Source organism: Eptesicus fuscus, chromosome 19 (genome assembly GCF_027574615.1).
Source record: "Eptesicus fuscus isolate TK198812 chromosome 19, DD_ASM_mEF_20220401, whole genome shotgun sequence".
Classification (NCBI taxonomy): Eukaryota; Metazoa; Chordata; class Mammalia; order Chiroptera; family Vespertilionidae; genus Eptesicus; species Eptesicus fuscus.
Window position 1 is genome coordinate 53,358,514 of NC_072491.1, and position 144,179 is coordinate 53,502,692.

Consider the following 144,179-nt stretch of genomic DNA (forward strand, 5'->3'; position numbering starts at 1 on the left):
TTTGCTGTCACTGTCCCATCATTCATTTCCCTACAATCTTCCACATGCATCTAAATTCTCCATGGTGGATTTCCATCCCATGCAAACAGGTCTAATTTCTCTGACTCCTAAGACCCTCGATTGGTATCCTTGCTTTTACATTTTATGGAAATAGAAGGGCACAATATATACTTTGTGTCCAGCTCCTATCACTAATCACTATATTTGTGGAATTTATCCATGTTGCGTATGACGTTAATTTTGTTCCTTTTTGGTACATGTATATCATTGCACGAATATTATATTTTCATTGATTATAATTATCTGATCATTAGGGTTGCTTTCAGTCTGAACTGCTTGAAAAAGTGATGTTGTGTGTATTCTATTGCATGTATTTTTCACTATGGACACATTTCTATTTGGTGAATCCTTAAGAGTTAGACTGTTTGGCCTTAGTTCCCATATTTTACCTTAATCCCTTCAGAACTCAATCTTTCATACTTTTAATTTCTAATGCAATCACGTGTTACCACACACCTACTGTTACCCATCGTTCTCTGAACCCTATGCCATTTGTTCAAAGCACAGGTATCATTTCGTTTATATGCCTTCATTTTCACATCCCCTTTCATTATTCCCTCACATTTTGCAAATACACCAACTGCTCTTAGTCTCAAAGAGTATATTCTCAGTAACAACATTCCTTACCTAAACAACATAATATATAAAGCACATAAATATATCATTATTGATAATGCAATCTATATACATAAATGTGTGCGGAACTAACAGACAGAAAGCACACACAACTTTAACCTTTTCAGTCACACAAAGTTCATCCCATTTCACATTAGCAAATGCCAAATCAACCTTACATTAAACCTTAACCCGGTTTTAACCAACACGTTATGCATTTAAACAGCAAGCACATTGCATTCAAATAACACTTTGATACCTAATCTCACTGATATTCACAAAACACACCATTTAGCAAGTTTACTTATAGTTGGGAGTCAATGGAATTTGAAATGGAAAGCTCGTATTAATTTCTATGAGATGTGGTGTCATGTGTAGTAATGATGCCTCACATGTCATGTCCACTCAACATGTAATTCTTGAATTGACACAGACCTCGGCAAATGCCTCATCTCAATATTCTATTTTATTCCATTGCCCAGGACGCTGCGTCAGCCAAGACAACGTGCCCCAGCCTGAGTCGCCCGTGGAGGCCGCAGCCTGTAGTCAGGCAGCAGGAGAAAAGCCTGCCTTCTCAGGACATCCTACCGCTGTCTCCACCCCATCCAAGCGTGCCCGTCCTGATGAGGAAGGTAAGGAATACACAGGTGGGATCTGAACTTAATCAAGAGATGTAGCTCAATGGCTCAGCCTACTCTCTACTTAGTTCATTTTCCCCTCAAAAACAGAAAAGGGGCTTCAGGGAAGAAGGACTAGGACTAAGGCTCCTGCAGAGGGACAAGTAGGCAAGGTGCCTTCAAGGACAGGGCAAGGTCGCTCAGCGCAAATTTCCAAAATGGCAGGCCGGGGACAGCTGGAACTGAGGCCATAGGCAGTGCTGACGTGTGTGTGTGTGTGTGTGTGTGTGTGTGTGTGTGTGTGTGTGTGTGTGTGTGTGATATTTTACTCAGACCTTCCCCTCTGAGAAGCACAAACTGAGATCCTCACACACTCACTCACACATCTGTCTTCCTTCATACCAGGTAGGGCTCTGCATGTCCTGCTTTTCCCTTGTCCTCTCAGATACACAGGCTTTCTCTCTTTATCTGCCTTTCCCAGTCTCCAGCAGCATTACCGAGTATATGCTTACCTTCATTTCATCACTTAGTCATTATCAGATTACCTAATCCCACTGATATTCACAAAACACACCATTTAGCTAGTTTACTTATAGTTGGGAGTTAATGGAATTTTAAACGGAATTTGAAACGGAAAGCTCGTGTTAATTTCTATGAGAAATGGTTTTCTCCTGGGCTCTGCTGTCTAACATCGGCTGATTATAATGATTATAATGATCTGATCATTAGGGTTGCTTTCAGTCTGAACTGCTTGAAAAAGTGATGTTGTGGGCATTCTATTGCATGTAGTTTTCACTATGGACACATTTCTATTTGGTGAATGCTTAAGAGTTAGACTGCTAGGCCTTAGTTCCCATATTTTATCTTAATCCCTTCAGAACTCAATCTGTTTAGGTCAAACTCACATAGATAACCTCTTTAGGTCAAACTCACATACCCTAAAGGATAGGAACTCTCATCTCTTGTGCCCCTAACTGACCATATCACTTCATCCACCAGGCCTGAGACCTTCATGGAGCTGACCACTCTGAGAGCACATATACACCTCCCCTAACACTCTCTATCTCACTGTCTCACAGTAAAACATGTACCACTCCTGCACTGTTCACATGCGCTGTCACACCACATAACAAGCATGCACTCACCCATTTGCCATCCTCTTTTAGCAACATGGAACACTTCTCAGATATGTCCAAGCAGAAACATACAACTCTACATGAACAAACATGCTAATCATCCCCATTCTTACAGTTATGCCATGTAAATACCTCAAATATAGCACAGCACACATAGAATTCTGAAGTATCACATATCTATCTATTTTCACTTCACATGGTCACATATTGCACTTGTACCTTCACTCCTACAGTCCTTACATATATTTTCTAATCTTTTTATGTTTCAAATTTTCTTTCCTAGAAATGAAGGAGCTGCCTGTATCCCAGCACTCGGAGCCAACGGAGGACTCCTCTGACTATTTACAGACCTACATTCCGTCCCATTCACTTAATAAGAACGAGCCCTTTCAGTCCCCAGTACATGGGACAGATGTGAGGCCCATGAAAATGTACTATATGCGTGTACAATTGGAAAGGGGTGTGGCCGTCTTATTCCATACAAAGGAAGGGATGGTGCCGCCCTCAAAAAAGATCAAAATGGAAGAAATGACCTATCTTGGAAAGGTCCATAAAGATGTCCCTTTCTCTCACATGTCTGAGAAGGAACACCTAATTGCCCGTGAGCCGATGTTAGACAGCAGAGCCCAGGAGAAAAGGGGGGAGGCTGACCGTCCAGCACAGCCTCCAGCTCTAAGCGGGTATCCCAGGGCTAAGACGCCCGAGTGGCTGGTGGCCCTGGACAGTGGGTTCAGGTGCATGGCCTGCTGCCGGGTGTTCCCCAGCCTAGAAGTCCTCCAGGAGCATGTGGAGTGCGGGGTCAGGGAGGGCTTCAGCTGCCATGTTTTCCATAGGGCCATGGCTCATCTCAAGTACAAAGAGCGTATGAGGAAGAAGAAGGAGAGAAAAAGGAAGGCAACATTTAGATTCTAGAAGGAAAAACATTTGGCATGAAGACAAACTTGTACAACTAAACAGACTGTTTTTCAGCCCCTAAAAGAGAGGAAGTGAAGGTTAGACTCCACTGAGGAGGCTTCATTCCGTTCGAGCAGACATAGTATCCAACCTTTTTACTCACATCTACCACCACCATCTCTACACCCCTACCACCTGTCTCAGCAGACAGCCCCTTGTAATACCGTCCACCACTTTCCTGAGGGTCAAGAAGGCAGACCACACCATCCCAGACACTGCCTTTCCTCTATCCAAGTTTATTATATACCATCCTTGATGCATGTTTGATGCAAAAGACTGTAAACACCCTAAAATTTTGATAGTACAGATTGTAATTCCCATCCCCTGTACTCACCTCCACTTTTCCATGAAATTGGTCTTTGTTAAAAAAATTTACATATTTTTTCTATATCCCTTTCTTTAAATGAAGATATATCTTTTTCCAGTATGTTCCTCTGATGTATTCACCCTCACAATTACTTGGCTGGAAGACAGACATTATGGAGGTATAAAAAGGCCCTGCATGGATGAAAGCAAAAGCAACTATTATCCGCCTCTAACCGTCTATGCACTTGTGGAAACACAGGTGCATATACACTTCTTATACATACATATCCATGGGGAAGGATGGAGCACACAATGAACAATTACCAGATACTCTAATATTTAATTAACATATGTGTATATATACAGGTTTCTAAAATGTCATTGTGCATATTTAAGGTTAATAACTTTAGAAGGGTGAGAGCTACCAACTTGAAAAACACTATTTCCATTTTTATTTACATGCATGCCATTTATATGTACTTGACTTGGTACCTTTTGAACTGTCAATGTTAATTTTACTCTCTCTGCCATCTTCAGAGGGTAAGAAAAAATGAAAATTCAAAAAGTATTATTTCTAATTACAAAAACTATAAGGGAGAATGGAAATTAAAATAGATCCACCTTTAAATGATCTTTATAATTTGTAGCTTTTACCCTTTTGAAATTATTAAAGCTTAAACCTGTACTATGATATTTTGGATATCTTTATGTATTCATATTACATTGTCTTGTAACTTTTCATTTTGTGCTGCATCCTTCCCCATAAAAACACATGTATAAAAACTATATATGCTCCCGTGTGTCCGCAAGTGCATAGAAGCTCAGAGATAGATTACAGTTGCTGTTGTTTGCATCTGAGTATTTTTTACTTCTTCCTTTGAAAAGAGGCTCTGTTTTCTGCCAAATATGTGGGCAAGTCAGACTGGTCAAGTGAGGTCATTACTTCTCTGCCTTCCTGTCATCATCCGACCCAGTTACCCCGAGTAAACATCTATCCCTGACCAATCTGTACTGATAACTTGGAAGCTAAAACAGGAGAGAGAGAGAGATTGGGGTATTGGTGGTGGTGGTGGTAGCGGTGGTGGTGAGTTATCCTTTGCAACAAAGAGTTTTTCCACTCTTCAATTCCTCTCTTTTGAAAGATCGGGCTGTTTAAACTGTGACTTTAAGTCATTAAGCCTCAGCACTAACTCTTCAATAAGATCTTGGTTTTTTTCCTCAATTAGCCTAAGCCATTGCCTGTTGTTTGTAACATGTTCTTTAATTAATTAGCTTCAACATAATAATTTCTTCCATTTGAATAGCTGAAATGACATAACCTAGAAAGGAGGAACACATTATATTCCTCTGACTTCATATTGAAACACTAAGGGATATACTGGTAGCCAGTACATGTAGACTGTCCTTGATTAATTCGGAAAGTGCATTTAGCATAGTAGCCAACATTTTATGCACATCTACCACCACCATCTCTACAACCATCGGAGCAATATGAGCAGACGGCCCCTTTTAATACCACCTTAGCACTTTCCTGAGGAAAAAGGCAGACCACACATCCCAGATACTGTCCTACCCTCTATCCAACTTTATTATACCCCCTACATATCCACCCATGAGTACACGCTTGATGCAAAAGACCGTAAGCACCTTAGAAATTTAATAATACAGATTGTAATATCCCTCCCCTCTACTCAGCCCTCATATTTCTATGAAAGTATTTTGTTAGGATAGCATGTACTGGAGCCTAGCATGTATTTGAAAAGTGACATCTATTGATCTGTTCCATATGCAATTTTGTTTAATGAGTCAACAAATAAAGTACCTTATATGCTACCAATTCCATTTTTGGCATTCACTATTTGTCCTTATTTTCTATATGATTGCTAATGAGTCTATATCTGTATATGTTACACTAAGTTATTTTCCCCATTTTCTAAAAAAAAGCATGTATATATCCTGTTGAGATTCAAAATCCTCTCTATGCTTGTCATCATTTTCTGCCTCATTCCAGTATACCTAATACTAAGTACACTATAAAATATGTCTTTAGAAGTCTAGTACTTTCTACAGTGTCTACCCAAGAATGATTCCAGTATCTAAAATTAGGTTTTGTATAATAAGGATAGCTTTTCATTTTCTACAAGTTAAAAATTGAGGACACTGAAAAAAACATTTTCCTTTATTATTGAGTTGTGCCTTTGTTTTAAATTCATAATAATTTTATATTGTAAAATTTTTATTTATTCATAGCATAGTAATGTTTTGAAAGTTTTCTCTTGAAGATAGAGTGGCTTAGAAAGAGTTTACTATATTTATTAATTTTTAAAAATTATATTTTTATTGATGTCAGAGAAGAAGGGAGAGGGAGAGATAGATGAAGAAAGAGTGACTTGGAAAGAGTTTGCTATTTTTTATTATTTTTAAAAAATATATTTTTATTGATTTCAGCGAGGAAGGGAGAGGAAGAGATAGAAACGTCAAAGATCAGAGAGAATTCTAGATCAGCTGCCTGCTGCACCTCCTTCCCTCCCTGGGGATGGAGCCTGCAACCGGGTCATGTGCCCTGACCAGGAATGGAACAGTGACCTCCTGTTCATAGGTCAACACTCAAAGACTAAGCCACTTATGCCAGGCAGAAATGAGTTATTTTTTGTAATTTTTAATATTTTTATTGAATTTTTTGGGTTGACATTGGTTAATAAAACAATACAGGTTTCAAGTGTTCTATAACTCAATAAAACATCATCTGCATATTGATCACCCAAACTAAAGTCACTTTTTGTCACTATTTCTTCCTTCCTTCCTACCTTTAATCTCCCCCTTATTCCATCCACCTCCTTATTTTATCCGGCCCCCAACCACCCAGCTGTCAATCTGATCTATGTAGCTGTGCTTCTGTTTCTATTTTGTTTGTTTCAATGTTCTGTTCATTAGATTTCACATCTTAGTGACATTGTATGGCATTTGTTTTTCTCTGATGGGCTTATTTCACTTAATGTAAGAATCTCCATTTCCATCCATGTTGTTGCAAAAGGTAAGATTTTCTTCTTTTATATGCCTGAGTGGTATCTCATTGTGTAAATGTACTAAAGGGTTTTTATCTACTCATCTACTGAAGGGCACTTGGGCTGCTTCCAAATCTTGGCTGCTGTTAGTAATACTGCAATGAAGATGGGGGTGCACACATTCTTTGGAATCAGTGTTTCAGGTTTCCTCGGATATCTTACCAGAAGTGGAATTGCTGGGTCATAAGGCAGAATGCTCAAGACAGTGGGAATAGCGGGAACATACATCAATATAATAATGAGCATATATGACAGCTCACATCCTACTCAATGTGCAAAAACTAAGTGTTTCCCTTAATATCAGGAATAAGAGAGTGATGTCTGCTTTCACCACTCTTAATGAGCACAGCCTTGGAAGTTCTAGCCACAGCAATCAGACTAGTAAAAGAAATCAAAGGCATCCAAATTGGAAAGAAGAAGTAAAGCTATCATTTGTAGATGACATGATACTATATTCTGAAAACCATAGACACCACCAAAAAACTACTAGAAGTGATAAATGAATCCATTAAAGTAGCAGGCTACAAATTAATATTCAATGAAATTTTGGCATTTTTATACACCAGTAATGAACTATCAGAAAGAGAAATTAAGAACAATCCCATTTACAATTGCAAATAATAATAATGTACCTAGGAATAAATTTAACTAAGGAAGTAAAAGACCTGTATTTGGAAAATTATAATATATTAAAGAAATTGAGGGAGATACAAATAATACATCTATTTTAAATTTAAAACCTAGAAGTCTGGGCAACCTTGGCCTTTGGTAAGCAAAGGGGATTTCTCTGCCAGCCACATAGATTAAGATATGCACCCAACAGCCTTGGCTGGTGTGTTCAGTGATTAGAGCAATGGTGGGCAAACTCATTAGTCAACAGAGCCAAATATCAACAGTACAACAAAAACTGACTTCTGCGCATGGGCCACGAAGTTTCAATCGTACTGTATGTGCGCGCCTGCATGTGGTATTTTGTGGAAGAACCACACTCAAGGAGCCAAAGATCCACATGTGGCTCGGGAGCCGCAGTTTGCTGACCACAGGATTAGAGTATTGGCACACCCACCCAAGGGTAATCGGTTGGATTACCAGTCAAGAGCATGTGTCTGGGTTGTGGGTTCCCTCCTTTCCTTCCACTTCCTGTAAAAAGCTATGGAAAAAATATAATCAGGTGAGCATTAAAAATAAAAAAGATATGCACCTATACATAACAAAATGAGATAGCTGTTAGGTAAGATTTTATTATTTTGAAATGTATCGGGGTGGCATTGGTTCAAAAGATCATAGAGGTTTCAAGTGTACATTTCTATAATACATGATCATTGTATGCCCACCACCCAAACTGAAATAATCTTCTCTCACCATATACTTGACCCCCTTTACCCTTTTCTACCCCTCCCCCACTTCCTTTCCCTCTGGTAAGCACCATACTGGTGTCTGTATCTGTGGTTTTTGTTTTTCTTATTTGCTTATTTGTTGCTTTAAGTTTCATATCCCACATATGTGTAAAATCATGTGGCTCTTAACTCTTTCTGTCTGACTTACTTTGCTTAAGCATGATATTCTCAAGGCCCAGCCATGATGTCACTAGTGGCAGTTTTAATGAAAGTGTAGTTTATGAATGACCTTAAAATCAAACCAAAAGGAGACTATGTTTCTGTGAAACAGGCAGGAGCACCTTCCTGAAATGACATGAGCTGGTAGAGGAAACGACAAAGAGAACCAATTGTGAAGTACCGCAGGAGACCAGAATGATTGGTTTTAAGCAGCCTTCAACTAAGTTCCCATGTAACGGGTAAATTGTAATTATGAAAACTAACGAAATACCAAAAGTGTAAGTAATGTGTTCTAAACTGAGCTTTGTGAGAATTGAATTAAAAATACTATATGTTAAAGAAAAAATGAATGATAATGTCCAATATGTCACAGATATAAATCTATAAACTTAAATAAGATCGAAAAGAACACATAAATATAACTGATCAGGATAATAGTATTCTTAATATTATTATTTTTTAGTGCTGTCTTTGAATAAGGAACACTTGAAGGCTAATATATGTAATTCAATTTGACAAAAACGTCTGTGTCTCGATCAATGTAAAGAATTTATATAAAAGAACTGTGAAAGTAAAATGAAATAAAAAACTCTAAATTAATATGATAATGCTGAATAAAATGTTCAACATTTGACATTAATTTTACCACTTGATGGGCAAAAGAGAATACTATGAAATATGTATTCAGATTAGGTGAATTAATGATAATATATAATAAAAATTCTGGCTCAAAGATAAAGGTGGTTTGTGCAATCAAATTAGAACTCCTCTTTTTATTAAAAAAACACACGACTTGATAGCCTTTATGTTTTAGAGTAGTTTCAGGTTTACAGCAAAATTAAAGGGAAGGCACAGAGATTTCTCATATATCCCGTCTCCACACGTGCATAGTCTCCACCATGACCAACGTCCTCCATCAGAGGAGTACATGTCTTACAACTGATGACTGCGCACTGATGCATCTTCGTCATCCAGAGTCCACAGTTTAACCTTGGGTTCACTCTTGATATTGTGTATGTCATGCGTTTGGACAAATATTTGACATGTATCCAACATGACAGTGTCGTATGCAGTAGTTTTACTGTTCTAAAAACCCTCTGTGCTCTGCTTATTCATCCCTCCCCTCCTCTATCCCCTGAAAATCATTGATATTTTTACTGTTGCCATACTTTGCCTTTTCCAGAATGTCATATCTTTGAAATGAAACAGCGTGTAGCCTTTTCAGATGGACTTATTTCACTTAGATATAGGCATTTGTTTTCTCCATGTCTTTTCATAACTTAATAGCTCATTTCTTTTTAGTGCTGAGTAATATTTCAATGTCTCAATGTACTAGGGTTTATTTGGCCATTCACCGACTGAAGGACATCTTGTTTGCTTCCAAGTTTTGGCAATTATAAATAAAGCTGCTATAAACATCCATGTGCAGGGTTTTTGTGTAAACATATTTTTTCAACTCCTTAGGTAAATACCATGGAATATGATTATTGGTAAGAGTATGTTTAGTTTTGTGAGAAACCATCAAGTTGTCTCCAAAGTGAGAATTATTTTTTTAACAACATGAGTGAGAAGATTTCTAACATCTCCATGGTTCATTAAGAACAATGCTGGCAATTAATAAAAAACAATTATTAAAATGTCTCACTTGCATTTTGCTATGCAATTCTTTTTATAAAAAAGACTTATGGAGATCAAAAAATTACACTGCAACATTTTCCCAAAGAATAAACCATTTCAGAACATGGTGGAATTATTTTCTATTACTCATGCAAAGAAGTCTACAACTTAGAACTTATTTTCTTGTTTAAAACATATGATCTATAACTCAAAGCTTTTTCAATGAATATTATAAAGAGCTTACATCTATATTAACAATGTAAAGTGAACAACTGAATTTCACAAACTGAGAACAAATATTACATTGACATACTGAGAAGTTACGATTTGACTCATAACTGGGTTTATGAACTACATTCTGTAACATATTAGAAGGGTTTAACACAAATTATGAGCTGACACCTTTCATTTGTCTCATTATTGCTCTATATGATATATTTCCTAGCGGCAGAGCAGACTAAGTCAAGTGTGATTAAAACAGATACTACTCCCCTCCACCCCCCCTCCGCCCTGCCATGGCCTGCCAGACAAACTTACTTTCATTCTAAAAGACAACTCAAATGTTCCCTCCTCAGTGAAGATTTCTGGGATGATTTTTCCTTGCAGCCTCCATCTGTGCTTCCAGAACAATACGTACAGAGATCTGCACTTGCTGCATTATTCTGGTTGTTTGCCGGCGTGTGGTTCTGTGCTCCTTGAGAGCACCTCTGCACCCAGCAATCTCTATGAAATGCTTGTGCAATGAGCAGGGAGAAAAGTGAATAATACATTTTGCTGTGTTATGACCTGACAAACAAATAGTGAAGAAACTAAATTTTCAAAACCACATCATTGGTTTTCGGATTGCAAAGACTCAACTTTCTGAATGAATAGTAACTGAAAGTGACTTCTTAAGAACTATCCATCACACAGATTTTCCTATATATCATTCATATTTTCACTATTGATTTAATGTACCATCTATTATAAAACATTCTTTATTTGTTCCACTGCTTTATGGCATACCATGTATTTTTTCACAGTGTTATCTTCTTCATGAAATGCTTTTAAAAAAGTATCTTTCTCATTTCTTTACTAACTAAATTTTGATATCCTAGAATGACTTGGCTTCTCTTTCTCTTTATTTTATTGACTTCAGAGAGAGGAAGAGAGAAGTAGAGAGAGACAGAAACATCAATGATGAGAGAGAACCTTCCATCCGCTGCCTCCTGCACATCCCACACTAGGGATGAAGCCCTCACCCAAGCATGTGCCCTGATCAGGAATCAAACCGTGACATTCTAGTTCATGTGTAGATGCTCTACCACTGAGCAACACCAGCCTGATGAACTTGGCTTCTCTCTAAGAAAGAGTCCCACTTGCCCACAGGCTGTGCCCAATGCTTTACCCAGAACTCAACAATCGTTCCTTGTTATTCATTATATAAATGGACTATATATTTAGCATCCAGAAAAATCAAACAAAACAGTTTGAAAAGAAAGCATATTTACAGAAACCTAACTCTCTTAAAAATAAACACACACACACACACACACACACACACACACACAGGTGCTTCCTGACTTACAATAGGATTACAAACCAAGTTGAAAAAAGTTAAATTAAAAATACATTGAATACTAAAGCTATAGTATCAGTCATTTACCCTTCTGATCGCAGCATCACCACAGAGTATCACACCCCAGACTCCCAGCCCAGGAAAAGGTCAAAATTCAAAATCTGGAGTATGGTTTCCATGAAATTGCTTTCCCACCATAGTAAATTTTAAAAATTATCTCTTAAAATTGTAAGTCATGCCCTAGTTGGTTTGGCTCAGTGAATAGAGTGTCTGCCTGTGGACTTAAGGGTCTCAGGTTCTATTCCGGTCAAGGGTACATGCCCGGGTTGTGGGTTCGATCCCCAGTATCCCCAGTGGGGGGCGTGCAGACGGCAGCTGATAAATGATTCTTTCTCATCATTGATGTTTCTATCTCTCTTTCCCTCTCCCTTCCTCTCTGAAATCAATATATACATATATGTGTGTGTGTGTGTGTTGTGTGTGTGTGTGTTTAAAAAGTGTAAGTCATTTGTAAGTCATGAACTGTCTATATATATATATATATATATATATATATATATATACACACACACACACACACACACACACACACATACGTATACATGAAAATAAAGGGTTAAAATGGTTTTCTCCTTATTTGCTTTGGTTTCTTAAGAAATGTAGGAATGTTTTCTTCTAATGAAGGTGTATATGAGATAAGGGTTTTTTTTTAAATATATTTTATTGATTTTTTACAAAGAGGAAGAGAAAGAGGGATAGAGAGTTAGAAACATCAATGAGAGAGAAACATCGACCAGCTGCCTCCTGCACAGCCCCTACTGGGGATGTGCCTGCAACCAAGGTACATGCCCTTGACCGGAATCAAACCTGAGACCCTTGAGTCTGCAGGCCGATGCTCTATCCACTGAGCCAAACCGGTTTCGGCAGTATATGAGATAAGGTTTACAGAGGAGTTGTTTGTTTCTGGTGGGAGTTATGTCCTAATAGCTCCTTGACTAAATTGCTGGTAAGAAACAGCTTGCGTATTAAATCTTCACTGAAATATTGAGGTCAAAATCTCCCCAGACTTCCTCTGGATAAACTTCACTAAGTCCTGTGACTAATTTAGACTTAGCAGCTATTGGGAATTTACAGTGGAGCATGAAAAGCATTATACTCTTTAAGATGCCTGTTGTGTATATCACATTTTGCAGTTAAAAAATGACATTTTGCCAGATCCAAACATAGAGGTGACCCTTAAATTTCAAAACCGAATTGTGGAGGATGAAGTTTAGTAATTGCTTTGATATTTTTTTACAAAGATTTTACCATTGCCAAGTGACTTATTCTAAATGGCACAAAACTAAGGTGAGGGGTGGTATGATATCAGGAAAAATATAGCATAGAGTACAATTCTCCAAAACCAAAATATAAAGATTATAATCTCTGAAGGCTTTTTAAAAAGTTGACAAAGTAAAACATAGGGTAAGTCATGGAAAAATAAAAGATCCTTTTATTTCATCAGTAGGCATAGAAGCCGAAGATCAGACTGTAAGGATTCTTAGGAAGAATGCAATTAGCAAATAGACAATGAACAATTTACAGGTATGAACACTGCGGACCAGGAAAAGTAAGAATATCCCCAAGGGCATAGGAGCAGAAATAAAAGAACAACATTTTAAGGCCTTGAAATTAGTGTCAAATGTAAAAACAGCTGCAATACCTGGCTTAGGTCTTGGCACAGTGTAGGCCTCCAAAACACTTTCATTCTCTTATTCCTTCCCTTCACCTGTTCACTGCTGTGAAGGGCACTGTAACACAGTGACTAAGAAGGGTGGGATTCCACAGGCCGGACTTCCTGGGAATGTCATTAGTGTTCTGTGACCCAGGAGAAGGGAACCCTGTCGGTGCCTCGGATTCCTAATGTGTAAATAAGTATGGAAAGATGACTTCCATCATCGTGTTACTGGGAAAATTAAGTCAATAAACACAAACATGCTTAGGCGAATACCTGACACATAGAACATGCTAATGAAGTTTACCTATTAATATTATAATAATTATGATAATGATGCTGATGATGATATACCACCTTGGTATTTATCTATGTGTACTGTGTCCAGTACCCTTTTTTGACGCCTTGTTTCTCACACTGAAGTAAATGTTAAGGATATTTATCAGCTCCCTCTTAGCAAAACATACCAAAGATATGATCTAAGTTGTCAAGTTGCAATAAAAACCTGAAGATGTTGTGATAAATTAATTAATCTAATATTTACAGTGTCTAATGGTTTGATATATTTCATCTGCAAGATACAGTTTTCATTTAAGATTTATTTTAGTTATTTATAGTTAGAGCAATATATACAGAAATACAGGACACTGTGTAGGATCAATAAATCTACATTTTGATATACATTAGGATCTTGCTTTTTCCATTACTTAACAATTTAAACTGAAGATTCTGATACAGGACTTCTACCCAAATATAGCAATATTTGACCAGTCTCTAGATTATAGAAATGACATTCACTATGATTAAACTAACAGGTTTATAAAATAAAAAATATTCTTAATTGGGGGTACAAAATTGCCCCAAAAGTCCTTTTGTATACTTTGTTTATTTTCATAATTGTACGTGTGTTTGTGTGTGTGTGTGTGTGTGTGTGTGTGTGTGTAGTCAAACACACTATTTTCATGTATAGTCAAACACATGCACAAGGAAAAGTAACAGAGCTAGTTCATTCTGGGGAGTTAACTTTAAAACATTTATTTTTCTAGGTATAACAATATGGAAGTTCATAATGTTTCTATTTTAATCGCTCATTCATTGAAATTCTTTTTCAGAATATTCTCATCGTCTCTGAAGGCAGTAGGGAAACAACTGTGTTATAAATCCATGGACACAGACAATGGTGTAGTGAAGGCCTGGACAGGGTGGGAACGGGGTGAAGGGGAGCAATGGGGGGAAAAAGGAGGAGGTCTGTAATACTCTCAACACTAAAGGTAAAATAAAATAATGAAAATCTAGGCTGCACTTCTAATCATTTCAGAGAGTCCACTTTTTCCTTATATTCTGTTAAAAATAGTTTCTTCATCTACAAAGAGAAAAAGCAAACTACATGGAGGTCCTTACTGGTTTTTACCCTTTATGTACTTACCACCTATAACCAATGTTGTTTCTGCCTGCGAACTACCAAGTGACAGCAAGAATAAGACTCCCTCTGAAATGTTATTGAGCTTTAAAAAGCACACCAAATAACTTCAGTGACAAATCCCAAGCCATATTAAAGGGACAGGCCTGAAAGTTTCTATTAAACCTTTCTGTATGCATTAACATGTCTAGAAAAGTCTGCATTCTTTTGGATGGAAAGTAGGGAGAGAGATGACTGGCTAAGGAATTTAGGAAGCAACTAGTAGCAGTGTCTACTTAATCTCAATCTAGAATAAAAGAGACTTTAGATAATGGATGTTGACTGTTCCCATCTCACTGGCGAAATGATTGCTTTCTTAAGCCAGGAGCTGCAAATTTGGAATCATAAAATCTCCATATTTCCAAATAGTTTTCACCACGCTTGGAACTTAATTATATCCTCACTTCCCATGATCTGACTCTCGATTCCAATAATTACAGGCTGTTGTTGTTCCTTGTGATTAAGCCCCTGCTAGTCAGGAAACACTGATATTTTAGGCTTTATGAGAGCTACATTTCCCACTGTATATCTAAAGGGACATACGCTGTTCTTCAGAACTCTTGAGTCCTTGGTTAAGGTGGTTGGACCTCTGGGAAAATGCTCTATTCTCAGTTTATGGATAAACATGTTTTGAGTCAGACAAATACGATGGTACACTCACCAAGGAGACACTATAGTTATGGGACAGTCACTGCTCTTCCTCAGGAGACCCAAGATATCCCCATTCACTGAATGATTGCTTGTCAATTATTTGTTTTTAAAGTGCTACACCGTGAAACAATGATGTCTGAAGTGTGGAAAGCTAGCTGCAAAAATGTCAGTAATAACAATAACAGTAATAATAACCAGGAGTTGAATATTTACTAAGGGTTTTACTGGAATTATTTCATTTCAATCTCCTGACAGTCTTATGAGGAGAGTCTTATTATTGTTGTTTTATTCTCATTTTTCCTTCTGATGAGGACATTGAAACCAAAAAGACATCAACTAATTTGCCAAAGTCAAACAGCTAAATGAGAGAGGTCAGAGGTGAAAACCAGGCAGTCTGACTGACGAAGGGCTTTACTGAGCCACCAAGCTCTATGGATTTATTTTGTTTGCTAAGAAGCAAAACGCACTGAAGATCATGACTTGCTCATGTTATTCAGCACCCGTCACAGAACTCTGAGTCTGGAAACTTGATAAAGATTAGTTGCATTGAGTCAAAAAGCATTCAAGATCGTTCGGTCTATGAACTCTAAACTGAGAAAGCTGACTAAACCAACAACACTTTAAATAAAAAATAAGTTCCACTAAGATTTTTATGCCCTTCAAAGGAACCAAATAGTTATGGTACTAAATCCTGATGTCCAATAAGCACTTTTCAGCAAGGTACAGTGTTCATCTGTTCCTTTTATAGAAAGTAGGAACTATATTTGCATTAAATGAGCTTGTAAAAAGGATTGTGAGTGGCTTTCCATGCTTCTAAATCTCATTAATGTGTCTGCATATATTTAATCTTGTCTCTCCATAATTTAATAGACCATTTTAGATAATCTGGGTATAAATTGTCCACCTCATTATCAAAAGAAGAGAATATAAACATTTATCTATTAGGAGATAATAGTGTGTTATTTTCTTAAACAAGATTGACAGTTCTACCAGATAATTATTTCATGAAGAAAGAACACCAAAAACGATTCCAAAATTAAATTATTTCTAATAGATTCCTCCTAATATTAAGTATTAATATTAATTTAATTTTGATGGTGCTCTTATCATGGTGTGGACTTTGCATACAATTTATCTGTTAGGACTGGAAGTTCCATAGGCCTCTCTGGGAGCTTAACTGAGGGAGATGTATGGCTATAACAACCTCAATGTTTTTTGTCCCGATTGAAAGTACTCCTGTCCATGTGTTATATGACATAGAATGTTATAACTTTTATCATAAATTCACGTGTGCATTTAAGCAGATGCTAGCATATTACTTAAGGGGAAAACTAACCCTATTCTTTTTACCTCTGCCTAGGCATGGTCTTCTATTCAGCTCAAGCCTTGCTCGCCTCCAGCTTTCATGAACAACTCCAGTCAGTCATCACATCTTATTCAAGACTCAGTCAAGAGAAACTGCCTTTAAAGTGAACGTCTTAAAAACATTTTACCTTTTACTTTTCAGATCAGCACAAGGGTAAGACGGGCATTCTCTCCAGCATTACTTACATTAATTTCACTTTGATGTTATAGCACTAGCTCAGTCTGGAGTCAGAATCAGAGCCTTTCCCAGTGTGGCTCAGATGGAATGACATTATCCCAAGTACTGAAAGGTTGCCTGTCCGATTCCAGGTCAGGACACATGCCCAGGTTGTGGGCTTGGTCCCCAGGAGGGGCATGCAGGAGGTAGCCAATCGATGTTATGCTTTCACATCCATATTTCTCTCTCCCTCTCCTTTCCTCTCTCTAAAAATCGTAAAAATGATAATAAAAATAAATGGTCTCATTATATTAGTACTTAAATATGTCACATGGATTTCTGGGGGGAGATAGGAATCTATCTCCTTTTTAAAGGTTCCCTCCTTAGTGCCCTCCGCTCCAAGCTTACGGAAAAACCCAAAGCCTGGGATTGTCTGGGAGTGGAGCCAGCATGTGGGGAAACCTCTACGCTTGCCCTTTGGCCTCGGCAATGCCAACAGGGAGGGTGCATGGGGAGGCAGTCAGTAACTCTACCTGCACAAGACATGGCACTAGATGGGATACAAGGGGAGGAGGTGCCGGGTGCCAGCTCTTCTCTGGGACTTGCTGGGGGCAGGAGGTGACACCAGGGGGTGCTGCCTGGCTTGAGGCCTGGGACAGTGCATGCCCTTCCCTTGCTGGTGACCATCACTCCTCTCCTGCTGCTCACTACAGGGCCATCCCCCACATCTCATATTGATTTCCTTACTTGCAACACATTTTGTTTATGTAGACCACTAGGAGAAATTCCCTCCAGTTGCAACAACAAATAAGAATATTTTTGAACCTGGCCGCAGTGGCTCAGTGGCTGAGCATCAGCCTATGAACCAGGAGGTCACAGTTTGATTCCCAATGAACCAGGTCACCCTTCCATTCCTGGTCCTGGGTTGTGGGCTCGATCCCCAGTAGGGGGCGTGTAGGAGGCAGCCGATCAATGATTCTCTCTCATCACTGATGTTTCTATCGCTCCCTCTCCCTCTCTCTGAAATCAGTAAAAAACAAACCATAACTAAAGCGCTAACCTCCGGTGACCCCCAGAAGGTTCCCAGCGTCCTCACTGGGTGTGGCTTCCTTGTGTGCCCCCCGGGAACCTCTGTTCTCTGCAGAGGTGCAGCGGGCTCCTCGGTGAGAGGAGTGAGGAGGATGGAGGACGAGCCCTGGGCCCGCGGGGACAGACTCTCTCGGCAGAACCTCAGCAGTGACGGGCCTGGCGGACGCTGGCGGGGACACAGGAGCGGTCCGCTCCACCCACGCTGCAGTTGGGGGTCCCCTCGCTCAGCTGTTTTACTGAGCACAGCCGGCGAGTGATGCTGTCCTGGGAAAAACACGAACCCACCTGCAAAACATGTTTTCAATCAGGACATGTTTTTAATTAGTAGGAACATGTCTCCCCACCCAGGTTTTACCATGTCCCTGCCCCTGCAGGCCTCCGTCTGCGCCGCGTTGGGACTCACAGGGCGGGCGCGGCTGGGGATGGGAACCAGAGGTCAGACCGGCCCTGAGGAGGCGCGTTTATTGAGATTTGGTGGGAGCAGCGGTCAGCGCTCCGAGCTTCCGTGTGGGACCGCGGCTGTCCTCCCGGGAGGCCCTCCCGGCTGCTCCCCTGTCCTACTGCGGCCGCCTGGCTCCCGCCCCGTCCCCGCCCCTTCCTGCCCTCTGTCCTTCCTCTCCCACCAGCGCGGTTCCCAGCATATTCACGCTGAGCGCCTTGGCCTGCTAGCGCGGCATATCGGGGTGCAGCAGCAGGCGGCCTATCGGGGTGTCAACAGCAGGCGGCCTATGGGGGTGCAGCAGCAGGCGGCCTATCGGGGTGTCAACAGCAGGCAGCCTATGGGGGTGTCAACAGCAGGCGGCCTATCGGGTGTCAACAGCAGGCGGCCTATGGGGGTGCAGCAGCAGCGCGGCCTATCGGGGTGTCAACAGCAGGCGGCCTATCGGGGTGCAGCAGCAGGCGGCATATCGGGGTGTCAACAGCAGGCGGCCTATCGGGGTGTCAACAACAGGCGGCCTATCGGGTGTCAACAGCAGGCGGCCTATGGGGGTGTCAACAGCAGGCGGCCTATCGGGTGTCAACAGCAGGCAGCCTATGGGGGTGTCAACAGCAGGCGGCCTATCGGGTGTCAACAGCAGGCGGCCTATGGGGGTGCAGCAGCAGCGCGGCCTATCGGGGTGTCAACAGCAGGCAGCCTATGGGGGTGTCAACAGCAGGCGGCCTATCGGGTGTCAACAGCAGGCGGCCTATGGGGGTGCAGCAGCAGGTGGCATATCGGGGTGTCAACAGCAGGCGGCCTATCGGGGTGTCAACAGCAGGCGGCCTATCGGGGTGCAGCAGCAGCGCGGCCTATCGGGGTGTCAACAGCAGGCGGCCTATCGGGGTGTCAACAGCAGGCGGCCTATCGGGGTGTCAACAACAGGCGGCCTATCGGGGTGTCAGCAGCAGGCGGCATATCGGGGTGTCAACAGCAGGCGGCCTATCGGGGTGTCAACAACAGGCGGCCTATCGGGGTGTCAACAACAGGTGGCCTATCGGGTTGTCAACAGCAGGCGGCCTATCGGGTGTCAACAGCAGGCAGCCTATGGGGGTGTCAACAGCAGGCGGCCTATCGGGTGTCAACAGCAGGCGGCCTATGGGGGTGCAGCAGCAGCGCGGCCTATCGGGGTGTCAACAGCAGGCGGCCTATCGGGGTGTCAACAGCAGGCGGCCTATCGGGGTGCAGCAGCAGGCGGCCTATCGGGGTGCAGCAGCAGGCGGCATATCGGGGTGCAGCAGCAGGCGGCCTATCGGGGTGCAGCAGCAGGCGGCATATCGGGGTGTCAACAGCAGGCGGCCTATCGGGGTGTCAACAGCAGGCGGCCTATGGGGGTGTCAACAGCAGGCGGCATATCGGGGTGTCAACAGCAGACGGCCTATCGGGGTGCAGCAGCAGGCGGCCTATCGGGGTGTCAACAGCAGGCGGCCTATCGGGGTGTCAACAGCAGGCGGCCTATCGGGGTGTCAACAACAGGCGGCCTATCGGGGTGTCAACAGCAGACGGCCTATCGGGGTGCAGCAGCAGGCGGCCTATCGGGGTGTCAACAACAGGCGGCCTATCGGGGTGTCAACAGCAGGTGGCCTATCGGGGTGCAGCAGCAGGCGGCCTATCGGGGTGCAGCAGCAGCGTGGCCTATTGGGGTGCAGCAGCAGCGCGGCCTATGGGGGTGTCAACAGCAGGCGGCATATCGGGGTGTCAACAGCAGGCGGCCTATCGGGGTGTCAACAACAGGCGGCATATCGGAGTGTCAACAGCAGGCGGCCTATCGGGGTGCAACAGCAGGCGGCCTATCGGGGTGCAGCAGCAGCGCGGCCTATCGGGGTGCAGCAGCAGGCGGCCTATCGGGGTGTCAACAGCAGGCGGCCTATCGGGGTGCAGCAGCAGGCGGCCTATCGGGGTGTCAGCAGCAGGCGGCCTATCGGGGTGCAGCAGCAGCGCGGCCTATCGGGGTGCAGCAGCAGCGGTTGCTTTTCTTAGGCCTGGAGGCTGGCGGGCAGATCAGGGCGCTGAAGGGCTGGCCTCCGAGCCCCTCCTGGGCTGCAGGCGGTCCTCTCCGTCCTCGCAGGCCCCTCTCTGTGTGCACGGCCTGTGTCCCTCCGGGTGCAGAGGCAGAGGGCCAGCCTCCCCGCTTGCCCCTTCTCCCGCGGTGGGGACTTCTCTGGGGCTGTGTCTGAGGCAGCACTGAATCCTAAGGTGTCGGGCCAGGATGGGCCCAGCACGCACCTGCTGCTGTGATCTGTGTTCAGACATCCTCCCATTCTGTTCTTCTCGTGTCCTGAGATGTGTTTGTTGAGCAAGGAAGTCAGCTTCTCTTCTATGTGGATTACCTGTTGATTTGCATCCACGAATTCCTATCAATATTCTCGCTCCCTTCACAAACATCCGGGCTCTCTGTTTCTATGCAAATGAGGTGTAAGAGCTGCCTTTGCCCTGCTATACTTTACTATTAAGCGAAATCAGAGGACAGTGGAGCTGCGCAGGGTGGCACCTCCTGAACTGCAAAGACAGCCCCTGAGATGGGACCCATGGTGCGTGGCTGTTTGTGGAAAACAGGGAAGAGGCAAGTGATGGAGGGGAGACGATGCCCCAACTGCGCCAGGCCACGGGCCGAGTGCCGGGGAAGAAAGGTAGGTGGCAGCTCTGGAAAGAGTAAGAAGACCCGCTTCCATGGGGGGGTCTGGTTGGGGGCGTGGTAATTAATTTGAATAAATAAGATTTAATCAGTAGGAGGGATGCTCAAGGCCCTGAGCAGAGAAGTCCCATGGTCCAGGGATGGCTGTGGTTAGAATGCTGGTGCCTCCTAGCCCCTGGAGAGGACAGTCTTGGGCAGTGCTCGGCCCTGCTGGGGGGGTCAGCGCCTTCAGGGAAGCCGCTTCCAGCGCATGAGGCTCAGCGAGAAGGAGCTGCCTGGAACCAGGGAGAGGGCCCTCCCGGACCCTCCCTCCCTGTGGGGCCAGCACCCAGACAGCAACCCCAGAGCTGCGAGAAGTCAGCCTCGGTGGTTCTAAGCCACTCACTGGTGGTACTGATCCAGGTGCAAGATCAGATTTTCCCATGGCAACGCGGTTGAGACGCTAAAACACTGATTAGCACAGACTGTAGGTGAAAGCAAATGTATACTTGAACAGAAAACACATAGTGAGGTGTTAGCATTAGAACTGAGAAGTAATGGATAAATAGAAAGATGTAAGAAGGAAAAAGGATTTGGGGACACTGTGTAAACAAAGGAAGAGGTGCTGATTACTCTTAGGTCTGAATCTGAGATTGGGAATGGAGATGATATCATCTGAAATAGGGTATTTAGAGGAGAAATAAGCAACAGAAAGAGCATAAAATTGCAACAGTATTCTATTTTAATTTCGTCACAGGGTGAAGGATTCTTTCCTTTGTTTTTTCCTATTATCAGACTCTTTTCAGGACCTTTTTCACATTTTCTTTTTAAAAAAAATCTTTATTGCTGAGAGTATTACAGAAGTCCCACTCCCCATCCATTGCCCCTTCCACCTGGTTCCTGACCTGCCCCAGGCCTTCACCTCCCTATTGTCTGAGACCATAGGTAATGCATATATGCATATAAATTCTTTGGTTAATCTCTTCCCACCACCCCTCCCCCCTTCCTTCTGAGATTCGTCAGTCTGTTCCATGTTTCCATACTTCTGGTTCTATTTTATTCATCAGTTTATTTTGTTCATTTGATTTCTTGTTCGTTTATTTTGATTTTTAGATTCAATTGTTGATAGGTATTTATTGCCATTTTATTGTTCATATTTTTTCTTCTTTCTCCTCTTCCTCCTCCTCTCCTCCTCCTTCTCTTCTCCATCCTCCTCCTCCTCCTTCTTTAAGAATACCCTTCAACATTTTATGTAATACTGGTTTGGTGGTGATGAACCCCTTTATCTTTTTCTTGTCTATAAAGCTCTTTATCTGACCTTCAATTCTACATGATAGTTTTGCTGGGTAGAATAATCTTGGTTGTAGGTCCTTGCTATTCATCTTTTTGAATATTTCTTGCAATTTCCTTCTGGCCTGCAAAGTTTCTGTTGAGAAATCAACTGACAGTCATATGGGTGCTCCCTTGTAGGTAACTAACTGCTTTTTTCCTGTTGCTTTTAAGATTCTCTCTTTAACATTTGGCATTTTAATTATGATGTGTCTTGGTGTGGGCCTCTTTGAGTTCCTATTGTTTGAGACTCTTTGTGCTTCCTGGACTTGTAAGTCTATTTCTTTGACCTGGTAGGGGAAGTTTTCTGTCAATAGGTTTTCAGTATCTTGCTCTCTCTCTTCTCCTTCTGGCACTCCCATAATGTGGATGTTAGTACGCTTGAAGTTGTCCCAGAGGCTCCTTACACTAGCTTCATATTTTTGCATTTTTTCTTTTTGCTCTTATGATTGGCTGTTTTTTGCTTCCTCATATTCCAAATTCTTGATTTGATTCTCAGAATCCTCTACTCTGCTGTTGGATCCCTGTAAATTATTCTTTATTTCAGTTAGTGTATGCTTAATTTTGGACTGGTCCGTTTCATGTCTTTGACATTCTCATTAAGATCCTTGAAAGTCTAAGTTCCCTGAAGCTCTCATTAAGATCCTTGAGCAACCTTGTAACCATTGTTTTGAACTCTGTATCCAGCAGTTTGCTTGCCTCCATTTATTTCATTTGTGACATTTTGACTACTTCCCTGTGTTTGTTTCTATGTATTAGGTAGAGCTGCTATGTCTCTTGGAATTGGTATAGTGGCCTTGTGTAGTAGGTGTCCTGTAGAGCCCAGTAGTTCAGCCCTTCCAGCCCCAGTCACCTGAGCTCTCTAGGAGCACCCCTGTGTGTGCTGTGTACACTGTCTTTTGTAGTTGAGCCTTGATTGCTGTTGGCATCATTGGGAGGAATTGACCTCCAGGCCAATTGGCTGTGAGGACTAGCCACAAACTACAGTGGGAGAGCTGCTGTGCAGGAGACATCTCTATGGAGCAGGACTTGCTTTAGTGGGGCTTTGATGCTGAATCTGTCCCTTGAGCGAGTTGCTTGTGGATGTGTAGAGTTGTAATCTGTTATGGTCTAAAACTGTCCACTGGGTGCACGGGTTCTGGGGCCTCCCGGGGTTACCCAGCAGGAGGTACAGAGAGATCTGCAGATGGCTGCTACTTGTATTGGTCTTGGAATTGGCCAGGCGAGGCCCAACAGTGAAGTAAGGCAGGCTGGTGCTTGTGCCAGGTCTTGGGCCTCTTATTGATAAGTTTGGGGCATGCTGATGCCAGCTGCTGTTTGAGAGAATTTAGGAAAGTCAGGACAGACCATTCATATGGAAAAGCAGCTGCAAACAGCTTGGGTTTGGCTGCAAATTGGATAGGACGGGGCCTCAGGGAATCACTAGGGTGGAGCAAATAGTGTGGACCAGGTTGATAGAAACTCAGATATGGCTGCCAGTCAGCTCTGTGACAGGGGGAGGTCCCAGCACAGGAACAATAACCCCTTGGAGCACCCCTGTCTGGGAGAAAGCTGCTCCATGTTCTATGTATGTCCCTGGATCCCCCAAAGCTGCCACATGGTGCTGGAGTTCAGAGGAAGGGAGACTGTGTAAGTTTGTTCACCGGCCCTTTAAGAGGAACTGCCTAGGTCTCTGGCTAACTCCGTGTCACTCAGCCACAATCTCTGCTGGTTTTTACAGCCTGAAGTTACAGGGACTTCTCTTCTCAGCCCTGGAACCCTGGGCTTGGGGTCTGGTGTGGGGCTCAGACTCTTTGCTTCTCATGGGAGGCCTCAGCAGCCAAGATATCCCTCTGAATTAAAATAATGCCACACATGGGTGTCAGATCAGCCTATTCTGCACCTCTGCCCCTCCTGCCAGTCTTGATGTGCTTTCTTCTTTACTCCTCTAGTTGTAGGACTTCCATTCAGCTAGAGTTCAGGTGGTTCTGAATGACAGTTGTTCTGTATTTTAGTTGTTATTTTTGTGTGTGTGGTTATGGGAGGCTGCAAGTACCGATGTTTACTTACACCGCCATCTTGGTTCTCCTATTTTCATCTTTTCTACATGCAAATTCCCTTTTATCAGGTAAGTATTACTTCACAATTTCTCTGCATTCCCTTAAAACCTGAAAACACCAACCAACCTTTTGTAATAGTTATCACGGTTTTAGGATACTCTAACATTGGATTAAAAAACAGTGACTACCAAATTCTACACTGTATCCCAGTGATTGATTTATCCGTGGTTGGCTGGGTGCATCTGGGTGTTGGGCGTTTTGGCTGATAGCATTATCAAGCCTCTCAGCACAGTGCTGCTGCAATGACCATCTTCTGGGCTTATTATGCAGAACCTAACCTTAGACACGCATGACATTCATTAGAATGGAAGTCTGTATGTGTTTCTAACTCCGACATCAGCCCGGCGCTCTAGCCTCCTTCACAGCATGAGGCTGGTCGTGATGCTAATGTGAGCCGATTCATGGGACAGCTTCCTAAATTGCACTGGATTAGCTGGGAGACTTTGGAAACAGCTGTGCATGTAGGTTCTACAAACTGTAGGCTGTGTCCATCTGACATGTGTGCTGTCTGCCTTCCGGCCCTCGTCACTTCTTGCTAACACTGCAAAGACAAGCTCAGATCCGGCACCTCCTGAAGCAGATGCTTGAGGCACGTCCTGAGAGGTGTAATTCCGCCTCTGTGAAGTTGGGGTGATCTGATTGCTCCTCTTGGGAGTGTGTGGAGCCAGATCAGTCCATCAGAAGGTTTGAGGGAAAGCACTGCCATCTGCTTCTTCAGCAAAGGGCACGAGCACTAGCCCAGCGGTCGGCAAACTCCTTAGTCAACGGAGCCAAATACCAACAGTACAACGATTGACATTTCTTTTGAGAGCCACATTTTTTAAACTTAAACTTCTTCTAACGCCACTTCTTCAAAACAGACTCGCCCAGGCTGTGGTATTTTGTGGAAGAGCCACACTCAAGGGGCCAAAGAGCCGCATGTGGCTCACGAGCCGCAGTTTGCCGACCACGGACCTAGCATGTTGCTTCAGTGATGTTCTCGGAGCTGAGTCCTGCTGATCCCCTGCTCTTGGGGTAGATCACATCCATGTTCTCCCACTGCTTCCCCCCAGGCCCAGCTGCCAGTGGAGCTGACATCTGGTGACCCTTCACCTCCTTTGAGTGAAAGCACCACAGCCCCCTATACACAGGACTCCCTGCAATGGGCTGCTGCACGATGTGTAAGGAAGGTGAGCAGCGCCACACAAGGCCTTAACACATGTTTTGAAGGGAAAAGGTTGGTGAGTCAGAGCCAAGACCAAGCCAATCAAATGCAGGGAAGAAACAGCAAGAAAAGTGGAAGGAGAAAAACCTGCCACATTCAATTAGCTGCACGCAGCTCCTGACAGCAGAGAACAGCACTTGTTTCTTATTAATCTTGTTGCCACTGCGTAAAGTCACACCCTCAGGGAGTCCTAGAAACAAAGCCCCCCAAATCCTGTATAATAAAGAGTTAATGTGCAAATGGTTGTCACACCCTCACACCCTCGTGCCCTCACGCTGGAACCAGGGGACCTGAGGCCATGCCCCCCACCTGGCGGGGCTCGACGGGGGACCTGAGGCCGAGTCCCCTGCCCAGGCGGGGCTTGATGGGGGACCTGAGGCCATGCCCCTTTCCCTGGCACCTGGGCCGGGGGACCTGAGGCTGTGCCCCCCACTCCGGGGCCGGGGGACCTAAGACCATGCCCTCCATCTGGCGCTGGGGCCAAGGGACCTGAGGCTGTGCCTCCTGCCTTGCGGGGCTTGATGGGGGTGGGGCTGGCTGGGTCTGGGTCTTGCACAATTTCGAGGCATGTGTGGGTGGGCGGGGACTTGACTCTGGGTCCCGTGGTGCACCCCAGACTCTGACAAGAGGGAGATTTTCATATACATTTTACTAATTTTCTTTCATTTCTGACACTTCTATTATAGAGAAAGGGCAAATAGCAATATTAAAATATTTCCTCTAATTAATTCCATTTTAATGTGTACGAATTTTGTGCACCGGGCCACTAGTTTAATAATAATAATAGTAATAAAAAATAATAGAGAAATGAAGCTCTGATTGGCCTGTGGCTTCTCAGGGCCTGGCGAGGTCTTCCCCCTCGAGAGTGGAAGCCACAATCCTGGGGACGGTGTCTTTGGGAACCAGCGAGGGTGCATCTAAAGTTCTCCGACGCTCATTCAGAGCCCTTTCCCCGACTGCCATGGTCAGCACCTCCTCTTCACCTCGCCGGAGCCGCGGGGATGGTGCAGGAGAGGCTGGCAGCTCAGCTGGGTGACGCTGCCCTTCTGACTGATGGGAACCTGTCCTCTGTGGGACAGTGTCTGCTCGCATCCAGACCTGCCCGGTGGTCCCTCTGCAGCTCTTCCTCATCTTCACACCCTCATCCTCTGCCCTCTCCTCCCGCGAGGACTCGCTGCTTTCCTGGAAGAAGCAGATGTAAAGAGCTGGTATTGAAATCATAACCACGGACACTGCAGTGGCAGCTAAGGGTGGCCACTGGGCAGGGCTGATCTGGATGTGGCTGATGGGGCACTGCGCTGGCCCCGAGTGCGTGGCTGAGCTGCGGGCACAGGGAGTGGGCAGTGCAGGTTTGGCTAGATTTCTGTCCCCCAGCATTCTCTTCCCCACTCTCTAAGTTAGGTGCCAAAGGCCTCCTTGCTTCACTTTTAAAATATTTACTTAGTTACTTTATGACAATAGCATTTTAAATATCTTATATAATAAAAGCCTAATATGCTAAGTGTCCGATAATCTGGTCATCCATTCAACCAATCAAAGCATAATATACTAATGATATGCTAAGGCTGCTCAACCACTCACTATGATGTGCACTGACCACCAGGAGGCTCTGACTGGTAGGTTAGCTTGCTGCTGGGGTACGGCTGATCAGGACTGAGCAAGTTGGGCTGGACATGCCCTGGAGCCCTCCTGCAGTCCCTTCCCAGCTGGCCAACCTCCCACGTTGCTCCCCAGCCCGGTGGGGTCCCTCAGCCTGGCCTGTGCCCTCGTGCAATCTGGGACCCTTCGGGAATGTCGAAGAGCCAGTTTCAGCCCAATCCCGCTCAACACAGGAGCTGCCCCCTGGTGGTCAGTGCGCTCCCACAGGGGGAGCGCTGCTCAGCCAGATGCTGGGCTCACAGCTGGCGAGTGCAGTGGTGGTGGTGAGAGCCTCTCCCACCTTTGCAGCAGCGCTAAGGATGGCAAAGGCCTGCTTCTCACTGGGAACAGGCCTAAGCCAGCAGTCGGACATCCCCTGAGGGCTCCTGGACTGCAAGAGGGTGCAGGCCGGCTGAGGGACGCCCCGCTCCCCCCTGTGTGCACAAATTTTGTGCACCGGGTCTCTAGTTTTTAAATAAAAAGTATTAACTGAACGTCATAAAAATATTATGGAAAGTGTGGTTTTCCCTTGAAAGCTCGTGGGGGAGCCTCAGGGAGAAACTGGAGTCTCTCTTCTCTAACCAACTCCTCTGAACCAGTAAGTGGGAGCTGGATAGGTGGGAGCTGGGTAGGTGGGGGTGCACTGGGCCAGGCCTCCCTGGGCTGCATCCCCTGCTCACCTGCGCGGTTCGCTCTCTGCAGTCTGAGCAGCCGTGCGGGGCCAGCTCTGCTGCTCCACGTAGAGTCCGCAAGACTCGGTGTCTGGTCTTGGTGGGAAGAGGGAGGCAAGTCCTTGCGTCAGAGAGGTCGCTGCTGAGGCTGGAGCCGTCTCCCGGAGCAGCGCCCTGTGGGGAGGCGTGTGAGGGCGGGTAGGGTTGGGGGCACCCAAATGGCCTTGCTCTGCCCGTGGTGCTATGCACAGCCCGCAGCACTGCTCCGTGTGCCCCTCGGACAAGGCTGCCCACCCTCCCCCTCGGGAATGGAGAGAGATGCCTCTAGGAGGGCAGGGGGCGCACCTGGCTTTCTCCAAGAGGAGCTTTTCCGAATCCGGGTAATGCGCCAGGGTTTCTCGGAGGGCCTTCCTGTCCAGGGCGAGAAGGTGGGCGAAGCCTTGGGCCATCACGCTGGCAGTCCGGCGGCTTCCTATAGCTGCCAGGAGGCTGAGAGAGAGAGAGAGAGAGAGAGAGAGAGAGAGAGAGACAGAGAGACAGAGAGACAGAGAGACAGAGAAACACAGAGAGAGATGGTGGGGCAGTCTTCCTATTTTCCCACCAAAATCTTAAAAATAAATCCAACCCTAACCATCCTCTGCTGCAGAGACAGCTCCCTGTTGGCGAGAGCTCAGCTCACTGAGCCCCGAGCCTCTGAAGGTTGCCCCGCTCGGCCTCCCATCAGGGACTGGGCCCCTCAGCGCCTGTGGGACCCCGCCAGGTCCCAGGAGCGCACTCTGGACTGTGTCCCCACTTTGTTTTTCTGGACCCACTTCCCACCCTCCGCTCCTCCTTTGCACCCGGAGGCTGACCCCTGCGGGCATGCCTCCAACTCTGTGGGCCCTGCCAGGGAGGACCACCAGAATAAGTGGGGGGCAGGCGGGTGGGGCTGCAGCATTCCTCCCCACCTTCCCCTCAGGACCAGGTTAGAAGGCTGTTCCCCACCAGATCCTAGCTCCTGAGCCTCCTGGCCTAGCAGGCCCTGAGGGTTCTGGTGACTGCCCGCCCCTGTCCCACCCCAGCATGGAAATCTCTTAAATTCTCCCTCCCTCCTATCCCTCTTCCCTTTACTGAAGGCTTCCTAGTTACCTGGCTGGAGTGCACCTTCTGTTTTCCTCCAGGCTCTGACTGTGCAGTCATCAAATCTCAGTGATGCCTGGATACATCAGGTGAATCCCATGTCTCCCCATCCTTACTTCCCAGATCACCTCATTTCTCAGTATCCCAACTGCTGTAGCCAAGTCACTCACATACAACGTCCCACTCGAATGTCACTGAATTCTGGGATTTATGTTCCTCAGAGACATAGCTGAGAGTTTTGCATTCAGGAAGTAACCAACAGAGTGAATAAATGAATAAAACAGGTGAACAGCCAACCCACCCACCCACCCCCCCAAAACACACACACACACACACACACACACACACACACACACACACAACAAAACAACAACAACAACAAAAAAAAACAAAAACAACACAACAAAAACACACAAAAACACACACCAGGTGAACAAAAATACTATCATTCACCAGTAACTTGGAAAATAAGACTTGGTCTTTGAAACCAAGGCAAGAAAAAACATATCTCAAATGTTTAAAAACAAACACACACCACTGCTGGCGATGCAGTGAGACAATAACACAGACTGAATGTCTCGGAGTCAACCAGTCAGACCCGGAGTCAACCAGTCAGACCCGGAGAAAGAAGGCCACACAAATAAACACAGTCTGGGGGTGGGGAGGGCGGAGGGGAGCTGCATGACGCTTAGGCTGAGGGCTGACTGTAGACAACGTGCCTCCTCCAGCTGCTGCTGCCAAAGGGAGCATCCCGAGTGGCTGCTAATTGTGAACAAACTAGCGAGGCACTGTGGGACCTCCAGAATGTTCCTGTGGTCTGTGTGTAAGAAAACACCATTCTCTAAGACTGAAGAAATACATGAGGTAATGATGGCAAAGAAGTTTCCGAAATTAATGACAGACACCAGACCCCAGATCCAGAAAACTCAGGGATTACCTAGCATAAAAACTACCCAAGAAACTCTATCCCTAGACATATCATATTAAAATGGTAATAAACCAAAAACAGAAAACCTTGAAAAGAGCTGGAGGAACAAAGATAATAATGACAGCAGCAGACTTTTTATCCCAAACTGTGCAAGTGAGAAGAGAGTGGGATGATCACCCCCCAGAATTCTTTGTGCAGTGAAACTGTCCTTTGAAAGTGAAGGAGACACAAAGATTGTCAGGAAAAACAAAACCGAGGAATGTCAACATTAGCAAAACCGCTCTGCAAGAAATGTTGAAGGAAGTTCTTCACAAGGAAGGAAAATGATACAGGTTAGAAACGCAGGTCTTCGTAAAGAATGGGAGAACGTGGGGAAGGAGCAAATGGAGGTAAAATAACACTAAAATATTTTATTTCTTTTAATCTTAATTGATCTAAAAGGTAACTCCAGCACGTGGCTAAGGGCAAGGACTACCCCGTGTCCTGAGGCAGGAGGGAAGAACTGGAGAACCATTACGAGGCTGCACACACGTGTAAGCGGTCCCGTGTTATGTGAAGGGAGACTTAACTCCATTTAAAATGTGTACTGCAAACTCTAGGGCCACCACCAAACACTTTTGAAAGGAGTACAATTGCTGTGCTAAGGGAGGAGAGAAGACAGGATCATACAGAATGCTCCGTTAGAGCCCGAGGAGGCAGAAAAGGGAAGAGCCTAGTGCTAGGCCACCATGAGGCCCAGACAGGGCCTCTACCTGCACTGCACTCTGAACTTGGGGCAGGCCCCGCCAGGCCGCTCCAGAACGAAGTTACTCCTCCAGCACAGAAAGGTACACTGGGAACTATACATGTTGGCCATGTCAACACCTACCTCTTTTGCTCAGTTCCACATTTTAAACATATTGCTCCATGGCAAAAGCATGGACATTTTATCCTTTCCTGAGGTTCTCCCCAAGACAGTCTCTGCCTTCACCTTTTCTTTTAGGAAGCAAAACACATTTTTATCTATCTATCTATCTATCTATCTATATCTATCATCTATCTATCTATCTATCTATCTATCTATCTATCTATCTATCTATCTATCTATCTATCTATCTATTATCTATTTATCCATATATCATCCATTAATCAACATATTAGCTATTTATCTATTTTTCTACTTACTTACCTATTTATCCATTAATCAATCTCTACATATCATCCACCAATCTATTAGTTATTTACCTATATTTCTATCTATTTACTTACCTACATATCATCCATTAATCAATCTTTCTATTATTTATCATTATCTTTATCTACTTCCCTATCTAACATCTATCACCACAATCATGTCTTCAGTCATGCATCTACCCAACTTCCTATCTATCTCCCTGCCTTTCTCTCCATGGAATGGATGTTAATATTTGAAGACTCGATGCTTGGATGAGCCTATTTAATTCCCACCTGTCACCTTGGACATGGGGTGCAGAGGTCAGGCAGAGCTAGGTGCCATGGGGAGCTTAATTTGGACCTGAGAGTGTCTCTGTGCTGTCAGACTATGACAGCAGAACGGAAATTACATGTTTAAATGCCAGGTTATTTTTAGATTTCTCCAGCTTTAATTAACCTTGCCTACAGTTACACATTTGCAGTGCTTGATGAGTTTTTGAACAAAGTAATTGCCAAATGCATTTTGCCCAAACTCTCTCAGCACCGTTTAAAACAGCACCTCCCTCCACAAACACGTCTCCAGCAATCCACGACAGAAAGCGTCCCTCATTAAGCAGCTCAGTAAGAGGATCGCACACAGGTTCGGAAGGAGTGCTGCTGGGGACGCCCGGGACTAGTGATTAGTGTCCAGGAAACAGGGACTGGCTCCAATTCTAGCTCCTCCCCTGTGTGCCGGGGCCTCAGACACAAGCCTAAGGACCTTTCTGGTTTTCACGCCCATCATGCAGCCACCGAGCGCCTGCGTGTTTGTTGTCCGCACAGTGAGGCTGGGCAAGAGGAGAATTCCTAGAGCACGGCGCGGTTTTCTGGAAAGGACATGGGCTTTGGGAGGAGGTACCACCGTTTATTGAGGCGCCTCTGAGCAGTTCCTTCATCTCTCTTTTAGGAGGCAGGGCCGCCTGTGAGCACCTGCTGTAAGTATCTGACCATCTTAGGCAGACATAGTGTGTATGGACTCCTGATATTCAATTAGGAAAATGGTGCTACTAGGTGAATTTCTGGCTGAGAACCGTTGAACCTGAATTTGTGTTATGTAACTAACATACAACAAATGTACTTACTTTGTACAGGAGGAAGGTACATGTGCGTATGTAATGTAACCGGCTCCCAGAAGCCGGGAGCGTGTACTCTGCCGTAAGCAGGCTGGGGACCCAGGAAAGCTGATGCACAACAGCCTGAGCCAGAGGCCTGACTGAGGAGGGGAGAATGGAGCTGGTGGGCTAAGTCAGGTCTGGGTTCAAGAGCCCAGGAACCAGGAGTGCTTATGGCTGATGTCCAAGGGCAGAGAAGGGGGACGTCTCAGCTCGGGCAGCGAGCATGCACTCCACCCTCCTCGCTCTGCCTTCCTGGTCTTTCAGACCTCAGCAGACACAGGTCCCACCTCGCTGTGAGGACCACCTGCACTCAGTCTACTGATCTAAATGCTCATCTGCCCCCAAACCCTCACAGCCACCCCAGACATCATGTTTCATCAGCCAGGGAGGCACCCTGCGCCTGGCCGAGCTGACCTGATCTGAACCATCCCAGCATGGTGTGCACAGGTGGGTGGCTGAATGGGAGCAGGGTGCGATGGCAGGGAGAGGTATATTCAGTGTGAGAGGACCTGCGTGTGCAAAGCCCTGTACACATCGGGAATAGGAGCAACATGAAAATTGTGTGTGTGTAGGCACATGAAACTATTGCAAGGCCAACACATGTTCGCCTGGACACCCTCCTCTGTTTGTTTGAGGAGAGTCTCCATGCCTGGGTTTCTGTCGCCTTAGAGAGCTTAGACTTCACAGGTACAAAACACGTAGCCCTTTTCCCACAGCAGGTCCTGATTTCAGACTTGAATTGGCCTAAGAGCAAGGGATGAACAAAGAAGAATCTAGGTGAAAAGTATGAGGAAGGACAAGAAGAATAGCATGTCATTGTATCATTTTCATCCCTCCGGTGCCCCAGACCTGTGGAACACTCTGGCTAGGAAACACTATCAAACAAACAAATAACCAGCGTAACTGTTTGTCTGGAGTCAAAACAGCTAGCAATGTCCTACATTAGTGACCAGGACAACCTGGACAAAGTAGGTTCTTTCTTACCTGTCCTCTCCGCCATGGACACTGAGGCCCAGCATCAGTAAAGGGGCTTATTCAAGAGCAAATGCCTATGAGTCCTGTTGAAATTAAAATCCAAGACCATACCTGACTTTAAGTCAAAGCATCTTTCCTTTATACCCTAACTCTATGGCCACTGATGACATCATCGCTATGGCTTGAACAATACAGATTGCCCCTGGATGTCGGGAAAGTGGGGAGGAGAGGAGGCCAGGCCGGCTGGTGCGGTGAGCGATGAGCGATGAGCGATGAGGGTCCTGAGGCCCCACTGCCAGCACCTTCGCACCCTCTCTGCTCTTCGATGGAGGGAGAGAGCTCAGCTTTTCATAGAAGGAGAGGCTCTGGATGAGGTTACTTCAGGGGGAGTCCCGAGAGCACCTGAACACTGATAATAGAGTTGCGCACAGAAATATGGTGAGACTTCGATGCAGTTTGCTGTTTGCTCTAAGCAAAAAGGTACCGCACAACCTCTGACTATATGCAGAGCCTGCAGTGAAGATACAGACATGTAAACACAGACAGTGTTCACAGGTTTGAAATAGGAGAAAATGGAAATAAGCAGTTTCCTGCCTCAATATTAACCAATCTCCAGTCTTCCTTCCTCCGTGTCTATTGTTTCTCCTTCTAGGAAAGGCAGGGCTGGGGTGGGAAGGAATAGCAGCATTATTCTGATGAAAAGTGAGATTTTGGAATTAAAATAGTCCAAAAAAAAAAAAAAACCAAACAAACAGAAATCTCCCTTGGTACACCCGTTTTAAAAACCTAGTGTTTAGGAGAGACAGGCAAACATGGTTTGAAAGGAGAAAAGAGGTTTAAAATTACTTTTCAAAATATTTGGCCTTGCCCTAACTGGTTTGGCTCAGTGGATAGAGCATTGGCCTGTGAACTCAAGGGTCCCAGGTTTGATTCCGGTCAAGGGCATGTACCTTGGTTGCGAGCACATCCCCAGTAGGGGGCGTGCAGGAGGCAGCTGGTAGATGTTTCTCTCTCATCGATGTTTCTAACTCTCTATCCCTCTCCCTTCTTCTCTGTAGGGAATCAATAATTAAAAAATATATATATATATATATATATATATATATATATACCAAAATATTTGGCCTTTTCACAATGATACAAAGTAAATATAAAAAAGTCCCCTGAATGGGACTATTTGACCAATATGACCAGTGAAAAGTCAGAAGTTAAACATCTTAAGTGAAAACCAGACAATCTAAAAACACACATCAATGCCTAAACTGTACTCAACAGCTTGTTATATAGACGAAGAAGGATGCCAACAAAGAAATGCAGAAGGTACATGATCACATTTGTGCAAATAAATAGGCCCCTAGAAAACGGTTTCATTTAGCAAACATTTAAGGAGGACCTATTATTTCCTGGGCACTATTTAGAGCCACGCAAATGAAACAGTCTATTGAATGCAAACCCAACGGAATCAGGAGGTCACACCAGGGCGCCCGGGAACACCGCTCTGCGCAGCAGCCTGCATTATACATCCGTCCCATTTTTCTGAAAATAATCTGCCCACAGATCACGAGAGCTATCAAAATGTTTCTACCTTTTCACCTAGTTATTTCGCTTTTGGCACTAAGCCTCAAAGAAATAAAAGCAAAGCAAAGTAACTTTACAAAGATAAACACAGCGGCGCTGCTCTCGATGATGAAACGGAGGGAGGGCAGGCGGCTCAGTGGCAACAGGACCGAGTGAGCGTGGTCAGGGGTCTGCAGAGGTGGGACCATAGCTGCGTCCACTCCCTCCCTGTGCACCAGGCACTCCCTTAGTGGGCGCACTGCCCAGGGCGGGGAACCGCCTTCCGGACAAACTGACCGTGGGTGCCAGGGCCCCCGGGAGCTGGGTCTGCGCAAAACAGAAGAACACAGCCTCTGGGCACATGCAGTCCCGTGGGTGCGAAGCTGGCAAGAAAAAGGCTCCCTTTGCAAAGCCCCTGGCAGCTGCGCGTGGAGTGGGCACCTCAGGGCTTAGGGACCAGCCCCGCCCTCAGTTAGGAGCCCACGAGGCCAAGGGGTAAGGGATGATGAATTTATCAGGTCATCTGGCCACCAGGTGAGCTGAGCCCCCAATGGCGCCTGCACCTGGGATTTAGTGGGCCAGGTGGGAGCTCTGACCGCGAGCCTCAGCACAGCGAGGGCGCTGCCGCCTGAGCCAGAGGGCAGTGGCATGATCAGGCGTGTTTCCCGCGAGCTGTGGATGGGAGGCAGGGGAGGTGGAGAAGGGGGAGCTGTGGAGGTGGGGGACGGGAGGCAGGGGAGGTGGAGAAGGGGGGAGCTGTGGAGGTGGGGGACAGGAGGCAGGGGAGGTGGAGAAGGGGGAGCTGTGGAAGTGGGGGACGGGAGGCAGGGAGGTGGAGGTGGGGGGAGCTGTGGAGGTGGGGGAGGTGGAGAAGGGGGAGCTGTGGAGGCAGGGGAGGTGGAGAAGGGGGGGCTGTGGAGGTGGGGGACAGGAGGCAGGGGAGGTGGAGAAGGGGGGGCTGTGGAAGTGGGGGAGGTGGAGAAGGGGGAGCTGTGGAGGTGGGGGACGGGAGGCAGGGGAGGTGGAGAAGGGGGGAGCTGTGGAGGTGGGGGACGGGAGGCAGGGGAGGTGGAGAAGGGGGAGCTGTGGAGGTGGGGGACGGGAGGCAGGGGAGGTGGAGAAGGGGGGAGCTGTGGAGGTGGGGGATGGGAGGCAGGGGAGGTGGAGAAGGGGGAGCTGTGGAGGTGGGGGATGGGAGGCAGGGGAGGTGGAGAAGGGGGAGCTGTGGAGGTGGGGGATGGGAGGCAGGGGAGGTGGAGAAGGGGGAGCTGTGGAGGTGGGGGAGGGGAGGCAGGGGAGGTGGAGAAGGGGGGAGCTGTGGAGGTGGGGGATGGGAGGCAGGGGAGGTGGAGAAGGGGGAGCTGTGGAGGTGGGGGATGGGAGGCAGGGGAGGTGGAGAAGGGGGAGCTGTGGAGGTGGGGGAGGTGGAGAAGGGGGAGCTGTGGAGGCGGTGGACAGGAAGCAGGGGAGGTGGAGAAGGGGGGAGCTGTGGAGGTGGGGGACGGGAGGCAGGGGAGGTGGAGAAGGGGGAGCTGTGGAGGTGGGGGACGGGAGGCAGGGGAGGTGGAGAAGGGGGGAGCTGTGGAGGTGGGGGAGGTGGAGAAGGGGGAGCTGTGGAGGCAGGGGAGGTGGAGAAGGGGGGGCTGTGGAGGTGGGGGGAGCTGTGGAGGTGGGGGAGGTGGAGGTGGGGGGAGCTGTGGAGGTGGGGGAGGTGGAGAAGGGGGAGCTGTGGAGGCAGGGGAGGTGGAGAAGGGGGGGCTGTGGAGGCAGGGGAGGTGGAGAAGGGGGGGCTGTGGAGGTGGGGGACAGGAGGCAGGGGAGGTGGAGAAGGGGAGCTGTGGAGGTGGGGGAGGTGGAGAAGGGGGAGCTGGGGAGGTGGGGGACGGGAAGCAGGGGAGGTGGAGAAGGGGGGAGAAGCAGGGATGGCAGACAGTGAGGAGGGACATGGACAGGCCTGCAGGTGACCGGCCAAGCTGACGAGTAGAGAGAGGTGTCCATGTACCTATTTTATTTTTTTAATTTTGAAAGTTAATTTAAAGAGTTTGGTATTATATTAGTTTCCTAGGGCTGCTTAACAAATTACTTCAAAACCAGTGACTTCCAGCAGAAGTTCATTCTCTCAGTCTGCAGGCCAGAAGTCCAAGAGCAAGCGGCCCCTCCAGGGCCTGGGCCGCCCAGCCCGACAGCACCTGTCTCCAGCCGCCCAGCATGCATGCGGCCCCCGCCACTGACCTCGCCTTCTCCCGGTCACTCTTGCTCCCCCACTGTCTTCCCACAGGGCTGCTGGGGGTCTTTTCAATGCTCTTGCCTGCACTCTCCCCTGCATCCATTTGTGCGGAATCGAACAGTTTCCTTCCCAGAAGCCCTGATCGGCTGACCTTGCTCAGCTCTTTGGCCTCATTCGCACAGCCTCTCGCTCAGTGGACTCGACCACACGGAGCTGTCCCTCTTGCCCCAGACAAGCCTGTTTCACCCCAGGCCCTGCACGGCCCTGCACGGCTCCCTCCCCGTTCCCGAGGGCTCCCCACCTCCTCTTTCAGTTCACAGTCACTTTCCCACGAGTCGTACCAGAACGGCAGGGGCCGATGTGGACTGCCTTCCGCCGGTTGTGTATTGCCAGTCCCCCCACAGAACACCTGGTTCCCGTGTTTACAGTCTGTTTCCAAGTTTGGGCAAGGCTTGATAGTCTAGCATGTACGAGGCATGCAGTGGATATATGTTGGATGAATAAATGAGTACTTTAAATACAATAATGTGTTTGGAAGTGTCTAACCTACAAAATGCCTAGATTTTCTTATTCTTGGGGATGTGCTTGTAGGATAAACTTGTCCTGGTCAATAGTAAACAGTAATAACAATAGTGAATATTTGTTGAGCTCTTAATAGACGCCCGCCAGCACCCTAATAATTAACCCACCTGCCAGCTCTCCGAGGTCAGTTCAGCTATCACTGCAGTTTTTAAGATGCGGAAGCAGGAAGAGGGAAGGCAGGAGCGCAGACAGAGCCGGGAGTGCCGGCGAGGCTGTGGACTCAGGCCGTTGGTCCCACCGCTGCGCTCTCCCTCCCTCAGGCGGCATTGCAGCCTCCCACCACCAACAGTAGTGAGCTCTCACGCCCAGCTGTTCATTCATCCCTCCTTCCAGCACCTGCTCAGCCTCCACCCTGCGAGCAGGACCCAGCTGCCGGCCAGGTCTTCCGAGGAGGCCGGGCACCTGGGAGCGCGCCTTGTCCTCGCCTTCCCAAGGCGCTCACAGTCAGACCTTTAATACCGCTAAGCGGGGACCTTCAGGTTTTATGACTAAGATTTCTCTTTGGTGACAAACACAGGCTTTGAGGTGTGAGGAGCCTTCCGGTACCTGAGCTCTCCGAACACGGTCCCGGCTTTCAGAGTGGCCAGAACTTGAGCAGCATCTGCGCCTCCGAGGACCCGGACCTGTCCCTGCTTCACGATGTACATTTCCTTGCCAACCTCTCCCTGTGGCCAAGCAGAGAGGAACTTTACTCCGGGCAGTCACTCCCCAACGGAGTCACAGACACTCTTCTGGAGGACCACAGACACTCTCTTCTGGAGGACCACAGACACTCTTCTGGAGGACCACAGACACACTCTTCTAGAGGGCCACAGACACACTCTTCTGGAGGGCCACAGACACACTCTTCTGGAGGACCACAGACACTCTCTTCAGGAGGACCACAGACACACTCTTCTAGAGGGCCACAGACACACTCTTCTGGAGGGCCACAGACACACTCTTCTGGAGGACCACAGACACTCTCTTCTGGAGGACCACAGACACACTCTTCTAGAGGGCCACAGACACACTCTTCTGGAGGACCACAGATGCTCTTCCGGAGGACCACAGACGCTCTTCCGGAGGACCACAGACGCTCTTCCGGAGGACCACAGACGCTCTCATCTGGAGGACCACAGACACTCTCTTCCGGAGGACCACAGACGCTCTTCCGGAGGACCACAGACACTCTCTTCCGGAGGACCACAGACACTCTTCCGGAGGACCACAGACGCTCTCATCTGGAGGACCACAGACACTCTCTTACGGAGGACCACAGACGCTCTTCCGGAGGACCACAGACACACTCTTCCGGAGGACCACAGACCACAGACACTCTTCCGGAGGACCACAGACACTCTCTTCTGGAGGACCACACTCTTCCAGAGGACCACAGACACTCTTCCGGAGAACCACAGACGTTCTTCCGGAGGACCACAGACGCTCTTCCGGAGGACCACAGACGCTCTTCTGGAGGACCACAGACACTCTCTTCCGGAGGACCACAGACACTCTTCTGGAGTACCACAGATACTCTTCTGGAGGACCACAGACGCTCTCTTCTGGAGGACCACAGACACACTCTTCTGGAGGACTACAGACACTCTCTTCCGGAGGACCACAGACTCTCTTCCGGAGGACCACAGACGCTCTTCTGGATGACCACAGACACTCTTCTGGAGGACTACAGACACTCTCTTCCAGAGGACCACAGACACTCTCTTCTGGAGGACTACAGACACTCTCTTCCGGAGGACCACACTCTCTTCTGGAGGACCACAGACGCTCTTCCGGAGGACCACGGACCACAGACACTCTTCCGGAGGACCACAGACACTCTCTTCCGGAGGACCACAGACACTCTTCTGGAGGACCACAGACAAACTCTTCTGGAGGACCACAGACACTCTCTTCTGGAGGACCACAGACACACTCTTCTAGAGGGCCACAGACACACTCTTCTGGAGGACCACAGACGCTCTTCCGGAGGACCACGGACCACAGACACTCTTCCGGAGGACCACAGACACTCTCTTCCGGAGGACCACAGACACTCTTCTGGAGGACCACAGACACACTCTTCTGGAGGACCACAGACACTCTCTTCTGGAGGACCACAGACACTCTCTTCTGGAGGACCACAGACGCTCTTCCGGAGGACCACAGACACTCTCTTCCGGAGGACCACAGACGCTCTTCCGGAGGACCACAGACGCTCTCTTCTGGAGGACCACAGACACTCTCTTCCGGAGGACCACAGACACTCTTCCGGAGGACCACAGACACTCTCTTCTGGAGGACCACACTCTTCCGGAGGACCACAGACACTCTTCTGGAGGACCACAGACGTTCTTCCGGAGGACCACAGACACTCTTCCGGAGGACCACAGACACTCTCTTCCGGAGGACCACAGACGCTCTTCCAGAGGACCACAGACACTCTTCCGGAGGACCACAGACCACAGACACTCTTCCGGAGGACCACAGACACTCTCTTCCGGAGGACCACAGACGCTCTTCCGGAGGACCACAGACGCTCTCTTCTGGAGGACCACAGACACTCTCTTCTGGAGGACCACAGACACTCTCTCCTGGGGGACCACAGACACTCTTCTGGAGGACCACAGACGCTCTCTTCCGGAGGACCACAGACGCTCTTCCGGAGGACCACAGACACTCTTCTGGAGGACCACAGACACTCTCTTCCGGAGGACCACAGACACTCTCTCCCGGGGGACCACAGACGCTCTTCCGGAGGACCACAGACGCTCTTCTGGAGGACCACAGACACTCTTCTGGAGGACCACAGACAGACACTCTTCCGGAGGACCACAGACACTCTCTTCCGGAGGACCACAGACACTCTCTTCCGGAGGACCACAGACACTCTCTTCCGGAGGACCACAGACACTCTCTTCCGGAGGACCACAGACACTATCTTCCGGAGGACCACAGACGCTCTCCTGGAGGACCACAGACGCTCTTCCGGAGGACCACAGACGCTCTTCCGGAGGACCACAGACACTCTCTTCCGGAGGACCACAGACACTCTCTTCCGGAGGACCACAGACACTCTCTCCCGGGGGACCACAGACGCTCTTCCGGAGGACCACAGACGCTCTTCTGGAGGACCACAGACAGACACTCTTCTGGAGGACCACAGACAGACACTCTTCCGGAGGACCACAGACACTCTTCTGGAGGACCACAGACACTCTTCTGGAGGACCACAGACACTCTCTCCCGGGGGACCACAGACGCTCTTCCGGAGGACCACAGACACTCTCTTCCGGAGGACCACAGACACTCTCTTCCGGAGGACCACAGACACTCTCTTCCGGAGGACCACAGACACTCTCTTCTGGAGGACCACAGACACTCTCTCCCGGGGGACCACAGACGCTCTTCCGGGGGACCACAGACGCTCTTCCGGAGGACCACAGACACTCTCTTCCGGAGGACCACAGACACTCTTCCGGAGGACCACAGACGTTCTTCCGGAGGACCACAGACGCTCTTCCGGAGGACCACAGACGCTCTTCCGGAGGACCACAGACACTCTCTTCCGGAGGACCACAGACACTCTTCCGGAGGACCACAGACGTTCTTCCGGAGGACCACAGACGCTCTTCCGGAGGACCACAGACGCTCTTCCGGAGGACCATAGACGCTCTTCCGGAGGACCACAGACGCTCTTCCGGAGGACCACAGACACTCTCTTCCGGAGGACCACAGACGCTCTTCTGGAGGACCACAGACACTCTTCCGGAGGACCACAGACGCTCTTCCGGAGGACCACAGACACTCTCTTCCGGAGGACCACAGACACTCTCTTCCGGAGGACCACAGACACTCTCTCCCGGGGGACCACAGACGCTCTTCCGGAGGACCACAGACGCTCTTCTGGAGGACCACAGACACTCTTCTGGAGGACCACAGACAGACACTCTTCCGGAGGACCACAGACACTCTTCTGGAGGACCACAGACACTCTTCCGGAGGACCACAGACACTCTTCCGGAGGACCACAGACGCTCTTCCGGAGGACCACAGACACTCTCTTCCGGAGGACCACAGACACTCTCTTCCGGAGGACCACAGACACTCTTCCGGAGGACCACAGACACTCTTCCGGAGGACCACAGACACTCTTCCGGAGGACCACAGACACTCTCTTCCGGAGGACCACAGACACTCTCTTCCAGAGGACCACAGACGCTCTTCTGGAGGACCACAGACAGACACTCTTCTGGAGGACCACAGACACTCTCTTCCGGAGGACCACAGACACTGTTCCGGAGGACCACAGACACTCTCTTCCGGAGGACCACAGACACACTCTTCCGGAGGACCACAGACACTCTCTTCTGGAGGACCACAGACAGACACTCTTCCGGAGGACCACAGACGCTCTTCTGGAGGACCACAGACAGATACTCTTCTGGAGGACCACAGACACTCTCTTGCGGAGGACCACAGACGCTCTCATCTGGAGGACCACAGACGCTCTTCCGGAGGACCACAGACGCTCTCTTCTGGAGGACCACAGACAGACACTCTTCCGGAGGACCACAGACACTCTCTTCCGGAGGACCACAGACGCTCTTCTGGAGGACCACAGACAGACACTCTTCTGGAGGACCACAGACACTCTCTTCTGGAGGACCACAGACACTCTCTTCCGGAGGACCACAGACACTCTTCCGGAGGACCACAGACACTCTTCCGGAGGACCACAGACACTCTCTTCCGGAGGACCACAGACACTGTTCCGGAGGACCACAGACATTCTCTTCCGGAGGACCACAGACACACTCTTCCGGAGGACCACAGACACTCTTCTGGAGGACCACAGGTGGGAGGAGGAGCGGGAAACACCGGAAACACCGATGGAAAAGCAGTTGCAAGGAGACCTGAGGTGGCGCGGACACTGGGTGGACACAGCGCGTGGAAGGAAGCTATTAGGACCTGTGAGCAGGGGTGCCCGTGGGCGCATTGTGAGCAGGTGTGTCCGTGGGCGCATTGTGAGCAGGGGTGCCCGTGGGCGCATGGGGACAGCTCAGCCAGCACTGCTCCGGGAGCGGATGTGGAAGGGAGGACTGGCTGTCCGAATGGCCACGCCGCGCCGGGAGCACTGCTTTTCTTTGGAGAAGGCGCCTCGTCTGCCCGAAGCACCTGGGCTGCAACCAGGACTCGTCAACCTGACATTTCTGCCTACAGCACCAGGTCTGGCTTTAGAAACTGGGCGTCGGGCTGTTTGCGCTGTCATCCTTCTCCATGCTGAGGGAAAGTGGGAGTGCGGCGGGTTCCTGCTTATCCTGGGCTCCTGGAGGCAGGGCAAGGACCCGCGGGCAGCCTGCCTGCTCCCATGGCCCCGGGGATGCCATTATTCTGGGTGCCCGAGGCACAGGGGCAGGACGCACCGCAGTCAGCGCTGTTCAATGGAAGGAAGGGGTTGTGAGGTGTACTTGGGATCTACTTTGGAGTCTAAACCACGGTTGGTCCTGTAGCTGTGTGACCAACCTCATGTAAGAACAATAAAATGGCAACAAATACATAGTTATAAACAATCGAATCTAAAAAACAAATGAACCAGCAGAACAAAAACCATGTATGGGGCCAGGTGGGTACTAGACTTAGAGGATGATGGCTTTGTAAGTTACACATGTCTAACCAATACGTTGTACACCTGAAACTAATACAATATTGTATGTCAACTGCGACCGAACATAACAACTGCCTTCAAAACCCTGCAATGGGTCCCACACGCAGACGGGGTTCCCTCTGGAGATGGTTTGCTCTGTGCCCCTGCCCGCCGCTGGAGAAGCCCACCAGCTCCCTCTGGGAAGGAGGGCCAGGAGGCCTGCTCCTGACTCCCGGCCTCTGACTGCACGTGTGCGTTGCTGCAGTAACTCCTTAGCCACAATGATAACTTCACGTTGACTCATGAGTCACCACGTCAGTGGGTGGTGTGGGATCCTCGGGATGTTCCTCCTTCCTCCAAGAGGCAGGAAGGAGACCTAAGTAGCATTTGGGCCACGAACGGCTGTTCAACTCAGAACGAGCCAGTTTGCACAATCCTAGCAACTATCTGATGACAGTACCTCGATAATGTCAAAAGGTCAGAAGCACTAGCCTTAACTCAGGATGAAACCACGGGGATTCGAGTTTACGCTCTGCGATGGCGGCGATGATGTGCGCCGTGTTCAAGGGCAGAGAGGGCTTGCGAGACAGCCACTCATTTATGAAGGAGGGAGAGACAGCTCAGCCTCTCTCTGGGAAGTTTTGAAGTCTTTCAACACCAGGGGCTGTTATCCTGACCATGGATTGCTGTTGTGTTATAATTACTGGAACACGCTACCACTTCGGGAACCTCTGTAAAGGTGAAACCCTCCCTTCCTCTCCCCATTAGCTTTATGAGGAAGGGAGAGGAGGTATCACTTCCATTTCACAGAAAGGAAAGGCACACGTGGGCTTAGCTGACTGACCAAAGCCCCATGACAGGCAATGGAAGCAGAAAAAGCCCAGAAAACACCTCCCTGACCGAGCGAGGCAGGAAGTGTGTTTAGGGTTTCCCTGGGCAGGATGCTAAGCATGCATTTGTTCTCAGGTACATATCAAAGCAATTTCCAATACAGATGGATCTTATGGGGTTATTTCCATGATCTCAATGCCAATAACAATATCTTGCATTTGCATAGTACTTTTAAAAATCATAATACCTGGTAGTTATATTGCTCCTTATTTTAATTCCTATATTCGTTTTATCAGAACATCCTACTTTATAATTACAAAGCACTTTCATAGATACTAACTCATTTCTTTTTTTTATCCCCCTTCTTATTGGATTTATCGGGGTGACACTGATTAACAAAATTATACATGTTTCAGGTGCACAATTCCACAACACATCACCTGTACACTGTACCACCCCAACTCAAGTCCCAGCCCATCGCCATTTATTCCCTCTCCCCTCCTGCAACTCATTAACTCTTACAGTAATCGCAGTAAGGCCAAATAGGAGAGAGATCATTATTGTTATTTAAAAACTGGTGGTGGAGGCTTGAACATTGGTGTTTGAGCAACCTCACCAGGCTGGCGGCTGACGCATTAGCAGAAGAGCGCCATGTCACCGGACTCTAACCCGCACAGCTAGACCACACCCTACAACAGTGATGGGCAACCTTTTGAGCTTGGTGTGTCAAACTTCGCCAAAAAACTGAGCATAACTTGGGTAGTGTGTACTTCGAGGAAAAAACATTATTTCGCGATATTTATAGTTTAAATAACATAAATGTATAATTGTTATATATAATTGTATTTAATAAAACAAAAACTAAATATTTAACTTAACCTGCTTAGTGACTTCTTTGTTCATCCGTCAGTCGGTTTCTTTTGTTGGTATTGATATTATTTAGCTTGTGTGGGGTGCTGTGAACTAAGATAAGTGAGGGGGAGGGGGAATTCTTTAACTAACCTGCCTATTAGTGACTTTTTTGTTGCTGAATTTCATTGGCTAAATCTTCAATTGAAGGTTGGTATTTTGTACACTTCAGGCCAAGCAGGCGCTACTAACTTCATCTGTCAATCTGTTTCTTTTGTTGGTTTTGATATTATTTAACACTGAGAATAAGGCCTCACAAAAGTATGTAGAGGGGAAAATTGTGAGTAAAGCCATTGCTATATTTTTCAGGGTGCTAAAAGTGTCTGGTAGTCGGTTCCAGGCACTCCAAATTTCCTGTTCGTAGAGGCACTCCTCTTGATTCTCCAAGCGGCACCTTTCCAGATTCTCAAGCTTTGACCTCAAGTCAACAAACACCTGAGCCCAGATACTGTCTTGAAATTCTGCAAGTTCCATCTCCAAATCATCAATTTGCATCCATTGGAAACCATTTAATTCCAAACTACTGTAGACTACTACATCAGGATACTTAATTATTTTCATGGTCTGTTCTAGACTTCTAAATTGACTAAATCCTATCACTAAACTGGTCAAGTAACGAGTCTAAAACATGCTGGTACTTCATATGCAAGAGTTCCATTTCATTTTGTACAGATGCATTGGCCTTCTCAAAATACTTTGTTACTCGAGGAAAATACTTATAAGTTTTAGTTTCTACATCTCGCTTGAAAATTTTAACTTTACTTTCAAAAGCTTTTATGTATCCAAACATAACGTTAATACTTTTGCCAAAACCTTGTAACTTTAAGTTCAGTTCATTAATATGAACAGAGAGATCTGTAAAAAAAAACATCAGGGTGTTGACCCACTTATCATCATTAAGCTGAAGAAAGTTTCCCAGATCCTTATCGTCAAGAAATACCTTAATTTCTTCAAAGCACTCCACAAAGCGCTCAAGAACTTTGCCTCGGCTCAGCCATCTTACATTATTGTACATCAGCAGTCCACTGTAGGTGGAATCAACCTGCAGTAAAAGTGCCGAAAATTTTCGCTTGTGAAGGGGGCAGTAGCTATTAACTATTTTTGTAACAACTGACATTAAGTCGTTTAAGTCGGTGAATCCTGCCTTGGCACATAAAGCCTCCTGATGGGTAATACAATGAAAAGGCACAATCGGATGTCCAATAGCTTCTGTAAACAATTTGACAAATCCGACGTTTTTCCCCACCATATTTGGTGCCCCATCTATTGTCACTGACACAACTTTAGAGATATCAATGCTTAGGTCACGAAATGTTTGTATAAGAACCTTACATATTTTGCTTCCTGATTTACTTGTTGACACTGATACTAACTTTATCAACTCTTCTCTCATTGTGAGACCATCAGAATATCGACCAATAATGGCCAACTGAGCATGTGATGTGACATCAGTAGTTTCATCAAGAGAGATCGAAAAATATTTACACTTCCTTATGTCTCTCTTTAATTGATGTTGTACGTTTGTGTTCAGTCTCATTATTCGGTCTTTTATGATATTTCTACTAAGTGGTAACTCAGATATTCTCTTAATAACTGCATCTTTATTCTGCATATCGTGAAATAGAACTGGTGCACATCTTAGGAGAGTTTCTTTAATAAATTCTCCCTCACTGAGCACTTTTCCATGCTGAGCTATAGAGTGAGCAATGCTCAAACTTGCAGATGTTAAATTTGTAGAGCCTTTCATAAATTTAAGGATGGAATTAGATTGGCTCTTATAAAGGTGTAGCTGCCTGGAAATGTATTCCTTCCTTTCATCCTCACTTTTTCCCAAGAGATGGGAATGATTAGTTTCAAAATGTCTATTTATATTCCACGTTCTGCTTACTACTGTTTCAGTACATAGAATGCAAAATGATCTGCCATTTTTTTCTATAAAGCCATACATCTCGGTCCATGTCTCTTGAAAGGGTCGGCCACTGCTACTACCACTTCCTTTACTTAACCTTAGTTTTTTATTTTTTGGGTTCTCCATCAGGGGGGCAGTGACAGAAGATAGAATTATAGATAGCTTGTTAGGCCTGCAGGCAATTAGGGGTTAACTAGCCTAACTAACCACAAAATGGTGCATATAACTGTCTTTTAGGAAAGGTCAGGGTTAATAAGCAGAAATAGGGGTTAATAAGGATGCACAACAGTAATAGTGGTGAAATGGAGTCTGCACTATGGAGCAAGATGGTGTTCCTTATGTGAATTAAAATGGCTGCCGCTATTTCTAATGGCGGGAAACGGCATCCATAGCACGCCACAAACCCTCGCCTCTCCCAGCCTCCCCCTCACTTATCTCAGTAATGATGGATTAGAAATCCATGACACCCCAGAACAGTAGATAATGGTTGCTGTGGTTAACTGTTATTTGGTTACTGGTAATGGCAGGGCCCCCCAGAGATGCGTCCCCCGCTGCGTTCCGCTGCTCCCTGCTCTGCCAGCGGAAGTGAGGGCAAAGATCCCGGCTTACCCGGAAGTCCCAGAACTAGACGCTCTGTGCCGGACTTCTGTTGTTTTGGCCTACAGACCTCTGGCACAGAGTGTCTAATAGGGGAGGATGAAACATTTGCGACTAGAGTCTTGGAGTTAGAGTCTAAACTCCAAGACTCTAGTCGCAAATGTTTCATCTTCAGGAGCAGCAAATGTTTCATCCTTGGCATGAGGCCGCCTCAGCGGCCGCGTGTCATCAAAAATGGCTACGTGTGTCAGTGCTGACACGCGTGTCATAGGTTCGCCATCACTGCCCTACAACCTCCAATACCAAGACCAATCTCTTAGAAACCAACAAAACAGCTACGAATTATTTTTACAAGTACCTGAAAATTAGTTTTCCAAGAGACACTCGGGAAAGCAATGATTAGAACAGGGCCAGATTCCTTATTCTCCGCATGGAGTGAGGCTCGAGTTGCTGGAGTGATTTTTCAAAGGTAGTTATTACAGCTGCCAGGAGGCAGAAGTGCATAATGGGTGCTTAAATATAGTTCAGCACTTTTAATTATTTTTTAACGATCATTTCAATAATTTTCCAAGGAGATTTGGCATAATCAACGAACCAAAACTTGCACGGTTGCTTGCATATTTCTAGGCTAATGTGAGCCTTTTCTGCAAGTGTAATTAGCTTTCGAGTGAAGTAGACAGTCTCAGAGCACAGGGTCGGAGAGCATACAAAGCAGGACCACACCCAGCCCGAGGCTGGCTGGTGTGCTGAGGAGGAAGTGCAGGAGGCGAGAGCTCCCTGGGTTTTCAGGCCCCGGGGAAGCTGTTTGCGGGGCTGCTGGGAGCACTGCGACACCCAAAGTAATTCTGCCACTTGTGCCTGGGAAACCTCCCAGACACACCCTAAACCCCACCAGGGATTAGGCAGGTCAGCAAACTCTGAGCCCTGGCGTTTTTTCCGTTACTCAGGCAACCTCCGCAGAGCAGTCTTCTTTCTTTCCGTGTGCTGCAGTGGTTTGTGGAAACGATAAGCAAAAACTAGGCAGAATTCAGATTTCTGACATCATCTCTGTCATGATCAACTATGACTCAACGCCCTCTCCAGAACCGAACAGAGAAGCGGCGGTGGCCTCTGCCTTCTCCTTTCTGCTCTCCGGCCGCCCTGTTCTCCCGCATCTGTGCTCGCCCTTCTGCCCCTTCTGCCCAGTGACGGGTGCGACGCGGGGGCGCCTCTGCCCGACAGGGTCCTGAGCTGGGCCGTTTGTATTTCCAGTTTGATGCGCGTGGTTTCCTGTCACCAAGCGGCCTGCTCCCGGGGACTGGGCTGTGGGGACTGTGTGTGCGGTTTCCATCACAGCACGCCTCTGGCAGCTCCGTGCTCCTCTCCTTCTCCGGCGTGGCCTGGGCCTTTCCCTGAGCTTCCATGGAGGCAGCCTCCGTGATGCGTGGCTCCCAGAGACCGACCTCCAGTTCCCTCCCCTCTCCTGTACTAGCCTGGTTTCCACCGCCTCCCCCCCACCCCCCTCCGGCCGCCCGGGCGTGCCTTCACCATTTGCTCAGCAGGCCACCGGAACATGCCACGCCCTGTCCTGCCTCAGCTCCAAGTCTTCACTTGTCATTAGATTTTTTGAAGGTCATGCCGACTGCCTGCCAACCCGCCCTCTCCATTGCCACCCTCCTGGCCTTCCTTCCCCCTTCGGAGAGGTGGCACATTTTGGAGTTATGGTTTATGTCATTTCATTTATTGTTTATTTCATTTGTTTATTGCTTGTCTCTTCCATCAGGCAGTGATTCTCAACTTTGGCTGTATTTTAGAATTTCCTGGGAGCTTTTAAATATGCTTGTTTTTTAAATTGCTTTTTAGAGAGAGGGGAAGGGAGAGAGATAGACAGAAACATCAATGAGAAACTTCATCAATCGGCTGCCTCCTGCATACCCCCTGCCGGGGATCGAGCCGGGGACCTCTTGGTTCCTGAGTGGATGTTCCAGCGCTGAGCCACACCAGCTGGGCAAGACTCATCTGAGGTGTGGGCCCCGCCAGACCAGCAGAGTGCTGGGGCCGGAGCCCAGACCGCTCACCGCAGGCGAGTCTGATGTCACTGGGTGAGCAGCCTGGCACTGGACTGAGTCCCTGGAGGACAAGAACAACCTTTTTATTTTATTTTTTCACTGCGGATTGTCCCAGAGCCCAGCACAGTGCCTGGCCCGTCGTGTTCCAACCATTTCATGAGTTTCACTGACTGAACAATACTGAGGCCTTAGCTGTCTTTTCTGCGCGCTCTGCAGATCCACTCCCTGCCCCCTGCCCCGGCGCGCACGCTCTCCTCTCCCTGGCAGGCCGTTTCCTCGTGGTTTGTGCCACTTCCTCCTTCCGGACTCAGCTGGAACGCCACGTTCTCCAGGAAGCCCTGCGGGTGCCCGTGGGGCTGTGTCCTTGCGCCTGCGCTTGCTCCCCACCCGGCGCTCACGGTGGTCCTCACCGCACTCCGGGAGCTCCGGGGTCGGGTCGCTCTCCCGTCTTTGAACTGCGCATTTCCTCTACTCTCCATTTTGGTTATGGTCTTGACTATGGATTTAGTCTCTCAAGACATAAAACCCAAAGTCATCACTCCTTCCCTCCCCCGCACGTTAGTCTTCAGAGATGTGGGAAAATGTTCACTTTCGAGTGAAATACTGGCAAACATTTGGAAACTGACCATGATGTTCGTGGACTGAAGTATGATGCAGCTCTAAAAGCGAGGCTGTAGATCACTCTACAATATGTGAAATGTGTGTGTAATGTGCTACGTGATAGGACCAGCTTCACAACGTCAGTACAGTGTGATGCCAAGTGTCTGGAACTCCCCATCAAGCAGAATAACAAGACAGGCTGGCACACGTGAGAGTGGTTGTTTCTGGGGGGTGGAATTTTGTCTTTGTGATTTTATATGTTTTCTTTTAAAAAATAATGAACATGGAGCATTTTTCATAAAAAGCTCAGCAATATTTTAAAAAGGTTTATTTTTAAACTAGTGGCCCGATGCATGAAATTTGTGCAGAGAGGGGGTATCCCTCAGCCCAGCCTGCACCCTCTCTAATCGGACATCCCTCTTGCAATCTGAGACCACTGGCTCCTAACCGCTCACCTGCCTGCCAGTCTGATCATCCTAACTGCTCTCCCCTGCCAGCCTGATCCCCCTAACTGCTCTCCCCTGCTGGCCTGATCGCCCCTAACCACCTCAACCTCGGCCCCGCCACAATGGCTTTGTCTGAAAGGATGTCCGCAGAGTTGTCCGGAAGTTGTTCGGTCTAATTAGCATATTACCCTTTTATTAGTGTAGATTAATTATCACCAACTGGAGGAGCTAGACGGAAGTAAATGATAGCTTGTGGACGACAGGAAGGGGCAGGCCCACCCTCTCTCTCTAACTTTCCCTCCACTTTAAGGTTTTGGAATCGATGGGTGTGATGCTTGATGGTTTACGTTTGTAAAAGGCAGCTTCTCAGACGGCCCATTTACGTCCTGCAGGTACTGAAATCCCAGTCATCTTGTTCCACATTAAACTCGGACAGCACCGCTGTTTCCACAGAGCTGTCTGCCACAATTATTGCTGTGCCATGGCCTTGCCCTGGGCAAATTCACACCGGCTCCTGTCTTAGGTCTGAACCCTCCATGTACCGCGTTACCTGTTGTGCGCGTGACAAACAGCACACTCACCTTTCTGCAGACAAAGTCACCAGGTAAGTAGATGGTGGATCTCAACCTGAGCAGCAGGTCATGGAGCATCTGTGTGTCACAGCCCTGCAGGGACAAGCAAGGGAGAGAATAGTTCTTGTCGCCGCAGCTAAAAGGCCAATATTCCAAAGGACGTTACAATGCAGTGGAGGTGGAGAGCAACAGATGACTCTGTGTTAACGCTGAAATATTAGTTGCCAGTGGATGTGGACTCTTCTTGACCTAGGATTTAGGAAACAAACCCAAACCTATAGTTCAGCAAGAGTTTGGGTGCTGGTCGATAGATTTGGGTTTTGATCCTGTCTCCAGCCTCTATGACTGCCTAACCGCTCATGCTCTCAGTTTCCTGATCCGTTAAATGAGGTGGAAATAATACTTACCTCATAATGGCAAAATTTTACTCCTGCAAAACCTAATGCTTAATTGGTGATAGCTGTTCATGATTGTGATAATAATTATTAGTAGTGTATTAAGACTTTCATATATCAAAATCTTGGCTGAATTTTTTTTTCTTGTAACATTTCATACTATTGTCAGACATTATTGCTTAACTTTGCAAGTCTGATGTCTTCCCTTTCTAACTCAATTATCATCACCGCACAGGTAGGCTAATAGACACAACATCAGTGACCTGTGGGGTGATGACTTGAATAGTGAGACACAGGCTTGCTTTGTTAGAATCTATGCCTGTGTTTGGCATCTGCCCACAGGATTGTAATTTACAGAGCTGGGAGCTAAATAAAAGCCCGCGGTGCCTCCCTCTCTGCGGTGCTTTGAGGCTCCTGCTCTCCCAGGCCCTTTCCTTTCTCCCCCTGGAGCCGCCTGCGCACGCCCGGTCCTGCTCGTGGCCCTGCCCACCGCAGGGGGTGTTCCTGCGCAGGGACTGAGAAGCAGGGTCTGTGCCGTCGGTGACGGTTCGGTTCTCATTCCCTTCGCGGGCACAGTTCTCGGTGATGACGTCAGTGGCAACCAGCTGGCCTAGATGCATAGGAAGCTTAGGCCTCGGGGTTGCTTGACGGATAAGGAAGGTTAATAATTTATGATCGAAGTAACTTCCAGTAGCCACTGGTGAGAAGCCTTCAGATGGTCTGACTGCTCTATAACATTTATTCAGGGAAGTAGAGCTCCTGGTGACCCGGACAGGAAAATGCCAGGGCCACCAGGCAGCCGCCTCAATCCGCCCAGCCCGGGCGGCGAGGAGAGGAGCTGTGGAGAGCAAGCCTTGCCGGTGCCCTCGGAGCAGTGGGAGATGGAAGAGGCACGCCTGGGGGGAGGAGGCGGGGTGCTTTCGGTGAGCAGAGCCGCTGTGACCGGTGGTGGGAGCGAGTCCTGTCACAAGGCTCCCCAGGTGAACACCGTAACACCTTCCAGAGCGGCGTTTGCTGCTGCCGGGCCACGGGGGAGCGACGGGAGCATGGGGAGCGCCTCTGGGGACACACGGCGCCACTCAAGGGCAAGAGGGACAGATACAGACGTTGAAGATCTGTGGGTTCGAATACCCTAGAGTGGTTCAGAGTAATAGCCAGGCCTCTCTCCTCTCTCTGAGACATAGATGACTGAACTCAACAAGCGATGCGCTCTGCACAAAGGCAAGCTGCAGCCGAGTCCATACGATTCCAGCTGTGAAAACTGCACCAACACTCCCGGCGGCCACTGCCGTCCATATGGACACAGTAAAACGGAAGAAACGGGGACTGGAAGGGAGGAGGGCGGGTCTGAGAAAAGCACCGATGAGACTCCAATTGAATTTTATCACCTTTAACAGGAATACAGTCAAACACATCCCGGGATTGTCTGCAGGCACCAAACCCCCTTTGCGGAGGATTGCGTGGTCTTTTCTTCTCTCCTGCAGGGGCCGCCGGCAGGCAGCCTGGCGAGGGACACGGCCCCGGGAGCCTCAGCCGCAGGAGCCCTCCTCACTGTGACCCGAGGGCTCCCCACCGGCCAGCCGTCCTCGGGGAACAGGGGAGCCACTTTACACAGGAATGTTGTTAGCTGCACATACTAGATCCTGTGAGCAGAGCGCAGCTGCTCGCACAGACGGTTTACATTCACCGGTTAGCGACGCTGTGGCAGACCCAGGCCTTCGGCCGCGCTGGGCCGGGGAGCCCCTTCCCCCGCTCAGGCCGGGTGAGGGGGAGTTTGTGCTGCAGTCATTACAGTTTATGAGTGGTTTGGAAACAATTATATTTCCCCCTCCCGGCAATGACTGTTTCCTTGGGACGCATGTCGCTCCGTTACTGTGTGACTAAAACGTCCCGTCCTGGGTTCGCCTCCCCCGCGGACGCCCCTCCGTTTGCTGTACGGTGAGAGCGGGGACGTTCCCAGGACAGGAAGTCAGGGCACAGCCACCGTGGCCTCACTGTCCCCTTTCTAAGAGGGAGAGGGGCTGTGTAAGAGTTAACGCCAAAGCGGTGGTAACACAGCATTTGCATGGCATTCACTAGTTCCTTACCTTCGCCTGTTTGCTCCTTCCGAACTCCCTGCGATGCCTCGCGTTAGTTAACACGGTTGTCACCTCTGCCTTTTATTTATTTTATGTTTTAGATTTATTTTTATTGCTGAGAGTATTACAGATGTCCCATTCTCCCCCAGGGCCGCCTCCACTGCTCCCGCCCGCAGCCCAGGCCTTCCCGCACTATTGTCTGTGCCCGTGGGCTACGCATGAACCTCCGCTGTTTAGCGAGGAACCTCGGGCAGGAAGCCTGTCTCCTGAGACCACAGGTGCAACAGGTGCCGGAGGAAGAGCATGGGGAGAGGGAGAGATGGGCGGGGGGGGGGGGTGTCTCTTGAGGGCAGATTTGTGCGTCAGTCACTTCTGTATCTCCAGGTCTCGCCAGGGCGGGGGGCAGGCTAGGCACCAAGTGACTATGGTCTGATGTAAGGAATGCAAGTGTCAGCTGCCACCCCACTTCCAACCGGGGGATTCAGTGCTGTGCAGAGGCTGTTACGGTGCAGACGTGAACAAGAATTCCGGAGACTTGAATGGAGTTGGGCGAAATTCCATTTTTGTTCAAAACAGAACCTATAGGTGGGTTAGATGGCAGTTGCTATACTCAGGACGGTCTTTTCATAATGGCAAGCTCAGGGCACAACTGTGAATTTGGTAAAATTTGCCTGTAGGATTTCTCCGTTCCTAGGCTCGTCCCTGCTTCTTTGAAAGGGGCTTACCAGTAATTTATAATCCGAGGGGTTTAAGTCACTCTCAAGGCAAACAGGGGACTCTGCTCCACTTGAGCTCCGCTCCCAGGGAACGCTGGTGGCGTGTCCAGGCGGGCATCCCGCCCGGCTGAGCCAGGGCCTGCAGGCCACGCTGTGCGGAGCCGCCGCCAACGGGGAGAAGGAAGTACAAAGTAGAAGATGCCACGACTTCCCGAGCTCTAAGGGACACGGGACCCAGGTGTCCTCGGTGCAAAGCGGGAAGTCACAGTAGCCGACCTGGAGGACTGGGACCCACCCTGCCAGGCGCAGCCCGCCGCTACCTGTGGGGCACCCCGGGGTCGCCGTGTTTCTCAGAACAGCAATGACAACACGACCTACTATGTGCAGCTGCCGTGAGCACATCACGCGATTTCAGTCACTTCACCACCCACCCGCGAGGCGCGGTCTGATTTCGGAGTCCTGCGCCCTGGGCGCGCAGGGGGCTGTGGGGAGCGCGGGGCGCCCTCCAGTGCTGGGACGCAGGGGAATGGCTGCCCCTGTCACAGCGCACTGCTCAGAGGACTCCAGAGCCTCCTTTCCGGGCTCCGGGCCACGGTCCCCAGCGCATTCCCCCGGCGTCCTCGGGTGGGCCCTGCCCCTCCCCTGGAGCAGACAGGCGCTGTGCCCTGGAGGCTGCTGGCGCCGCCTTCCTGTGGGCACCGCGGCCGCGGGTCTGCCAGGCGGGGGCTTTGCCCGCTGCGGGGTGCGGTTTCAATGCCAGCCACGAGGTGGCGCAACAGACCCTTCAGGCCGTTTTCTCCCCCTTCTGGCAATTGCCTCCTAGAGGCAAAAAGGGATTCTCCGAGCATTTAATTTCATAAAACATTTAAAAATAGAAATTAAAATAATAAGTTGTCAGAGGGGAGGGGAAGTTGCCCAGCCTCAGAGGACCGAATCACCCCTTGTTAGCTTCATACTTGGGCTTGCTGGAACTACACGGTCTGCAAGGAAGAGTTATTTTTAAGAAAAAAAAAAAGGAAAATATTTTGATTTGACAATTTCTGCGCTTTAGAAACTCTGATCACCCCATGTACAAGCAGCAAGTCTTACTAATTAGCCAGTTGATGGAAGCAAAATTTTAGTAAAAAATATGACTCTACTTGTACCTTCTTTGATTAAGAGGAAAACCCCCCTGAGCTCAAGGGTCTTACCGTGGCGGGAAAGTCTCGAGCTGAGTGCGTTGGGGGGCGGGTGTGAAGGCAACTGACCGGAGTCTAAGGCCCAGGGCGGGCGGGAGCCGGGCCGGAGAAGCGGGGCTGAGCCCCGCCCGCTGCGCAGACCACGCGGCCCTGAGAGTGACCCGGAGCGGGTGCCGGAGCGGTGAGCAGGCCGCCCGCCCGTGGTCAGAGGGCGCACTCACCCGGCTTAGCCCTTGGGGTCCCAGCGCTGGGCTTGGCCTCTGCCTGCGGCCGGTCCCCGCAGCGCTGGCGGCGGGCGGCCCGGGGCGGGGGTGTGTCCGCTCTCTGCGGCTCCAGTTACACGTCACCGTGACGCAGCTTCAGGCCGGATTGACAGGTCATTAGGCTTCCATGACTTAAAGCTCAGTCCCTCCATGACGTGGGTGGGCCTCCTGCAATCAGTTGAAGGCCTGGCGAGAAGGAAGACTGACCTCCTCGCCTTCGAAGAGGGATCTGCTCCCGCCGCCCCCGGTGCAGCCGCAGGCCTGCTGCCCGCGCCACCCAGCCCAGGGCGCACCGCATCTTCTCTCACGTGCGGTGCGGTGCGCTGTCCCCGGGAACCTACCCGGGCACCTAGGCCCTGGGGCACCCGGCGTGCGTGACCGGGAGGCTGGGCTGCGGACACCCTCCCGCGCCGTCCTGCCCGACCCACGGCGCTGCGGCTGGGCTTGCGTGGCCTTTGCCGGAGCATCACCCACTCGCGGCTCCACCGCGGGGAGCGCATTTCTCAGGCGGCAGGGGAGGCGTGCACGCACAAGGTAAAAGCTTTCGGCGCTTTTCAGCTTGAATACAACACAAAACTAAAGCAGCAGCTGCGTGTTTGGAGGAAAGGGAGGCAGGTCAGTGCACACTCAGTCTCTGGTGCTGCGTGGCCCACCAGGTCCCTGCACCTGCCTCCCCGCCGCAGTTTACAAAGCGGGGAAACCTGCTGAGACTTCAGAAGGAGCCCAAGATCTAAACCCACCCTGTTCCTCGGGTCACCTCCTCAGGCATGTGTGAGTCACGTGGTCCCGGGCACCTGGACTTGCCCTACACCTGAGGAGGCGACACGGGGCAGGGAGCCAGCCTCCGCCCAGTCTCTCCTCCAGCCCTTTCCAGACGGCAGATTCCGTCACAGGGAGAATGCAAGACGTGGAGGTTTTCACCCCTCTGCTGTCCCTGGATAATCGGCCCACTTCCGGTCTCTGTGAGCAGGAATCCGGGCTGCCCTGCCCCCTTCATCCCTGACCCAGCTACAGCATTGACCACACCCGCAGCCTGCCCCACGACTGTCCCGATTCATGGCTGGTGACCCCCCCACTCTGGCTTAGAGAACTTCTCTGACTGCGAACAGGTTAAACCCGCCTGTGCGCCTCTGCGGGAGCCTCCTCTGCTCAGGCACACACCTGCATGGCCGCCCCTGCCCTGGGCATGGGCCTCAGGCAACATGTGACTCACTCAGAGGCAATACAGTGGGGTGTCCATCTATCTGAAAGCCTAAGCGACCACTGCAACCGAATGGATGACCGAACAGGCTGCGTGGGGCGACTAGGCAGATAGGGGGGTTAGTGAGGGGCGACCGAATGACTGAACAGCAGACTGCACGGGGTGAAGAGTTCCACATTGGGGCAGTTGGGGGCGACCAGGCAGGTGGGGGGGGCAGGGAGAGGCAACCAGGCCAGCAGAGGGGGGCAGTGAGGGGTGACCAGGCCAGCGGGGGGGGGAGGGCAGTTGGGGGTGATCAGGCTGGTGGGGGATGGAGGCAGTTAGGGGCGACTAGGAAGGTGAGCAGTTAGAAGCCAGTGGTCCCGGATTTTGAGAGGGATGTCCAACTGCCTTTTTAGGCCCAATCTGCAGAATCGGGCCTATATCGGCAGTCGGACATCTCCCAAGAGGTCCCAGATTGGAGAGGGTGCAGGCTGGGCTGAGGGAACCCCCCCACACACACACCCCGTGCATGAATTTCATGCACCGGGCCTCTAGTAAGTTATATAACTGATAAGCGGAAGGATCACTACTCAGCCTATTCCTTCCTAAATAAGTAACACAGTTGTATAAACTACTAAGATAGTCTGCACCAAAACAGAGAGATGCCGTACCTGCGTACTTCTACCTCATTTGGCTTTAGAAGCCTTTCATTTAACAGAAGTGGAAATGGAATGGGCCCTTCCGGGGCGGAACTGCATCTCCAATGGAAATGTCAGGAAAGAACGGATTTAACTTCATGTGCAGCGTTCACAAGATGTGACAGTTTAACTTTTTCTCTCAGTCAGATGGAGTTCCAAAAAAATAAAATAAAACCAAAGGAAAACTCTGAGGCTGAAAATTGGTAACTTTCCAAGTCAGAGATAATCCCATAAATCATTGGTATAACATTGAAAGGTGTTTTTCCTTTAAAAAAGAGCCAAGCCCGGCAAGCATGGCTTAGTGGTTGAGCATCAACCTATGAACCAGGAGGTCATGGTTTGCTTCCCAGTCAGGACACATGCCCCAGTTTCAGGCTCAATCCCCAGTGTGGGGCATTCAGGAGCAGCCAATCAATGATTCTCTCTCATCATTGATGTTTCTATCTCTCTCTCCCTCTTCTTTCCTCTCTGAAAGCAAAAAAACATGTATTTAAAAAAACAAAAAGGGCCAATTGTAGTCACTTATTCTCAATTAAGATAGTTATTAAGGTATAAAGACATTTATATAATTTAAAAATACTGTTAAAGGATGGTGATTACCAGAGGGAAGAGGGTGGGGGGAGGTGGAGGAGATAAAGGGAGATAAATGGTGATGGCAGGAGACTTGACTTGGGGTGGTGAACACAATACAATATACAGATGATGTGTTATAGAATTGCACACCTAAAACCTATATAATTTTATGAACCAACTAGAGGCCTGATGCATGAAATTTGTGCAAGAGTAGGCCTTCCTTCTCCTGGCTGCCAGCACCGGACGCCCTCTGGCACCCGGGACCCAGGCTTCCCTCGCAGCCCCGGCTTCATCTGGAAGGTCTTCCAGAAGGACATCTGGTCTAATTAGCATATTACGCTTTTATTATTATAGACTAGAGGCCCAGTGCATGATTGAATCATGCACGTTTGGGGGGGGAGCTGGGTGCCTGTCTGCTGGTGCACCAGGCCTTTCAGAAGCCTCTGGAGGCTTCTGAAAGGCCTGGTGCCTGCGCGGACAGGCACCCAGCTCCCACTCTTTTGCTTTTGATCGCTGGTGCACCAGGCTTTTCAGAAGCCTCCAGCGGGGTGAAGGCTTCTGAAAGGCCTGGTGCCTGAGCAGACAGGCACCCAGCTCCCACGCTTTTGCTTTCGATCTCGAGGGAGCTGGGTGCCTGTCTGCTGGTGCACCAGGCCTTTCAGAAGCCTCCACCCCGCCGGAGGCTTCTGAAAGGCCTGGTGCCTGAGCGGACAGGCACCCAGCTCCCCCGCTTTTGATGGTCCGCAGTGGGACGTGAGCTTGCTGCCCCAGAGGCCTCTTCTGTGCCGCAGCACAGGCATGGCGCAGACGCTGAGCTCGAGATGCCGCTGGCGACATGAGCTCAGCGGCCCGCCGGCCCAATCGGCCACCCTGGCCACCCCGAGTCCCGCCCCCCGCGCCTCCTGGGCATAGCGAAGGTACGGTCAATTTGCATATTTGTCTATTATTACGTAGGATGATAGAGGCCTGGTGCAGGAGTGGGGGCCAGCTGGTTTGCCCTGAAGTGTGTCCCAGATCAGGGTGGGGGTTCCCTTGGGGCATGGGGCGGCCTGAGTGAGGGGCCTGCGGTGGTTTGCAGGCCAGCCATGCCCCCTGGCAACCCAAGCGGAGGCCCTGGTATCTGGAATTTAATTTCCTTCTACAATTGAAACTTTGTAGCCTGGAGTGGAGCCAAGCCTGCTGCTCCCTCCACGACCGGCAGCCATTTCTGTGGCAGTTAATTCACCTTCTACAATTTAAACTTTGTAGCCTTAAGCGGAGGCTGGGCTCGGCCAGGGTGTGTGGAAAGCTTTGCTTCCCCTGTTGCCGCTGGCAACCCTGGCTTTCTCTCTCAAGCTCCGTTCTGCCGCCATTTCTGCTTGAATTTGTTTACCTTCTATAATTGAAACTTTGTAGCTTGAGTGAAGACTTAGGCCTGCAACAGCTCTCGGAAAGCTTGGCTTGCTCTGTTACCTGGGAAACCTTGCTCTCTGTGGCTGTAGCCATCTTGGTTGGGTTAATTTGCATACTTGCTCTGATTGGCTTGTGGGTGTGTCGATGGTACGGTCAATTTGCATATTACCCTTTTATTAGGTAGGATGTAACCCCAACAAGTTAATAAAAAAAATAAAAATACTGTTAAAATAATTTAACCTTGATACTTTCATACCTTTTTATTTTACCACTAGAGGCCTGGTGCATGAATTTGTGCATGGGTGGGGTCCCTACGCCTGGCCAGCCATCGGGGCCGATAGGGGCCACAGGTTGGCCAGGGGGAAGGGCTGCGGGAGGTTGGCTGGCTGGGGGGGAGGGACCATGAAAGGTTGGCCAGCGGGCCCTATCAGGGCTGATTGGGGCCGGCCGGCGGGGCGGAGGAACCGTGGGAGGCTGGCCAGTGTGGGAGGTTGGCTGTGGGAGCACACTGACCACAAAGGGGCAGCTCCTGCATTGAGCATCCGCCCCCTGGTGGTCAGTGCATGTCATAGAGACTGGTCAACCTGTCGTTCGGTCACTTAGGCTTTTATATATATAGATAACCTACAGTAACACAGACATACTGTGCCATATTTCTGTGTGTATTTAAAAATAAATAACAGAAGCAAACACTTGTGTGAGAGGTGCTCTTGCATTTTCTCTTGCTTGATATGCTGGTTGGGACCCCCTTACTGGAAGCCATGCCCCCAGAGCCTGCAGGCTGCCCCTGACAGAGAGAGCTCTGTGCCATCACCAGAGCTCCATGGAGATCCTCAGCATCTCCACATTTTCTTCAGGCCATTCTTTTTTAAAAATTGAATAATAATTTATATGCAGTGAAATATGCAAATTTTAAGGGACAGTTGGCTCAGTTTTGATAAATGCAGGCACTGTATAACTTTCCTAGCAAGCCCCAAAATCCCATCACCCACAGAGGTCCTCTTGCTTCTTCCTAGTTGGTCTCCCTCCTACCCCCCACAAGTAGAAATCATTTCTCTGATCTCAGTCACCATAGAACCATCCTCTGACCTTCTCTGACCTTGATCCCAATCCTGCTTCTGATCCCCTTGCTGGAAGATTCTCCAATTTGTCAAAGTCCTTCTTAAAAATTATTATTTGCAATGTGATATATTAATCCAGATGTAGACAATCAAGAAAAATCAGTATTATGTTAAAATTTAGGGCAATATCAACCGAAACTCCCAGGTCTAAACACATTATTGTAAAACTGACCATTGCTTTCCTTACACTTGCACCGTTTTAATTTTAGCACAGTCCAGACTTTCATTTTTGTGCTCGCTGAAATTAATCTTGGCTTTGCTTGATGTTCAAAATATTCAGTTAATTTTAAGTTTTGTAATCTAACATATTTTAAACCATTCCTCCTTGCTTTGTGTCACTTGCCTATTTTAAATCACATAGTTTATATCTTCATCAAAAGCTTGATGGGAACTAGAGTCCTGGGAACCGACCCTATGCCTGTGACCTACGGCGTCTCCGCTGCCCTGAGGTGAGGCTCTGCCGGCCTGCCTACCTCTCCCTGGTCCCACGTCTTTCTGTTTACATCACCTCTTCTCTCTGTCCACGCCTCCACCCTAGGGGATGGCACCCGTCCCAGAGCGGAAACACACATCAACATGTGGATGCGCCCACTTCACTGTTCAGGTGGGCCTCTCCCCTGCTCTCAGGTGGCCCTCTCCCCCGCTCTCAGGTGGCCCTCTCCCCCGCTCTCAGGTGGCCCTCTCCCCTGCACTCAGGTGGCTCTCTCCCCTGCACTCAGGTGGTCCTCAAAGAGAAGTCCCCACAACTACTGGCTGTAAAAACCAGCGGGGAGTGTAACTTAGTGACATGGAGGCTGCTGGAGTCCCAGGCAGTTCCCCTTAAAGGGCCTGCACATGGACTTACCTGGATTCACTCCCTTAGATTTCCAGCACTGGGGCAGTGTAGGAAGCGGTTATAGGGTTAAGCCTCAGACTGACCTGCTGTCAAAGTCACAAACAAGTCCCAGCTTGGAGGGCACAGTCCTCTAAGAATAATTAAGCTTGATCCTGTAACTGATCCCTAGATCTTTCCTGGGTAGCTAGTGGGAGGGGCAGCAAGTGCTGCCAAAACAAGTGAAACTTGCAAGAACATTGTAAATTACCTTGTTTGCCCCTGACTATAAATAAAGCATCAGCTTTGCAGTCTGGATCTGTTCTGTGGCCTCAGCCAGGCACAGAAGATCCACCTAGACCCAGCTTATTCTCTTCTCTGTCTCCTTCTTTATCCTTCACCGCCCTCCTTCAGGCTTGACAAACCCTTGGCTGTGCTGGCGTGGCCCAGGGCAGCAGCTTGCAAGGAACCTGGGACATTCGGGGAGGAACTAACTTGCCTGGAATCAGGAGAAGAGCTGGAGGGGCAGCTTTCTCCCAGGCAGAAGGCCTGGCAGAGGCCAGTGTTCCTTTGCTGAGCCCTCTCCATCAAGGCTCCATATCTGAATCTCCATCAATCTTGCTCACACTTTTATCCCTGCCCTGGTGATTCCCTGAGGCCCTGTCCCTCCCTGCTTGCAGGCTCATCCAAGCCATATCCAGTGGCTTTTCCATACAACTGGCCACTCTTGCCTCATGCCTCAGACTTTCATAAAATCCCTCAAATAAATAGCAGCTGGCCTCAGCATTCCCTGTACCTCTCAATAAGTGGCCCCAGGCCCAGCTCTGGTTCATGGCTTGGCCTCTCCTGGGCACCTCCAAGCCCAACAAAAGTAGCAGCCATCTGAAGAGTTCTTTCTAGCTCAGGCAAGGTACAGGCAGTGGTTGACTCTGTACCTCCCAGGAGGCCCCAGAGCCAGTCCACCAGGTGGTCACTTCAACCACATCAGATTACAACTGTACCACCTCCACAAGTGACACGAACAAGGGGTGGACTCAGTGAGCACCAAAGTCCCCACTGTAACAAGGCCTGCTCCATAGGGTTGGCTCCTACACAGAAGCTCTTCTGCTTTAGTGCAGCTGATCCTTGCTACTGATTGGCCTGTGGGTTCAATTCCTCCCAGTGACACCAACATAAATCAAGGCTCAACTACAATAGGACAGTGCACACAGCTCACACTGGGGTGCACCTGGAATGCCCTGCTCAGGTGACTTGGGAGGCTGAACCACTGAGCCTTCCAGGACACCTACTACACTAGGCCACTCCACCTAGTTTGGGAGACTTAGCAGATCGACCTACTATATAGAAACAAACACAGGAAAGCAGCCACAATGTGGAGACAAAGAAATAGGTCACAAATGACATGTTTTCTGGAGAATCTCCAGAAAAATAACTAAATGAAATGGAAGCAAGAAAACTACCAGATACAGAGTTCAAAACAATGGTTACAAAGTTGCTCAAGGAAGTCACTGAGAACTTAAGAAACTTAGTGAGAACTTCAAGGATCTTAGTGAGGAAATTCAAGGAACTTAGTGAGAATAAATAAAAGAGAATCAGTCAGAAATAAAGACTATGCTAAGTGAAATAAAGAATAATTTATAGGGAATCAACAGTAGAGGATTCCAAGAATCAAATAAAGAATTTGGAATATGAGGAAGCAGAAAACACCCATCAGAAGAGCAAAAAGAAAAAAGAATAAAAAAATTAAGATCGTGTAAGGAGCCTCTGGGACAACTTGAAGCATACCAACATTTGCATCCATGGGTGTGTTGGAAGGAGAAGAGTTGGAGCAAGGAACGGAAAACCTATTTGAAAAAATAATGACAGAAAACTTCCCTTACCGAGTGAAAGAAATAGATATACAAGTCCAGGAAGCACAGAGAGTCCCAAACAAGATAAATCCAAAGAAGCCTACACCAAGACACATGATAATTAAAATGTCAAAGGTTAAAGACGAAGAGTGAATCTTAAAAGCAGCAAGGGAAAAGCAGTTAATTACCTACAAGGGAGCACCAATATAACTGTCATCTGATTTCTCAACAGAAACTTTGCAGGCCAGAAGGGAGTGGCAAGAAATATTCAAAGTGATGAAAAGCAAGAACCTACAACCAAGATTATTTTACCCAGCAAAGCTCTCATTTAGAATTGAGGGTCAGATAAAGAGCTTCCCAGAAAAGGATAAGCTAAAGGAGTTCATCACCACCAAACCAGTATTCCATAAAATATTAAAGGATCTTCTTTAAGAATAAGGAGAGAAAAAAAAAATATCAAGAATAGGAATAATAAAATGGCAGTAAATACATATCTATCAACAATTGAATCTAAAATTCAAAATAAATGAACAAGGAGAACAGAAACAGACTACATTTTTGACAGTTGCCAAATGGGAGGGATGTGGGGGGGATGGGTGAAAAAGGTGAAGGGATTTAGAAGTACAAATTAGTCATAGCCCATGGACACAGACAATAGACAGGTGAAGGCCTGGGATGAGGTGGGAGCTGGGTGGAGGGGGCAAAGGGCGGAAAATGAGGAACATCTGTAATTCTCTCAATGATAAAATAAATTAAAAAATAAAATATATCAAGGTAAAGGGGGCGCTAAAATGAAAGACATTCAAAAAGTTAAAACTTTGTTACGCATTTTTTATAGCCTCTAAATTAGAATTGGGCATCTAAAAAGTTTCTCTCCAGAGCATCTGTAACAGGAGACAAGGGTAGGCAGGGCTCTCTGATTGTCAGGCCCTCCAGAGGAAGTCTGGGCCACATGTCCGGGGACGCCCACACACACATCCAACAATATGAGGGAAGGAGGGAGGATAGAGCAGACAGAGGGCAGGGTCTGAGGATACGTAAATGAACGCAGGAAGAGCCTGAGGAAGTCTTTCTCTTTGGCCCCTCCGGAGAGAGAGGCTTCCAAAGAATAAGGTGTTTGCTGAGGGGAGACCCAGCGCTTCTTTGACTCTAGTTCCACATAAATTCTCCAGATCATTTTGATTTTGTTAAAATGCAGGGAGAAAACCATAAATAGTGTGTACAGCAAGAGCTTAGACTTGACAGAGAAACAGTGATGGTGTCTTTCTACCCATCGCGAAACACTTGCCTTGAACAGGTCGATGTTGCTGAGAATGCTGAAGTTCATGTCCACGGCGAGGGCTGACTGCATGGCGGCGGGCAGGGCCTCGAGCAGGTCCGACTCATCTTGGTAAAGGTAAACACATCCACCCACAGGGCAGAATAGTTAATGGAAAACATCACTCAAGTATGAGGGAAAACAAAACTGAACAAAATGCCAACTCTTTCCCTAAGTAGAGAGTGGCATCAAATTCTATGCTCATGATGCCTACTGGCCACACTGCCCAGCCCAGCGGCACCATGACCTTAACTGTGGACAACGTAACAGCTCTGAACCAGCCAGAACCTGTTTGCTGAAACTTTAAATGCAGTTTAGTGGCCGCGGGACCAGGGCTAGTGACAGACAGGCAGGGGTGGGACAGTCTAGTTCCTGTCTTCTGAACCTGAGGATCTCAGGCAGCACAGGGGTGGGTGGGTGATGGCAGCCTCTACGCGTCTGAAGGCTCAGAGCTCTGTCCTCCTCATGTGACCCTGTGGAAACCCTAAGAGTAAGCTCTCATCCCTGCTTTGCAGAAAGAGGAAAGAGACAGAACAATGCTCAGAGACTGGCTCGGCCATGCATGGGGTGGCCCCGCCGGGAATGGGACCTAAAGAAGAAATGTGCCGAGTGAATTCCAGTTACTGCTGTTCACTTGTTATCCACTCGGTGAAAAATGTGGATGTACAGACGGGTTCCTACCTGTGAATGAAATGATGGGCTGATAGAATGTTCCATAAACAAAACCACCCATTCTTAGTGTCTAGTATGCTACCAGTTTCTGAGAGTCATCGTTTTTGATGTTTTCTTATGACCATTTAGAAGAATCACTGTATTATATCCTTACTAGAGGCCCGGTGCACGAAATTCGTGCATGGAGGGGGGTTGTCCCTCAGCCCAGCCTGTACCCTCTCCAATCTGGGACCCTTCAAGGGATGTCCGACTGCCCGTTTAGGCCCGATCCCTAGGATCGGGCCTAAACGGGCAGTCGGACATCCCTCTCACAATCCAGGACTCCTGGCTCCCAACTGCTTGCCTGCCTGCCTTCCTGATTGCCCCTAACCGCTTCTGCCTGCCAGCCTGATCACCCCTAACCACTCTGCTGCCAGCCTGTTTGCCCCCAACTTCCCTCCTCTGCCAGCCTGGTCACCCCTAACTGCCCTCTCCTGCAGGGCTGATCACCTCCAACTGCCCTCCCTTGCAAGCCTGGTCCCTCTCAACTGCCCTCCCTTGCAGGCCGGGTGCCTCCCAACTGCCCTCTCCTGCTGGCCATCTTGTGGTGGCCATCTTGTGTCCACAATGGGGACAGGATCTTTGACCACATGGGGGCAGATATTGTGTGTTGCAGTGATGATCAAGCTGCACATTACTCTTTTATTAGATAGGATAGAGGCCTGGTACAGGGTTGGGGGCCAGCTGGTTTGCCCTGAAGGGCGTCCCGGATCAGGTGGGGGTTCCCTTGGGGTGTGGGGCGGCCTGAGAGAAGGGGCCTGTGGTGGTTTGCAGGCTGGCCATGCCCCCTGGCAACCCAAGCAGAGGCCCTGGTATCTGGAATTAATTTTCCTTCTACAATTGAAACTTTGTAGCCTGGAGCGGAGCCAAGCCTGGGGCTCCCTCCGAGGCCGGCAGCCATTTGTGTTGGGGTTATAATTGAAACTTTGTTGCCTTAAGCGGGTGGGCCCGGCCAGGGTGTGCGAAAAGCTTTGCTTCCCCTGTTGCCGGCGGCAACGCTGGCCTGCTCTCTCAAGCTCCATTCTGCCGCCATTTGTTTGAATTTGTTTACCTTCTATAATTGAAACTTTGTAGCTTTGAGTGGAGGCTTAGGCCTGGCCAGGGCAGGCAGAAAGCTTGGCTTGCTCTGTTACCTGGGAAACCTTGCTCTCTGTGGCTGTAGCCATCTTGGTTTGGGTTAATTTGCATACCCACTCTGATTGGATGGTGGGCGTGGCTTGTGAGCGTGGCTTGTAGGTGTGTCAGAGGTATGGTCAATTTGCATATTTGTCTATTATTAGATAGGATATTGCTTCCAATGTTGGTTCTAAATATGGAGACCTCTTCTATAAAGCATAACCCCTTGTTTGGGGAGGGCTGTGTCCCGTTCCCCTAGCCTAGGCGGGAGCGGTGTCCCCAAGAAGAGGAGGGAGCTGCCGGCAACCCATACTTCCTCCAGGGAGAGGGTGTGGTCTTGGCCTTGAGCTTCAGGAAGAGGCTCTGCGGGCAGAGAGGCAGAAAGGTAGAGACATGTCCTACTCTAAACCAGCAGTTCCCACCTGCTCTCAAGAACCTTTGTGATGGAGAATCGCAGCGTGATTTGCGCTTGAACACTTGTTTTGCTTCTCAGTGGCACTAATTCCCTTTTTATATGGGAAGGGACAAACTAAGAGTTGAATCTGATTACTGTGAACGAGCACATCCTCTTTGCTTTATGTCATCTAATACACAGTACTGTGACCGCAGCATGCCGGCTACACTCCCCAGGACCTCCTGAGGGTGTCTGGAAGGCGGTGCCCTGCGCCGCTACCTGGAGCTGGTTTGAGTGCTGCGCTCGGAGGAGGCAGTGATGGCCCAGGTCCTCAGAGACCACGGAGGGAGCCCTGCTGGCTGTTTGAGCCCCAAAGTTTTCAGTTGGGGCCCCCATTCCCTTGTGTCCTAAGAGGGGTTGAAGACACCCAATTTCCCAAATTCTATGAGGCAATGCGGGTAGCACCTGTCCCCGGCAGCTGCGGAATAAAACCAGTGTTTCTCTTCCGGGATTTGCAGAACGAGTAAGTTGGGGCTGGGTAGTTAAGAAAAAAGAAACAAACAAAGCCCCTGGTCTATCAGTGATACCTTAGAGCTCACTTAGCTGTTTCCAACCTCCTGCTCAAAGCCAGTGGGTTTCCCCTCGGCCCCCTGAACGTCCGTCACAGGTCAGAGGACACGGTGGGGGATGTAGGAACTTGCCCTGCTCCCCCAGCATCCTCCTGGAGGGCCCCGCTCACCCAGCATCCTCTCGGAGGGCCCGCTTACCCAGCATCCTCTCGGAGGCCCCTGCTTACCCAGCATCCTCTTAGAGGGCCCGCTCACCCAGCATCCTCCCGGAGGGCCCGCTTACCCAGCATCCTCTCGGAGGCCCCTGCTTACCCAGCATCCTCTTAGAGGGCCCGCTCACCCAGCATCCTCCCGGAGGGCCCCGCTCACCCAGCATCCTCTCGGAGGACCCGCTCACCCAGCATCCTCCCGGAGGGCCCCCGCTTACCCAGCATCCTCTGAGCGTCCCACGTGTACTCGTACCAGGCCCGGACGCGGGCCTGCACCGGCCTGGGAATGGAGTAGGAGTTCATGTAGGTGACGGTGCGATCCAGGCTGGCCCGGAAGTTGTTCTGAGCGGCCGTGGCGGCCCCGATGACGTCACGCATCTGAAAGCAGAGCCCGCTCAGCCTGCCCCGCACCCAGTTCTCTGGCCTCTGGACTTTTAGCCCCGGTTCTGGTCCGGCTTCTACCGCTGACATGAAATACTGCAGATTCTCACCCCAAGGACGACAGCGAGGCCTGTCTTTCTCCCGCGGGCGGAGCACAACCCGTCACGCAAAGGGCGCGGCTGCACAGTCCGCAAGTGCACTACCGCCAGGAGGCTGGTGATTAAAAAGCACCCTGCCGTGCGCAGCCAGGAGTGTGCAAGCAAAGCCGGCGTCACCGGGCGGCCTGGCTAGTGTGGGGGTCTCGCCTGCAATCCCCTCTTCGATTTCCCGCGACCGGGTCGGGGCCCCAGCCTTGGCTTTCCCGGGCCTCACCTGCTCCAGGGCCGTGGGCACGCGGCCAGCTTCACTGCTGGGATGGGGGGCTGCAGCGGGGAAGCTGCCGGGCGGAAGCTGACCTTTAAGGCTCGGGCTCGTCACAGAGACCTGCAGCTGGGCCTCTCTCAGAGGGAAGCGAGGGGCCGTAAACTTGCTCTGATGGTGGGCTTGGCCAGGGCGAAAGAGGGGCCCCACTTCCACCCTCACTGGCCGGGCTCATTCCTTCTCGCAGCTGAGCCTTTCCTGCTTAAGGAGAAATGGCTCGCTCCCTGAGGTCTGGCTCAAAGGCGCTGTTCCTGGGACGCCTTCCTTGGATTCCATTTCAGAATTTATAGGTAGCCCTAGCCGGTTTGGCTCAGTGGATACGCATCGGCCTGCGGACTGAAGGGCCCCAGGTTCAATTCCCAGGTTCAAGGGCACATGCCAGGGTTGCGGGCTCCATCCCCAGCAGGGAGTGTGCAGGAGGCAGCCGATCCATGATTCCCTCTCATAATTGATGTTTCTAGCTCTCTCTCCCTCTCCCTTCCTCTCTGAAATCAATAAAAATATATTTAAAAAAAAAGGAATTCTTAGGCCCTTGTACTTGTCAGCGTCTGAGCAGCTGTGCAGGTGGTCAACTGGACACCTGCGCCTTGGCCTCTGACTTCCACAGCGACCTCAATCCACCACTCCTTTCTCCAAGCTGCTCTTGACAAATGGGGAACATGACCGAGTCATCGAGGCTGGGCTGGGGAATTTAATAGAGTGTTAAATTGGGAACCACCTTCCATTAAAAGCATTACTGAGCCGTGCTGAAGGCCCAGCACTGGCAGTGACAGGCATCTGAGTGGTTCATGCACTGGGTTTGTTGGTGCAGGAGCCGAGGTGGACGCGGATCCATGTGTGTCCAGGTTAGGGAGGGTGTGAGGCCTGAGGGGGAGAGGGTGGGTCTCTAGGCGGGTTGAAGGATAGAGTCCTGCAGTGGACCGTGAGGTGCAGGTCCCCATGCAGTCCTTGGGTCTAGGTGGGGTCTTGGACGAGCCGTGCTTTGTCCAGACCCTCTGAGGTGTATGTCCAGCCACTCTCCTCATCACCTTTGCTTACTCTGAGAGTTCAAGGCACAGCCTCCACCTCCCGCCTCATCTTGCCCTTGGGCTCCGGTTCTGCATTTCCAGTAGCGTGGCATTTCTCCCTGTTCCTGTCAGAACCTCAGTCAACAAAAGGCAGGTGGGGTGGGTGTAAGCACCGCTTCTCCAACCTCCAGTGCACGGAACCACCTGAAGATCTTGTCAGAGTGAAGACGTCAGCTCCTTAAGTCTTGGCCTGCGCCCGGCCTGAATCTGACTTTCCCAGGAGACTCTGCTGCTGGTTGAGGACCACATCTGAGTAGCAAGAATACTGATCTGGAGCCAGACGGTGTTGAATCTTATAAACATTGCCTTGGACATAGAGAGTGCTGAGTTCATGCTGGGTTCTGCTATTAGTACCAATAGTATGTCACAGGGCTGCAGCTTACGACTGTATACATTACTCATGTGAATTTGAATTGTACTTCTCTCGAAACCTACCTGCGCGTTCCAATCATCGTTAACGCAATCTCCCAGCCACTAAGATTCTGTTTCATACTCACAGTTGTTAACTGCTTGGTGTTCGTCTTCTCAAACCTGAATGTTTCCTAAGTAGGGTTGCTTCACAGCCTCTCTCCTCTCTGTTACCAGACTCAGGCTGGAGTTGGCCTATTCCCATGTAATTGCATTAACCATGCATTTTATTTTCTGTATTTTGATGCTTTGATACATGGGATCACCCCTTCCAGAGCTAGCTAATTCCTGGAGTCGGCAAAAAACTATCCGGGGTGTGCCTTCCAGATGCAGACTGACCAGCGTGGAGCCTTCCTTCCTGGGCGCTCGCATCCCTGTCACTCTTTGCTTGCCTTCCTCACCCTAGGGCGGGGCCAGACCACTAGAGACAGCCCCACTCGCCAGAGCCACAGCATCACCTGAGTCCTAACCCCACTTACCTGCTCCCGCCCTGGCCCTGCCTCCCGTGGCCACCTGTGTGACCTGTCCTCTTGGATCTGTTTGTAAAACAAACTATATTTTGATGCCAATTGCTTCCTGGTCTGTTGGCCTCACCATACCTAAGTAATAATAAAACCTACATTTTAAAAAGCACCACCCCTCCAATTTATATTATATTTTGGTTAATCTTTCTTGAATCTCTTCTTCAAAGTCCTCCCCTGGCCAACTTCCCATTGCTTTTAGGATAAAGTCAACATCTCTGACTAAACATTCAGAGCCCCTAAACCAGCTCATCCCTACACACACCTCTAACCTTAGTTACAAGTGTCCCTCCCTCCAGCCTCTGGTACCTGTTCTACTTCCCCAAACACAGCCTGTGCTCGTCACTGCCCATCAGAGAATGAAGCCACCCGCCTGTAAGTACCGAATCTTACCTGCTTTTTAAGAAGATGTTTCAACGAATTCTCCAAGAAACCTCCTGGGAAGCACCCCCTTTCTGAGTGAACACAAGAGTTTTCCAACTCCCCTCTGGCTTTAAAGAGGGCAAGTCCTTGCCACTCATGGAGGTAGGAGTTAGTGTTGACTATGGGTGGTCAGCTTCAGGTGTTATAAAGAGTAGTGCTTATTGCTAAGTTTTGTTACAGCACAGGTTTTATTCACACCACGGTGAGTGTGGTGAGCGGGAACGATTGTTTATCTAGCAGGAATATCACTCTGATTTTCTCTGACTCTACCCAGCACACAGATCTCAACATGGCTTTTTACTCTCAAATGTGCAGTGTAAAGTACTTTAAGAGCGGTGTAACTTCTGCAGATGCTCTGCTGTTGAGCTTTTCATTTCTTGTGAATCTGGGAATCCGCGAAGATATTGGGCTCTGTCTTTTGCAATAGTTAGTTATGCATCTGCTTTGCTTTCTTTTGAGACTGTGGCTCCTTGAAAACGAAGACAGGAGCTGCCACAATGAACACTGATGAACTGGTGGTTTCTTAATTAAATTAATTTGGGTGACATTTGCTGACCTCCCCATTATATGACATCTGAAGTGGATTTTAGCTGTCCCGTTTTTTAAAAATATATACTTCTATTGATTTGAGAGAGAAAGGAAGGGAGAGGGAAAGAGAGAGACAAGCATCAATGATGAGAGAGAATCATTGATTGACTGCCTCCTGCATGCCTTCTACTGGGGATCCAGCCTGCAACCCGGGCACATGCCCTCACCTGGAATCGAACTGTGACCTCCTGGTTCATAGGTCAACCCTCAACACCAAGCCACGCCGGCCAGGCTAGCCTGGGGTCTATGGCAATACTTGATGTTTAAGTAAAAGGTTTTGGGGAAGCTCCAGGTAGGAAGTTACTTTAGAAACGTGCCTTTTTCTGTGAGTCTAACCCAATGTTCTGTGCGCACAGGTCCCCAGTAGACTAGATGCTTTGAAAACAGAAAGGCCCATCACATCCTCTTCTAATTCACTAACGTAGATGAGAGTTAGTTTGAAAAGAGCACCACACAGATTCGGATTTTTCCTGTGAAGTTGACAGAGGTGCACTCGCTTTCCCAAAGTGACAGCATCATGTACCTAGTTTTCTCATCTTGACTGACCTGACCAATCAAGCTGGAGAACACGAAAACTCCCAAGAAGAAGTTCAGCAGCTGAAACACAATTTCGAATAAAGTTTGTGGTTCTGGAAGACCCCCAATGGTAATCAAACTTCGGACTGCCCAGTAATAACATCTCAGATACCTGAGAAAAGAGAAAATATACATTTTGCTTTCTACTCTAACATTAAAATATCACTGTGCTTGGGAACATAGATCACCACCACATTATAACACACATCCTCCTGATCAAGATTTCTTTCCACAGCAGCATTGGGAAGCACCACGTGTTCTAATGTCAACTTCTTATTATTTTAAATGAGTGCCCCAGTGCACAAATTCATGCACATTGAAAGGAAATTAATTAGAAGGTGGTTGGTGGGGCAGGACTGGGTGAGATGGGCCAGACACACCATGGAGCCAACCTCCCGTAGTCCCTCCCTGGCCAGCTGGCCGCACCTGGGGTGGCAGTGTAGCTCAAAGGGCATCTGCGGAGTGAGTGGGGGTCCCTCCAGCAGGTGGGGTCCCTCAGCCTGGCCTGTGGGGATCAGGCTGAAACTGGCTCTCCAACATCCCCCGAGGGGTCCTGATTGTGAGAGGGTGGTTCTCAGGTGACGCACCCTGGAATCAGGCTCCCTCCTCTTAGGTGTCGGGGTGCGTCACTTGAGAACCGCCGCTGCCAAGTTACCACAGCTTGGCAGCTCCTGCATTGAACATCTGTCCCCTTGTGGTCAGTGCATGTCATAGCTACTGGTTGGATGGTCAGACGGTCACTTAGCCTTTTATATATATAGATATTTTGCCCTGGCCAATTTTGCTCAGTGGCTAGTGTGTCAGCCCATGGAACAAAGGGTCTTGGGTTAGATTCTTGGTCAAAGGCATGTACTTCGGTTGCAGGTTTGATCCCTGGCCTGGGCACCTGTGGGAAGAAACCAATTGATGTGTGTGTATCTCTCTCTCTCGCTCTCTCTCCCCCGCTCCCTCCCTTGTAATTTCACAAAAAATCAATAGGAAAAATATCATCGGGTGAGGATTAACAGAAAAAAAATTTTTTTAAATTGATCTTGAGAGAGAGAGAGAGAGAGAGAGAGAGAGAGAGAGAGAGAGAAACATGGATCAGCTGCCTCGTGCATGCCCCCTTCCAGGGATCTAGCCTGAAACCTGGGCAAGTGCCCTGAGCAGGAATTGAACCTTTTAGTGCACAAAGGACACCCAACCAACTGAGCCACTCCAGCTGGGGCTAATGTCACCTATTGATAAACCTTGTGAAATGACTCAACAAACCCAGGGAGGGTGTCTACTAAGCGATTCCTCTTATCTCTTGCTGCAAAACAAATCACTCCAAAATTTGATGCTATAAACCAACAACTATCTTGTTAGGCTCATACTCTGTGGCTCAGGAACTCGTGCCAGGCCCAGCAGAGACGGGTCCTCTGTGCCCGTGAGGACTGGGCCCTCGGGAGGGGAGGGGTGGCTGGGGAGAGCTGGAAAGACTTGACTGAGGCCAGGTGTATGGGCCTGGATTCTGTGCCTTGCGCGGTCCTCTGTTCTGCACTGTCTGCTTGGAGCGCTGGGAGGTACCAGCAGACACAGACTGGTCTCTGCCCGGCTCCTGGTTCAGAGCTCCTGACACCTGTGGTTTCCTGGGCGACAGGGGTATTTCTTTGTCCTAAGGAGGTGACTCTGGGCGGGTTCCTGGATGAGGCTGGTCACTGGAAGGACCACGCCATGATTATAAGCTTGGAATGTTCTTTTAAAAATTTTTTTGAAGGCTTTAAATTTAATTCCATTTTTATTGATTGATTTTTAGAGAGAGAGAGGAGGAAGGGAGAGAGAGGAAGATCGATTTGTTATTCCCTTGATTCATGCATTCATTGGTTGCTTCTTGAATGTGCCCTGACTCAGGATTGAGCCTGCACCCTTGGCATATCGGGATGATGCTCTAACTGAGCTACCTGGCCAGGGCGAAACTTGGAATTTTCATCAGATCTAGAAAGAAATCACTCATTTTGAAATTCAATACCTTTTGAAGGACATGAGTTGTGCTTTTTTTTCTTTTTTCTTGGCAGATATAGGAAGAGAAAGGCAATGAGCTCATTGGTAGGTTGGAAACCACTCTGCCAAGAGGATGAAGATGCCATCACTGCACTTTCTTCCAGCAGCTTCCTTGGCCTTCGTACTATCACAGTGAACTTGGGTGTTAAAGAGAACCACCTTGGAGAAGTCTGGAATGGATTTTATGGATTGTGTTTTAACTTTCAAATTTATCATTTCTTGTTACCTGCACCTATGTGTCTTTTTAAAATAAGGAACCTTATTTTTATTTTTAAATCTTTATTGTTGAAAGTATTACATATGTCTCCTCTCCCCCACATCGACCTCTACTAGCCCACCCCACCCCCACCCCAGGCCCTCACCACCCTCTGGTCTGTGTCCACTGAAGCCAGTACTGCCCAGCAGTGGGGAGGGCCGGCTCCGCTCCCTGTGTGACCCGCTCCGACAGGGGTTGGGACTCCCATGCCCTCCTCTGCCACCCGGTGCGAGCAGGGACTAGCATGTTAATTCCTCTCTTGTTTTCTTGTTTTCCATGTTCAGTATCACGCCCCTGTGGAGCTCAGGCGCTGGCTTACACTATTGTGTGTGTGTGAGGTTTTCTGCCCTGACGCTCCAGGTTTGTTTGGGGATTCTTTTCTGTCATGTCTTATATTCAGACATGAACAACCAAAGGTAAGATTTGTAATTTAATTAGGTGGTATCTTATAGGTTTTCTAGGATTAGCGTAATGACCCAGCGCCTTCCGACTCCCTCTGCTCCACGGAACTCGGTGGCCTGGTGGTCTGATTACATCTGAAGGTGCCACGTGTCTGGGTAAAGGCTGGTCTTCTGAGCTTTGACCAGGGTCTGAGCTGAGTATCTAGGGGACTCCAAGGAGACGCCCTCACGGACCTGGGCCTGCATCTCCTGTGGGAGATGGGGTGTTAACCTCGGCTTCCCCAGCCCCGAGCAGCAACCCTTCCTCAGGTCCTCTGCCGGTTCCCAGGGCAGCCCGGCGCTCCCCCTTTCCTGTGAAGACCCGTGTGCTAGCATTGGGGCTTGGGGTTCGCGGAGAGGTTTGGGCCTATTGGGGAGTTTATGTCAGAAAAGAAGTAAATATATGGCCAAAGGTCGACCGGGAGTATTCACGGGAACCAGGTAACTTACCTGGCTATGCTTTCCCTGGCTAAGCCCGGTCCTTGCCCCTCAGCTTTCTAAGGGAGGGTGCCCTCTAACCCTACAAATGGAAGGGCTTCTTGTCTCCCTTGAAGCGCAGTGTCAGTCTGGTGAGGATTCACGGGACAGCAGTAAACTTGATTCTATTTTAAATGTTCCCAGCGCCCGACTTAGGTCCCGCAGTCTGCCGCCTGGTCCTCGCCAGGGCAACGTTTACAAGTCCAGTGGCCTCGGGAGCGCCCTTCCATTTAGGGGTCATCAGAAACCACACAGGCTTACAAGGCCAAAGCGCACAAAGCAACACAGGAGCAGGCCATGCTAATCAGGGCCCCAGGCAGATCGTCCTATATATGTGAACATGCTGCTGCTACAGGCATTTCTTCATAGGACGGCAACCCATGTCCCTGGAGGTACCTGGATGTGGGAGCTTTGGTTCTGAGTGGGAGTCTCCTGGCTGCACGAGCAGTGTCGGCGCCTGGGGGGAAAGGCAATGCTTACCTTCAGCGGAGGGGCAGGGAGGAACCACTGCTGGGAAGTGTGTGAAACCTGCTTCTGGCCTGGGAAGGGATCACTTTTTATAATTTTTCTGTGAGTGATTAAGAGGAACAGGTGGTTTCTAATTATTCGGTGCAAGGTTCTGTTTATAGCCACTAAGTCCAACCTGTTAGCTGGGTTCTCACGTTTTCTGTCCTCACTAACTGTTCTTGTTCTAGACCAATCAACAGTCACCTGCAGCCATCCACACTTTGATGGTGTATTTGCTAATTTTCTTCCTTGTATTCATTTTTGCTATACGAGTTTCTCTGATTTATTGTAAGTATTTTATTAAGTGCATACCATTTAGAATTGGGATATATTAATGGGGAATTGAAACTTTTATGTTATATGGTGACATTCATTTTCCTAAAATTTTTTTTGTTTTAAAGCTTATTGGGCTGATATTGACAATCTCTTTTGGTTGATGAATTTGGTCCATTCTTTTTTGACTGATTCTGTTTTTTAGTTTTCTGATCCTATTGTCCCTTCTCTGGATGAAGACACTGTCCTTGTTTCTGTTCCCCGGTGGCATCTCGCCACCTGCTCCGGCCTCAGCACACACACACAGCTGGTAGACTTTGCGATCCTTCTTACAATTTTGCAATAACTGAAAACAGTTGTGATTATAAATTATCTAGAAATGTAACAAGTAATCACAAACAGCAAACATTACAAGTAATGGATCTTGTTGAATTTTAGAGATGGCCCCTGTGGACATCTGGCCTGAGCTACGGCTGGGATCAGAAGTCCGACGTTAGCGCACTTTGCCCACAGAAGGAATTCCAGTGCAGCTCTGTACTAGCTTGCTGATTTGCAAAAACCAGTTACCAGGCTCTGGCATGAATTACACACTCACTTTTAGGCAATATTTACTAGAGTTGGTACCTTACTCAGTTTCCTATATAAATAAGTTATTTATAACTAGAGGCCTGGTGCATGAAATCGTGCGGGGGGAGGGGTCCCTTCAGCCAGCCTGCACCCTCTCCAAACCGGGACCCCTCGGGGGATGTCCGGCTGTCTGAGATAGAGGCTTCCAAACTTGTTTGATCATGATGCAGTGTAAGAAATGCTTTTCCTGGGTCAGCAAAGGATGCATATGCACATGCGCACACATACATGCACATGTGTGTGCACACACATGCATACACATATATGCACACATGCACACGTACATGCACACACATACACACCCCTACTAGATATGACAGACTCTGATGTTTCCTATTCTGTCCTCCTCTACTTGACCTTCTTTCACTGAAAATATCCATTAAAGATTTTCACTGCCCACGATGGGTTGTGACTTACAGTTTCAAAAACACTGGCTTTACAAGACTCTTACACTGAAACAGAAAGTTTAGAAGGCAATAAAAGTTTCCTTCAAAATGAAAACTCACATGTTTCCTTCACCATTGTACACCCATCTGGTGGTTCCGATGCCTTGGTGGTCAGAAGCCCAGTAGTAGATGCAGGCATTCACGTGCAGAGCAAACAGCAAGCAGCCCGCCGTCCGAGCGACCCTGTGGAGGACAGCAGAGCAGGACTCGCGCTAGCAGTTCCTTCTTCTGACCATTGCTGCCCAGTCTCCTTGCTCCAAATCTGGGCATTAACTCCCTAGCGGCAGTGACAGGATGGAGCCAGGGCACGCTCTCTGACTGCGGTGTCTGGATGGGCACTGAGAGAGTAAAACCCCCCCTCTCTTTCCGCAGATGCTATGGATCTGCTCCCTGAAAGATGTGCCTCAGGGTCACCTGTCCACCTCGAGTCCCATGAAATAGCTGCGCTGACTTAACCTCGGGAAGGCTCGCCGGCTTCCTGCTATGGTTAACTGTGGCTGGAGGTCTCCCTGCACGGGAGCGTCAGCGGAGCAAATAGATGAAACTTGGCTGAGACTGAACTGTCTGCAGGAGACCGAGCCTGTGACCCAGCACCATTATTTCTATCTGTTCTGATGGAAGCCAGGAATTCAGCCTATTTTTTTAGTCATATTTGAGAAAAAGTTATCAGACTCTGGTGTGAATTACACCCTCACTTTTAGGCAGTATGATTTCCATACTCTCATCTCACTTCAAAATATATTTAAGTCTGTTTTAGAATATAACCTTACACATTATGTGGCCAAAATCTGAGATGATCTCTCCTCTTTGCAGGAGGTCACATTCCTCCATCTGAAATGTACCCCTGCTTCTCTTCCAGCCAACGAACACTGAGCTCGCCTTACCTGTAGATATACACCCTGTCTATTGTTGACTCCATCTTACCTGTAGATATACGCCCTGTCCATGGTTGACTCCATCTTACCTGTAGATATACACCCTGTCTATTGTTGACTCCATCTTACCTGTAGATATACACCCTGTCTATTGTTGACTCCATCTTACCTGTAGATATACGCTTTGTCCATGATCGATTCCAGGCGATGATTAAATTCAAAGAATGACCTGTACTATATATAAAACAAGCAGAAGAAATCCCAAAGTGTGTTAGTCTTAAAGACATCCATTTAAATAAAACTATATGACACACATTTTTTTTTTGTCGTTCAAAATAATCCCATCTACATGTCTTAAAAACAAACAAACTAGTGTCTGTTGAGTGGATTTTCCTCTAGGGTCACTTAGCATAGTGCCTAACCAACTTCCACAGCTCCTGGCTTATTGGACTTCCACCCTCTAGTTAGTCTCATTCCTAATGCTAATGAAAATCAAGCTTAAAAGCATTTTTCCTGTTTCTTTATAAAGCATAGAGTAGAACTCTATTTTACAAGAATTAAAATCACACTTCCCCAGAACATCCGTGAAAGAGGAAGATGATAACGCATTGAAGTCATAAGTAGATGCTGATCCTGAGGCTCAGGGTTAGCACTACTCCTAAGCAAGTTCCATTAAATGTGTTTAATTTCATCAAAATTTCAAGTCCAGTAGAATCAGTTAGCAATTCATGACATTGCTTAAAGAGACAGTGAGTTTGCACAGGTTGAATCCAAACAGAGTGGTTATTTCCCTTGGGGTTCTTTCCTGCTTACATCTACTTCTACCTCAACTCACCTGCCCTACACACTTGCCTCGCCCACCTCCTCCTTTCCTATCCGAGGCAGAGGAATGCAGGAGTAAGACTTTGCCTCTGCCCTTTGCTGACTGTGTGACCTTAGAAAAGTCACTTAACATTTCTGTGCCTCAGTTTCCTCATCTGTAAAATGGGGACAATAAAAGAACATGTCTCTTGAAGGGGTTGGGTGCATTCCCAGTTAATGTATTTAATTATTTACTGTGCTGAGAATCACAGGATCCTATAGCTAGGAGGGACTATTAGGGATTTTGTTGTTCCAAGATTATTTAGTTCAGAATTTCATCCAATGTATATCTGACTATAGTAGAACATTTGGAATTAAAAAACAGACATAATAGTAATGACTTTTTAACTAGAAATATACACAAATGGTTTGTTTTCCCAGAATTGCTGAGTAGGAAAAATCCCTCAAACATTCATATTAAGGTAATTCCAATCGGTGGTAAATTGTTTATGGTGCTCTTAACAGAAGTTTGCACCAAGACATGGTTTAAATGTTAGCTTAAGTGATCACTGAAGTGAAAATTTATATTCTTAGTGTTTCTCAACTGGAGACAAACCATATTTTCCCAGAGAACTGTGCATCAAAATGACTCACTTATATGTGAAATGACTGGATCATGGGGCTACAGAAAAAAGACCAATGCTGATGTTCAGAATGTCCTATATTAAAAAAGCTTTTGAATACAGACCGATTTTGGATCCCTTAGGGACACAGGGATGGGTGGGAAGCACTGGCACTTTACACACTTTTATTGCACTGCCAGCCGAACTCCCACACACATGGCCCGAGTGTCTGAAAGTTGGTCATCTCTGAACAGCAGCCTCCTGATACTCTCACCTGAGAAGAGAAAGGGATGGCCTGCCCCCAGTGCTGGGTGTGAGGCGTCTGCCCCCCTAGACCGCAGTCCTGGCCAGGCCTTCACCATCTAGCGCTGTCTCTGCTGTCCCCAGGGCCTGAGGCTGTTTCCCTCTCCACTGGAGAGACTGGGGGCCTGGAGGGTGGAGTCTGGTCAGGAAGCCTGAGAGGAACCCAGGTCCCCACTCAGCACAGCACTGGGGACAGACTGTTTCACCCCGCTAGCTCTCATTTTCCTCGCCACTACAACGAAGTCGACTGGAAGAACCAGCGAGGTAAAGAATATCCAGGTTAACGAAGCACAACCCCCCACCCTCCCAACCCCCTGCCCCATGTCCTCCACGGCTGCTGTGCGCTGGTGCCAGCATCTGTGCGAAGCCCACCGAGATTTACACAACCTCTGGCCTTCCTCTTAGGAGGCTGTCTTTGGAAATAGCTCCTCTTGCTACAGCTAATGATTTACACGAAATTCCAGACCCAGACTCTCCCCATATTTGTGTTAGTTACCCCAGGAAGTTATGAGTTATAAAATATTTATGTCTTAGAATCTGTGGAACAGGTAATGCACTTACACATTCAAACAGTAGCAAGTACATCCCTTCACGAGTCTTGCCTCAGTCTATCCCCTTTCCCCCCTTGCCTCCCATCCCCGCCTGCTAATATTTTCACTAGATTTTTTTTGCAGCCTTCCACTGTTTACATGTACTCAGAAAAATGGAATATTTTCACTTAATTTCTGCTCTACAAAAGTTAGTATTGTTCTATACACTGTTCTGTAACGAGCTTGTTTTTCACTCAGCAATTTATCTTGGCGGTCTTTTCATACCAGTTCATGGAAAACTTTCTCTTTATTTATTTTTGCATCACAAAGTGTGTTCTATTATATAGATGTACCACAATTTATTTAACTAGTTCCCTGTTAATGGAGATTTGAGCTGTACCCATGTTATGTAAATAATTTTGTTATGGAAAAGTATGCCTAAATTTTCTGGGATTGTAGAATTTTGGGTGAGTACAGGAACTGGGAGGCTGTCTGATCGGACTCTCTCCTTTCACAGCCAGTCCTCCAGGCATTCAGTGACTGTCTGAGCAAAACGGACGAATGGAAAAGAATAAAACATGAGACTCATTTGTAGCTATAGTTGTGTGTAGAAGACCAAAGCATTCCTGTTCCGGTGATAAAACACCTGCTGTGAGATACAGAATGAAAACAGCCAAGTCACCTCCCAGCAGTGGATGCAATGATGTGTTTCCTTCCTGAGTTTTTAAAATTCATAGCAATGATGACAGAAAAACGGACAGTTTGGGTGAAGGAAGAACATTGTACTTTTGGGATGTTTTAAATCACTTCAAGATTACCATAATTAAAACAAGATAATTATAAGTAAGAATCCTTTCTAATAAAAGAGCAATATGCAAATTAACCATCACTCCGCTACACCCACAAGCCACACCCACCACCAATCAGGAGCGAGTATGCAAATTAACCCAAACAAGATGGCTGCGGCCATGGAGCGAGCAGGAGGCTTGAGTTTCCCTGGCAATGGAGGAAGCCAAGCTTTCCGCACACCCTGGCCAGCCCAGGCCTCCGCTCAAGGCTACAAAGTTTCAATTATAGAAGATAAATAAATCCCAACAAAAATGGTGGCAGCCACAGAGCTGGAGAGAGCAGGAGGCTTGAGTTACCCCCGGTGATGGAGGAAGCCAAGCTTCCGCAGCCCCGCCCTGCCTTGGCCTCCACTCCAGGCTACAAAGTTTCAATTATAGAAGATAAATAAATCCCAGATACCAGGGCCTCCGCTTGGGTCACCGGGGGGCGTGGCCAGCCTGCAAACCACCACAGGCCCCTCGCCCAGGCTACCCCACACCCTAAGGGAACCCCCACCCTGATCCAGGATACCCTTCAGGGCAAACCAGCTGGCCCCCACCCATGCACCAGGCCTCTATCCTATCTAATAAAAGAGTAATATGCAAATTGACCGTCACTCCAACACACAAGATGGCTGCCCTCATGTGGTAAAAGATGGCTTCCCCCATGTGGACACAATATGGCCACCACAAGATGGCCATCAGGGGAGGGCAGTTGGGAGAGACCAGGTCTGCAAGGGAGGGCAGTTGTGGGTGATCAGGCCAGCAGGGGAGGGCAGTTGGGAGGGACCAGGCCTGCAAGGGAGGGCAGTTAGGGGTGACCATGCCTACAGGGGAAGGCAGTTAGGGGTGACCAGGCCGGCAGAGGAGGGAAGTTGGGGGCGACTGGGCCTTCAGTGGAGGGAAGTTAGGGGCAAACAGGCTGGCAGGGGAGCAGTTAGGCATCAATGAGGCTGGCAGGAGAGTGGTTTGGGGGTGGTCAGGCTGGCAGGCAGAAGCAGTTAGGGGCAATCAGGAAGGCAGGCAGGCGAGCAGTTGGGAGCCAGCAGTCCTGGATTGTGAGAGGGATGGCCGACTGCCCGTTTAGGCCCGATCCCAGTAGGATTGGGCCTAAACGGGCAGTTGGACATCCCTCGAGGGGTCCCAGATTGGAGATGGTGCAGGCTGGGCTGAAGGACACACCCTACCACCCCCGTGTACAAATTTTGTGCACCGGGTCTCTAGTATCAATAGAATTATCTCACCTTCAATATCCTGTTTATTCTAAATATTGGATTAAAGCCAAAGAAGAGGCAGAACACATCCAATGGCATCACTGCGGCAACATCCAGCTGTTGGGAGAACACGTGTGTGGTTATGTCGAGTCCGCGTGCTTTTTGGACGTGGATTATACCACCGTATGTAGAAGCTGACAGCCACCATCACCGTTCTGTGTCGCTTAACACAAAACCTCCTGCAGGTAAACACATGGTGCCATTGGAAGCAACAGCCCATTGGAGACAAGGCAGCCAGGCCCGTGCCCTCTGAGCCTGGGGGGAGTGGGGGGGAAGGGGCACGCCCTCTGAGCCCTCCCCGGGGGCCTCGGCCTCTGAGCTCGCAGGACCCCGTTGCACCTGCCCAGGTATTGCAGAGGTGGCGTGGTTACTGATGCGGGACTACACTTGAACAGTTTTAAACACGGGGCTCCTGGGCTGAAAGATTTTAGTTGAAACCCCTGCACACTCCCTGCAGTGATGTTTCTGCTCCGCCAGTTCTGGGCGCTCACACTGACGACGGTGCGGGCTCAGGTGGCCGCCTCCAGGCTTCCTACCTGTCCACCTGGGGTCACAGGTGAACAGTGAATGCCCGCCCTGAGGTGTGCGCCGAGGCTGTTGGTGGGGGAGGAGAAATTGTGCGGTTTCCAGCCAATGGTGTCGAGGTGGGAGATTGCATTGCAGTGCGGTTCCACCGGACACGCGTATTTTGGGTCTGTCTTGTGTTTCTGTACCCTGGCCTCCCACCCCTGGTAATTCTGAATGACAGCATCATTCTTGAGGGCCTGCCCGATCACACTTCTTTACGTAAGAGAATTATTCGCTTTCATTATCTTTTAGGTGACACTGAAAAGGGGTTACATTAAAACATTTATTTATTTAAGACAATTAAGGGCAGTGAAAAGCGTCCTGTGGGGCCACATTATGGAAGGGGCGGCGCTGAGCTGGGCCAACGTTTCCCAGCGGCTGTGCTCCTCAAGAGCAGAGGCACTTCCGGTTTGCTCCCCACTGGCTATTAGAAACCCACCACTGACTAACAGTACTGGTTTGTAAACTGCATCATCTCATCAAACCCCTGGGCTTTATCCTACGGATGCTGAGCCTCAGGACAAGCCGAGGGTGAAAGGAGGAGCTACTAACAACATCTCCTGGGTGAGGAAGGCAGGTGCTGCCCTCGCTGCGGTGCCTTCTGGTTCAGATCATATTAATCTTTAAAAAACATGCTTTCATTGATGTCAGAGAGGAAGGGAGAGGGAGAGAGAGAGAAACATCAATGATGAGAGAGAAACATTGATCACTTGCCCCCTGCGTGCCCCCCACTGTGGATAGAGCCCACAACCCAGGCATGTGACCTGACCAGGAATCAAACTGTGATCTCTTGGTTCATAGGTTGACGCTCAGCCACTGAGCACACTGGCTGGCCATATCATCTTTTTTTTTTTTTTTTAACCTGTAAAAAACCGATCTGTCCAAATGAAGCTTTTACTCGCTGTCTATCCACCTGCCCCCTGATTCTCTCAGCGGCCGGGCCCTCGTTCCGGTCGATGTTGACACGTGTGGGGAGTCGTGTGATGACTCACTTCTCCGTGATGGGAACTCAGTGGTGCTGACCAGCGCTGTGCGCTGTGCGCAGGGCATGGCGCCGGTAAAGCCTGGGGACACAGGCTGAGAGGCGCGTCTGTGCTCAGAAGCTGCCAGGCCGCGAGTGCAGTTGCCAAGCACAAAGGTGCCTCTACCTTCGTGCACAGTGCCGCAGGGAGGGCGCAGGGCAGGCGAAAGCAGGAGCGACCACAACGAAATACTAGTAAACGCAACCATTTATCTTTATCAACCCAATTAAATACAGGAGTAAGTCTCCCCTCATCACATTCGAGAGAGCGATGAAGTTTGGAGTGCCCTGGGGCACTTAGAAAGGAGACGGTCCTCGCGGCAGATGCACCCAGTCGAGCAGCTTTTGAACAAGTGCATCTCAGCAGGTGCCTTGTTCACAAAGAAAAGGAGCTGGAAAGGCATTCTAATCACCATACATCAGCAAGTGGGACAATTTGGCACCTAAACCAAGATTTGGGTTTTTAAAGAAAATTTGAGGCCACTCAAGTATTGTCCTTGAAATGGGAGGTTGGAGTTCACTCCTCCAGATTGGGTGACGTTGGGTGACCCCCAAATCCCTGCCTGTGTCTCAGAGTTAGGGGGATGGACGGAAGGTAACGAGCTCTTGGCTGTAAATGATTGCGGGTGAAAAAACAAGGTTATGCTGCCATTGGAGGGAAGGCAGAGGCCATGCCGTGTCGCTTAACTATTAGCCTCTCTTGTGTTTCTCATTCTTTACAGAACGAGAAAGGGGAGGGGAAGTAACTGTAGGCGCTTACGTCATCAGGCACGTGAATGAGGCTAGCGTTCCGTGCGGGCAGGACAAGGCTCAGCCACACTCCTTACTGACGTCGAACTCCGAGAGTCCGTGTGGCCCAGACTTCTGTTCTGCGGTAAAGACCCCCACATGGAGAGACACATCTGCAGCTCGAGGAAGCATGCGTGCACCGCTAGGTGCCACCTCGGTTGCCTCTTGTAGAGGGCTGCCTGGGAAGGCACATGGACATTCTTTAAATTGTTGTCAGCTGAGCCCGAGGCGACTGGCAGAGCCGTGTCTTGGTTACACCTCCCCAAGAAGGCGGGGGGTGGTGTTATTTAGTTCTGACTTCTTACCTTTGTCCAGGTGTCGGCAGCGGCGGGTCTAGATATGTAAATCCAGTAATGCTGGGGCCTACTTAAGAATGCAAATAAGCTCCTTTGATCCTAAGTTTTGGTGTTGCTTCCTGGTATTGGGGGTATAAATAAATGTGCTGCGTGGCTCAGGGTTGTCACTGCCTCTCCATCAGAGAGGATGGCGTCCCACCTGGCTCCCAGCTTGCTTCTATTTCTGCATCTTGTCTCTTTCTTTTATTTCTTAATCCCCAGCTCCTCCACTCAGCAACTGGACCCGTTCCTTTTCCGTGCTGGACGCGGAAAAGAGAGAAACACCTCTACAGCCTCTAACAAACCTCACCTGTGCAAACTGTTCCCAAGGCTTCAGTTGTGAAAGAAAGCAGGTTTTCAGGGAGAAATGTATGGTGGGACTTAAAAGTAAAATGGCAATGGGTTGCTTGAATAATTTTGCATTTGTAAGTCACCTACCTGAAATTTTGTAGAACTCCTGTAGTGCCTCGCTAGCTCATGGGGATCCATCTGAAATATATTTATATTTTAACCGTTTTAATAAACTACTTTCTCACTTAAAAAATACTGTTTCTTCAGTTTCTAACACAATGTCAAACACATAGTAGGTGCTCTCAATAAATGTGTGGTAAGTGATAAAGGAGTAGGATAGCGTTTGCTAACATTCAGACCTAAAAGAACTAATGCTAACATTGAACTTGGATCCTTACATTTAGTTATAGCAGGAAGGACTTGTCTATGTGCTATTAATTAGCGGACAAAGCATGGTGACTTGTACACATGGAAGTGGCCTCTTCTACCATTGACCACTGGGCTGTCCAAGTTCAGGGCTCTGCAGGATGTTCCAGTCACTACCCATTCCCTGCCCTCCCCCTTTATTTTAAAATTTTTTTATTTCTTTATTGATTAAGGTGTCACATATTTGTCCTCACCCCCCATTCCCATTCCCATCCCCCCACCTCACCCCCCTGTTGTCCTTAACCATTGGTTAGGCTTATATGCATGCACACAAGTCCTTTGGTTGATCTCTCCCCCCTACCCCCACCCTCCCCTATCCTCCCTCTGAGGCCCGATAGTCCGATCGATGCCTCCTTGTTTCTGGGTCTGTTCTTGTTCATCAGTCTATGTTGTTCATCATTTCCCCTAGATGAGCGAGATCATATGTCACTAGATATATACTTATAAGAACTGAATGTGAGACGAGCAATAATAGTTATGCTGACAGGCAAATGAATCAGTCTGTAGTGAGTTTCTTTCTGGACCAACAGTTCTTTTGAGACCCAATTTCAATGTCCACCAGTTCCTTATGTGTACATGTCGGCACTGACTTTTCAGCTCTGGGTGGTGGACCAATGGTGGTAATGCAGGTCCGACTCCCTCTGGTTTGGTCTCGCCTGGACCCAGGGGCGCGGCTTCACCTGGACTCAGGAGCGTGTGGCCTCACCCGATCCCGCGATCCAGCCTCACCCAGACCCAGGGGCACGTGGCCTCTCCCGGACCCAGGACCCAGCCTCACCAGGATCCAGGGGCTCATGGCCTCTCCTGGACCCAGGGGCACGGCCTCACCCAGACCCGGTACCCAGCCTCACCCAGACCCAGGGGTGCGTGGCCTCACCCGGACCCGGATCCAGCCTCACCTGGACCCAGGGGCACGGCCTCACCTGGACCCGGGACCCAGCCTCACCCGGGACCAGGGGCACGCAGCCTCGCCCAGACCTGGGACCCAGCCTCACCCGGACCCAGGGGGCGTGCGGCCTCACCCGGATCCAGGGGCGCGTGGCCTTGCCCGGATCCAGGGATGCGCGGCCTCACCCGGACCTGGGACCCAGCGGGGCCTTGTCTTCTCGATCCCAATTCCTGTCAGTCAGTTCCCTCTCAGCAATTCCTTCAGCCATCCTCTCAAAGCTCCGGGGCGGCCGCCGCGGAACTCGCCAGGCGGCGGGCTCAGTGAAGCTTCAGTGTGCCTGATGCACAGCGGCGGGCTGGTCCAAGGTCGCTGCGGTGGCACTCGGGCCTGCAGCGGCGACCAGTCGCCGGGCGAGCGCAACCGGATCCGGGACCCAGTGGGGCCCCTCTTCCCGATCCCAACTCCCATTGATCAACCCCCTCCCAGCAACTCCTCTGGCCATTGTTCCGGATGGTGTCTGCTCTGCCCTCCAGCTGCAGTCTCAAAATTGTTGTGGTAGGCAACAATCAGGCGTCTGCCCTATGCCGCCATCTCGGTCCTCCAGAAGATTCTTAAGTAACCTTATAAATGTGGTTCTGAACACTGTGTCGTCCATTAGTTTACTTTCCTTCATCCCTTCTATTCGTGACCTGCTTCGGTGTCTTCACCTTTTAGCTGCCTCCCTATAGCTCAGCTTCCCCAATCTCCCTAGGTGGTCGCTCTTGATACCCCCCTTTGTGGGCTGAGTGCAAAGTCTTGGTGTTGTTAAGCCTTGATTGCTGTTGGTACACTGGGAGGATTTGCCCTCCAGTCCAATTGGCTGTGAGGATCAGCTGTGTCTATGCCGGGAGACAGCCTTATTCAACTAGACTTGCAAAATTGTAAAAGCCTCTGTGCTCAGCTTGGATGGGGCGGAGTTTCAGGGTGGAGCCTACAGCCTTGGCTTCCCGTCAGCCCCGCCCTATGAGGTTCCTAGGTCTCAGTGTCCCTCTGTACTCCCTGCAAACACCTCTGAGAGAAAAGCGCCCTGGAGCTTCGCCCGCTGCCAAACAGTCTAGTCTCTACCCCAATGAATCTGGATTCCCAGATTCTCGCCCGGAACTGGGTTTCAGTGTAGTCGGAACTGGGGCTCAGCGCAGTCTGGCGCCTTTGTTTCCTTCCCACCAGGGCAATTCAGCGGCACAGTCAACAGACCATCCTCTGCGCGAATTCCCATGCGCCTCTGGTGCTCTGGCTTTCGCCACTCCCCTGCGTCTCCGCCTTACAGCCCAGGTTCCCCCAGCATGAGCCTTGCTTCCCAGGGTCTCACCCGGAGCCGGGGCCCAGCGCAGCCGGAACTGGGGTTCAGCACGGTCCGGAGCCCCTGTCTCCTCCCCACCAGGGCAATTCAGCGGCACAGGCAACAGTCCATCCTCTGCGGGCATTCACGTGTGCGCCTCCGGAGTTCTGCCTTTCGCTGATCCTCTGTGCCTTCGCCCCACAGCCCAGATTCCCCCAGCATGAGCCTGGCTCCCCAGGGTCTCGCCCGGAACTGGGGTTCAGTGCAGTCAGAGCTGGGGTTCAGCGCAATCTGGATCTTTTATCTCCTTCCCGCTAGAGAACACCGGCCAGGTTGTCAGCCGCCCCGTCCTCTGTGGCTCCGTCCTCCTCACATGCGTGCGCACCCGTGTCTCCATACCTCAGGCTCCTATGGCTCCTCTGATTTTCCCTGTGGTTTTCTCTTTCCTTCTAGTTGTGGGCATTTCAGTCAGCCAGCTTTCCTGTGGTTCTGGATGATGTCCGTTTTGACCTTTAGTTGTATTCTTGAAATTGTTGTGCCAGGCTGCAGGTTAGGTGCTTAACCTATGCCGCCATCTTGGTTTCTCACACTCCTTTGCTCTCCCCCTTTTGGCTAGAATTCTGCCCATGTACATATACTAAATGTTACAGAAATATACCCGAAAATATATCAGACATGCTTGTTTAATGATTTTTACTGTGTAAAACGGCTCACTGAGCCACACGTCGGCATCCGCAGAAGGCTAGCTGAAACCCGGGCCAAGCTTAGGACCAATCCGTGAGCACCTTCGAAGCTTAAGTGGGGCCGATGGATTCATCGCAAGTGCTAAGAAATGAAGGCGAATTATCCCCCCAAAGCTGGCAGAATGGATGGAGCACATTTGTGCCTTTGCTTTCCGAGTTGTCTAAGCTCCTATGATTGAAAAATGTAAATGAAACTGCAGCGTGGTAGACTGAATGGAAATGCCAGAAGTGATTCTAAATCGCTCTCCTCTGGAGCCCGAAGTGATGTGGCTTCGTTAGTTTTATGAGGATCAGCTTACGGGTTACCACAGGCACTTACTTTTAAAATGTTGCCCTGTGTATTCTCTCTCTTCTCAGGCACATTCCTCAGGGGAGGCTTACTTTGGGAAGGTATGCTAATGCATCTAAACTCTTTGAATGTTCCAGGAATTATTATGTTTACTTATTTACCTCTTCTCCTAAACAATCGTAAAAATGCCGTAACTTCACACGGAACAGAGAGATGTGTTTCAAAAATAAGAATGTCCTCTGCAACAACTTCATGGCGGATGAAACGGTTACTCAAGGAAAGAAAGTCCTCGGACCGAGGTTGCCACCCATTGACCCCTCCACCATTTTCTGCGCAGACTCTGCGATCCCGGGAGAGAGGGGCTGAACACTGGCCTGCTCCCAAAACCCTCTCCTCAGGAAAGAGCGAGAGCGACATGCACAGCCAGGAGACAAGAGGGAGGAGCAAGTGCGGATGTCATCCCTCTGATCGGTCAGCAACTTCACGCGAGTCTTCCAGACACCAGGCCCCGGCCCAGGTGCCCACGCTGTCTTCTCTGACCCTCACAGGGGTTTGTGAGTGGGGTCCTATTATTCCCATTCTATGGATGAAAATGATGGTGTTCAATGAAAGGGTGCATTTATTTTCTTCAAGTGATGCTGTTCGTAAGTTTCAGAGATGCAGCTTGACCCTGATGTTTGTTTCTACTTCATCCCAATTAGCTGAGTTGTTATTTAACAAAGAAGTAAGGGAAGTCTGAGTAAGGCCCGCAGTGCACCGAGCAGGGAGCGGTTACTTTGCTCCCTGGTGGGTCAGTTTATAAACAGTGACTCAGAGGCGGTCTCTCCAGGCAGGCCTGGCTGACACTGTCACGGGAGGGCACTGACTGTGTCCCTGGTCTTTGCAAAGTACTGCAGGCATGAGAGCTCCTAGCCAACCATCCCACTGTTACTTCCGCTCCACCACTGCTGTCCATAAAGGAAAGGCGGGACCAGCTGTTTGCTGGTCCCTCATAGCATGCTGGTCCCTCATTAGCCTGCTGGTCCCTCATTAGCATGCTGGTCCCTCATTAGCCTGCTGGTCTCTCATTAGCCTGCTGCTCTCTCATTAGCATGCTGCTCTCTCATTAGCATGCTGCTGTCTGTTAGGGCAGCCCATTGTGGAAACTACTCCACAGGATGGAAAACCTGTGGCCTTCCCCCCCCCCCCCCCCCCGCCTCCCTTCCCCCCCAGCTCCCTCTGCAGGGACCTTCAGCATCTCAAGCTGTTGTTTGCTACTTTTCTGTTTCCCCTCAAGGCCCCGGGGAATTAATATTTCCATCCTCCAGCCCTGGGATGCTTGGCAATAGAGGGTGTTTGATAAACGCTTGCTGCATGCATGCATGAATGAATGAGTGAAGGAATGAATGAATGAGTGGATGAGGGAAAGGTAGTGAGACTCTCCGGTCAGGTGCTCGACTGGCAACTCGCGTATCTTCTTTCCAAAGTGTAATCAAGTCTCGAAGGCGAAAATGACCTTCCCTAAATTAAAGAAACCATTACATGTCTTTTGAACAAACAAGGCAATTCATCTCTGTTCTACATTTGTAGCTGGTGATAATGCATTTTAAATAGAGCCTATTGAGTGTGCTTTCATTGGTTATTTTTCCAGGTTTCAACAGTCCATTGTGTGCAAAGGCCTCCTAGAAAATGGAAAATAAAAGGCTCCCCTTACTGGTTCTGTCATTTTCATTTGTCAAACATTGATTTCCTCCCCCTGGTGCATCTAATGGAGGTTGAAATGAGCTCCGTGTGTGCTGTTTACTTCCCATTTGTCCACCAGCATCCTCGTTCATCACGCGGCCGCTCAGCCTGGGCAGGCGCGGGAGAGCGCTGAGGCCTGACTTCCACAGGAGTGGTGCTGTGAATACATTTTTGCTACAGCGTCAGCTCTGGCCTTTAGAATTCCTTTCTCGGAGAGATTTCAAGTACAGGAAGCACTCTATAGCAAATAACATTTAAAAAGTCACCAAAATAGTCCTTCCAGCTTTCTGCTAATTTAAGATCTCCTGGAGACTCTGAAGAGAATATTGAGGCGATCAAGAAACCTACCTCTCTTCTCCCCCAAATACAGAAGAACACAGTGCCACTCCCTGGTCATTCTGCTTGCCCTACTGTGACGTTGGCGGGTCTGCTCTGGGCCACCCGGTGGGCAGGAAGCAAGGATGGCACATGGCATTGGTTGGAAAGGAAGCTGGGGGAGGCGAGGGGCAGAGGCTGTAGATTGGGTCTGTGCTCATGGGAACGTCCTTCTGTCTGCCTTAGCTGACTGGGCGTGCAGTCCCGCAGCGGGGAATGAGTCCCAGAGACCATTGCCTTAAGAGCAGGCAGCTGGTTTCTGAGTAGGCGCTGCAGTTCTGGGGAGAAAGCTGCAAAGCGAAGTGTGAACAGAAGACAGGCCCGTGGTGTATTAATTAAAAGCTGCACCACCGAGGCTTGATCCTGCTTGTGCTTGGCGCGCCTGCAGGCGTGGCTCCCTCCTTGGGGTCTGGCTCTTGTGCAGACCTTGGTGTTCATGGTTCTCTCCCAACAGCACCGCCCAATGGCGGATCTCACATGGGAGGCCTCGCTCTGTGCTATCTGCCAGGCAGCCCCGCCACCAGTGGTTTTGGGCTCCGGAAGGATGGTGGTGTGGTTGAGAAACCAGGATTTTCCATGTCATTTCATCTTCATTAATTAGGATTTACATTTGAATGGACACATGGCTCGTGGCCAGTGCACTGGACAGCGTGGGAGTCCACTCTGACCCGAGGGCCAGGGCCCCTCCTTCCCTTTCCAGCCAGGTTGTCCCCAGGCGGCTCCAAGCACCCGGACCTGACCTGTGTGCGGCTGCAGGCAGACTGCTGGGTGCGGGCCCGTGATGCGCAGCCGCGCGGGGTCTCCACAAAGCTCACAGCTGCGGGCTCCGGGGGGCGAGCAGCGCGGATGAAGTACCTGCCTGATTTTATTTTATTGTATTTTTTATTTTTTTCTGCCTGATTTTAAAGTGCTGAGGTGAATGGCAGGCTGTAACGGACAGAAGACGGCTCCTAACCCGCACTCGGAGGCTCGAGCCCCAGAGTATCGGTCACGCCCCGTGCGCCGTGCTGGGTGCTTATTGAGTTATCCCGGTAAGCCCGTCCGGTTTTGACCTTTCATACCACGTCACCTTTGTACCCTCGCGTCCTACCCAATGCCGAGGAGCTCGCCCCACCCAGTGCCGCGCAGGGTGAGTCCGGCCGGATGCCCGCCTGGGTCTGAGGCCTGAGCGAGTGCCCTCCCCCTGAAGCCTCAGTGTCCCCGGGTCCCTAAGCCGAGAACCAGGCCGCCTCCTCCTGGCGCGGCCCTTCCCAGCGCCCCCGCCCCCAACCCACAGCGAAGGCGCTACCCTCCTCTCCTTTCCAAGACCAGCGCCCCAGGCGCGGGAGCTGCGGGTGGGGGTGCGGGGGGAGCTGCTGCGGTTCTGGTGTCCTCACTGCTCTGCTGGATCCGACCAGCGGGCCGGGAGGGCAATGGGCTCCCAAGAGGCTGTGACTCTCCAGCTGCTCGGAGCTGACACCCCGCCCGCGTCGCCTCCGCCCGCCCACTTACTATGACGTCACATCCACCACCTCTTACTATGACGTCACAGCCACCTGACCACTTACTATGACGTCGCCTCCGCGGGTGGCCGGCAGCCGGGGCTGCACCAGCAGCGCGTCACACAGGTAGATGACGTCACACACGCCGTCCGCCGCCAGCCAGTAGCGCGCGCTGCCCGGGGTCTGGCACGGGAAGGCCAGGCGCGCGGGGAGCAGCCAGCAGTTCCAGCCGCAGGCGGCGGCCACCAGCAGCAGCCACAGCAGGGAGCGCGCGTCTGGAGGAGCAGCCGCGTGACCGAGCGCCGCCCGCCCGCAGAGCTGGGGGGTCGGGGGTCGGGGGTCGGGGGTGGGGGGGTCACGTGCTCCAGCAGCACAGCGCTCCCCCCAGCCGCCGGCTTTCCCGGGGGCCAGGGACCTTATCGGCTCTTCCCACGTCGGAAGGAGCGTGGAGAAGGGGACCCCGAGTCGTGCCCACAGGACGGTGCCCAATGAGTCAGGAAAGGTTCCCCCCCCACCCCCCGCAGGTGTGACTGATGGGGCCCTCCTCCTCCCAGGGCCTGTGGGGGGACTTGCTCGCGGCCCCAGCTCCCCAGGCGGAGCCACCCAGCTGAGGAGCCTGAGCAGGACGTCGGGCAGGGGAGTCGGCAGAGCCTTTCAGGTGGGCAGGGAGCAGAACCACCTGACTGGGCCCGGGCCTCCCTGGGTCGGCCCGCCCGCCAGGAGCCAGGAGACGTACCTGAGCCGGAGTCCATGCAGCCGGGGAGCCGGCCTCGCTCCGGCCGCCCCTCCGGAGGCCCGGCCTGCGGGGCGGACCGCGCAGCTGCGGGCTGGGCTTTGTAGGGAAAAGAGGAAAGTGTTGTTAGGAGGCTGGTTAGCTTCAGGAGCAGAGAGCTTGGCTTGGTTGAAGTCAGAACATTCCAGAATCTCCCCCTCCTAATACAGGCAGAGGAGGCTTTTTGTGACATTTAAAATGGCGACATTCATGAAAATATCCAGGTCCTGAAATCACTGGAAGTTAGAAATAAACAGCAGGTGAAAGCCCCCGAGCGGATTGCCCGGAGGGTCACAGATGGTGCTTAGAACGCAGGCGTGGGTCTCAGACACCTTGGAGCGTAAATAGTCAGGGCTTGTGTCCTTCAGGTTATGGACAAGTAAAGTGCAAAATGTCCCTCTCGGCACATGGACCAAACTCCAGTGACGGCTGCATGCTAGCCTCTTCCCCTTAAGAACGAAATACGATGCAGCCTTCCAGTCCGGAACCGCGGGGAACCTCGCTCCGTGCTGCGGTCAACCTTCTGACTGACTGCCCTGCCGCCCGCAACCACCAACCACTCCCCCGTCCGTCTGCAGGCACAGACCCGCACAGAGGCGTGGGCGTGGCCTCTATGGCCGTGGGCGTGGCCTCTATGGCCGTGGGCGTGGCCTCTATGAGTGTGGGCGTGGCGTCTGTGGGCGGGGCGTGCGTGTGGGCGGGGCGCCCTCCTTGATTGCTTCCCTGAGTTTCTAAGCACAGTTGAGATCCTTAGGGAGGCTGACAATGGTCCCTGCCCCCCGGGATCACAGGATCAGTTGGGCGGTGACCCCGCTCTGTGTGTGCTCACAGTGGCTCGTGTCCGCCATGACCTCCTCCCAGCGCTTGGAGGACCAGGGCTTACCGGGTGAGGAGCTGGCTGACACGTTGGTTCAGTTGTGAGACCTGTGGCAAGAACGCGGCCAACCACCAGCCCTCCGACCTAAGGACCTGTGAGCTATGAAATGGGCGCTGTCTTAAGCCACTAAGTTTGTGATAACTGGTCCTTTAATGAACTTCCTTCTAAAAAAAGCATACAAACAGCTAGTACAGGGTACACGGTGTAAGCAAGTGATTTCCTAAGGATCTGACTTTCCGCACAGGCTTCGTCTCACTCCCCACCTTCCTTCTGAGGTCTGACCTGGGCCTCCTGGCCCACACAGCCTCCATCACTCTCACTGCCTCACATCCACATCTGCCCTCTTCATCTGCTTCCAGCTGGAACTCCTGGGCTCACGTGGAACCGGGAACCTGAGGATTCCATTTAATGAGAAGCTGTGTGACCCACCCGACCCTCTGGGCCAGGCCCACAAACACAGCCTCTCCGAAACTGCTGCGGGCTCCCAGGCCAGCGGTGTCTCTCTCCCTTCTGCCTATCACAGGATAATTCACTTCTCTCGCAACTGTCACCAGTCCTGTGCGAGCATCAAGGTTCTTCAACTGTGTCCATTACGACCTTTCAGATTCGTCTCTAGAACGGCGAAGGCGGAGGTGGTGGGAGGAGACCCAGTACGCCTTAAAGGGGATGGAAATAGGACATTAGGTCCACAAAACCCGAAAAACCCTTCTTCCGGATGAGTAAGAAGTGTTATAGGTACCGCTCCACAGATTTCTTCTTAACACCTTAGTGTACCTAGACGTTGATTCCCCCGCCAGACAGTTGTTGAGTCTCTATGTATCGGAAACGAAGATGCGTTAGCCAGAGTCCCCGGTGGATGCTCACAGCTTCACGGGAGGCAGGGATGTGAGTAACTAAGTAACAATCAGCCGTAAAGACACGCACACACGGGACTCGGCCTGGGGTGCGTGAGGGCTGCACAGACAGAGCGTCTCAGGCTGAGAAGCTTAGCCGGGCGTCCACGGAGAAATGGAAGGAGGCTTTCAGGCTGTGAGGACAATGCGCTCCAAGGTGGACAGGACATTCGACGTGTCGGGAACGGCGCGCCTGGGGCTGGGTGGCGGGGCGGGGAGTGGCCAGGTTCTGATGGCTGCTCCGTCGCCTGCATCGGCCGCAGGCTGAAGGGAGCCACGCAGGTGCAGAGCAGGTGGGCGCTTTGGAGAAGAGGAGCGGGGAGCGTGCAGGCGGTGAGATTAGAGCCGATGAGGGAAAAAGAGAATAAAGAGCGATTTACAGGCAGAAATCAAAGGCTCTGAACTTTCCGGATCTTTTGGACGAACCCGAAGAAAGAGTTGAGAAGAACGCCAGGTTTCTGTTGTGAGAGACCAGATCCCCGAAGATGAAGTCACGTGACACGGGGATTCAAAAGGAGCTGTTGGCTTGCGGTGGTGACAGTGGATGGAAAAGGCGAGTCTGTCTGTGGGTGGGCCTCGCCTGTGACGCCCACGAGGCCTTCGAAACACAGTTCTGGCGACGTGAGCAGGTGTCAGCGGTGACCGTGGGGTGTGTGCAGCCCTGTACGTAGCTGACAGCATCACAGACCGAAGTTCTCAAGGTCAAGTTCGGAGCATATTCAGCCTCCATAAGACCTCAGGCAGCGGGGTTCTGAATAAATGCTTATTGACTAAATAGACCACATGTCTACACTTCTGTTTGACCTTATTTGATGTGCCTCAATGCACTGAACAATTCTATAAAAAGGGAAGTTGAGCGTTGTTGGATCATTAGCCACAAAGCCAGATATTCAAACTGTCCAAAGGTCTAACTGAAGCCCTAAGACCCAGGAATGCTTTTTTTGCTGACTTATCTAAAAGCCCTCACTGACCATATAATTGCTCTTAATCATCCAGCTTGTACTGTGCAAACCTGCCTCATGGCCAAAATGCTGAAAACTGAGGTAGAACCATGCAGCTAAATTTCAACTACTGTACCTCGTTCTTTTTGGGGCATCTGAGCATTGGTGTATCAGTCATTATCATCTCTTCCTTTTCCCCAGTTTCTTTTCTAGAGTAATCTTTGCCAATCGTCCACATATACACAGAAGCTAGGAATGTAGTTTTCTTTAGGTAATTTTGTGGTTGAACAAACAAAGACAATAGAGTTGAAGAAACATATTTCCCATGAGATAAATCAAATGTGGGTAAGAGAGGAAACCAATGGGTATATGCCTCATATGACTATGCTTCATTTGAGCTGTATTTAGCATTTACTCTTCCCATTATTAATTATATATTTTAAAATAATTATTCCTCATAATTCCTGATGAAAGATTTAGTAAACGATAGACGTATTTTACCAATTTTGATAAATGTAGAAGGGAAGTCTTATTGAATACTCTTCCTGAGATGGCTGAGGGTGTAGAAGTTTGCTTCTCCGTGTGCTGTGGACTGTGCGCCCGAAAGCTGCACCATTTGGTTAACCAGTGACACATCCAATAAAAAGGAAACAAAAGAGACTCGGAATGTAACTGTTTAAGCCTTACATACAGTCTCTGTGTAAGAACAAAAGTGCAAATGTAAACGTCTCTAATACAAAAATATTTGTTTATGTACCTATGGAAAAATAAAGAATAATTAGAATAATACTTATTCCTTTTTTTGATAAGGGCTCAGAGAAAACGCATTTTTAAAAAGTTGGTGGTAAAGCATAGAATTACAGCAGCGTTCCTCATTTCTTTACGTTCACTCAGGGCTACAGGCGGGAAAGCCATGGACTTGGCCAGTGTCGGGCAGGGCTGGGGAGCGGTGCACTGGGGCGCTGCGGCAGAGCTGCCTCACGGGGTGGCCGGGTGGCTCCTGGGCCCCGGGAGAAACGCCCTGTGGAGGCCACGCCGTGGTCTGTGGGTGGATGGGACTCATAATGCCCGGGTTAAGAAGTGCACGCGTGAGACATGAATCTTGAAAGTGCTTCTTCAGACGCTCTCTGAGTTTGTCAGGAAAGCGTCCTGCCACCCGCCACACGTCTCCACTGGTGTCAGGCTGTGCGTTAGCCCGACCCAGAGGGATGGCGGTTCTCATGGGGGGAGCGGGCAGCGGTGGCGGGCGAGCTCACATGGAGGGACGCATTTGAGTGGAAGCGTGAAGGTGAAGGGCTGGGATGGTGGAGAGGACACGGAGCCCAGGCGTGTCGGCGGCCGCCCGTGGGCGCCACACTGACGCAGGAGCCCACCTCACCCAGAAGAAAGGCCAGTGGACCCCGTGGCCCCGGTGTCCCCAGTGGGGCGGTTCCCGCAGCAGAGGAGGGCATGCAAGCTGTGCTGCGGCAAATAACTGCAGGAGGAAGGAAGATGAGGAGCTGTGGTGAGGAGGCAGCGGGACTGAGAGGAGAGAGCCCGTTAGCACTCGGGGCTCACGCCGCGGCAGAAGGGGCAGGCGGGGCCCTTGCTCCCCCCGACCGAGTCCCGCCACCGTGGGTGTTCACCTGGACCTCGGAACCTGACCTCCAGGCCGTCCTGATGTCCCTGGTGAGCAAAATGAGGCCGCTCTGGAGCAGGTGGGCCCTTAACTAACGACAGTGCCCTGTAGGGAGGCAGGTGAAGACCCGGAGACCCGGAGAGGCCCGGTGGCAACGGAGGCCGAGGCTGGAGGGGTGCGCCACAGCCAGGACGTGCCCAGGACGCTGGAGGGATGTGGCCATAGCCAGGACGTGCCCAGGACGCTGGATGGATGCGCCACAGCCAGGACGTGCCCAGGACGCTGGCCGCTGCGGCCGCTGTGAGGGCTGGCCAGACCCCCTCAGGCCTCAGGAGGACCCACCGGGCCGATACTTGCTCTCAGGCTTCCAGCCTCTAGAACCCTGAGAGGACATGTTTCTGTCGTGGTAAGCCGCTCAGTTTGTAGTGTTTTGTATGGCAGCCCCCGGACACAACAGAGCGAGCAAAGTGGGTAACTGTGGTAGCCCATGGGCACCTGTCAGCCACATACACATGCATCCACCTTCGTGCTTGGTAAATGAGGTGGGAAGGAAAAGTCAAGGTGTGTTTCAATGTCCGCGTGGTGCGGTGGGCAGCTGAGATCTGGGAGGGGCGGCGGCAGGGAGGACGGAGGCCAGGTGCTGGGCTGGGACTGGCCTGTCGGAGGGGACGGGCCCACAGTGGGTCAGGCCCGGGAAGAGCCTGCCCAGAACAAGAAAAGACGGGGCATCACACCTCGGCATCTGCTGACATGGAGGGGGCAGCACAGAGAACCATTAGACCTGTGAGAGGAGGTGCCACCAGCCAGGAAGCTTGGTCTGCGGGAGGAGCTCACGCACGGCTCAGGAGGGCCGGCAGCGACTCCAGTGCAGCACGAAGGACTCAGACCTTCCGCAAACCAGCTGCAGAGTGTGCAAGGCCATGGCCTTTTGTCATTTCTCCCCATGGGCTTTAAGTATTTTGTAAAAAGTTACATAGAATTAAACTCATTTTTCAATGACTTAGCTCCTTAAAATATTCTAGGTGACCAAAGTCCTTTAATGCCTGCTATTTGTGTCTTGTTGGATGAGAGACAGGAGTCAGGCAGAGACTATTACATTCCACTCCGGGGGCTTGGGGGGGAAGAGAGGAGCAGGTCTTTCCCCTTCCATTATGCTTTTACACAAATTAATGATAAATTCGGACAGTTGTCCTCAAAAGTTAAATTTGAAGAAAAGTCTGCTTTGAAAAAGTGAATATTTTTGTAGGAGTAATTTCTGGTAAAAAAAAATACTGAAAATCACTACAAAATTCTGATTTTCACCACAGTATGTGCTGGCCTGCCATATGAGCCAGGCCCTGAAGGCAGCTGGTCTGGCAGGGAGAGCCCGGCCCTCACCCCACGACCTTCTCACACTCACCCGGGAGCTGGGCAGGTGCTGAGCTGCTGCCGTGTTTCCCCTGTGCACACAGCAGTGTGCACACAGGTGATGTACACGTGGATGCGACCAGGCACAGGCTCCCCACCTAAATGCCCTGGGTTTGTCCAGAGCACGCGGCGGCCATGCACTCACGCTCCGCAGTGCTCATGCCCCCAGCAGTCTGCTCCAGGCCCCTCCTCCTGTGGATCTGAAAGTGCGTTTATCTGTATCGCTCACGAATCACATCCTCATGGACCATAAATGTAGCTGTGCCTAACTTTAAAAGTTTAACAGCTATTTTAAGACTGAAGTAACAAAAAAGCTATAAAAATATTACATTATAAATTTACATTTGTAAGACCCATGTGTACACATATATGCACACACATTAACATACACATCAGCACACGTAAGAATAGCAGCCCTTCCCAAATCTTAACCCAACAGTAAAGAGAATGAATATGAAAACCAGTATAAATACAAAATAGTCACCATCTACTACATTTCATTTCTATAAGCAGCTTAACTTCCTTAATGATTTCAGGCATTTTCTGAAGCAAAGTCAGCAACAACTTCTTTTGCCATTTTCCATGTAGTGGCGGCCTTCGGGCCAAAGGATATCCTGACAATGGTGCCTGGGGTTCTGAGGGCGTCTGAGCGCCTCATTCATTCATTCTGACTGCACGCTGACTTGGTACAGAAAGAGGACCTGTGCTATGCTGGCTCTGAGGTCCTTTGGTTAGTTTTCCTCTCTTTCGTCTTACACAGGCCCTCGCATCTGTTCCTGCTTATTGCCTTTTCCTGATAGGCTGCTCTTTTCTTTATCAGAAAAGCCTGTACTCTGCAGACACAGGAGGAAGGCCAGGAGAGGCCACAGCAGAGCAGCCACTGTGCGCCTGGACGAGAGCCCTGGGATCTGAGCTCCGGCCTCAGAACTGTGAGAATAACTTTCTGCTGTTTAAGCTCCAGCGTGTAGGCGTGGTTCTGGCCTCCTGAGCAGACGATTATGGAATGCTTGCATGTCTAGCAAAAACCAATAAGGCTATTTTATGAAGCAGATGAACAATTGGATCAAGATAATAAGCCGAATGCCATAAATCTCTCAAAATGACAGAGAGATGATTAAAAAATCGACAGTACTGGGAAACAGGAAATTGCTGGCTGGACAGCAGGACATCTGAGAAGTTCCTTGAAGACAGAGGCACTGCTCACTCCTGTGTCTCACCCACCCACCGAGCTGGGCTCAGGGCAGTGCTGCCTTGTTTCCAATGAAGAAAACCGTAGCCCAGAGCACCCCGGGGTGTTTGGTCCTTGGAGGGCAAGGGTTCAAGGCCATCAGGGCATCCTCAACCCTTTGGTGGTGACAGGGGAACCACCTCCGGAGTCCTGAGGAATGATGTCTTCCTTCTCCCCAAACCTGCTGGGAGAGGAGGAGGAGGCAGTCGGAAGGGAGGGAGGCTGCCTCCCAGGTGGAGGCAGAGTCCCAGGGATAGGGCTCCACTCAGACAGGCTGAGCTTCCTGCTCCTCCCAGCAGGTTCCTTCCTCCTGAGTCAGCACACACAGAACAGAATGTGCCCGCTGTGCTGGTTCCCACAGGGAGGGGTGAGATGGGGGCTGGAGAGGTCCTCAGCCTTCCCTGTGGGAGCCAGCCCAGGCTATTCCCTCCTGCAGGCACCGAAGGTTGTATTGACCCCAGGGAATGAAAGCAAAGCTGTAGTGACTAACCATTGTTCTGCTTTGTATTATCACCCTGTGCTGATAGTTCTGAACTCTGACCCCTACAGCCCACATCTGTCCCTGACAGGCCAACCCTCCCATCTGACCCACACACAGTCCCCTCCCATCTGACCTCCACACACACTCCCCTCCCATCTGACCCACACACAGACTCCCCTCCCATCTGACCCCCACACACACTCCCCTCCCATCTGACCCACACACACTCCCCTCCCATCTGACCCACACACACTCCCCTCCCATCTGACCCCACACACACTCTCCACCCATCTGACCTCCACACACACTCCCCTCCCATCTGACCCACACACACACTCCCCTCCCATCTGACCCACACACACTCCCCTCCCATCTGACCCCACACACACTCCCCTCCCATCTGACCCACACACACTCCCCTCCCATCTGACCCCCACACACACTCCCCTCCCATCTGACCCCCACACACTCCCCTCCCATCTGACCCACACACACTCCCCTCCCATCTGACCCCCACACACACTCCCCTCCCATCTGACCCCACACACACTCCCCTCCCATCTGACCCACACACACTCCCCTCCCATCTGACCCACACACACACTCCCCTCCCATCTGACCCACACACACTCCCCTCCCATCTGACCCACACACACTCCCCTCCCGCTGCTCTGCACCACTCACCTATTGAGGGTGTGGGGATCCCAAGCACACAGCTGGTTGTAAGGTAAGAATCACTGAACAGCGGGGCAAGGTCACCACTACTGAAGCACTCAGGGGAGAACTGCTCCTGGGAAGTGACCCCTGGGCAGGTGGATGAGGAGAACACCTGGCGGAGGGCGGGCCTGTGTGGGCCTGAGACTGGGTGATGGTGTGCTGCCGGCCCACTGGGTTAGCAGCTTTCCATGGTCTGTGGGCTGCGGAGGAGAAGTGGGCAGCAGAGGCAGGTGTGAGGGAGGAGCTAGGACTTGGAGCCAGGGCCTGGAGGCGGCCTGGAGGCTGAAGGAGAGGCGGAAGGAGAGGCGGAGCATGGGAGGGCGGCTCTGCCAGGGGCCAGTGCAGACAGGTGAGCAGGGCTCCCTTTGTGGAGAGAGGCCACTGTGGGAAGAGGGAACCAAGACTGTGTGAGTCGGTGAAGCAATACCACGAGAGTGGGGCGCCGGGAGCCGAGTGGGCGCAGGAGAGCCTCGGGCACTGAGCCAGGCCCAGTTCCAGTTCCGTGAGGCCAGGCCTGGAGCCGGCCTGCAGCTGGTGTGCGTGGGACCTGCAGCCCAGGCGTCTAGGCCGCCCACCCAGGACGGGGAGGGGGGGAAGGGTGCAGGGTGCTGGGCGCTCAGCGAGACATCATTCACCAGGGTGCCAGGCTGTGGCTGGGCGCAGGGACACGGCTCCTTCACGGAGACCAGGAGCTCCTTTCTCTGGAAGCCAGGGGCACCCCACTCTCCAGCGCCCACCTCTACGCTCCCTTCTCTGTGGGCGCCGCACAGGAAAGCACAGAGAGCCATGCAGGGCAGCTGGATAAAGGACAGTTAAGGGACTCTGAGTGTCAAGTTCATGTTGCTGGTCTTCCTTCTAAATGTGTACGCATCGAGGTGACCTGCAGCACCAAAGAGCCAGCCGAGCCGGTTAAAGACGCGACGGGGCCAGCGGACACACGGGTCGTGGTTCTTCACCTGTGGGCGCTGCAGGAAGGATGAGCGCCTGTTGGGGCAGATTAACAAGAGCAAAATTTCGCCAGAGCTGCTGCCAACATGAGTCGGGGAGAGGACCCTGCTGTCCTCTGGCTCTGGAATCAGCGCTCCTCAGTGTGGTCCCTGTCCCCCTGGGTCACCACCACTGTCCTCACTGCTGTCTCCCCCTGCCCAGGGCCCAGGCCTCGGCACATGCACGCCACAGAGAAAACACCCCCCTGGTCTTTGACCGGAGGGGCAGAAGCAGTTCAAGGAAGGAGGGAGAGCTCTTGCAGCAAATGGTGCTGGAGCAAGGGGACATCCAGACAGAAGCAGGAACTTCCCAAACCTCACCTTTCTCCAGAAGTTCCCTCCCTCAAGCTGGATCATGAACATACGTGTAAACAATAAAACCACAAGACTTGAAGAAAAACTACAAGAAAAGAAGAAGAGTTCTTAAGTTTGACACCATAAGAGGAGAAAGTGTAAGTTGCATCTAATCTATATTAGAAACTTCTCTGTGAAAGTTCCTATTAGGATGGACAGATAAAGCGGAAAATGTTTGCAAGCTACATACCAACCAAGGGCATGTAAAAAGGAAAGCGAGCCAGTTATGAAGTGAGCAAGACAGGGATGCGGCTACCGCAGACGAGCTCCCGCAGACGGACAGCATCGCTGGCGAGTGGGGAACGCGGAGCAGAACCCCAGGCAGAGGCCACTCCACACCCGCCAGAGGGGCCTAAATGCAAAACTGACAACACCAAATGCTGGCGAGGACGCAGACACCGATCCTTGATGCGTTGCTGGCCGGAGTGTAACTAGGGCAGTCTCTCTGAAAAACAGTTTGGCAGTTTCTTATAAAACTAAACATGTAATGATCACATGACCCAATAATTGTACTCTTGGAATTTATCCCAGAGAAATAAACATTTGTGTTCACACAAGACCTGAACACGGATGCTGACAGCAGCTGTTTATAACCCCAAACTGGCAGCCACTTGGACGAATGAATGTTGGCCCTCGGTGCAGCCGTGTAGGGATACTGCTCAGGCGAAGGACAGAACCACGCGCACACCCTGCATGGATGGCCAGGTGACGGTGCCGCTTGAAAGCCAACCGCCAAAGGTCAAATACTGACTCCATTTACGTGACGTTCTTGACATGACAAACTGTCCCGAAGGAGAACACATTAGTGACTGTTGGGGGCAGGGTGGGCGAGGGTGCGTGAGGGTGCGGGGCAGGGGGAGATGCGTGTGGCTAGAAAAGGGCGACAGGAAGATCCTCGATGGGACGCTGTGTATGTTGGGCTCACAAGGTGATAAGATTCCGTAAAGCAATCCATACACACACTCACACAAACACGTGCACGCCAACGTTAACAACCGGCGGGACCTTGGTCTAGGTCTGGAAGCTGTTCCCATGGGGTGAAGGGTGTGTGGAGCTTCCTATTTGGTGTCTTACTGTGTGTACGCCTGTGATGATCCTGGATTAGAAGTTAATGAGAGAAAGCGCCATCATTAACCTGAGGGCAGGCTGCCTGGTTAGTCCTATGCAGTCTCCTTGGATGGAAGCTTGGATGTAACTCGCTGCTCAGGGTGGCCTCGCCCCTGCGGCGTGTACATGGGCGTGGGCGTGGGCGTGGGCCAGCCCGAGCGCCCGTGTCCGCAGGCTCCGCAGGTGACCTGTGAGCATCACTGCTCAGCTGAAATCTGAAAACCGTGGCTTACACACCTTCCCTCCTCCTGTGGGAGGGCCGGAAGGCCTCCCTTCCTGAAAGCTAGCTGTAGAGCAAAATCAACACTGATGTGCCGCCGCAAACCGCAGTGCCCGAAGCAGCTTTGTGTGTGCAAGGCGAGCGAGCACCTCTCAGAGGAGGGCGACATGCTCACCGTGGGAAACACTTCCATTTCCGGAGGAAGACGGGGACAGCCCGGGGCACCGCATGGCGCGGGGGCACACCTTTCCGGGGCTTCGGCGGACGGGCCTCCTGCGAACAGCCGGCACGTGCTGAGGCCAGAATGTGACATAACGGGTGTTGCCCGGCACATGCCCATGACACTGAATATTCGGTCCAAACGCCTGCCTTCCGAAGGCCACAGCGCTGCCGCCGGCGCCGAGGCTCCCAGGGTCTGCAGCCAGGACAGCCCTGGTGGCCGCAGCTCAGGCTTCCACGGAACCCGTCTAATCTCCGCTGTGAGAAGAGGCCATTTGTCAGCGGAACATGCTCGCCGCCTTGGGGAAACGAGATTTATGTTTAGCAATAACTCAGGGTGTCGCCATGGGAGCAGCCTGAGGGGGAGAGGGGGGTGGGTCGGGCGCTGCCAGGCCACAGGGAGCACCAGGCCCCTAGACTTCCTCTAGCGACAAGGCGTGTGTTGTCGTAAAGGCTGACGTGGAAGGTGGAAGCAGAGAGCAACCACCATCGCGAGAGACAGGCGTGTTGCTATTGTGATGGGCAGATCCTCTCATCCGCCGATCGTCTCATCCGCTGGTGTGCGGGGAAACGGCAAGTTTTGTGGGGCCGAAAACATAATGGACGGGGCTCTTTTAGAGAAAAAGGCGAGGGAATGATGAGCTCTGATTTGGACACAGTCCTCAGTGAGGAGGCTGCTGCGCCGGGAGCGCACCACTGCAGGCCGGGTGTGGGCACCAGCCCGTCCAGAGGGACCACTCCTCACTCAGCAGGATGTTATAACAACAACCAAGGAACTGGATGGTGAGGATGTGGAGGAACTGGAGACCTCATACCTTGTACATTATTGGGGGCACACGATGGGGGTTTGGAGGTTCCTCAAAAAGTTAACCCTAGAATTTTCATGACTCCACAGTTCTGCTCTTAGGAACACACCCACTAACAACACCTAGGCACACGTACCTGTAGAACAGCCCAGAAGATGGAACCAAACATCCATCAATGGACAAATGAAGAAATTATAGTATATACACACATGTATGGATTACTACTCAGCCTTAAAAAAGAATGAAGTACTGATACATGCCACAACATAGGGAAACACGCTAAGTGAAAGGAGCCAGACACAAAAGGTCGTGCGGACGATTCCATTTAGACACAGAACGCCAGTCGGTGGGAGCCAGGCACCGTCAGGAGGGGGTGAGGGGAACTTTGGTGGGTAGAGCATTTGGCTCTAAACCAATGGAAATGCTCGGTACAGACAGAGGTGGTTGACAACATCGTGACTGTACAAAATGCTACTGAATCGTTCACTTCAAAACGGCTAACTTTATGCTTTATGAGTCACTCATCTGGTTCATTTAAAAACTCCACCCTCCATTCATCCGCTTGGTTAGTGACTGTTACTAACGCGGTGACATTACAACATTACAGCCCACGTGCTGAGGCCCGGGAGAAGTGCTCGTGCTTGGGGAGCACCCTGGGGAAGGGGTCTGATCCCAGGAGGGAAGTCCCATCCTTGTCCAGTAGGCAGCTGGCCGCCTAGGAGGGGCGGAGCTCCGCTTTCACAGACACAAGCACCCTCCCCCCTGGCAGGTCCTGAGGGAGGCCCGGGGGCCACAGGCTCCTGGTGGTGACCAGTGGGGAAAGCGGAGGAGGCGGCTGGAGGGCCTGTTCTTGACCAGGTTGGAGGCGAGGACCCGGCTCCCAGGGCCCAACCCGGCCCCCCGTCAGGAGAGATGCCTCTACCTGGTTCAGGGTGGATGGCCACACCGTCTCTCTACCTCGTTCAAGAAGATGGTCACTCTCTCTGAACTTTGTCAGGGAGAGTAATTGTCTGCCCACTCCACATATGGACAGCTCTCATCACTGGGAAGATCTTTTTAAAAAAATATATATACACTGAGTGGCCAGATTATTATGATCTCTGAACGCAAATAATCTGGCCACTCAGTGTATATCCTATGTAATAAAAGGCTAATATGCAAATTGTTCCCTCGAACAGGAGTTACACCAGCAGGCAGGCTGGCCAACCACCCATGTCCCCTCCCCTGGCCAGGCTGGCTGGACCCCACCCATGCACAAATTCATGCACTATGCCTCTAATATATATATATATATACACACAAAAACACACACACAGAGTGGCCAGATTATTATGCGTTCAGAGATCATACAAAAAGATAAAAGTAACATGATTTCAAAACTGGCCATTCACAAGTGAAAACAAAAGGAACTTTCAGGTAAATGTGAAAGCATTCATTTGAGAGTAACCAAAAATGCTAATTAGAACTACATGCCATTTTTCAGCCTACCACGTGAACAGAAATGTTTTCAAAAGGATATCCAGTGCTGGAGAAGGGCAGCTGGAGGAAACATTCTAAAATGTGATGGATGCCTTAAAAACACAATCTGCATGCATCATATTCTTAGGAATAGTTCTAAATAGTCAGTGCAACCATTCTTGAGAATTTATTCTATAAAAAGTTTAGCAATAACAGAAGTAAAACCAATAATCACTGAAGCCATAATTAGTCAAGCTTATTGCACACCCTCCCAAAAGGACAGTTTGCAGACAAGGAAGCCCTCAAACCCAACCTTGGAGTGAGGCCCAGGGCGCTGTTATAAAGCAGCTGGGACGGAGAAGGCAGGGTCTGCTTATTCTTCACACCGGCTGGTGATGGCACTCGAATTTTCTTATACGATAGGAATGGCTCAGTGGTTCCCCCATATCAACCGTGGGAAACAGTTCAAGTTTTGCTTATGATATGCAGATGTATAAGCAAGAAATGACCCAGGTCAAGCGAGTCTTGCAAAATAAGCTAAATTAACCTTTGCTCATGTGACTAACCTGGTTTTGTCTGCTCAGGGGATTTTCAAGGTTGGTCTGTTTCTTCTTCTTTATTTCAACAATTCTAAGGAAATATCCTTAACTGTGTGAAAAGCTTTATGGCCAAAGGTGGTACTGCAACATCATCTTTACTAATAAAAAGTGGACACGCCTCTTAAATGGCCAGTGATGGAACAGCACAGAAGAGCCTTAGGAATAAGTGCCCACAGGTGGGTCCTGCCCCACGGCAGAAGGTTCCAGAAACTGATCCTCTCAGGCCTCAGTGGTGATCAAAGGGTGTGAGAGTTGCCCTAGCTGGTTTGGCTCAGTGGATAGAGCATCGGCCTGCAGACTGAAGGGTCCGGGGTTCAATTTTGACCAAGGGCACATGACTGGGTTGCAGGCTCGATCCTCAGTAGGGGACATGCAGGAGGCAGCCAATCAGTGATTCTCTCTCATCATTGATGTTTTTATCTCTCTCCCTCTCCCCTCCTCTCTAAAATCAATAAAAAAATATGTTTTTTAAAAAGGGTGTGAGAGTTGCCTCTGGCCTCACACAGCTTCGTCTATTCACCTCAGAGTGTCTTAAAAATAGTCATGATCTGAGAAGAGATGAGAAGTATTATACAGTATATACATTAAAATGTTTACAAGGAAATCTATTACAACACGTTAGGTTGTTAACAACATAAAGGAGTTGTGCGTGTCATGTAATCTCAAATAAGTTTTCAGACCCATATGGAGAACGCAGACCTGAGTAATATGCACCAGATGTTAATAACGATGTTATTGAATAATCACCCGAAACTCATTTGTGTTCTCTTCCTTCACCTTTATGTAGTTTCCAAGTCTATTAGTGACTACTCACTTTTCAGAATTAAAATATAATTGTATAGTCTTTAGCGGAACAGTCTCCGTGAGATGGCGTGACAGTGGCTGTCCGTACGGAGCTGTGCTCAGGCGCTGTGGCTGCACTGCGACCGCCCCGTCTCTCGCTGTGAAACACCCAAGGAGCCCCAGAGCACCTGCCTGAAGCCGGTGCTGCCTGCCGGCCCGAGGTGCGATGCTCAGGGTGGGGTTGGAGGCCTCTAGGTGCCGTCGGCACCCACTTTCACAAGAAGCGTGGGTTATTGCTGTTAGAGCCCCGCAGGTATTTCAGGAACCACTTCAACATGGAAAGAAACGTAATCTCCTCAACTCGGTAACATTGCCAATGTTGACATCTTTTGCAATTTTAGACTTAAAAAGTTGAAGTTTCAGTCCATACTCTTTCCTTCTGCCTCCAAAGGGATTTTCTACAGCCCAGGCTTGTCGGGGTCTAAAGGAGGAGAGGGGAGGAACTATGTGCATGACTTTGTTTGGGTAGCTAGGAGCTCAAAGCTGATAAAATAGAAAGTGTTCATTTCCGTGGGTTATCAAAGGATAGATAGCATTCTCTCCGGGCTGAGGAGGCAGGGAATTTAATGAACTGGCCAGGGTTGAGTATTTGCAGTATCGTTCAGATTTTAAATGATATGGAACATGATAATTTCCCAGAGTCTAGAAATCAGGACTTGGAAACATCCAGGAGCACCCCTTCCCTTTGCCCCCCCAACTCCCCCACTTTGGGGGTGCTGGTTTGGACTTATACCATAGCCTGAAGGCATTGGAGGTGGAGGAGAAAAGAAGTCAGAATTTGAGGGAGAACCAAGATGGCGGCATAGGTTAAACACCTAACCTACAGCCGGGCACAACAATTTCAAAAATACAACTAAAAGTCAAAACGGACATCATCCAGAACCACAGGAAAGCTGGCGGACTGAAATGCCCACAACTAGAAGGAAAGAGAAAACCACAAGGATAATCAGAGGAGCCGTAAAATCCTGAGGTATGGAGACACGGGCGGAGACACGAGTAAGCGCGTGTGCGGGGAGGATGGAGCTGGAGAGGAAGGGGCGGCTGACGGCCTGGCCGGTGTTCACTAGCAGGAAGGAGATAAAAGCTCCAGATTGTGCTGAACACCAGCTCCGACTGCACTGAACCCCAGTTCCGGGCGAAACCCTGGGAAGCCAGGCGCACGCTGGGGGAATGAATCTGGGCTGTGGGGCGCAGGCACAGAGGAGCGGTGGAAGGCAGAGCTCAGAGGCACGCACGGGAAGGTGCGCAGAGAAGGGACTGATGCCTGTGCCGCGGAAGCGCCAGACTGCGCTGAGACCCAGTTCCAACTACACTGAAACCCAGTTCCAGGCGAGAATCTGGGAATCCAGATTCATTAAGGGAGAGACTGGACTGCTTGGCAGCAGGCGAAACTCCAGGGCGTGTTCCTCTCAGAGGTGTTTGCAGGGAGTACAGAGGGACACAGACACAGGAACCTCATAGGGTGGGGCTGACAGGAAGCCAAGGTTGTAGGCTCCACCCTGTAGCTCCGCCCCATCCAAGCTGAGCAGAGGCTTCTCCCTGCTGAGTGCCTCAGGCAGTAGCTGACCTACACTCCATTGGAGACCCAGAAACAAGGGCATCTAGTGGTCGGTGTGAGATGACACCAGATTTCAACCACGCGCACAAGGGTCACATTTAGGAGGCAGACTCAGTGAGCGCCAAAGCATTGCTGCACCAAGACCCGGCCCATAAACATGTCTCCTGCACAGCAACTCTTCCTATATAGACAAAGAGGGTCCTCACGGCCAATTGGCCTGGAGGACAATTCCTCCCAGTGACACCAACAACAATCAAGACTTAACTATACAAAGGAGGACCAAGATGGAGGCATAGGGCGGAAGCCTGATCGTTGCCTACCACAACAATTTTGAGACTACGACGGGAGAGCAGAGCAGACACCATCCAGAACCACCGGAGGGCTGGCTGAGCAGTTGCTCTACAACTAGAATAAAAGAGAGGGGTACACGGGATGATGCTGATGCCGGTGACCCAAAGTCCACACTTTAAGAACTACGGCTCAGGCGACACAAGGGCGGCCTGGAACGTGCACGGCGCAGTTCCCCCGGCGGTCTCCGGCTGAGGGGATGGCTCCACTCGCTGCCGAGCACATACAGACGAGCCCCTGGGAGACATGGGGTGGGAGACTCCGCGCTTGCTGACCTCCGAGTCCTTCAAGAATCTCAACGCCCCGGAAGCGGCCAGGTGCGCACGCTCAGCGACTGGCCACCGCTGCAGACCCAAGGGCCAACGCAGCGACACCGGACCAGCCCGCCGCCGCGCACTGGGCACACCGGAGCTTCGCCAAGCCCGCTGCCCAACGAGTTCTGTCACAGCCACCCTGGAGCTCCTAGAAAATGACCGAAGGAACTGCTGACAGGGAATTGACCAACAGGAATTGGGATCAAGAAGACGAAACCCCGCTGAGACCCGAGTCCAGGCGAGGCTGCGAGCCTCTGGGCTCAGGTGTGGTCACACGCCCTTGAGTCTAGGTGAGGCCCCACGCCCTTGGGTCTGGGTGAGGCCACGCGCCCCTGGGTCCAGGTGAAGCCGGATTCTGGGTTCGGGTGAGGCCATGAGCCCCTGGGTCTGGGTGAAGCTGAATCCTGGGACCGGGTGAGGCCGTGTGCCCCTGGATCTGGGTAAGGCTGGGTCCCGGGTCTGGGTGAGGCCATGTGTCCCTGGATCCGGGTGAGGCCTCGCGCACCTAGGTCCGGGAGAGGCCATGCGCCCCTGGGTCTGGGAGAGGCCACGCGCCCCTGGGTCCGGGTGAGGCCATGTGTCCCTGGATCCGGGTGAGGCCTCGCGTACCTAGGTCCAGGTGAGGCCACGCGCCCCTGAGTCTGGGAGAGGCCACGTGCCCCCGGGTCCAGGTGAGACCATGTGTCCCTGGATCCGGGTGAGGCTGGGTCCCGGGTCCGGGTGAGGCCACGTGCCCCTGAGTCCGGGTGAAGCCGTGCCCCTGGGTCCGGCCGAGACCAAACCAGAGGGAGTTGGACCTACGTTACCACCATTTGTCCACCGTCCAGAGCTGAGGAGTCAGTGCTGACATGTACACATAAGGAACTGGTGGACATTGAAATTGGGTCTCTAAAGAACTGTTGGTCCAGAAAGAAACTCACTACAGACTGATTCAATTGCCTGTCAGCATAACTATTATTGCTCATCTCACATTCAGTTCTTATAAGTATATCTCTAGGGACACATGATCTCGCTCATCTAGGGGAAATGATGAACAACATAGACTGATGAACAAGAACAGAACCAGAAACAAGGAGGCATCGATCGGACTATCGGGCCTCAGAGGGAGGATAGGGGAGGTTGGGGGGAGGGGGAAGAGATCAACCAAAGGACTTTTGTGCATGCATATGAGCCTATCCAACGGTTAAGTTCAACAGGGGGTTGGGGCATCCGTGGGGAGGGGTGTGGGATGGGAATGGGGGGATGAGGACAAATATGTGACACCTTAATCAATAAAGAAATTAAAAAAAAAAGAAGTCAGAATTTGAATAACTTAACCTTAGTTGTAACTGAGAAACTTTTTGTAAATAGAAAACATTAAAAAAAAAAAGTCCTACATTAAGAAAAATATCCAGAATTTTTACTGTAGCTACAATTTAAATGCAGCTCACTGAAAATATTTATTCTTGGAAATTCTCTAGCCGTAAATTTCCATATGGCCAATTGCATGGTGCTGAGTACCTATCATTTGAAGATGGCAGGCAGGCACTCTAATATGTATGTACAAACATTTTCTTTGTTCATGTGTTCCTGCTTATGTGACTTTTAACACAGAGCTCTTATTCTGATACTAGAGGCCTGGTGCATGAAACTCGTGTACTGGGGGGGGTATGTCCCTCAGCCCAGCCTGCACCCTCTCCAATCTGGGATCCCTCGGGGGATGTCCAACTGCCAGTTTAGGGACACCCTCTCACAATCCAGGACTGCTGGCTCCCAACCACTCACATGCCTGCCAGCCTGATGACCCCCTAACCACTCCCCTGCCAGCCTGATCAATGCCTAACTGTTCCCTTGCTGATCCAATTGCCCCCAACTGCCCTCCCCTGCAGTCCTGGTCCCCCCAACTGCCCTCCCCTGCAGGCCTGGTCCCCTCCCCCCAACTGCCCTCTCCAATCTGAGACCCCTCAAGGGATGTCTGACTGTGAGATTGGGCCTAAACCGGTAGTCAGACATCCCTCTCACAATCTGGGACTGCTGACTCTTAACTGCTCGCCTGCCTGCCTGATTGCCCCTAACTGCTTCTGCCTGCCAGCCTGATTGCCCCCTGACTGCTCCCCTGATGGCCTGATTGATGCCTAACTGCTCCCCTGCTGGCTTGATGACCCCCAACTGTGCACGATTTTCATGCACTGGGCCTCTAGTATTTGAATAATCTTTGATATGCCTGTGATTTTTGATGTCATCTTTATTTTCTTTTAGTGTATTATTCTTTCTCTGTTAATCAACTTCTTATTTCAAACAAAGCTAATTAATCCATCACATATACTCAAATTAGCATCTATTTCTTTGTTCATAGGTTTCCTATAGGGCCTCTCCTCCTCCTCACAGGCCTGATCAGAATGGAGTGTGTGGTATGGCGCTGGTAGAGACAGATGGTGGTGGCGGGGAGGAGAAGAAAATGAGTTTGGATAATTTACTTTTCCACACTAGGAATTCACTGAGTGCACACAACTTGAATTCTTTTCCAATCTTTTCCTTCCATCCCTCATTGTTCTCTTTTGGTCGCAACCTAGCTTTGTAATTTTTTTAGTCGGTGCCCGCATTACTCCTTGTGGGCGCCAGAGGGCAGTGTCAGCACATGTGTGGTGCATGCCCTGGCGGCTCCAGGACTTTGGGTTCCTAGAATCCCAGATGTAACCCAGCTTTGGCTCAGCCTTTGCTGCAGGCAGGGGGCCGTGTGGCCACGGACAGCATGACCCTGTCCATCCATCCATCCATCCATCCATCCATCCTTTTCAACATAGTGAATAGCTGCTGTGTTATAGCCAAGTGTTGAAATTTTGAATGATTTTTACTTTTACAAAAGAAACATTTTTATTAATTTTTAGAGAATGAGAAAGGGAGAGGGAGAGGGGAGAGCATTTTCCTAGGCCCATTGAAACTCAGGTCTGAGGAAGTTTTCATCTCCATTGTTTCAGTTTTGTTCAGCCTTTTATTGGATTTAGTTGCTAAAGTCGACCTTCGGGTCAGTGAGCATGAGGTCCCAGAGTGCAGAAGCCTCAGCTGTGACTGCATGAAGGCCGCACCAGGCCCCCTCCCTGGAGGCCTGTGGAGATGGCGTGTGCCACCTCAATGGCAAAAGGGACAGACTTAAAACGGGAGAGTACCTGGGGGCCCGAGGCCTCATGTAAGTCCTTACAAGCAGAAATCCCTGTCTGGGCGCAAGCAGAAAGGGCCTGGAGGAGAGATGTCCAACGTGAATGCCGAGCCTGGACGCTGGGACCCACCCGGCAGGTCAGTGCGCGGGCTCAGAGGGGCCGTGTCCTGAGCATCTGGGGCGCCGAGGCTTCGTCCTCAGCGGCGGTGACGGGTCGGCTGTGGGGCCTGCTAGGCTTGTCTTCGCCGGATCCCAGCAGTGGACCCCAGGACACAGAGCGGGAGCCGGGCGGTGGCCGCAGGGACGGCCGGAGCTCACTGTTGCTGTCACAGCGCCCGGCCAGGAGGAGCTGTCACTCCTCACTCTCCTCGGGCCGCGAGGGCCCAGGACGTGCTGAGTGCAGCTGATTCTGCGCATTAACGCTAATAATTGGACTATGACATCGAGTCACACTGTGGCTTCTGTTCCTCAGTGAAGGTGTGTAAAACCCTTTACAAAGCAGGGGGTGAGTGCCTTTCAGGCCTATGAGCTAAGGCGAGCAGACCGAGGCTGAGAGCGGCTCGCAGCCTAAGGGGCCGGCCAGCCAGCAGTCCTCTGCCCTCGGATGAAGGTCTGACCAGGCCTATTGAGTCTAGCTGAGCCGCATGGCACATCTCCAGTTCCTTTCAAAACGCAGGCTGGTATGTTCAAGCAAACATTTATTACTTTAAAAATTACCCCCTGATTTCATTATAAAAGCCTGTTACTGAACGCACTGCTCACTAGTGCGAGAAAAACACTGCACTGGGCGCCCGGTGGCTGAGTGCTGGCCTGAGCGCTCTTCACACAGCCGCCTCTGAGTTCCCATCCTCCACCTCTGAGTCCCCATCCTCCGCCCCAGATCCCCATCCTCCTCCTCTGAGTCCCCATCCTGCCCCTCTGAATCCCCATCCTCCACCTCTGAGTCCCCATCCTCCACCCCTGAATCCCCATCCTCCACCCCTGAATCCCCATCCTCCACCCCTGAGTCTCCATCCTCCATCCTGAGTCCCCATACTCCCCTCTGAGTCCCCATCCTCCCGCTTTGAGTCCCCATCCTCCACCCTTGAGTCCCCATCCTCTGCTCTGAGTCCCCATCCTCCGCCCCTGAGTCCCCATCCTCCACCCCTGAGTCCCCATCCTCCCCTCTGAGTCCCCATCCTCCCCTCTGAGTCCCCATCCTCCCCTCTGAGTCCCCATCCTCTTCTGAGTCCCCATTCTCCTCTGAGTCCCCATCCTTCATCCCTGAGTCCCCATCCTCCGCCCTGAGTCCCCATCCTCTGCCCCTGAGTCCCCATCCTCCCCCTCTGAGTCCCCATCCTCCCCCTCTGAGTTCCCATCCTCTGCCCCTGAGTCCCCATCCTGGGAGCAGCCCTTCTCCCAGGAGCTCTGCCCCAGAGGAGGCTCCCTGAGTGCCACAGCGGGTGCCTGGTTACCAGCCATCCTGCTCAGCCCACACTTGGCACTGTCCTCCTTTCCTTTGAGTCTAAATCCTGTCCAGGGTCTGGGGGGAGCAGCTGGGTGTGCAGCCGCCACCTGATCATGGCTTCCACAGCCTGGCTGTCACCCGCTGCAATGACTGCGTGCCGCGGGGTGCAGAGAGGAAACGGGATGCAGAGCCTGCGCTCCCACACTTGCTAACCAGGCAGAGCAGAGGGTCCAGCGTTGTTCTCCACCCCAAGTAGCTGAAAACCACATTGAACCGTGAAGCTGCTCTGAGCCACTCAGCAGACTGGGTGGTATTTTGTGATAAAAATATTGTAAAATTAGACATGGAGCTAGGTAACCCATAGTCATGGAAGGAGATGTGCACTCAGGTAATGAAGAGAGAGGAACGTGACAAGAGGCTGAATTTAAGGAAGGAACCACACATTTGTGGGGAAAGCATTATACTCCCTCTAAAGTTGTACAACTCAGACCCTCTTCATCCGCTCAGCATTTATATGGAAATTTAGAAGCAAACAGTGAAGTTCCGCCTTCAAGTACCCAGGAGGGAAGGCCAGGCATGCCAGGGGATGATGCACCGATAGAGAAAAACAAACCAGGGTAAGAGATGGGGAGGGAAGGGATGGCCCTGCAATAAAGGGCCCCAGAGCAGACATTCTGGAAGCTGCGAGGGAGGAAGGTGGGCAGACACCTGAGGACTTATGAGAGGGAGTGCTGTCCAGGGTGAGGGTGAGCCTGGAGGGAACCGAGGGCAGAGAAGCAGTGGGGAGGAAGGGGGCAGATAATGGAGGACCCTGGGGCCCTCATGAGGACCTCAGCTTTGGCTCAGCATGAGCAGGAAGCCCATGGAGAACCGGGAGGAGAAAGGGCTGCTGTGCTGAAAACACCCCAGCAATGCGAGTAATGTTAAAGGGATGCTTTAGGAAGAAGAAAAAGAGAGGGAGAGGATCATAGGCATAGAGAAACTAAAATTGGCAATAAATAAATACCTATCAATAATAACCTTAAATGTAAATGGATTAAATGTTCCAGTCAAAAGACATAGGGTGAATAAATTGATAAGAAAACATGACCCAACTATATGCTGTCTTCAAGAGACCACCTCAGTCAGAACAAAAGACACACACAGGATGAGAGTGAAGGGATGGAAAAATATATTCTATGCAAATGGAAAGAAAAAAAAAAGTTGGGGTAGGAATACTCATTTCTGACAAAATAAACTTCAAAACACAGGTCATAACAAGAGACAAAGAAGGGTCACTACATAATACGAAAGGAAATGATTAAAAAAGAAAATATAACCCTTGTAAATATAGTATATGTACCAAATATAGGAGGACTCAAGTACATGAAAAATCTCTTGATAGACTTTAAGGAAGAGACTGACAGCAATACAGTCATAGTGAGGGACTTTAATACTCTGCTGACATCACTGGATAGATCTTCTAGAAAAAATTAACAAGGAAACTGAGGCCTTAAATGACACCCCTGATCAGATGGAGCTAACTGCTATTTACAGAACATTTCACCACAAAAACAACAGAATATACATTCTTGTCAAGTGCACATGGAACATTCTCAAACATAGACTACATGTTAGGGCACACAACAAGTCCATACAAATTCAAGAAGATTGATATAATACCAACCATCTCCTTGGATCACAGTGGCATGAAGTTAGAAATTAACTACAATAAAAAAACTTAAAACACTCAAATACATGGAGGCTAAATAGCATGTTATTCAACAATGAATGGGTTACCAATGATATCAAGCAATAAATGAGAAACTTCCTGGAAACAAATGAAAATGAACACACAATCACCTAATACCTATGACACATGGCGAAAGCAGTCCTGGGAGGGAAGTTCATATCACTTCAGGAATACTTCAAAAAACAAGAAAAATTAATAATCAACCATTTAACCCTATGACTTAAAGAACTAGAAAGGGAACAACAAGAAAAGCCCAGAGTAAGTAGAAGAAAGGAAGTAATAAGATTAGAGCAAAAAAAAAAAAAAAAAAAATGACACGGAGACTAAAACAACAACAAAACAGTACAAAAGATCAATACATTTAAGAGCTGGTTCTTTGAAAAGATAAACAAGATTGATGAGCCCAGCTGATGTGGTTCAGTGGTTGAGCATTGACCTATGAACCAGAAGGTCATGGTTTGATTCCCGGTCATGGAACATGTCCAGGTTATGGGCTTGATCCCCAGTAGGGGGCATGCAGGAGGCAGCCAATGGATGATTTTCTCTCATTATTGATGTTTCTATCTCTTCCTCTCCCTTCCACTCTGAAATCAATAAAAATACATAAAAAAAACAACAAAAATTTGATGAATCCCTAGTCAGACTTATCAAGAAACTAAGAGAGAGGACACAAATAAATAAAATCAGAAACAAAAGCAGAAGACTAACCACCAACACCACAGAAATACAAAGAATTATAAGAAAATACTATGAACAACTATATGCCAACAAACTGGACAACTGGGCAAAATGGACAAATTCCTAGAAACATACAATCTTCCTAAACTAAATCAGGAAGAGTCAGAAATCTGAATAGGTCAATAACTACCGATGAAATAGAAACAGTAATTAAAAAACTTCCAGGATACAAAAGTCCTGGACCGAATGGATTTACAGGTAAAATTTACCAAATATTCAAAGAAGAACTAACACCTACACTCCTCAAACAATTCCAAAAAAGCCAAGAGCAAAGAACACATCCAAGCTCTTTTTATCAGTCCAGCATTATCCTAGTTCCAAAACCAGGTAAAGACACCACAAAGAAAGAAAATTAAAGGCCAATATCCCTGATGAACACAGATGCTAAAATCCTCAACAAAATATTAGCAAATTGGATCCAGCAATATATTAAAAAGATCATACGCCATGATCAAGTGGGTTTATTTTGGGGATGCAAGGCTGGTACAATATTTACAAATCAATAAACATAATACATCACATAAATAAACTGAAAGATAAAAACCACATGATCATATGAATAGATGCAGAAAAAGCATTCGACAAAATCCAACACCCTTTTTTGATAAAAAAACTCTCAGTAAAGTGGGAATAGAGGGATCATACCTCAACATGACAAAGGACATATGTGACAAACCTATAGCCCACATCATACTCAATGGCCAACAACTAAAAGCATTTTCCTTAAAAACAGGAACAAAAGGAGGATGTCCACTTTCACCACTCTTATTCAACGTAGTACTGGAAGTCCTAGCCACAGCAATCAACCAAGAAGAGATAAAAGGCATCCAAATTAGAAAGGAGAGAGTAAAACAGTCATTATTTGCAGATGACATGATATTGTACATAGAAAACCCTAAAGACTCCACCAGAAAACTACTAGACTTAATAAATGAATTTGGCAAGATAGCAAGATACAAAATCTACATCCAGAAATTGATGGCATTTTTTATACACCAATAATGAGATCTCAGAAAGAGAAATAAAAAGCAATCCCATTTATTATTGCAAAAAAATAATATACCTAGGAATAAACTTAACCAAGGAAGTAAAAGATTTGTACTTGGAAAACTATAGGAGATTGGAAAAGGAAATAGAGGAAGATGCAAACAAATGGGAGGGTATATCATGTTCATGGATTGGAAGAATTAACATCATTAAAATGTCTATACTACCCAAAGCAATCTATAAATTCAACGCAATCCATATTAACCCTTTGCACTCGCTTGCTTTTTTTCTCGATTCCTTTATTCTAATGCTAACCGTGTCGAGTCACACTTGACATCTGAGTGCAAAAGGTTAAAATACCAATGGTATACTTCACAGAGCTAGAACAAACACTCCAAAAATTTATATGGAACCATAAAAGACCCCAAACAGTGGCAGCAATCTAGAGAAAGAACGAAATAGGAAGGATCACAATACCGGTTATCAAACTATACTACAAAGCCATTATAACCAACGGGCTAGTACAAGAACAGGCAAATAGACCAATAGATCATAACAAAGATCCCAGACCATTATGGTCAATTAATATTTAACAAAGGAGGCAAGAACATACAATGGAATAAAGACAGTATCTTCCACAAATGGTGCTGGGAAAACTGTACAGACACATGCAAAAAGATGAAACTAGACCACCAACTTACACCATATACAGCAATAAACTCAAGATGGATAAAATACTTAAATGTAAGGCATGAAACCATAAAAATCTTAGAGGAGAAGATAGGCAGTAAAAACTCAGACATCTAACCACTATGTTTACGGATACATCTCCTAGGGCAAAGGAGAAAATAAACAAATGGGACTACATCAAAATAAAAAGCTTCCCACAGCAAAAGAAATCACCATCAAAATGAAAATGGAACCCACTATGGGAGAACATATTTGCCAATGATACATCTGATAAGGGGTTAATATTCAAAACATATAAAATACTCATACAATTCAACAAAAGGAAGACAAACAATCCAATTAAAAAATGGGCAGAAACAAAACAAAACAAAACAAAAACACCACTGCAGGGAAGAGACTAGAAGCTAGGTGACTGCTTAGGAGAGCATTCCAATCTTTCTGTCAGAAATAGAGAAGGACGAGGGTAGTCACAATGGAGATGCTGAGATGTGACAAAATGTTGAATGTATCCCACAGGAATGGCCAACAGAATATTGGTAGAGAATTGTTAGACACATAAGCCCCGTTTTGTGTAATGAACTGACCAGGCATCTGGGAAGCTGGAGGGGATGTCAGTAACAGAGAACATGAGCTCCACAGAGAGGAAGGGCTGGTGAGACATTGCCTGGCTGGAGAAACAGCCATGTTAGAAAAGATTCCTATATTTAAAATGAGAGCAATATTCAAGCCTAAAACTATACTCATAAAACTCCTGTCAGAACTTAAAAAATATGTATGCTTCACTTTGCAACTCCCCTTCTAGGAATCGACTTGGAGCAGAATAAAACACAGTGTTTTACTCACAGTGTGGTTCTCTCCAACGGCTGTAGTGAGTGCCGGTCCCTGCACTGAATGTCTGAGGAAACTGTGCACCCCTCCAGCAGGTGCCTCAGCAGGTGAGTTATCCCCACACCTTATCTGGCTGACCTGCTGAAACCCCCAATCCCTTCTTTGCTCCAAAGGCAGAGAGAATGGAAAGTCTGAGAGCTTCCCCCCACAGGGAAGCTGGCTTCCAACTGCCTAGGGAGCTGCTTCCCTTATTACAACTAAAATACAGAAAAACTTACAAAATAATCAACTGAAGACTTGCTGGAGAGAACCCTGATAATGAAGGATGGAAAGTGGAGACCGAATACACAGTGGTAGGAGGGGCAGAGGCGCAAAAGGGGTGGCTGGACTCCCACAGACAGACACCAAGGTTCTGAAGAGATAGCTCAGCTGTGGGGGTTCCCACTTAAAACTCTGGGATCTAATCCCCAAGCTGGGTCCCCCAGCATAGAGCAGCAGAACTGAGAAAGGTACCCACATAACATCTGGTTGTGAACAGCAGCAGGGTTGCTGTCTCCCAGGGAGAAATGGCTGGAAATTCAGGCATGCTCTTAAAGGGCCAATGCACAATATTCCCTGTAGAGCAACTTACCTTGTGCTCTGGCAGAGGGAAAGCAGAGTGGACTGGAGCTGTTTGAGCAGGAGCCAGGATTGGGGGCTCTGGGTTATACCTCAGAAGACAGACACCCCAGTTTCCTGTGCTGAGACATTCCCTCACGCTACAGAGAACATCTTTCTCACAGACAAGTGCTATCTAGGCAGTTTTTCCCTGGGGGGTTGGTGGGAAGACAGCTGATCCACCCTATTGGAAAGCAGCTTTTCCCATGGTGTGGAGTTGCTGAGGCCCATTAAAAGACTGAGAATAACAATTAGCCTATAGGCAGAAGCAATTTTCCCACCCTATTAGGAAAACCTGTGGATGGTTGCCTGAGAGCTATTCAAGACTAAATCCAATCAGTCTGCAAGCAGAGGCAGTCTCTGTATGCTTTAAGTCTTTGCCTGATCTAATTAGGCAGAAACCAGCATTTGACACTGTCCTGCATTAGAGATTGAGAGGTGTAGCAGATCTACCTAATACAGAGTCACAAACCCAAACAGGCATGCAAAATGAGGAGACAAAGAAACAATCCTCCAAATGAAAGAACAAAAGAATTCTCCAGAAGAAGAGATAAATGAAATGGAGACAAGAAATTTACCTGACATAGAGTTCAGAATAATGATGGTAAAGATGCTCAACAGCAAGAGAAAAGATACAGTAACTATGAAAACAGAAATGAAGAATGACATAGCACAAATAAAGAAAACATTGGAAGGAATACACAGCCAATTAGGGGAAGCTGAGGATCGAATCAGCAAATTAGAAGACAGGGTTGAAAAAATCACTCAATCAGAGAACCAAAAAAGAAAAAAAAACAATTAAAAACCAAGAGGACAGCTTAAGGGAGGAGTGGGACAACATGAAAGGTAACAATATTAGAATAGCAGGTGTGCCAGAAGAGGCAGAAAGAGAGAAAGGCTTAGAGAAGGTGTTTAAAGAAATAATGGCAGAAAACTTCCCTAACCTGGTAAAGGAAAAAGTCACACAAGTTCAGAAAGTACAGAGAACCCCAAACAAGAAGAACCCAAACAGGCCCAAGCCCAGACATTTCACAATTAAAATGGCAAAAATTAAAGACAAAGAGAGAATCTTAAAGGCAGCGAGAGAAAAACAAAATGTTACATACAAAGAAGCTCCCATAAGGTTGTCACCTGATTTTTCATCAGAAACTCTATAGGCCAGAAGGGAATGGCATGAAGTACTCAAGGTAATGGAAAGCAAGAATCTGAAACCAAGATTACTATGTCTGGCAAGGCTATCATTCAAAATAGGTGGTGAAATAAAGAGCTTCCCAGACAACAAAAGGCTAAAGGAGTTCATCACCACCTAGCCAGCATTAGAAGAAATGCTAAAGGGACTGCTGTAATAATAAAAAGAAAGAGAGAGAGAGAGAAACCTAGACATACAGAATTAAAATGGCAATACATAAGTATCTATCAATAATAACTTTAAATGTAAATGGATTAAATGATCCAATCAAAAGATATAGGGTAGCTGAATGAATACAAAACATGACCCAACTATATGCTGTTTACAAGAGACCTACCTCAGAACAAAAGACACACACAAGATGAGAGTGAAGGGATGGAAAAGAAAATAAAGCTGGAGTAGCAATATTCATATCTGATAAAATAGACTTCAAAATGAAGGCCATTACAAGAGATAAAAACGGTTACTACATAATACTAAAGGGGTAGGTCCAACAAGAGGGTATAACCCTGGTAAACATAAATGCACCCAATATAGGAGCATCTCAATATATAAAAACTTGTAGAGGACTTTAAGGGAGAGATCAATAACAATACAGTCATAGTAGGGACTTTAACACCCTGCTGACTTCATTGGATAGATCTTCCAGACAAATGATTAACAATGAAACAGTGGCTCTAAAGGACACATTGGATCAGATGGATTTAATTGACATTTATAGAACATTTCACCCCAGAAATGCAGAATATACATTCTTCTCAAGTGCACATGGATCATTCACAAAGATAGACCACATGTTAGGATACAAAACAAGTCTCTACAACTTCAAGAAAATTGAAATCATATCAAGTGTTTTCTCAGATCACAGTGGAATGAAATAAGAAGTAAACTACAGTAAAAACACCTGAAAACATTCAAACACATGGAGGCTAAATAGCATGTTATTAAACAATGAATGGGTTACCAATGAGATCGAGAAAGAAATAAAAAATTTCCTGGAACAAATGAAAATAAACATACAACAACCCCAAATTTCTGGGACATAGCAAAGAAGTCCTGAGAGGGAAGTTCATAGCACTATAGGTCTACTTCAAAAAACAAGAAAAATTAATAATCAAACATTTAACCCTACAAATTAAAGAACAAGAAAGAGAACAATAAGAAAAGCCCAGAGTAAATAGGAGGAAGAAGTAAAAATGATTAGAGCAGAAATAAATGACATAGAGATTAAAAAAACATACAAAAAAAAATCAATGAAACAAAGAGCTGGTTATTTGAAGGGATAAACAAGATCGGGATAGGCAGACTCATCAAGAAACAAAGAGAGAGGACACAAATAAATAAAATCAGAAATGAAAGCAGAGAAGTAGCCACCAACACTACAGAAATACAAGGGATTGTAAGAAAATACTATGAGGAGAAACCAAGATGGCGGCATAGGTTGAACACCTAACCTGCAGCCTGGCACAACAATTTCAAAAATACAACTAAAAGTCAGAATGGACATCATCCAGAACCACAGGAAAGCTGGCTGACTGAAATGTCCACAACTAGAAGGAAAGATAAAACACAAGGAAAATCAGAGGAGCCGTAGGAGCCTGAGGTATGGAGACACGGGCGGAGACACAAGCACGCACGTGTGCGGGGAGGACGAGGCCACAGAGGATGGGGCGGCTGACATCCTGGCTGACGTTCTCTACCGGGAAGGAGATAAAAGCTCCAGATTGTGCTGAACCCCAGCTCCGACTGCACTGAACCCCAGTTCCGGGCAAGACCCTGGGAAGCCAGGCGCATCCTGGGGGAATCTGGGCTGTGGGGCGGAGGCACAGAGGAGCGGCGAAAGGCAGAGCTCTGGAGGTGCGCACGGGAATGCGCACAGAGGATGGTCTGTTGACTGTGCCTCTGGATTGCCCTGGTGGGAAGGAGACAAAAGCGCCAGACTGCGCTGAGCCCCAGTTTCAACTACACTGAAACCCGGGTCCCGGGTCCGGGCGAGAATCTGGGAGTCCAGATTCATTGGGGGAGAGACTAGACTGTTTGGCAGCGGGCGAAACTCCAGGGTGCCTTTCTCTCAGAGGTGTTTGCAGGGAGTACAGAGGGACACTGAGACTCAGGAACCTCATAGGGCGGGGCTGACGGGAAGCCAAGGCTGTAGGCTCCACCCTGAAACTCCACCCCATCCAAGCTGAGCACAGAGGCTTTTACAATTTTGCAAGTCTAGTTGAATAAGGCTGTCTCCTGGTGTAGACACAACTGATCCTCACAGCCAATTGGACTGGAGGTCAAATCCTCCCAGTGTACCAACAGCAATCAAGGCTTAACAACACCAAGACTTTGCACTCAGTCCACAAAGGGGGGTACCAAGAGCGACCACCTAGAGAGATTGGGGAAGCTGAGCTACCGGCCCCTATAGGTCACTGACCACACAAAGCCACTCCATCAACATAGGGAGGCAGCCAAAAGGTGGAGACACCGAAGCAGGTCACGAATATAAGGGATGAAGGAAAGTAAACTAATGGACGACACAGTGTTCAGAACCACATTTATAAGGTTACTTAAGAATCTTCTGGAGGACCAAGATGGCGGCATAGGCCTGATTGTTGCCTACCACAACAATTTTGAAACTACAACTGGAAAACAGAGTGGACACCATCCAGAACAATGGCCAGAGGAATTGCTGAGAAGGAATTGACTGATGGGAGTTGGGATCAGGAAGATGAGGCCCCGCTGGGTTCTGGATTCAGGTTTGCTCTCCCAGTGACTGGTCGCCACTGCAGACTCGAGTGCCGCTGTAGCAACCTTGGACCAGCCTGCCGCCATGCACCGGGCGCACTGGAGCTTCGCCGAGCCTGTCGCCCAGTGAGTTCCGCGGCAGCCGCCCCGGAGCTTTGAGAAAATGGCGACAGGAATTGGGATCAAGAAGACGAAGCCCCGCTGGGTCCTGGGTCCAGGTGAGGCCGCGCGCCCCTGGGTCCAGGTGAGGCCACACGCCCCTGGGTCTGGGTGAGGCCGGGTCCTGGGTCCGGGCGAGGCTGCATGCCCCTGGGTCTGGGTGAGGCCATGTGCCCCTGGGTCTGGGGGAGGCCACATGCCCCTGGGTTCAGGCGAGGCCACGCGCCCCTGGATCCAAGTGAGGCCGCACGCCCCTGGGTCTGGGTGAGGCCGGGTCCTGGGTCCGGGCGAGGCTGCGTGCCCCTGGGTCTGGGTGAGGCCATGCACCCTGGATCCGGGTGAGGCCGCGCACCCCTGGGTCCAGGTGAAGCTGGATCCCGGGTCCGGGTGAGGCCGTGCGCCCCTGTATCTGGGTGGGGCTGGGTCCTGGGTCTGGGTGGGGCCACGCCCCTGGGTCCAGGAGAGGCCACGCACCCCTGGGTCCGGGTGAGGCCACGCGCCCCTGGGTCCGGGTGTAGCTGGATCCTGGGTTCGGGTGAGGCCGTGCGCCCCTGGATCTGGGTGAGGCTTGGTCCCGGGTCTGGGTGAGGCCGTGCCCCTGGGTCTGGGTGAGGCCATGCACCCTGGAGAGGCCACGTGTTCCTGGGTCCGGGTGAAGCTGGATCCCAGGGTCCGGGTGAGGCCGTGCGCCCCTGGATCTGGGTGGGGCTGGGTCCCGGGTCTGGGTGGGGCCGCGCCCCTGGGTCCAGGAGAGGCCACGCACCCCTGGGTCCAGGTGAGGCCACGTGTCCCTGGGTCCGGGTGAAGCTGGATCCCGGGTCCGGGTGAGGCCATGCGCCCCTGGATCCGGGTGAGGCTGGGTCCCGGGTCCGGGCGAGGCTGCACGCCCCTGTGTCCGGGTGAAGCTGTATCCCGGGTCCGGGTAAGGCTGTGCGCCCCTGAATTCGTCTGAGGCTAGGTCCTGGGTCTGGGTGAGGCCACGCCCCTGGGTCCGGGAGAAGCCTCTCGCCCCTGGGTCCGGGTGAGGCCATGTGCCCCGGGGTCCGGGTGAGGCTGGATCCCGGGACCGGGTGAGGCCGTGCGCACCTGGGTCCAGGTGAGGCTATGTGCCCCGGGGCCCGGGTGATGCTGGGTCCCAGGTCTGGGTGAGGCCGCATGCCCCTGAGTCCGGGTGAAGCAGCGCCCCTTGGTTCGGGCGAGACCAAACCAGAGGAAGTCGGACCTGAATTACCACCATTTGTCCACCATCCAGAGCTGAGGGGTCAGTGCTGACATGTACACATAAGGAACTGGTGGACATTGAAATTGGGTCTCAAAAGAACTGTTGGTCCAGAAAGAAACTTACTACAGACTTATTCAGTTGTCTGTCAGCATAACTATTCTTGCTCGTCTCACATTCGGTTCTTATAAGTATATTTCTAGTAACACATGATCTCACTTATCTAGGGGAAATGATGAACAACATAGACTGATGAACAAGAACAGACCCAGAAACAAGGAGGCATCGATTGGACTGTTGGGCCTCAGAGGAAGGGTAGGGAAGGATGGGGGTTGGAGATAGAGATCAACCAAATGACTGTATGCATGCATACAAGCCTAACCAATGGTTAAGGACAACAGGGGGGTGGGGTGGGGGATGGGAATGGGGGGATGAGGACAAATATGTGACACCTTAATCAATAAAGAAATAAAAATAATAAATTAATAAATAAAGAAAATACTATGAGTAACTATATGCCAACAAACTGGACAACTGGGCAAAATGGACAAATTCCTAGAAAAATACAATCTCCCAAAACTGAATCAGGAAGAATCAGAAAACCTGAATACGCCAATAACTACTGATGAAATAGAAGCAGTAATACAAAAAACTCCCAGCAAACAAAAGCCAAGATCTTGACGGCTTCACAGGTGAGTTTTACTAAACATTCAAAGAAGAACTAACACCTATACTCAAATGATTAAAAAAAAAAAATCAAAGAGGAAGGAACACTTCCAAGCTCTTTTACCCAGGCCAGCATTATCCCAATTCTAAAACCAGATACAGACACTACAAAGAAAGAGAATTACAAGCCAATATCCCTGATGAACATAGATGCTAAAATCCTTAACAAAATATTAGCAAATTGGATTCAGCAATATATTAAAAATATCATACACCATGATCAAGTGGGATTTATTCTAGGGATGCAAGGCTGATACAATATTTGCAAATCAATAAACGTGATACATCACATAAACAAATTGAAAGACCAAAATCACATGATCATATCAATAGATGCAGAAAAGGCATTCAACAAAATCCAACACTCATTTTTGATAAAAACTCTCATCAAACTGGGAATAGAGGGAACATATCTCAACACGATAAAGGTCATATATGACAAACCTACAGTCAACATCATACTCAATGGGCAAAAACTAAAACCATTTCCCCTAAGAACAGGAACAAGACAGTGATGCCCTCTTTCACCACTGTTATTAACTAAAGAGCTTCCCAGACAACAAAAGGCTAAAGGAGTTCATTACCACCTAGCCAGCACGAAATTCGTGCACTGGGGGAGGGTGTCCCTCAGCCCAGCCTGCATCGTCTCCAATCTGGGACCTCTCGGGGGATGTGCAACTGTAGGTTTTGGCCCAGCCCGATCAGGGCCTAAACCTACAGTTGGACATCCCTCTCACAATCTGGCACCGCTGGCTCCTAACTGCTCACCTGCCTGCCTGATTGCCCCCTAACTGCTCCCTTGCTGGCCTGATTGATGCCTAACTGCTCCTCTGCCAGCCTGATTGCCCCCAACTACCCTCCCCTGCTGGCCTGATCACCCCCAAGGCTTTTATTAGTATAGATTTTCCCACCTCCGTCAGTCAATTAATTCAAATGGACTCAATGAACCTCCTTTCTAGACTCTTTATTGATGCGCCTGTGACTCTCATGAATGTAGTAAGTTGACTGGCTGCAAGAACATGGAAGGCTGCTTATTAAATAACGGCAGGCAGAAGATCTCTCAGACACTGAAAATACAATATGTAAAAACACACTACACTATAAACCCAAATACTAATAAAAAAATTACACTTAAAGGGAATGCAGCAAAGTTATTACTTACAGAGCACAGACTGTTCTTACACTTCTGAGTCTGCCCTGCATACACGCTGCCCAGGCCCAGCTCACACAAAGGCTGTTCTGAGGGCTGCATCTCAGCATTGTGACAGTGACCTCGCAGAGATGGGAAACTCGTGGTCCAGAGCTGTTTATTTGACCTCTATTTAAAAGAATTTCAGGGTATTCTGGTGGTATTCAAAATACAGACTTCTAGATTTCAGGGTTTTCTTAAAAAATTGATGATATTGGCATCACTGGACCCAAATTCCACAGGGAAGCTCTCAGGCAGATGGCTGTCCATGGGGAACAAGCTCAGGTGCACTCGCTCACCCAGCCACCTCCTCTCCTGGGAGGCTTGTCCGTCCGCAGTGTGCTCCACCTGCCGGCCTCAGAGACATTCTTTCAGTCAATCACCCATCAGGCAGCCTGTGGTACCACTGCTTTCTAGGGACATGGGAAGACCAGGTTTGCATGTCATCATTTAGGTGCTGCAAAACGATACAAAAGTTGCCTAATTTTCTTCTTTCTGGGCCAGAAGAGAGGAAGTAGACACAAGTGTGTCTGCTCCAGTTTCTATGGCAACAGGCAACTGATCTGTCTACTCTCTATGATGAACAGTGAAGAGCTTACCGGGGACCACAAACGGAGTCTGCAGGATGGCTCCTCTTGGGGCCATGCGCCTGCTCGTCTGCCGACTTATGTCCAGCCGTCCACCAGAGGACACTCTGGCTGTACCCACCCCGGCTCATCCTGCTCGCACACCTAACTTCTGGGGGGTACGAACAGAAGGCACAGGTGGAGGCTCTAGCAGGTAATTTACACCAAATGCACACATATATGAATGATAGGTGCATAATATATGAATACTGTATTACATATAACATACTTATATATATACAGGAGTGGGCAAGAGTAGGCCTACAAATCCTATCTAATAAACAGGGAATATGCTAATTGACTGCCATGCCCTCAAAGATGGCAATGCCCACAGCCACGAGATGGTGGCGCCCAGTCCCCTCAGCCCTGCCGGGGCGGCAGGTGTGTGGCACAGCTGGGCCTGCCCCCAGGCAGGTCAGGCTGCTCTGTGTGCCTGCCTCCGGAGTCCCCCAGTCCCTTCAGCCCCCCAGCTGCCCAGGGCCGGCCTGAGGCACAGGCAAGCCTCGGATGGCGGCTGCCCAGCCTCCCAGGGCCTCCTGAGGCTCAGGTAACCAGGGCCGGCCAAGGCTTGCACTGCTGGCAGTGGCAGCAGCAGAGGTGTGATGGGGGCATTTCCTTCCCCTGATCGCTGGGTTGCCTCCTGTCCCTGAGGGCTCCCGGACTGTGAGAGGGGGCAGGCCAGGCTGAGGGACCCCCCTCCAGTGCATTAATTTCATGCACCAGTCCTCTAGTCTATCTATATAAAAGCCTAAGTGACCATTGCAACTGAACGGACAACTGAACAGGCTGTGTGGGGCGACCAGGCTGGCAGGGGGGTTAGTGAGGGGCAACCAAACAACCGAGAAGCAGTCTGTGTGGGGTGACCAGGCCAGCATGGGAGGCAGTAAGGGGTGACCAGGCCAGCAGGGGGGGCAGTTGGGGGCGACCAGGCCAGCAGGGGGTGCAGTAAGGGGTGACCAGGCCAGCGGGGGGGGCAGTTGGGGGTGACTAGGGCAGCAGGGAGGCAGTTAGGGGCAAGCAGGCAGGTGAGTAGTTAGGAGCCAGTGGTCCCCAGGATCGGGCTTGAACTGGCAGTCCGAGAGGTCCCAGATTGGAAAGGGTGCAGGCTAGGCTGAGGGGACCTCCCCCATGCACGAATTTTGTGCCCCAGGCCTCTAGTCTCTCTATATAAAAAGCCAGCAACGTGAACGACCAGTTGCTATGATGCTCACTGCAGCCAGCTAACCGGCCAGATCTAGGGAGGGGAGGCTGGCCAACTCCCCATAGCTCCCCTTCTCTCAGGCTGCCTATCCCTGATCACCTGCCCCACCCTGATGGGCCCACAAGCCGCTGGTCTGCCCCTGATCGCCCCCTTTATGCCAATAGGGGGCAGGTGGGCAGCCAACCTCCTGCAGCCCCTTCCCCTGCTGGCCCCACCCCGCCATCAGCCCCACCACCCCATAGGCTCTGGCCCCTCCACCCAGCCAACTCTACCCTCAATAGCTCCCCCCCACAGCATTGGGGGCGGGCCAGCCACCAACTGCCCAATCCCCCCCCCCCCACACACACACACCATTGGGGTGGGGGCGCCAGCCAGCCCGGCCCTGTATCTTAAAGTAAAACACAATCTAAGTGCCTGTTATCAATCCCAAAATAAAATGGTCAATCCCCGAAGACAGTGGCGATGAGCGTTTCCCTGTTGCCGTTGCGGATTTTCTCTTGCTTATGGTTTTCTGGGATCAGCTTTTCATGCGGTGAGACGTGAATCCCGAATCTGACCACGGCACACGGGTGGCTCAGGGCTCTCAGCTGGAGCTGTGCCACCCTGTGAGGCACGTCGGGGTCAGCGGCAGTTGGCCCCTGGCTGCCGGCCTCCTGGTCCCCGGTCTTATCCACACCCCCACCCCGCTGTCCGGGCCCTTGGCGCACGCTGGAGCCGGGCCAGCCGCTCAACCACGAGCCTCAGCGGGAGGCCAGCATGGCCTGGCTGCCCGGCGTCCTGACCCGGGAGTGTCACCCGGCTTTCCTCCCGACCCCACTCCATGGGGGACCGGGGCGCTTCTACAAGCGCGGCCCCTGGGCCACCTGCCCCCCCGCCGCCCCAGCTGCCCCCTCCTGCGGGTCCGAGCAGCAGGGCGGCTCCTGCGTTTCCAGCCACGAGACCAGAGCCGAGTGGGGGCAGGTGCCCTGCGCCCGCGGGGCGTGGGCGCCGCGATCCAGCCTCCCAGGGACGGACGCCGGAGCCCACGGAGGGCGGGGGGCACGGAGGTGGCCTTCCTCGCCGTCCAGGCGGATCGCCGGTCCCTCCCGACCCCGTGGAAGCGGGTCCTGCCGCCGTCCCCGCCCGGACTCCGCATGGCCTCCCGCTCAGGTCCAACCACGAACCTGTCAGCTCTCCCCCCCGCCCTCCGCACAGCCCCGGTGGCTCCAGGCAGCCCTCTCGCGACCTCGGCCACCCGTGTCCGTCACAGCACACGGTCCGCCCGTCCAGTTTCCCGGGGAGAGGCGGCGGGCGGTCGGGGTGAGCCACCTTCCAGGCCGCGCCGCGTCCGCAGGGGAACGAGCTTGTGTTTGGTTGGGGAGACCCGCAAGGAACTTCTCCTTCCCGAGGGACCGTTAGCACCCGTGGGGATGGGACAGAAAGGACGGAGTGCGGGGAGGTGTGACAGGCGCTCCCGCCAGGTGTGGCCGCGCAGGCTGGGTCCCGGAGCAGTCCGCCCGGCCCGTGTAGGCAGGTTTCTTCACCGCGGCCGGGAAGGTGGTCTAGACCCACGGGGATGTGCTGGGGTCAGATGCTCACTTCCCTCTCCCTGCGTGCTTGTGTCACAGCCAGTGCACAGGACGTGGGAACTGGCTGCATGGAGACCCATGCCCGGCTTTCCTGACAACACAGCATTGGAGCGAGGGTGCGGGGAGCACTTTGCAGGCAGGATCCCCCCTGGTAACCCGTTAGGCGTCCTGTGTTCTGTGGGGGAGGCCGCTGTCCTGGGTCCCGAGGCTGGGCTCCGTGTTAGAGGGTTGCGGCCGCCTCCGTCAGCTCCAGCTGCCACGACAAAGCACACGGCCGAGGCACACAGGCGGCAGCTCCCTCTCCGCCCGAGGCTGGAGGTACAGGTGTTTGGCCAGCCCGGCTGGGTCTGGGGTGGCCAAGCACCTGGGTGGCAGGACTGTGTCCCTCAGAGAGCGGGAAGAGGGTGGGCCTCTCTGGGGTCCCTTCCATCAGAGCACTAGTCCCATTCTGGAAGGGCCCACTATCCCGAGCCACTCCCCCCCGTGGCTCCACCTCCTAACACCGTCACATTGGGGGTAGCCTTCAGCCTAGGAGGCCCAGGGAACACAGCACCCAGTCCACTCAGCGAGGCGGGCGGGCGTGAGAGGCAGACTGCGCTGCAGCATCGGAAAAGCGCTGGCAGTTTCACTTCTCTTAGTGGGCCATGGAGACAGTGCCGGTGACTTCTGTGTCAGCTAGCTGGCTGCAGGTGTGAACAGTACTCGGTGTCTGGGAGGGGCTGTGGGGTGATTACCCAGGGAATCTGGAGACTGAATAAAGCAGACTGCCCTCTCCCGTGGAGGTGGGCCTCGTGACTGCACAGGAAGGCGGACCCTCTCCCGAGTGAGAGGCAAGTCGTGGGCCTGCCTGTGGGAGCTGGGATGGGGCTTTCCTGCCCTCTCCTGAGCTGGAACATGGCTCTTCTCATGTCTCGCACCTGCCAGCCTCTGCACCGGAACTGCACCGTCCTTCCTCCCGTCCCTCAGGCCGCGGGCTCCGCTGAGCTGCGCCGGGATCTCTGGCCTCGAGCTCCCCACTGCAGACGTTGGGACTTCTCAGCCTCTGTAACCATGGAGCCAGGCGCTTATACTAAATCTCATTCTATTTATCGTCTATCTATCAATCTATCATCTGCCAGTATCCATCCTTCCTGTTGGTTTTCTGGTACCCGCCTCTGCCCATCTCTGAGTGTGCCAAAAACTCAAGGCGTGATCAAAAGTAGTACACGGTACTTCACACACAGACAGCAAAACCCAGGACATGCACTCCCCCCCTACTTATTGGTCAGGTTGACACACAATCCCTTTCCAGCAGAGGGCTTAGGCCAGAGGACGAGGTAAATGCATTTAGAATGAGAAACCTATCTTAAAATTTTACTTATGAATAATCTAACGCTTTCAAAATTCAAAAGATTGAGGTGAGCATCAGTCACTCACATAGCAGCTATACCGAGTGCCTGCAATCAATCACATCCTTCATGTGCTTCTCAGAGAAAGAGCTGTTTAACACCTGGCCTTGCCCAAGGGGAGGTGTTGACTTGCAGTGACTACAAATCCCAACACGATCTTTACTCAGTGCGCGATGAGCTAACACTTCTAATAGGAAGTTGCTTCATCGTTGCTGTTTTCTAGTGACACATTAAAGCTCTGCCCTCGAGGACTCCAGCTATGGCACCACTGATGCCCATGAAGTGAAAACGGCAAGGCTCTGGTACTGGGACCCGAGGACCCAGTGCCATGCCCGTCACCCCTTCAGCGCAGCGGGCCTTCACCCCATCCCGAGGAGAACTGCCAGCCCTCTCACACGAGAGCCGGGGCTTCACGCTAACGTGGATCTACTCAGCTCATCAACGGCTCTCAGGCCACTTGGCTGCCTGCCCTGCAGAAAAGTCCATTCCTCCAGAGAAGACCCAGTTCGGGGGTGGGGGGGGCGGCCTGAGGCAGACCGGGGTGTGGTGCAGAGCATGGGGCGGGCGGAGGAGCTGGTGCTGGGGGCGGACCGAGTGAACAGGACCAGGCCGGCCTCCCAGGCCTCCCAGGGCGCTTTGTGTCTGAGACGAGCTGACCGAGCCGCTCTCTGGGTCATGGGAAGGCTCCCGTTGGCACCTTCCAGAAGAGTGGGAGTGCCATCCTGGGAACGGATCCGAGCGAGAGGGCTCCATCCCAAACTGTTGGTATGGCTTCCACTCCAGGCCTTTAGAAATAGTGGCCATTACAAAAGTTAAATATAGTAAAATAAATGTAGTAAGAGAGACTGGCTCAGAAGAGTAGGTACACATTAAAGGTGAGTGTGTTGGTGGGGGGAGGAATAAGTCCGCTCTGGAATTTGAGTCCTTGGCGTCTGACCTTGACCTAGTGACCCTGTTCCTACAGGCAAACTATTGACCTCTTTGTGCCACGGCTGCTGACCTATGAGACAGCAATGTCCACCGACAGGACTGCAAATCATTCTGCAAACACCGACAGCGACAGAAACGATACAAGTCAGTACCCACCCCAGCTGTGAGGTCCGCGGCTACGTCAGAGTCCAACACCTTCCCTCTGCTGAGTTAACTTCTGTTAAGCAGCATGTGTGTGTGGCAGAGTGCGTGTGCTCATTCTCACACAGCCCACCCGTGCTCACTGCGAATGCACACTCTCTGACGCCTGTTCAACCTGCACTGCCTGGGCCCCCCAGGTTCCCAGCGGCACCCCTTGGCCAGCTCCAGCGGACCCCGCAGCACCCGCTCAATGCAGAAGAGCCCCAGGAGCAGGGTTGGGGGGGGTTGGAATCTGTGCTTTCCACTTCTTTTTAAATGACAGCTCCCCCGCTGGTGAGGTGGGGTCGCCACGCCCCTTGTTTCATCGCCCTATTAAGAGGGGAGCTGCCGCTGAGCAGTTGCAACTGGAGCAGCGGCAGGAAGAGCAGGGGCAGTGGGAGCCCAGGGCTCCCAGGGCGCTGTGCTGTGAGCTCAGTGACTCACTTGGAAACTGCCGTCTCCTGTGAGAGTCCCATTACATTTGGGGGAAGTGTGCATAGAGCTGTACCCCTTCCGGGCACGGAGATTGCCACTCCCGTCATTACACTGGGTGGCTATGCAGTGAAAGGAAATAATGGCCGATCTTTGGGAAAAGAAAGCATTTACAGAACTGGAACAGCTACTTCTTCTTAACCTGGAAAGAGTCCTGCAGCCTCTTCAGTTCCTTCTCTTCAGAAGCATGCCTAGCGACCAGGTGACCCCAATGACCAGACACAGAGCACAACACGCTCGTGGGTGAGGTCTGGTGACAGTCAACTGGCTGCCCAGGCCCTGGCTAGCGGCCGAGTAGATGCCGAGGGACAAGGAGCTGGACAGAAGCCCCCTTTCGGTTCCGGCCAGTCCCTGGCGGCTTGCTGACTGCTGCTCCCCGCCCTGGCCCCTCCAACACGGCTAGTGCCTCAGGACTGCTCACCTGACCAGGCCTTCCTGCTCAGCCCCCGTGCCCGTCTGCTCTGCCGTCCTTCGGGGCGATTCTGCTGCGTTTGGAGAGCGGGGTTTTGTGGTCCGATCTCGGAGCAAGTTCTTCCCGGAGATGTTATCTGTGAAAGGAAACAACATAGACGTAGAATCTATGCCAGCCTCGCCACGGCTGTGTCCGACGACATACGCTACAAAGATGCGCTTGTTTTCCCAGAAGCGGCTTCGCAGTGCCGCCTCCCCCAGCACCCCTGCTCAATGAAGCAGGCCCCACGCAGGAGGAGCTGACCTGCAGACGGGCACCTTGGGGCTGATGGGAAATACACTTCAAGTTGCTGGGTTATATAACCGACGTTCACAGAGCATATTTCTTTGTAAAATTAGTAAGCTGAGACGTTGTCATTCTCAGTTCTGCTGAAGTACTCATATTTTTATGGCTGAATTCAATGCATCATGAAATTCAGAAAAATAAGATAAGCATAAATGGTGTCATTGTTTTATAATTTTTAATGCAATCACACCCTTGCTTTTGCTTTGATCTTTAGCTACAACATCTTTTCTGAAGAAGCAACACAAACCAATGTGTGCTGGTTTCAATTTTATTCCAAAAAATGAAATGCTCCCTTCAAGTCTACAAATATAATTCCCAATTAGTATACTTTAAGTTGCATTTTACCCAGAGGAGAATCAACTCACTGATAAATATTTGGGTTATAGAGAAAATTTTAATGAAAGTAAATTAAAGATAAAAAAATATAGAAAAAGCAAAGAAATACAATGAGCACAACATAAGGGCTACTCATTACCCAGGGTTTCTAACTTCTTTTTGGCTTAGAAAACTGAAATCAAGGCCCAAGTTATAACCCTTATTTCATGGTATCACATTATAATTTAAAAAGTTAAGCCCATCCAGTATTGAAAATCTGGATTTGCAACAGTTACAGAGAGGGGGAGATGACTTACTTTACAAGAGTGTTCACCGTACAAGTCCTGTAATATGAAACTTTCTATGACCCATCTAAACTCTTTAAATGTGCTAAACTTTTCAGGAGCATATTTCTGGAGTAGAGGGAATGATAAAATTGAGTCACCATTTACAGTTTTTAAAAGTTAATGACTAAGAAAGCCAAAAGCCTGGATTTCCCAAGACAGTTTTCTTCATTATGCATCTCCTATCTGCCTTTATTTTGAAATTACAGTAGTTTTGGATACAAAACTAGGAAACACAGGACTAAGTGTGTTTTTGTCATGTTTCATTGAAAGTCCCCCAAACACCCCCATTTGCCAGGTGCGAAGGAGCCCGCCTCAGGTGAGGTCGTGCCTAAGGACTGCTCCAGGTGAATACCGCCATTTGTATGAACTCTTGGTCCGCTTGTGGGATAGGAGCCTTGGTACAGCACGAGGGCTAAGCAGGGAGTTGACCCGTCCTGGACAGATGTCAGAGTACAGGCAGCACTTTAACATGCCATTTTGTACTGAGAGGCTCTGGCTAGAAATATGAGCGAAGGATCTATGTCCCTGTGTGTTTGGGTTAAGCTATATTTCCATTTCTCTTTAACCAACCAAAAAGCTCACTTATAGATCCCTGACATTGTGCCACATCCTGTTCATACAACATCCCTTCCTTCCTTCCTTCCTTCCTTCCTTCCTTCCTTCCTTCCTTCCTTCCTTCCTTCCTACCCTTACCCAAGGATATATTCACTGATTTTAGAGAGAGGAAGGGAGAGAGAGCGAGAGCGAGCGAGAGAAACATCAGTGTGAGAAACATCCATTGGTTGCCTCCCAATGTGTCCCTACCGGGGATCGAATCCACAACCTAGGTGTGTGCCCTGACTGGGACTCAAACCTGTCACCTTTCGGTGTACGGGATGATGCTCCAACCAACTGAGCCACCCAGCCAGGGTTGGTTTCTGGATCTGTCTAGGTACACCTGCCCCCATAAGAAAATGGAGTGAGATAGAACATGGAATGTGGGTAAAAGGATCAGATGAAAACCTCTGAACCCAAAACAAGCAGCATCTGTAACTGTTTCTTAGAGGCTCCTAGGCCACCCGCCGTGAGAGCGCCTGGCGCCCCGGGCTGCAGTGCAGGCAGGCACTGCCTCCGCTGCTCCTCTGCACATGCACGCCCTTTCTCCCTCCGACGAGGAGGTTCAGTTCATCCTCACACCATCCGGATGAAACTAACGCTAGGTAGATGCTCACACCTCCCGGGTCTTCTCCAGACATCGCCTCGAAGGCCCTGCCTCCATTAGGACAGCCCTGGGCTGTGTAGAGATTAACCACAGCCTGATTGCTAGTGGACGGACATTGTCATCACAGACAAACCTCGAGCCCAGCTTGGTGAGGCAGATGAGAAAGCCACCTGCCGGCGTGGCTCAGCGGTGAACGCTGACCTGGGAATGTTGATTCCCGGTTGGTCAGGGCACATGCCGGGGTTTCAGGCTCCATCCCCAGTAGGGGGCGTGCAGCAGGCAGCCGATTGATGATTCTCTCTCATCTCTGATGTTTCTGTCTCCTTCTCCCTCTCCCTTCCTCTCTCTCTAAAGTCAATAAAAACATATTTAGAAAACATATGAGAGACCAGTTACTGTCTATTCCTGGGCTCAGCAGAACAAGTTTAAAAATCCCCATGCGGACTGGACACAGCAGAACCCTCGGCCCCTCCCCTCTGCATGGGCGTCTCCCTGCAGCGGGTTCTGTGTTTGTGGGCGCGATGGTCAGGCTGTTTGCAGCATCCGCCTCATGAAAGAGCAACCGAAATCCACGCAGTGTCTCCCAGCATCTGAGTGGAGCTCCCTCTGCTGCCCACTGTCCTCCCGACCTCAGGCCTGGGCAGCAGGGCCCCGCTCTGTGAGTCCTGCCAGCTGTGCTCTCTGCCTGCCTGCGGTGGCCTCAGGTCTCCTCCCTCAGCCCCCTGGGTCCAGTGCCCCAGCGGGTGCCGTGGCCAGCAGCCAAACCAGAATCCCAGTGTCTGAGGCGGCTGCTGTGAGTGAGGGGGCGAGAGCCGCATGAGTCTGCCCGCCACAGCCCTGGCTGAGCCCGGCCTCACCCAGCCCTTGGGGTCCACTTCCAAACAGCCCCCCGGGCAGCAGCTGCCGTGGGGACGCAGGCAGGGGCGAGACGTGGGCTCCCCTCTTTGCCCGAGGAAGAAAGTGATGGGAAGTCCAGCCCTCCACGTTCCATCGGGGCACTAAGCAACTGCTGGAAAAGGGGGTTCAGAGAAAGAACCCCCTCGGGACAAGGCTGTGAAGTAGGCGCTGGTTCAGCTGGCTGCTGGGGGTGGGTTTTACAGAGAAGACTGGAAAGTGCGCCGCCGGTGGCAGGGTTTGGCGTGGCAATGCGGTCACGGGCGGACTTTCTGATTCTTCAAGGGCCACGGGCACCGCAGGCTTGTCCAGAACAGAGCTCCCTCCCGTGTGAGACGCCGCCGAGGGGGACAGAGACCAGGCTGAGCCCTCGCTCGGTGCGTGAGTGACACAGGCGTCCTCCTCCGGGAAGAACAGCGCAGCCGGCGGAATGAGGGACACCGCTTTCAGGAGAGGATGATTAATGACCGTTTCCTGGCGCCCAGGATGGTATGGCTGACTCAGCTCGTGGTTATTTTGTAGCCGCCAGAATATAGAATGTTCTTAGGATAACTTTAATTATAACACTTGGGTTGCACTTGAAGTTCTATTCTATCTTGGTAGCCTGTCAGATGCCCTGGAGGAAGTTGACGGACATTGTAGCCATGCACGTGGCGTCTCCCTCAGGCAGGGCCGCTGAGACGGCAGAGCGCAGTGGGAATGCTTTGTGTGGCAGTGCCCCTGCGACCCCTGCACCCAGAGGAGACAGAGAGCAGCCCAGCTGCAGAGCCCAGACGAACCAGTGACCTGCCAGCTGGGCCAACCCCCAAGGGCTGGCACCCAGAGAAGAAATAGACTCTTCATTTGCTCCAGAGGCGGGAGAAGGGCCTACCCATGGGATTTACTACCAACAAATGAACAAACAAACCCCAAACATTCTAACAACAAAACTGTCTCACAGCGAAGCCCTTGGTGGGAAGACAGGGGCTCCAGCTAAACCAGCCTGCCACCCTTCAGGCCTCCGACGCTCTAACCACTGAGCAACCAGCCAGGGCAGGGCCGCATTTGTTGTTATGTCCTCTTGGTGTAGGAATCTCACCGTTTGGGGAAGTTTTACATGAGTGAACTTCTATCAGGAACCAGCCTTAGGATTATTAAATGTTTTTCTCTTTCAGTGACACGTCGCTGAAAAGGGGAGGGACGGGTGAACAGAGTCCCCTGTAGAGACCACGTAGAGGGAGTGGGAGCAGGTCGGCTGAGCTCCTGGAAGGCAGTACGGGTGGTGCAGGGGAGGGATGGAGTGGGCTTGAGGCCAGGACTAAAGGTTTGGGGACTGATCTTCACAGGGTAACCGAAGGAGAGGAGGAGACCTGGAATGAGGGTTCAAGCTTGGAACGCTGAAGAAGTGGCAGGAGCAGGAGCAGAAACCATGAGAGGAGCTTTTTGAAGCGGAGGCGGGAGTTCAGCTTCAGACACGCTTCCTGTGACGGCAGCAGGACACAGGTGTGCGCCAGCGCCACGTGGACACCACTGGGCAGGGCCTTTAAAAGCGACTGGCCTGAGGCGGACCGGGAATCACAACGTAGAAACGAGAGTGGACCCCTCAGGGCAGACGCAGTTTCCAATGAGAGCGTTTACAGGGAGGAGAGCGGAGGTGTGAGCACGGCCTTCACACAGGTGCAGTCCGTCTGCGTTACTGTGTTATAACCCTCATCGGAAACGGTGCTGTGCCTCACGAGCCCACGTCATCACACATGGGCCCATGTCATCCACGCTGCATCCCCAGCCCAAAGGCAGTGCCTGGCACATGGTAGGTGATGAAAAGTACCTATTGGTGGGGAGGGGATGGAAAACAGCATGGAGGTTCTTAAAAAATTAAGAATATCCTACCATATGGTCCAGCAAGTCTTCTTCTGGGTATATACCCCAAATATGAAAACACTAATTTGTAAAACTATGTACACCCCTATGTTCATTGCAGCACGATTTCCAATGACTACCTAACCTAAGTGTCCACTGACAGATGATTGGATAAAGAGGAGGTGGCACATATAAAAATGGTGTATTACTCAGCCATAAAAAGATGAGATATTTCCATTTGTGGCCACATGGGTGGGTCGTGAGAATATTATGCTAAGTGACGTAAGTCAGATAGGAAAGGGCAAAGACTGACTGATTTCACTCTATGTTATATGTGGAGCATGGAACAAAAAATAACAAATGAACTAACAAAACAAACAAAGCACCTCCCAGATGCAGACACCAGGTGGGTGGGCACAGAGGGAGGGGTGCTGCCTGTGGACATGAGGAAGGCAGGCTTGGGGTGGCGAGTGCGAGAGAGCCCACAGGTGCTGGCTTACAGCGCTGCACGCCTGAAAGCAATGCTATTAGCCAAGGTTCCTCCGTCGATTAAATGTAAAAGTATCTATGAGTCAATGACTGAGTGAAGAAAGAATGTCTTCATGAATATCCAATTTCAAACAGCCTCCAGCGTGGTCCTGTGGAAGGTGCCTGGCCCAGGGCCCGCTGCCCAGACCCAGAGTTCAGGGAAGCATGTGGGCCTCCCCCAGCACTGACCTGGGCTCTGACCTGGGCTCTGACCTGGGCTCCTACCTGGGGCTCTGGGGTGGGGGAGCTCTGACCTGGGCTCTGACCTGGGGTTCTAAGATGGGCTCTGACTTGGGGCTCTGGGGTTGGCGGGGGGGCTCTGACCTGGGGCTCTGGGGTGGGGGGGCTCTGACCTGGGCTCTGACCTGGGGCTCTGGGGTGGGGGGGCTCTGACCTGGGCTCTGACCTGGGGTTCTCTGGGGTCGGGGGCTCTGACCTGGGGCTCTGACCTGGGTCACTGACCTGGGGCTCTGGGGACGGGGGGGTGGGGGGCTCTGACCTGGGGCTCTGGGGTGGGGATGAGGCTCTGACCTGGGCTCTGACCTGGGGCTCTGAGATGAGCCTCTTCAGATGGGATGGAAGTCAGCGTGGCTTTGAGGGGCGTCCTTTCGCTTTTGTTTTCTCCCTTTGAGAAGCAAAGTAGAGATTGTACGTGACTAAGCCTCATAAAGATGAAGTTGAATGTAAGCTACAACACAGTTTTTCATTCCATCATCAAACCAATCACTAGAATTGATCCTTTGTTTATGACACAGTGAAAACAATCATTCCTGCCCAGGAATGAAAGATCAGTCCCCTCACGCCCTGGCAGCGCTGGCCACAGGCACGCTCCGTCCGGCAGGAGGTTGCAGCCCCTCCTGGGCACACCTTCCTCCGGGCACACCTCCGGGCACACCTTCCTCCCGTCTGGTCCTCCTGTCTCGCAGCCCGAGGCTGGTCCTGGTCTAGGTCTTCATGGCAAGAAGGTACAGTGACGGAGAAGAGAGCGGTTCAGTGCCTTCACTCAGTGCGCTGCTGTCTTCCCTGCATGACCTCATGAGCCTCTCCCTGACCCCGTCTAAGCTTCCCCAATGTCAGTGCGCTCACAGTGTACACGAGGAGAGAGGGGAGCAGGCTCTGGGGAGAACGTGGAGAGAGGGGTCCTGGGCGCTCCCAGGGCAGCAGGGGAGCACACACACACAATGTCTCTGGGGCGAGTCAGTGCTGCAGGGCAGGTGGGAAGGCGCGGGCTCCAGCTGCCGGAGCAGAAGGAAGGGAAGCACGCCATCACAAAGGAAGCGACTCTTGACTTTACAAAATGAGGAGATTTCTTTGCAGATGGACGAGGCATAGAAAACAGCCCAGGAGCGATGCACGGCTGGTGGCTGGTGGAAGCCCAGGTGTGACTGCACAGGAGGAGGGACGCGGGAAGGAGTGCGGAAGAGAGCAGCGAGCAGCAGGGACGGGACCTGAGGGCCTGTAGGCCTTGTTGTGCGCTCTGATGTTGCACACAGATACTGTGTGTCAGAGACGTCTCTAACTGGGAGGCCAATCAATCAGATGATTTAATTTAAGCCCCACAATAGCCACGTGTGTTGGGCAAAGCAGCGATTCTCAGGTCACCGAGTAGGCAAGTGAGAGGCGGGAAAGGCAGTGGTCCCCGGGTGTATGTCAAAGCAGAGACAAAGCCTCTCTCTTCAGCAAGTGCTTTTGCGTGTGTACGACGCTGTCACAGACATTCCTTCCTGGCGCGGTCTTATTCTGGGGGACGAGAGACGGTCTCGGTTAGTTGGAGTTCGCAGTTCTGATTTAGCTGTTACTGGTAAATTTGAATTATCTAAAACATTTTTGGTTTGAGAATTAAATATTTAAATGACACTTTAAAAAATACAATGTAAACTGATTGACTCATTCCTGGATGTTTCTTACAGGGCTTGACCCCTCTGCTGTGGCTAGAAGTGGTTTCAATGCCTAGGAGGTGGTCTCTGGGGAGGAAAACATGGTTTTAACTTGGTCATTTTTAACGTTCAACATTTGCAACTGGAGAGAAACTGTTCTTCACATGTTACTGGAAAGAGCATCTGAGGCAGCTGATTCCTCAAACATGACAAAGTCGGAATGTGATTGACAGCACCAGGGCCACCGGCCGGGCCTCCAGAGCGCCTCCTGGGTCCAGTCCAGGCCCCGCTCAGGACCACTGTGTGTGCAGGAGCGTCTCCCCTCCCTCCGCCTCCTCTCTGTCGCCCCTTCCCCCGGCGGGTAGAGCGCTGGGAAGGCTGATTCCTCATGCTACTCCTCCTATTCTGAACAGCACAGCCCATGCCTTGGATCTCAGGGCTGCGTCCAGGAACAGGGTCCGATCGGCTGTGCAATGTGTTGGCTGTGTGAGCAGCCCTTCTAACAGGCCCCTTGCTCCTGGGAGCACATGTGCACGTGGCTCGGCACAGCATTGCTGTCAGCTGCTTTGTAGCTGCTGCTCTGTGCTCAGTGGGAACATAACCATGACTTCCCCAGGAAAAGCGCAGCCCGGTGAGCCGAAGGGATGGACCCGGCTCGACATCCATGATAGCCTGTGAGTTTTTAATCATAGCCCACGGACAGACAATAGTGCGGGGAAGGCCCGGAGAGGGGACGGAGCGGGTGGAGGGGTCCATGGGGGGAAAAGGGGACGTCTGTAATACTTTCAACAATAAAGATAACTAAAAAATAAGTAACTTAAAGTGTGGATTAGAGAGGAGACCAGGGCCTCTCTTCACCTCTCCGTGGCAAGGAGTCACCGTTAACTGACAGGACAGCAAACGTCCTGAGGCCAATGCCCGGTCATCTCGGTGGTTTCTGGGCTCCAGGCCCCTCTAACGGAGCCACCAGCCCTGTGCCTCTGTCCCTGATGTGTAGCTGCTGTACTTGACCGCCTCCATCCACTTCTCCCCATGAGAAAATGATGACTGCTCTAAAGACATCGAGTAGCTCTGTAGGTAAATCTAATGAGCAATTCATAAAAAGTTCTGTAGACACTTTGGGCTTAAATCTGTTATAGAAACATAAGTGATTAATACTAATTGTTAGGTCTGATCAAATAATTGAATTGATACCCCCGCCCCTGGGAAATGACCTTTAGGCCACTTCACAATGGACATTCCACTTGCTTAGACCACATTCCACTTGCTAAGACCATTATCTCTTCCCTCCGACTTTCCCAGAATCCAGACCCGCACAGAGAATTCTCTTCCCAGAAAAAGCCTGCCTAGAGTCCTTTAAAAGCCTCGGACTCCCCATCACTGGGTGCTGGCACCATTTTGGGGCTCAGCCCATCTGGTATCCAGATGACCTAATAAATTCATAATTCTTCACCTCCTTTTGGCCTCATGCATTCCTCCTTCAGCAACCCTAACATTTGGTGCTGAGACCTGGGAGGGTTCCACAGGGATGGGAGCCGTCGTCCCAGCTTCGGTCACCCCGAGTTTGCTACTCAGAGAGCAGTAGGCAGCGGCAGCTAGACCTGGGATTACTTCTGAATCCTACTCGGGTGACCTGATTGCCGGCCTCAATTAGGCCTCCCTCCCTTATGGGCCTCCCGCACCAGCTGAGGAGGACACTGGATCGGGAACCTCTCCTTCTCCATTGCTGACCCTCCATCTCACACCGGCCAGTCCTCTCTAGGTGAGTAACATCCCACAATTCCCCTCATCTCGAGTCTTCTGCCCACTCTCTCTCTCTGACGTCGCGAAAGTCCTAGCGCTAGGCCAGAAGACTCCTCAGCCATTTGGCTTTGGGTCCTTCTGGATTGGGGACGCCCAGTCTGGAGGGTCACCCCTTGTTTCTCATGGTGATTTGTTTAGCAGCAGGGACTCCTGCCCTAAACAGTCCCCTTTGGATCTGTGGTCTGTCACTCACCCTCCCTCTCTCGTGGGCCACGCCACTCTCCCTCTGCACACTCACAGGGAGATCAGGCCCAGCCACCTCATGTTTTTTGTAACACTGGCCACAATATAAACTAGATATTAAGTCTCAATGGCCCGAAAATGGCACTTTTAATTTTACCACACTGCACAATTTAGATAATTGTTGTCATTGCAATGGAACATGGT

General features: G+C 50.3%; 2 protein-coding genes and 1 long non-coding RNA gene across 3 annotated transcripts in view; 2 read left to right on the forward strand and 1 right to left on the reverse strand.

The window, feature by feature from the left end:
- LOC129147232 (protein FAM170A-like) overlaps positions 1-3,357 on the forward strand; it is a 12,460-nt gene extending 9,103 nt beyond the window's left edge. The window contains exons 4-5 of the mRNA XM_054708579.1: positions 1,158-1,307; positions 2,712-3,357. Of these exons, the coding sequence (XP_054564554.1) occupies positions 1,158-1,307; positions 2,712-3,340 (779 nt within the window). The 3' untranslated portion in view covers positions 3,341-3,357. The remainder of the gene's footprint in view (positions 1-1,157; positions 1,308-2,711) is intronic.
- A 23,012-nt stretch (positions 3,358-26,369) lies between these two features.
- Positions 26,370-93,989, reverse strand: CNGB3 (cyclic nucleotide gated channel subunit beta 3). The gene is made up of 14 exons (XM_028137826.2): positions 93,407-93,989; positions 92,737-92,945; positions 85,575-85,625; positions 82,395-82,481; positions 78,236-78,300; positions 77,252-77,374; positions 72,114-72,255; positions 67,978-68,137; positions 64,731-64,828; positions 51,194-51,277; positions 38,193-38,311; positions 28,298-28,441; positions 27,962-28,126; positions 26,370-26,825 (listed from the first exon to the last, which is right to left on the reverse strand). The coding sequence occupies exons 1-14, from the start codon at positions 93,633-93,635 to the stop codon at positions 26,777-26,779; spliced, it is 1,725 nt and encodes a 574-aa protein (XP_027993627.2). The 5' UTR covers positions 93,636-93,989; the 3' UTR covers positions 26,370-26,776.
- Positions 93,990-94,001: 12 nt separating this feature from the next.
- Positions 94,002-95,991, forward strand: LOC129147260 (uncharacterized). The gene is made up of 2 exons (XR_008554638.1): positions 94,002-94,413; positions 94,679-95,991. It is a non-coding gene; the product is annotated as an uncharacterized LOC129147260 (long non-coding RNA).
- Positions 95,992-144,179: the final 48,188 nt, after the last annotated feature.

Excerpts from the sequence above, each read along its gene's own strand:
- CNGB3 (XM_028137826.2), bottom strand. The coding sequence starts at position 93,635 with ATGTCACAAAAAGCCTCCTCTGCCTGTATTAGGAGGGGGAGATTCTGG. Across the intron at positions 64,829-67,977 it reads GGACGCTCAGAGGATGCTGG|ATGAGTCGGACCTGCTCGAG; the intron begins GTAAGCGGGGGC and ends ACCTTTACCAAG. Across the intron at positions 51,278-64,730 it reads GCAACATCGACCTGTTCAAG|GGCTGTGACACACAGATGCT; the intron begins GCAAGTGTTTCG and ends TTGTCCCTGCAG.